Below are 144,179 nucleotides of genomic sequence, written 5' to 3'. Positions count from 1 at the left end.
GTGCTCCTTCCCTTCCGAGCTCTCCCGTGTGCCCAAACAGGAGTTTACCCTAACATATGGGGTATCAGCGTACTCAGGACAAATTGGACAACAACTTTTGGGGTCCAATTTCTCCTGTTACCCTTGGGAAAATACAAAACTGGGGGCTAAAAAATAAGTTTTGTGGGAAAAAAAGATTTTTTAATTTTCACGGCTCTGCGTTATAAACTGTAGTGAAACACTTGGGGGCTCAAAGTTGTCACAACACATCTAGATAAGTTCGTGGGGGGGTCTAGTTTCCAATATTGGGTCACTTGTGGGGGGTTTCTACTGTTTAGGTACATTAGGGGCTCTGCAAACGCAATGTGACGCCTGCAGACCATTCCATCTAAGTCTGCATTCCAAATGGCGCTCCTTCCCTTCCGAGCCCTCCCATGCGCCCAAACGGTGGTTCCCCCCCACATATGGGGCATCAGCGCACTCAGGACAAATTGGACAACAAATTTTGGGGTCCAATTTCTCCTGTTACCCTTGGGAAAATACAAAACTGGGGGCTAAAAAATAAGTTTTGTGGGAAAAAAAGGATTTTTTAATTTTCACGGCTCTGCGTTATAAACTGTAGTGAAACACTTGGGGGCTCAAAGTTCTCACAACACATCTAGATAAGTTCGTGGGGGGGTCTAGTTTCCAATATGGGGTCACTTGTGGGGGGTTTCTACTGTTTAGGTACATTAGGGGCTCTGCAAACGCAATGTGACGCCTGCAGACCATTCCATCTAAGTCTGTATTTCAAATGGCGCTCCTTCCCTTCCGAGCCTTCCCATGCGCCCAAACGGTGGTTCCCCCCACATATGGGGTATCAGCGCACTCAGGACAAATTGCACAACAAATTTTGGGGTCCAATTTCTCCTGTTACCCTCGGGAAAATACAAAACTTGGGGCTAAAAAATAATATTTGTGGGAAAAAATTTTTGTTTTATTTTTATGGCTCTGCATTATAAACTTCTGTGAAGCTCTTGGTGGGTCAAAGTGCTCACCACACATCTAAAGTTCCTTAGGGGGTCTACTTTCCAAAATGGTGTCACTTGTGTGGGGTTTCAATATTTAGGCACATCAGTGGCTCTCCAAACGCAACATGGCGTCTCATCTCAATTCCTGTGAATTTTGCATTGAAAAGTCAAACGGCGCTCCTTCCCTTCCGAGCTCTCCCATGCGCCCAAACAGTGGTTTACCCCCACATATGGGGTATCAGCGTACTCAGGACAAATTGTACAACAACTTTTTGGTTCCAATTTCTTCTCTTACCTGTCATGATCTGGTAATTCAGTACCACAATGGACATAGGAGTCAGAGCACATACAGTGACCTGACAATAACCCAAAAACATAGAACGAGCTCTGAGACGTGGAAACTCTGCTGACCGCAATCCCTAATCCTCTCCAACCACACTAGAGGCAGCCGTGGATTGCGCCTAACGCTCCCTATGCAACTCGGCACAGCCTGAGAAACTAGCTAGCCTGAAGATAGAAAATAAGCCTACCTTGCCTCAGAGAAATACCCCAAAGGAAAAGGCAGCCCCCACATATAATGACTGTGAGTTAAGATGAAAAGACAAACGTAGAGATGAAATAGATTTAGCAAAGTGAGGCCCGACTTTCTGAACAGAGCGAGGATAGGAAAGGTAACTTTGCGGTCAACACAAAACCCTACAAACAACCACGCAAAGGGGGCAAAAAGACCCTCCGTACCGAACTAACGGCACGGAGGTACACCCTCTGCGTCCCAGAGCTTCCAGCAAGCACAAGAAAACAAATAAGCAAGCTGGACAGAAAAAAACAGCAAACAAAAAGCAAAAGCGGAACTTAGCTATGCAGAGCAGCAGGCCACAGGAACGATCCAGGAGGAAACAGGTCCAATACTAGAACATTGACTAGAGGCCAGGATCAAAGCACTAGGTGGAGTTAAATAGAGCAGCACCTAACGATTTCACCACATCACCTGAGGAAGGAAACTCAGAAGCCGCAGTACCACTTTCCTCCACCAACGGAAGCTCACAGAGAGAATCAGCCGAAGTACCACTTGTGACCACAGGAGGGAGCTCTGCCACAGAATTCACAACAGTACCCCCCCTTGAGGAGGGGTCACCGAACTCTCACCAGAGCCCCCAGGACGACCAGGATGAGCCATATGAAAGGCACGAACAAGATCGGGAGCATGGACATCAGAGGCAAAGACCCAGGAATTATCTTCCTGAGCATAACCCTTCCACTTAACCAGATACTGGAGTTTCCGTCTTGAAACACGAGAATCCAAAATCTTCTCCACAATATACTCCAACTCCCCCTCCACCAAAACCGGGGCAGGAGGATCAACAGATGGAACCATAGGTGCCACGTATCTCCGCAACAATGACCTATGGAATACGTTATGTATGGAAAAAGAATCTGGAAGGGTCAGACGAAAAGACACAGGATTAAGAACCTCAGAAATCCTATACGGACCAATGAAACGAGGTTTAAACTTAGGAGAGGAAACCTTCATAGGAATATGACGAGAAGATAACCAAACCAAATCCCCAACACGAAGTCGGGGACCCACACAGCGTCTGCGATTAGCAAAACGTTGAGCCTTCTCCTGGGACAAGGTCAAATTGTCCACTACATGAGTCCAAATCTGCTGCAACCTGTCCACCACAGTATCCACACCAGGACAGTCCGAAGACTCAACCTGCCCTGAAGAGAAACGAGGATGGAACCCAGAGTTGCAGAAAAACGGCGAAACCAAGGTAGCTGAGCTGGCCCGATTATTAAGGGCGAACTCAGCCAAAGGCAAAAAGGACACCCAGTCATCCTGATCAGCAGAAACAAAGCATCTCAGATATGTTTCCAAGGTCTGATTGGTTCGTTCGGTCTGGCCATTAGTCTGAGGATGGAAAGCCGAGGAAAAAGACAAGTCAATGCCCATCCTACCACAAAAGGCTCGCCAAAACCTCGAAACAAACTGGGAACCTCTGTCAGAAACGATATTCTCTGGAATGCCATGTAAACGAACCACATGCTGGAAGAACAATGGCACCAAATCAGAGGAGGAAGGTAATTTAGACAAGGGTACCAAATGGACCATCTTAGAGAAGCGATCACAGACCACCCAAATGACTGACATCTTTTGAGAGACGGGAAGATCTGAAATAAAATCCATAGAGATATGTGTCCAAGGCCTCTTCGGGACCGGCAAGGGCAAAAGCAACCCACTGGCACGAGAACAGCAGGGCTTAGCCCGAGCACAAATCCCACAGGACTGCACAAAAGTACGCACATCCCGCGACAGAGATGGCCACCAAAAGGATCTAGCCACCTAACTCTCTGGTACCAAAGATTCCAGGATGACCAGCCAACACCGAACAATGAACCTCAGAGATAACTTTATTCGTCCACCTATCAGGGACAAACAGTTTCTCCGCTGGGCAACGATCAGGTTTATTAGCCTGAAATTTTTGCAGCACCTGCCGCAAATCAGGGGAGATGGCAGACACAATTACTCCCTCTTTGAGGATACGCGCCGGCTCAGATAAACCCGGAGAGTCGGGCATAAAACTCCTAGACAAAGCATCCGCCTTCACATTTTTAGAGCCCGGAAGGTACGAAATCACAAAGTCAAAACGGGCAAAAAACAGCGACCAACGAGCCTGTCTAGGATTCAACCGCTTGGCAGACTCAAGATAAGTCAAGTTCTTATGATCAGTCAAGACCACCACACGATGCTTAGCTCCTTCAAGCCAATGACGCCACTCCTCGAATGCCCACTTCATGGCCAGCAACTCTCGATTACCCACATCATAATTTCGCTCAGCAGGCGAAAACTTCCTGGAAAAGAAGGCGCATGGTTTCATCACCGAGCAATCAGAACTTCTCTGCGACAAAACAACCCCTGCTCCAATCTCAGAAGCATCAACCTCGACCTGGAACGGAAGCGAAACATCTGGTTGACACAACACAGGGGCAGAAGAAAAACGACGCTTCAACTCTTGAAAAGCTTCCACAGCAGCAGAAGACCAATTGACCACATCAGCACCCTTCTTGGTTAAATCGGTCAATGGTTTAGCAATACTAGAAAAATTGCAGATGAAGTGACGATAAAAATTAGCAAAGCCCAGAAACTTTTGCAGACTTTTCAGAGATGTCGGCTGAGTCCAATCATGGATGGCTTGGACCTTAACAGGGTCCATCTCGATAGTAGAAGGGGAAAAGATGAACCCCAAAAATGAAACCTTCTGAACACCAAAGAGACACTTTGATCCCTTCACAAACAAAGAATTAGCACGCAGGACCTGGAACACTGTTCTGACCTGCTTCACATGAGACTCCCAATCATCCGAAAAGATCAAAATGTCATCCAAGTACACAATCAGGAATTTATCCAGGTACTCTCGGAAGATGTCATGCATAAAGGACTGAAACACTGATGGAGTATTGGCAAGTCCGAATGGCATTACTAGATACTCAAAATGGCCCTCGGGCGTATTAAATGCAGTTTTCCATTCATCGCCTCGCTTAATACGCACAAGATTATACGCACCACGAAGATCTATCTTGGTGAACCAACTAGCCCCCTTAATCCGAGCAAACAAATCAGATAACAACGGCAAGGGGTACTGAAATTTAACAGTGATCTTATTTAGAAGGCGGTAATCTATACAAGGTCTCAGTGAACCATCCTTCTTGGCTACAAAAAAAGAACCATGCTCCTAATGGCGACGATGACGGGCGAATATGCCCCTTCTCCAAGGACTCCTTCACATAACTCCGCATAGCGGCGTGCTCAGGCACAGATAAATTAAACAGTCGACCTTTTGGGAATTTACTACCAGGAATCAAATCGATAGCACAATCACAATCCCTATGCGGAGGTAGGGTATCGGACTTGGGCTCATCAAATACATCCCGGTAATCAGACAAGAACTCTGGAACCTCAGAAGGGGTGGATGACGAAATAGTCAGAAATGGGACATCACCATGTACCCCTGACAACCCCAGCTGGACACAGACATGGATTTCCAATCTAATACTGGATTATGGACTTGTAGCCATGGCAACCCCAACACGACCACATCATGCAGATTATGCAACACCAGAAAGCGAATAACCTCCTGATGTGCAGGAGCCATGCACATGGTCAGCTGGGTCCAGTACTGAGGCTTATTCTTGGCCAAAGGCGTAGCATCAATTCCTCTCAATGGAATAGGACACTGCAAGGGCTCCAAGAAAAACCCACAACGCCTAGCATACTCCAAGTCCATCAAATTCAGGGCAGCACCTGAATCCACAAATGCCATGACAGAATACGATGACAAGGAGCAGATCAAGGTAACGGACAGAAGAAATTTTGACTGTACCGTACCAATGGTGGCAGACCTAGCGAACCGCTTAGTGCGCTTAGGACAATCAGAGATAGCATGAGTGGAATCACCACAGTAGAAACACAGCCCATTCAGACGTCTGTGTTCTTGCCGTTCAACTCTGGTCAAAGTCCTATCGCACTGCATAGGCTCAGGTTTAAGCTCAGGTAATACCGCCAAATGGTGCACAGATTTACGCTCACGCAAGCGTCGACCGATCTGAATGGCCAAAGACATAGACTCATTGAGACCAGCAGGCATAGGAAATCCCACCATGACATCCTTAAGGGCTTCAGAGAGACCTTTTCTGAAAATAGCTGCGAGCGCACCTTCATTCCATTGAGTGAGTACGGACCACTTTCTAAATTTCTGACAATATACCTCTATCTCATCCTGACCCTGACACAGAGCCAGCAAATTTTTCTCTGCCTGATCCACTGAATTAGGCTCATCGCACAGCAATCCGAGCGCCAGGAAAAATGCATCAACATTACTCAATGCAGGATCTCCTGGCGCAAGGGAAAATGCCCAGTCTTGAGGGTCGCCACGCAAAAAAGAAATAATAATTCTCACTTGTTGAACTGGGTCGCCAGAGGAGTGAGGTTTCAAGGCCAGAAACAGTTTGCAATTATTTTTGAAATTCACAAACTTGGCTCTATCACCATAAAACAAATCAGGAATAGGAATTCTTGGGTCTAACATAAGCTTCTGAACCACCAAATCTTGAATCTTTTGTACATTTATAATGAGATTATCCATTGAAGAGCACAGACCCTGAATGTCCATGTCCACACCTGTGTCCTGAACCACCCAAATGTCTAGGGGGAAAAAAAGGCAAAACACAGTGCAGAGAAAAAAAATGGTCTCAGAACTTCTTTTTTCCCTCTATTGAGAATCATTAGTACTTTTGGCCTCCAGTACTGTCATGATCTGGTAATTCAGTACCACAATGGACATAGGAGTCAGAGCACATACAGTGACCTGACAATAACCCAAAAACATAGAACGAGCTCTGAGACGTGGAAACTCTGCTGACCGCAATCCCTAATCCTCTCCAACCACACTAGAGGCAGCCGTGGATTGCGCCTAACGCTCCCTATGCAACTCGGCACAGCCTGAGAAACTAGCTAGCCTGAAGATAGAAAATAAGCCTACCTTGCCTCAGAGAAATACCCCAAAGGAAAAGGCAGCCCCCACATATAATGACTGTGAGTTAAGATGAAAAGACAAACGTAGAGATGAAATAGATTTAGCAAAGTGAGGCCCGACTTTCTGAACAGAGCGAGGATAGGAAAGGTAACTTTGCGGTCAACACAAAACCCTACAAACAACCACGCAAAGGGGGCAAAAAGACCCTCCGTACCGAACTAACGGCACGGAGGTACACCCTCTGCGTCCCAGAGCTTCCAGCAAGCACGAGAAAACAAATAAGCAAGCTGGACAGAAAAAAACAGCAAACAAAAAGCAAAAGCGGAACTTAGCTATGCAGAGCAGCAGGCCACAGGAACGATCCAGGAGGAAACAGGTCCAATACTAGAACATTGACTGGAGGCCAGGATCAAAGCACTAGGTGGAGTTAAATAGAGCAGCACCTAACGACTTCACCACATCACCTGAGGAAGGAAACTCAGAAGCCGCAGTACCACTTTCCTCCACCAACGGAAGCTCACAGAGAGAATCAGCCGAAGTACCACTTGTGACCACAGGAGGGAGCTCTGCCACAGAATTCACAACACTTACCATTGGGAAAATAAAAAATTGGGGGCGAAAAGATCATTTTTTTTCACAAAAATTATTTTTTATTTTTACGGTTCTGCATTATAAACTTCTGTGAAGCACTTGGTGGGTCAAAGTGCTCACCACACCTCTAGATAAGTTCCTTAGGGGGTCTACTTTCCAAAATGGTGTCACTTGTGGGGGGTTTCAATGTTTAGGCACATCAGTGGCTCTTCAAACGCAACATGGCGTCCCATCTCAATTCCTATCAATTTTGCATTGAAAGGTCAAACGGCGCTCCTTCCCTTCCGAGGTCTCCCATGCACCCAAACAGTGGTTTACCCCCACATATGGGGTATCAGAGTACTCAGGACAAATTGTGCAACAACTTTTTGGTTCCAATTTCTTTTCTTACCATTGGGAAAATAAAAAATTGGGGGCGAAAAGATAATTTTTGTGAAAAAAATTTATTTTTTTATTTTTACGGTTCTGCATTATAAACTTCTGTGAAGCACTTGGTGGGTCAAAGTGCTCACCACACTTCTAGATAAGTTCCTTAGGGGGTCTACTTTCCAAAATGGTGTCACTTGTGGGGGGTTTCAATGTTTAGGCACATCAGTGGCTCTCCAAACGCAACATGGCGTCCCATCTCAATTCCAGTCAATTTTGCATTAAAAAGTCAAATGGCGCTCCTTCGCTTCCAAGCTCTGTCATGCGCCCAAACAGTGGTTTACCTCCACTTATGGGGTATGGGGTCCATTTTCTCCTGTAACTCTTGGCAAAATAAAACAAATTGGAGCTGAAGTAAATTTTTTGTGAAAAAAAGTTAAATGTTAATTTTTATTTAAACATTCCAAAAATTCCTGTAAAACACCTGAAGGGTTAATAAACTTCTTGAATGTGGTTTTCAGAACCTTGAGGGGTGCAGCTTTTAGAATGGTCTCACACTTGGGTATTTTCTATCATATAGACCCCTCAAAATGAGTTCAAATGAGATGTGGTCCCTAAAATAAAATGGTGTTGTAAAAATGAGAAATTGCTGGTCAACTTTTAACCCTTATAACTCCCTAACAAAAAAAAATTTTGGTTCCAAAATTGTGCTGATGTAAAGTAGACATGTGGGAAATGTTACTTATTAAGTATTTTGTGTGACATCTCTGTGATTTAATTGCATAAAAATTCAAAGTTGGAAAATTGCGAAATTTTCAAAATTTTCGCCATGTTTCCGGTTTTTTCACAAATAAACGCAGGTAATATCAAAGAAATTTTACCACTATCATGAAGTACAATATGTCACGAGAAAACAGTGTCAGAATCACCGGGATCCGTTGAAGCGTTCCGGAGTTATAACCTCATAAAGGGACAGTGGTCAGAATTGTAAAAATTGGCCCGGTCATTAACGTGCAAACCACCCTTGGGGGTAAAGGGGTTAAAGAGTAATAACATTTAGATGGCTTTTCATTTTACACAAGTATCTTGGAAAGTGACAGATGTTTTATAATTTTGACAGCACAATAGTACAATGGATGTGAAACAAAGCCAAAATTATGTGATGTGCTTCTAGTGTAGACTATCAGCTTTAATGATTTTAATTTAACCCTCCGTCAGGGGCAACTGATCTGACAGGCGCAGCTCACTTAGTTTCATTTCTCTATTTTCAGTGGTTTGTCTGGGAAACACCATACTTTTCTGGTTATTAAACTTTTTTTTTACACCTGATTATGTGTATTCTCATTTATTACATTCCTATTAAGGTAACTGATCACTTTTAGAGCATTGAAATTTTAAAAAAAGGAAAATATAGCCAATTTTCTAGCCTGTGCCGGACAGGCGCAATGCCCCTAAACTCGTTATGAAACATATTGCCCCTGACGGAGCGTTAAAGGGACACTGTCACCTGAATTTGGAGGGAACAATCTTCAGCCATGGAGGCGGGGTTTTTGATTCACCCTTTCCTTACCCGCTGGCTGCATGCTGGCTGCAATATTGGATTGAAGTTCATTCTCGGTCCTCCATAGTACACGCCTGCGCAAGGCAAGATTGCCTTGTGCAGGCATGTACTACGGAGGACAGAGAATGAACTTCAATCCAATATTGCAGCCAGCATGCAGCCAGCGGTTAAGGAAAGGGTGAATCAAACACCCGAAAACCCCGCCCCTATGGCTGAAAATTGTTCCCTCCAAATTCAGGTGACAGAGTCCCTTTAAGTACCACTCTGAAGTCCGCAGCTTGTGCAGGAACTGCTCAGTAGTTAATCTGGGAGTCCGTACTTTTACTCTCACAGAGCGGTCTGCGGACCCATATACTTAATATTGATCCTGTAGAAAGCTCTGTGCACGCAGGACGTGCGGGAGTTGTATTTCGACTAATCGATGGTGGTCATAGGCCCTGTACCCCCCACCGATCAGCAGCACAGCGCTGCACTTGTTATTTTGCTTGAAGTCTAGAACACATGGACACCACCAAATACAGGGGTTTTGCCCTTCAGATACTTTACCAGGTTTTTACTGCAGACTAGGAGCGGACATATCATTGGTACAAGCTGTGTGGATGCACAAGGTGTAGATGTAAGATGTAAGGGGTTCCCTTTCCACCTCCAAACCATGTAGAATTGTTTATTATGATGCACTATTCGGCTGTGAAGGGCCCATATTTAGTTCTTGCACAGGGGCCCTCTTCCGTCGGTGTTTGCTGCTGTTGCAGAGGTCTCCAGTTGCTGCTTGTTTGTCTTTCTGCCTTTAGTTTCAGTTCGTACAAACCATGAACAATTAGATGGCTGATTCAGACATTGAAGATTATTCCATTACTTTACCATAAAGAGGTATCCATCATAGGGCAACCCCTCTGCTTAATCACTTATGGGCCACATTAAATAAAACCCAATGGGTACTCATCTTCCGTAACAGAACTGTTCTGGTGATTTCAGCACTGCAGGCCATGGGACTGCTGCTGCCAATCGGTGGCCACTGGTTGGTTACACCCTTTTGCCATTATATCAGAGCATACATCTGCTACAACAGAATATCGATGAACTACAGGCAATCAGCAGCCACAAGCCCATGAAACAACAATCATATGACCTGATGGAAATGACAATGATGACATCACTGGAGTGGCACCACTGCAGGAGATGAGCATCCATTTTTTATTATTTTAAAAAGGACCTTGAAGTATTTAAGCATTGGTTGTCTTGCAGTAGATAATCCCTTTAAGAGGGTATCGTGTTCCTTTTGTAGAAATTTACCCTTATAATCTGTGATGCTATTAACGTCTGTGTTTTTTCACGTAGCCTGTGTCCGTGCAAAATGCAAGGAGACATGTTCGTTTTTTTCTGGCATCAGTCCGTGAAAACACATTCAGCACACAGCTATCTTTTTCAATGGAATCCTTGTAATTTATCTATGATACACACTGATGGTGAAACCGGATACATGGAATATACACTGATCCAATAATACCAGTAACATTTTTTCATGTAAGTGTGTAAACACGGATGTGTCAATGAGGTATGTTATTTGGATTTTTTTTGACACAAACACAAAGTAGGAAGCAATTGTGAAGTGTAAAGAAAATTATACATAGTTTTCTAAATATTTTAAAAATATATATCTGAAAATTGTGTCATGCATGTGTATTCAGCCCCCGAGTCAATACTTTGTAGGACCACCTTTCTCTGCAATTACTGCTGCAAGTCTTTACTGATCTGTCTCCACCAGATTTGCACATCTAGAGGGAACATTTTTGACCCTTCTTTGCACACACAACTTTATCCCTGACCTGTCTGATGTGTTCCTTGGTTTTCATGATGCCATTTCATCACTGGCGACAAAAACGGACGAGTGCAATGCGATAAAAAAAAAAAAAAAATCGCATTGCACTCGGACCAATATTAAGCTATGGGGCAGCTCCCAGCATCCGATTTTTTGACGGCCATTTTCCTCGGTCCGAGACAATCGCAGCATGCTGCGATTGTCACGGACACTCGGCCGACTGTCGGCTCACTCGCACCTATATAGGCCTATGGGTGCGAGTGAGACAGCACACACTACTCGGATATCATCCAAGTGATATGCGTTAAACGCTGACCACGGCAATGGGGGAGATGGAGAAATTAGTTTCTCCGCCTCCTCCGCAGCTGTGCTCCAATCCTTCCTGTGCGAGAGGCTCAAAGCACAGACGCATGACACTCGGCTCCCAGTCCCAGCAGAGCAGGAGCAGAGGGTCATTAGCATATCACATCCGATGCAATACGCTAGTGTGACCTAATGGTCTCAAACCTCTGAGGCGTTCACAGAACAGCTGTAGTTATACAGAGAATAAATTACACCCAGTCGGACTCAACTTACCGTACTAATTATGTGACTTCTGAAGGCAATTGGACACTCCAAGATTTAATTTAGGGGTTTCAGATTACAGGGGTCTGAATACAAATGCATGTCACAATTTTCAGATTTATATATTTTTTTCTTTTTTTAAACTCTTTCTATTGAACTCTCATCTCAAAAGTAAACAACAAATCAAAGACAGAAAGGTACATTATGGATTCATGGTGTACATTCTTGTAAAGTAAACATTTACAGGACACCAGTGGAAATACATAAACAAGCATAAATAACAGATATAATAAAAAAATATATATACTGTAAAATTCATTTATCCCCAGCTCTGAACCAAACTTCTCTCCAGCATCAGGGATCAGAACTTTGGAACCATATGGGCTCAGATCACTATCAAGGTCAGAAGGCAGGTGGGACCCAAAGGTGTTAGAAGAATAGTGGCTATATGATTAATTTCTTCATGTTTTATTTCCTTTACAAAAAAAAAACCCTTGAAAAAGGCCATAAAGGCCAAACCCATGGGAATATAATTTGTTTATTCATTGTTTCGGCTGTGAACCATAATAAACTACAAAAGATTTTATTTTTCATTACATGGATTGAGTAATTTTTATTTTTTTTGAGTGCTTAACTACTTCAAGACGCAGCCCTTTTTCGTTTTTGCATTTTCGTTTTTCGCTCCCCTCCTTCCAGAGCCATAACTTTTTTTTTCATTTTTCTGTCATATGGCCATGTGAGGGCTTGTTTTTTGCAGGACGAGTTGTACTTTTTAACATCAGCATTGGTTTTACCATGTCTTGTACTAGAAAATGGGGAAAAAAGTCCAAGTGTGGTGAAATTGAAAAAAAAAGTGCAGTCCCACACTAGTTTTTTGATCGGCTTTTTTGCTTGGTTCACTAAATGCTAAAACTGACCTGCCATTATGATTCTCCAGGTCATTACGAGTTCATAGGCACCAAACATGTCTAGGATATTTTTTATCTAAGTGGTGAAAAAAAATTCCAAACTTTGCTAAAAAAAAAAGAAAAAAAAAGAAAACCAATTGTGCAATTTTCTGATACCCGTAGCGTCTCCATTTTTCGTGATCTGGGGTTGGGTGAGGGCGTATTTTTTGCGTGCCGAGCTAATGTTTTTAATGATACCACTTTTGTGCAGATACGTTCCTTTGATCGCTGTTATTGCATTTTAATGCAATGTTGAGGCGACCCCAAAAAATGTAATTCTGGCGTTTTGAATTTTTTTTCTCTCTACGCCGTTTGGCGATCAGGTTAATCCTTTTTTTATTGATCGATCGGGCGATTCTGAACTCTGCGATACCAAATATGTGTAGGTTTGATTTTTTATTGTTTTATTTTGAATGGGGAAAAAGGGGGGTGATTTAAACTTTTATATATTTTTTTTCATATTTTGTAAAACATGTTTTTTTTAACTTTTTGCCATGCTTCAATAGCCTCCATGGGAGGCTAGAAGCTGGCATAGCCTGATCGGCTTTGCTACATAGAAGCGATCCTCAGATCGCTCCTATGTAGCTGAATTCCTGCATTGCTATGAGCGCCGACCACAGAGTGGCGCTCATAGCAATCCAGCATCAACAACCATAGAGGTCTCAAGGAGACCTATGGTTGTTATGCCGACGCATCGCTGACCCCTGATTATGCGACAGGGTAAGCGATGCGCACGTTTCCGGCCTGATGGCCAGAAGCGCTAATTAAATGCTGCTGTCAGAGTTTGACAGCGGCATTTAACTTGTTAATAGTGGCGGGTGGATCACGATTCCACCTGCCACTATTGCGCGCACATGTCAGCTGTTCAAAACTGGTACGGCGCGTGTCGTGAAGGGGTTAGGGTAGTCTTGATTATAGTGACTATTTTTTTCCTTAAGAGCACCAATCTGGTTAATTTTTGAGTGCATTTGAGCTCTGATCTTTACAGAAGAATAGTGGGTCCGAGGACAATGTTCACCAACTCCGGCCTTCTGGTCATTCCAACACCGCTCTCCAGGGCAAAGATGCGAGGGCACAGATTCATATTTTTAAAGTAATTGGAAAACTATGTATCATTTCCTTTACACTTCACAAATACTTGCTACTTTGTGTTTATATGACATAAAATACCAATAAAATATAATTATATAAAGCTCTGTGAAAATTATAAACACACTTATAGCAAAATGGCTTTAAAATGTATATGTACTGCCCAAAAGTTAAGGAAAAAATACCCCAGAGGTACAAAGTAATCTAGAGATGTTTAGGTATTTAAGACACAGGGTGTTATGATGTGGTGGCCTAGGAGCAGCATGAGACGTACTCTGGAGAAGGTGGTACCTGTACTGACCGCAAACCCTGAACTTAGCAGCGCAACTAGAAGTAGCCGTGGGGGGAACCTAACACTCCCTAGACGCCTCGACACAGCCTAAGAACTAACTTCCCCTAAAGACAGAAATGGGAAAACTATCTTGCCTCAGAGAAAATCCCCAAAGGATAGACAGCCCCCCACAAATATTGACTGTGAGAGGAGAGAGAAATAACATACGCAGACATGAAATCAGGATTTAGCATAGGAGGCCATACTAGCTAAAAAGAAAGAATAGGACAGAGTACTATGCGGTCAGTATTAAAACACTAGAAAATATCCACCAAAATACAAATCTCCACATCTGACTAAAGACATGGAGGGTATATCTGCATCTCCAGAGACACAGCTTGGCTGCAAAAAATCCTTCACAGACAAAGCTGGACAAGACAAAACATGAAAATGCACAGAACTATAAGGTCCACAGGAGGTGGACAGCAAAAACAAAGCCAGAACTTATCTTTGTAGAAAGGAACAGCAGAACAGGAGAGACCAGGTATGGATGTGAAGCCTCCAAAAACAATGGACAACTGGCACTGACTAAAGGATCAAGCAGGACTAAATAGCTGAGCCCAAATTGCAAAAAATAGATACACCTGATAAATGCTGCCATCCAACTATCGCAGCACTACCACTCAACCACCGGAGGGAGCCCAAGAGCAGAATTCACAACAACAGGGCTACTGACCTCACCCTTTGGGGGTAACACTCACCAATTTTTCTATCAGGGAAGATGATGCATTGTATATTCTTGACAATTTCCTGACCATATTGTATGCTAGCTGCGCCATAAGAGACACAGGTCATATTGGTACGGTCTTTCAGAAGAAGCATGAATCAGGATGCCACAAACCACAGTTGGAAAGAAAAATTACTGCACAGAACAATAGGAAATTCTAAGAGTGAGGCAATTCTAATACTCTGACACAGGCTGGACTATCCAAAAGCCAAGTAATTAGACGATTAGTGTATTTACAGTCACAGAAAGGGGTTATTAACAAATTGATTGAGAGTCCCTGCAACAGAGAAAAATTAATGGGAAAAAATTAGAAGAATCGGGAAATATATTTTATTTAGTAAATATTGCAGATCACAACGAGAAGGTTACAGATAAAAATACAACATGATATCAGTGTGTGAAACTTAAGCAACAATGTGTACAAAGCAAATATAGTTTTCCTGATCTTCATTAATATCTAATATTTTAATATTACACGGCTTGTTCTAAAATGTCACATCATAAGAAGCACTTGATTTCTAGTTTGGCTTTAGGAATATGTTATTTTCATCATGTGTTAGAGCACAGATCGTAGATAAGAATTACTGACTTCGGCAGAGATAACTTTTTTGTAGAAATGGGCGGACATGACACCTAACTTATTTTAAATCATAGAATGTTAGAGTTGGAAGGAACCTCCAGGGTCATCTGGTCCATCCCCCTGCTCTATGCAAGAGTCACTAAATCATCCCAGACAGATGCCTGTCCAGCCTCTGTTTGAAGACTGTCCTCTGCATGTCTTTTGGTCTAAAATGAACTTTTGCAATTGGGTTTCATTAAAAACATTGCACCGTTTGCCTACTAAAGCCTCTGTTTCTACTATCTATTGCTGGCTGCAGAATGCCTTAAAGAGGAGTATTCCCATCTAGAAGATCCTTTCCCAAAATGTAGTAGGTGTAAAATTAGCAAATACCTCCAATTACAAATGTAGCATAGTTCTTCTGATTTGCTAGGTCGCTTACCCCATGTGAAAGGCAATTGCAGTAGCTTATGAATCCATGGTTATGATCACTAACAACTGTCACTATATGAGTGTTCGTAAGTATGCATACTTAAGATAATGCAATGCCTGCACATGGGGTAAGCGACATAGCGGATCAGAAGGACTATACAGTCATGGCCAAAATTTTTGAGAATGACACCAAAATTATATTTTCACATGATCTGCTGCCCTCTGGTTTTTATTAGTGTTTGTCTGATGTTTATATCACATACAGAAATATAATTGCAATCATATTATGAGTACCAATAGGTTATATTGACAGTTAGAATGAGTTAATGCCGCAAGTCAATATTTGCAGTGTTGACCCTTCTTCTTCAAGACCTCTGCAATTCTCCCTGGCATGCTCTCAATCAACTTCTGGACCAAATCCTGACTGATAGCAGTCCATTCTTGCATAATCAATGCTTGCATTTTGCCAGAATTTGTTGGTTTTTGTTTGTCCACCCGTCTCTTGATGATTGACCACAAGTCCTCAATGAGATTAAGATCTGGGGAGTTTCCAGACCATGGACCCAAAATCTCTGTTTTGTTCCATGAGCCATTTAGTTATCACCTTTGCTGTATGGCAAGGTGCTCCATCATGCTGGAAAAGGCATTGTTGGGCGCCAAACTGCTCTTGGACGGTTGGGAGAAGTTGCTCTTGGAGGACATTCTGGTACCATTCTTTATTCATGGGTGTGTTTTTAGGCAAGACTGTGAGTGAGCCGATTCCCTTGGCTGAGAAGCAACCCCACACATGAATGGTTTCAGGATGCTTTACAGTTGGCATGAGACAAGACTGGTGGTATCGCTCACCTCTTCTTCTCCGAATAAGCTGTTTTCCAGATGTCCCAAACAATCGAAAAGGGGATTCATCAGAGAAAATGACTTTGCCCCAGTCCTCAGCAGTCCACTCCCTGTACCTTTTGCAGAATATCAGTCGGTCCCTGATGTTTTTTCTGGAGAGAAGTGGCTTCTTTGCTGCCCTCCTTGAAACCAGGCCTTGCTCAAAGAGTCTCCGCCTCACAGTGCGTGCAGAAGCACTCACACCAGCCTGCTGCCATTCCTGAGCAAGCTCGGCACTGCTGGTAGTCCGATCCCGCAGCTGAAACAGTTTTAAGATACGGTCCTGGCGCTTGCTGGTCTTTCTTGGGCGCCCTGGAGCCATTTTCACAACAATGGAAGCTCTCTCCTTGAAGTTCTTGATGATGCGATAGATTGTTGACTGAGGTGCAATCTTTGTAGCTGCGATACTCTTCCCTGTTAGGCCATTTTTGTGCAGTGCAATGATGGCTGCACATGTTTCTTTAGAGATAACCATGGTTAACTGAAGAGAAACAATGATACCAAGCACCAGCCTCCTTTTAAAGTGTCCAGTGATGTCATTCTTAATCATGACTGATTGATCGCCAGCCCTGTCCTCATCAACACCCACACCTGTGTTAATGGATCAATCACTAAAACGTTAGCTGCTCCTTTTAAGGCAGGACTGCAATGATGTTGAAATGTGTTTTGGGGGTTAAAGTTCATTTTCTGGGCAAATATTGACTTTGCAAGTACAGTAATTGCTGTTAAGCTGATCACTCTGACATTCAGGAGTATATGCAAATTGCCATTAGAAAAAATGAAGTAGTAGACTTTGGAAAAATTAATATTTGTCTTATTCTCAAAATTTTTGTCCATGACTGTACAACATTTCTAATTGGAGGTATTTGCAAATATTATTAGAATTACACCTACTACATATTGGAATAGGATCTTGGAGATGGGAATACTCCTTTAAGAGGGTTAGGCCGGGATCACACATGCGAGAAATACGTCCGTGTCTCGCATGTGAAATTCAAGCTCTGGCGCCGGCACTTCAGAGCGGAACGTGCGGCTCCATGTGTTCCTATGCGGCCGCACGCTCCGCTCCACAGTGCCGGCGCCAGAGCTTGGATTTCACATGCGAGACACGGACGTGTTTCTCGCATGTGTGATCCCAGCCTTATCCTGGACTTTTTCTTTTTGGGCCAAGCACTTAGCAGTAAGTTGTTAACTAACTGCCTGTTCTGATGTGTGCCGATCTCTCCCTGCTCAGAGCAATCATGACCGCTCCTGGCAGCGATTCTCCTACTTCCTGTGACATCACATTGATTGACGGGCGGCTCCGCGCTGTCACATAGGCAAAAAAAAGTCCCAGAAAACCCCTTTAACTGAAAATCTCTGCCAGTTTCATGGAGAGTTTGTAACTCTTATCTGAGCTCTTCTTCACCTTTTAGAAGATTTATGATTGCAGACCGCAACAAAATTGTAGTGGAACAAAAGCCTATAAAAGCCCAACAGTGCAAATTTTTTTTAATGAAACCCAATTGCAAAAATTATTTTTAGCCCTGAATAAAAGCATTTAATTAAAAAGTAATAATATGTTCCCCCCAAAAAGGGGAGCAACCCCACTTAAGGGTACTTTCCAATGCATGCAGTACAAATTCCCATGCGGGAAAACTATAAATCTGCATGAGAACATACGCCAGTGGCGAACAAGCCCCTTTTATTGAATAGATTACAATATTTCACCCTATGCAAATAATAATAATCTTTATTTTTATATAGCGCTAACATATTCCACAGCGCTTTACAGTTTGCACACATTATCATCGCTGGCGCCGTTGGGGCTCACAATCTACATTCCCTATCAGTATGTCTTTGGAATGTGGGAGGAAACCCACGCAAACACGGGGAGAACATACAAACTCCCCTCCTTAGTAGGGCTTGAACCCAGGACTCCAGCGCTGCAAGGCTGCTGTGCTAACCACTGAGCCACCGTGCTGCCCTATGCAAAGACTGACATGCTACAGATCTCACATCCACTTTGTTGGTTCCCTGCAGTTTATGTATGTAATTTAGAGAAACCCTTATTCAATGCAGCTACTATAAAACTCAAGAGTATTTTGTGACAGAGTGTATGCTGCATGCTCGCTCCATGGGAACGTATTCTTTATTTCCTAGGGTGGACATGTACAGACACTAATGGAAGTCCTCTTCCATTAGCAAGGGTGCTAGGACAATATAGAAACCATTACATAAAATGATGGGACACAACCATTAAGGGCTCATTCAGATGTCTATGCCAATCGGTCTGTGCATCGACTGCTAAAGAACGGACTGGCTGCAGTTCTGCCGCTTGGGTCGGGAGAGCCAAGGTGAGTCTGTGCATTGCGGTCCAAGAATGAACTGAAATACACAGACGTTTTAATGAGCCTTTATAACTCATTTAGGGTATGTGCACACGATGCGGATTTTGCTGCGGATCCGCAGCAGTTTCCCATGCGTTTACAGTTCAATGTAAACCTATGGGAAACAAAAACGCAGTGCACATGCTGCGGAAAAAAACGTGCGGAAACGCAGCGGTTTACATTTGCTTGTAATGGCGGCGTTAACAGACTACGTTACACCGCGTTATGCCGCGGTGTAACGTAGTCTGTTAAACGGGTTCACACAACGCAGTGTGAACCCAGCCTTAGACATCCGTGGCAATCAGTTCGAGCATGGACTGCAATGCAAGGACTGGCCGCAGCTCTCCGACCTAGTGCGATGGCTTCATAGATTTCTGAGGCTGTCATACTCACAGCCAATTAGTGCTTTAGCAGTACGTGCTCGGACCGATTGGTTCGGAGGTCTGAATAAGGCCATGTTCACACAGTGCGTTTTTTACTGCGGAACCGCAGCGGTTTTGCCGCTGCGGTTCCGCAGCTGTTTTCCATGCAGGGTACATAACAATGTAACCCTATGGAAAACAGTCACTGCTGTGCACATGATCCGTAATTTCGTTTAAAAAGCCGCGCAGAATAGCTGCGGCAAAAAAGAAGGAGCATGTCACTTCTTTTTCCTGAACCGCAGCGGTTCTGCACCCATAGACCTCCATTGTGAGGTCAAAATCGCAGTAAAACCCGCAGATCAAAAATATATCTGCGGGTTTTACTGCGATTTGATGTGCAGAACCGCTGCAGCAGGAAGTGCGGGGGAGCGGGCGGAAGTGCGTGGGCGGAGTGTGGCTGCCCCCCCGTGCTCCGATCCCGCCCCCCCGTGCTCCGATGCCCCCCCGTGCTCCGATGCCCCCCCCCCCCAGTGCTCCGATGCCCCCCCCCCCGTGCCCTAATCTCCCCCCCTTATACTTACCCGGCGTCCCGGTGTCCGTCCGGCCGTCTTCTCCCTGGGCGCCGCCATCTTGCAAAATGGCGGGCGCATGCGCAGTGCGCCCGCCGAATCTGCCGGCCGGCAGATTCGCTCCAAAGTGCATTTTGATCACTGAGAATATAACCTATCTCAGTGATCAAAATAAAAAAATAGTAAATGACACCCCCCCCACTTTGTCACCCCCATTGGTAGGGACAATAAAAAAATTAAGAATTTTTTTTTTTTTTTTTTTGTTCACTAAGGTTAGAATAGGGGTAGGGGTAGGGTTAGGGGTAGGGTTAGGGGTAGGGTTAGGGTATTTTCAGCCATTTTAGCCCTAAAAAGCTTCCTAGGAAACACACAGTCTCTGCATAGAAAACTGCATAAAAAAAGGATAAAAAAACGCATCAAAAAACGCATCAAAAAACGACAAAAAAAGGACCAAAAAAAGGACCTGCGTTTTCTGCCAAGAGCTGCAGTTTTTTAAAAAAACTGTCTTTAAAAAAAAAAGGATGGAAATCCTGAACGTGTGAACATACCCTAAGGGAGACTTTCCACTAACTTTTTTTTTTTGCAATCAAACGCTTTACTTCTGCTCCATTTTTATGGTTTTATTTTTGTGGTCCTAAATTAGTGTGCAAATAATAGTTTGACCTTGAAGTATTTAACAAAGCACAAAACAAACATTTAGATATGTAGTTATTCTAGTATTAATAGCACTTAAAAGGTTTTTAACCTTGCTACAAAGTGAGGATTTGACCAGAGTCTCTCTCCGATTTCTAGAACTTTCAACAGCCAGTCCAAATATTGCTGCTTCTGTCCATTTATTTTGCAGAGAACTGCTCGTCCGCTATGGGTCCGCTTTTGCGGTAGCCTTATGTTACTGCAAAAGTGAACCCTTAACACTATGCCCACCGTACATTCATTACTACAGTCTCGACACAACCTGTGGAACTGCCTCCACTAAATTACCATTGATCGAACCCATGTGTGACTCCACTGGGAACAGGAGAAGCAGAATCTGAATTTCAGCCTCAGATTTCTACCATGGATTCATTATCAAGTCAAATTTTACCATAGGCAAATTCAACACCGATTTGTCAAAAGTGTGAAAAATATAGTCAAATGTTGCTCATAAAGATGACCTTAACATGCTGGAATAAAATAGGGCTAGGTTCGCACTGGCATCATGGCTTTAGTTTTTAATGGATCTACACTGATTTGGCTGTGGTGTGGATTTTCTCAAGTCTTAAGGTACCTTCACACTCAGTGATGCTGCAGCGATACCGACAACGATGTCGATCGCTGCAGCGTCGCTGTTTGGTCGCTGGAGAGCTGTCACACAGACAGCTCTCCAGCGACCAACGATCCCAAAGTCCCCGGGTAACTAGGGTAAACATCGGGTTACTAAGCGCAGGGCCGCGCTTAGTAACCCGATGTTTACCCTGGTTACCAGCGTAAAAGTAAAAAAACAAACACTACAAACTTACCTACCGCTGTCTGTCCCCGGCGCTGTGCTTCTCTGCACTCCTCTGCACTGACTGTGAGCACAGCGGCCGGAAAGCAGAGCGGTGACGTCTTCCCGCTGACCGACGCTCACAGCCAGTGCAGGAGGAGTGCAGAGAAGCAGAGCGCCGGGGACAGACAGCGGTAGGTAAGTATGTAGTGTTTGTTTTTTTACTTTTACGCTGGTAACCAGCGTAAACATCGGGTTACTAAGCGCGGCCCTGCGCTTAGTAACCCGATGTTTACCCTGGTTACCAGGGAAGACATCGCTGGATCGGTGTCACACACACCGATCCAGCGATGTCAGCGGGAAGTCCAGCGACGAAATAAAGTTCTGGACTTTCCTCAGCGACCAACGATCTCCCAGCAGGGGCCTGATCGTTGGTCGCTGTCACACATAATGATTTCCTTAACGATATCGTTGCTACGTCACAAAAAGCAACGATATCGTTAACAATATCGTTATGTGTGACGGTACCTTTACTGCATGAGAAAAGAAAGCAACAAACCTAATTACGGCTAGTGTGAACAGGGCTTTACAAAGGGGCCAGTCAAATATCCTGATTACAGAAAACGCCACTGCATGCTACATGATACTGTCTGAAAGGGAACAAAAAATATATTAAAAAAAAAAAAAGTGAACAGCTCAATTTAGAAAAAAGGCACTAAGAAAAGCCACTTTTCATGAAGCATGAATGCCAGTTATAAGGGGCTCTCCGGCGGAAACAACATGTGTGATAACGTATTTATTGGTGGTAGATCTGCACCAAATGGGCGAACCATTTATCCCTGATAGAATGGAGCAGAAGTAGACATGCTTGACCTCTGCTCCATCCATACCTTATGGGGCTGCCGAGCGCTGGATTTAGCTTTTTTTCCCCCATAAACAATGACTGGGGCCGCAGTCAAGCGTGCACACTAGAGCTCCATCCATAGGGTAAGGTGACGAGACGAGACCATTTCCTCCACATCTGCGAAAAGCGGGCAGATTACTTGCATCAGTTTTTCTCAGACGTGAATAGAAAGAAGACAGAAGAGAAAAAAAAAAAAAAAACAGTTTCTCCACTCATCTCATGGAAATTAGACGACTTGGATCGAAATTGGAAAAAAAAAAAAAAAAAAAAGACGTGAATAGCCCCATAGAATATAGGTACGAGCGGGCACTAGTGTTGAATGAACGTGCTGGGATAAGGAGTTATCTGAGCATGCTCACGTGCCAACAGTGTCTTCGGTGTGCTCGAATAATATGTACGAGTCCCTGCGGCTGCATGTCTCACGGCTGTTAGGCAATCCTAGCATTGGTTGTGGCTGTCTAACAACGGTAGGGACTCGAACATATTAGTCGAGCACGCCTGAAGACACTCTTATCACATGAGCATGCGCAGATAACACCTTATCCCAGCACAGTTCGCTCCTCACTAGTGAGCACTCATCCAAGAAAATTGGTCTTGTGCATGAGCCCTAACAGGGATAAACAGATCAATAGCGTCATGACTTGTTAACCTGTGTTCACTGGACAGCCCCTTTTAAAAGGAAAGAAAGGTGTTTTTTTTATATTATATATATTTATTATAAAGAAAAATACTAGTGTCCATCAATTCTAAAAGCAACAATGTATTAGAATTTATTATTCACCAATGGTCACTTTAGCCATACACAAAGTTACAGGGTCATACACTTTACTAACATTTATATGTAATTTAATCTCCTTTATGCTAAAAAAAACAAAACAAGAAAGCTACATTTATAACCTATCAGAGAAGTATTAGAGCTAACTGCCAAGTCCAAAGTGTAAGAAGCACCAGTCATATATACTTGGGATCCAGGATAAGTAATATACACGAGCCTGTCGGTTGCATCTATGGAGTGTTTTCCGGAAGTGCATGGAATATTTCCAAAGTGAAAAATATTCTCTAAGTAAAAAAATAAAAAGTTATTTCATATAATATAGATTACAGTTCTACGATGTTGCATTCTCTTATTCTGCAAATAAACATCTCCAAACTGCTCACCCCTCCATGTTTAGCCCAGTGCAAGGCTACAATGCCATTTTATAAGAACAGTGTAAAAGGCGAGCGTTGTGAGGAGTCTTGGCATTTACGGATCAGTCACAGTAAATCAGTGATACAAAGTATATAAAAAAAAAACCTAAGGCATTTCAGGTATGGAAATGGCAGAAACATATATACAGATTTAGCAGAAGTAAAATATCGCATTTGTTATATATGCCGTGTCTACTGTGCGAGTGCACAAACTTTATTAACATAAAATACACAAAGCCAATTCCAGTTCAAGTCAGGAAATTCCAGTTAAATGCTAGTTTCTGAAACAGCCGTCATCCCTACAAAAAACATTACCCTTTAAAATCTAGTCTCAATATTTAAAAAAATAAAATACAAATAAAATCAGTTTTATACAATAATCTCATTTTTTGGAGAAATCATTCTACTGTATAAGGCAGAAAGAACAAAACAAAAAAGATAAGCCCTTCTATAAATCTACAATCATTTATAGAGAACATATATAAACCCTACACAAACAGAACAGACTGTAATCATTAGGTTTAAGGTTCTGTTCACATCTGCATTTGAGACTGCGTTTTAAGCCTCGGTCTAAAATAAAAAAAATAATAAAAAATCTAATTGTAGCACTATCTGTTTCACAAAAATGCCGGTCCCCATTACGGGAACCTGACAGACACATTGAGGTACATTGAGAACAGCTGGGTTGTAAGGGCCCGGCACAGTAGTCGTTCATTTTTGTTTTTATGCCCCTAGATATGAAAATACTAGGGCTGATGTGAACAGAGCCAGCAAATAATGAAGTGTAACATAGCCCAAGTAAACGACAAGCAGGATATACCTGGAGTTTTCCATTATGTGTAGGTGGTCGCACTAAAATTGACATCAGTGGCCTGCAAACCGTGATACTATGCAGACCTACAACTCACATTGTGGTGTTCCGAGCATGCTGTACTTTGCACATCAGTGGGGTGAATCTTTGTAAGGACTCATCACTGTGGACATGGAAAATAAGAGGAAAGAGATGAGGATTTAAACATTAGGATAAGGTGTTATCTGAGCATGCTCATGTGCTAACAGTGACTTCAGTGTGCTTAAAAAATGAGCTCCCATGGCTGCATGTCTCGCAGCTGTCCAACAGAAGCAACACATGCATAGATTACCTGTTTGGTAGACAATCCCTGTATGTGTTGAGGCTGTTGAGCAGCCGTGGGACATGCAGACTGGGCGAACTGAACATAGTATTCGAGCATGACGAAGTCACTCTGTTAGCACACGAGCATGCTCAGATAACACCTTATCCGAGCACGTTCGCTCATCCCTAATAGACATGCCTACACTGTATTTCTAGGTGTTAAAATGCATTGCAGTTAGATGTGGGAGTCAGCGTTCTGAGACCCCCCACTGATCGCTCAGAACACTTATCTGATATGTGCTGCTCCTGCCTGAGCGTGCATACAGAGAAGCGCATGGGCTCAACAGAAAATGCCCCACACTGCGAGCACGCTCAGGTAGGAGCAACACACATCGGACAAGTGGGTTAATCACCCTTGCGTGCAGGGAGTGGGCTCTTTTATCAATAGCTCGGAACCAAATTACATGTCCTGCATATTTTTCACAGTTCCTTGCAGCCAAATAGTACAACTTTTGTTTTCCCTCTTCTGCTGCTTTGGCCACTAGGTCTACTGACACGTCGGTGTTGCATGTGGACCTTACTGAGGCCACCATATGTAAAGCCCATCTGTCTGGTCTCCAATACTACCCCGACTAGCCTTCGATGTGGGAGTGATTGTTATAGGCCATTTATATTTGGCTCCTCATTTCTATCTAAAAAGCAGTCTATTTCTTCATGTCCTGCTAACATGGAGTGATAGGAAGCTTCTCATGTAGGAGCTTTCATACCAGGAGAACCATCATTCGGTATGGGCTCTGTGGGATAGGTAGGAGACCTGACAGATACACGTTGACTTCATCAGCCAAAATTCATTCCCTCTAGGTTGGACACTTACCATTAAGTTTAATAAAGACACATATAAACTGCAAGGCAATACCAAAGATGACGCAAATTACGTCAGAGGATTCCTGTACAAACTTGGTAATCGTAGAAGATTCACAACACAAATCAGGATCTTGTAAAGCATGTATGTAAACTTGAAGTATTAATACAGCACACCTATGGAATATTTACTTCTCTGGGCATAGATTTAGAAGTAAAAAAAAATAAAAAAATACACAATCTGTACATTTAAAAACGTTGAGACTATGTTTTAAAAGTATGTTAACCACAATCCCCTGAGTCTTTGTATGCACGGGCCTTCTGACCGTCTCAGTGGACGTCCTATCCATAGGGTGAGGCTCATTACTCGGAGTCCTGGATTGGCTTCCTCTGAGAAGGGGGCACAAGATGGGGAGGTAGATCATTGGGCAACTCATAGCCTTCAAGCTTAATCTTGATGAGATGCTTTGCCAAAGCAAATTCTTCCTCGTCCAACATGCCATCCTTATCGTTATCTGCCAGTTTCCAGATTTTCCCTAAAACACTATTTGGCAGCTTGGAGTTCACCATCTCTTTCTTAGCGTTGACTCCAGAAATCTTGCCATTGATTGGAGACAATGTATAAAACAGCTCATCGTAAAGCGGTTTATCCTTCGCTACCACCCACTCGTCTTCACCAGCGCCTTCGCCAGCTCCTTCTCCATAACCTTGGCCAAAGGGGCCTTCCATGGTGCCTTCAAATGCTCCACCGAGGACCATCTGTGGTGGCATGCTGCTCTCTTCCTCCCGAATCATACTCATAAGAGGGGCGATTTTATTGGCCAGCATGTTGTCTACACCCTCAATTAGCTTAGGCTTCAGAGCGTGGAATTTCGAGAAGTCGTACATTTCCAGTTGTTGCTGAGAATACATAGAAATTTAACATTGAATATTTCTGAATTTTTAATACATTAATTATATGTAGCTGCGTAAGTACGGATTGCAATTATTTTATTCTTGGATGCTTCCAGTACAAGCCAAGTTCACAAATTTCTTAACATTCATCAAATCTCACTGCACAATGCTAGCAGATTTTTCCAAATAAATTAACACTGCAGCTTGACCTATGGTCTCATTTTCTTTTGTGGTGCGGAGGTCCCCACTTTAATGAATCTGGACCATAAGTCACTTCCTCGAGCACACGTCCCCTTCATCTAGGTGTGTATAAGACGCCACATGGACATATCCTTAAGGTTAGGGTCACACAGCTATTTTGGCCAGGAAAGCCGCGGTGAGGCCAAAATTCACTCACTGCCAATGCTACATTGCAAGTAAATGGGGTCGCATTATAACCTGGATGGTAATGCAACTGCAAAAAGCAAGTTGTAATAAGTCCAACCTTGTCAGATTATTTTTGTGTCTTACGTGTCTCGCAGTGCAACTCCATTCACTTGTACTGAAGCATCGAATGAATCTTGGTTTGTAGCACCCAAAGTCGCCCCAGCCTTCTAGAGCTATCAGTACCTGCATTTTCTTGACCTCAGGAAAGTCCCCAGGTGAAATCTGATGTTCTCTCTGGATCTGCAAGAAGATTTCTGGCAACTTGCTTATTAACTCCTTCTTCTTGGTATCTTTCCCAAACATTGCAGGCATCTCTTTCTTCAGGTGGCTGATGATGTAGGCATGTACCTGCGAGAAAAAGAATAAAAAAAATGAGTCATGCATTACATTCTTTTATTAAACAGGCATCCACAACCTACAGTCCGGGGCACATGTGGTGCACGATGCTGTTCTGTGTGACCTCCAAGTCATTTGGTCACAGGAGTGCTTGTCTGTGCCTGATGGCTGCTTACAGCTTCCATGTCAAAAACAGGAGTAATGCAGGGAAGCAGGGACAGAAGTGCCAATGGTGCACTGTGTGGCAAAAACAGGGACCCCATAATTGTCAGAATGGTGGTCTCCTAGCCTGTTTCCAATAAGGAAACTTTGATGTGTGTAGCTACCAGAATCATAGTTTTATAGGACTGGCTCGCTTTTTGCAGATTATTTCAATTACATTGATGGAATCGCCACCTTAAACAAGTTTCTTTACATCATGCAGTGCGCACTGAAACGCGTTCATGTTCCTGCTGTTGGATAACACACTGACGTAATGAGGTTTTAATACTACAACAATAAAGCTGAATACTTGATCAGCAAAGCGGGATCTACTTTCCTAGTATTACTAATTCCACCATTGGCAGCAACGCTGTTCTGTGCGCTGGATGAAAACTGGCAGCATTGGTGAGCTGGCTTCCTTCCTTTTTCAGATGGTAAGGCCCTTATCAATATTAGTACAACCCTTCGGACTGCGTGAGACTGACAATGTGGCCGCCAGGCCAGAAAAGCTTGTGCATTCCTCATGTAAAAGTTACCATTTGAACTTTCTGCTGGCAGCCACTAGATGGCAGACTGTCACAAAGAAACTAACACTATCAGGGAGATCACCCACATAGCAAATTTCTCCATACCAGGGAGAACACCCATGTGGCAGTTCTAACGGAAAAAAAAAACCCACCAATATGCAAATGTGTGCCATTTTTCAAAGTATTGATGGTTTTGCAGATAAATAGCGAACTTACATGCAAAACCATCCAGCAAATAATTTGAAAATATCTAACCATGCCATGCACAATACATCTAACCACAAAAAATAAATAACAAATAATAATTATAATTCATATTTTTTTCATTCAATTAAGTGAGATAGGAAAAGAAGTAGAGGCACGGGCTAGGCGACTAGAGCTGATAGATAGCAGAGGACACTTTAAGGGGCTATCTTCAAAACAGCATGTGAGAGAGCACCCTGAACAAGGTCAATGTTTTTTCAGGTAACAAGCTGCAGACTGAGGATGATGACAGGTCTGTACAGGACGTCTTCATTTACAAGCATGATAAATTGCAGGAATACATAGCAGGAGTATAGGACAGCCAGTAGTACAAAAACAAGTCTACAAAAGTTGCTGTGTCACGTGTACACTATTTACATGCCCAGTAATCAGATAAAACAGGTCCAGCAGCAATCTGTTAGCAAACACTGTGCAGACAACTTTTTAGTCCTTTTTTTTTTTTTTTTTTAACTGCTCTGCAGAATCTTTTTTTTTTTTTTCTTTTACATTGAATCCTAAGGAAAACAGACCTGTTAGTTAGCAATCTGTTCTTCTTTCATTTGTAAATCCTTTGATCCTTATTTTGCTTACTGGATCCGTTACAAATAGAAGAAAACGGATGGTTATTTAATAAATGAGTTTTGTACAGCTTTCAATGAAAAAAAAAAAAAAAAAACGGATCCAGCCGAGATAAGTTTAAAAAAAAATAAAATAATAAATAAAAAAAAAAGACTAAAAAGTTGTGTCTGCACAACTGATTGCTGCTGGATCCGTTCTAACGGATGATTACTGGACATATGAACGTAGCCTAAAAAGATCTGTTTAATTATATCCATTTGTCAAAATGCTGTTCACATTTATCATTACCAAAATGTAAAGGGTTATCTCCATCTCAGAAGGGAATAAGTCCATCCATCTCTGAACACTGGAGGTGGAAGAACAGAATCAGCTGAGAGATCATTAATTTCTATGGCAGTTACAGCAACAGCGCAGATCAGCAACTCTTGGCTGATACCGCAGCTTCACCCCTAGTTGTCAGAGATGAAGTAGCTTACGTATCCATGGTTACGACCACTCATATACTAGTAGTTAGACAGCTCTTAGTGGTCGTAACCATGGATATTTAAGCTTCTGCAATGCCTGCACATAGCGAATCGGAAGAACTACACTACATTTGTAATTGGAGGCATTTGCTATTATTATTACTACACCTACTACTTGAGATAGGATCTTGGCGATGGGAAACCCTCTTTAAGACTTGTTCACATACGCATATTTTCAGCAGAAAGAAAAAGCATTTTACAGAGCCAGTGAAGTAGATTTCTGAAGTCTCAAGCACATGCTGATTTTTTTAAAGATTTTTCCTTGCAGATTTGGCCTAACAAAACTGTTTTTCCCCTCCCCCCAAGAAAGCATGTCAATTCTTTTAGCGTTTTTCACACAAATGGGGGAAGTAAAAAAAGGGGGGGGGGGCGAGGGGGGAGTAAAAATGCTTAAAGGGACTCTGTCACCTGAATTTGGAGGGAACAATCTTCAGCCATAGGGGCGGGGTTTTCGGGTGTTTGATTCACCCTTTCCTTACCCGCTGGCTGCAATATTGGATTGAAGTTCATTCTCTGTCCTCCAAGATTGCCTTGTGCAGGCATGTACTACAGAGGACAGAGAATGAACTTCAATCTAATATTACAGCCAGCATGCAGCCAGCGGGTAAGGAAAGGGTGAATCAAACACCCAAAAACCCCGCCTCTATGGCTGAAGATTGTTCCCTCCAAATTCAGGTGACAGAGTCCCTTTAAAAACACACTTATTTTAAGCAGTTTTATCCTGCCAACTCTGGTTGTTGCTGCAGAAAAATCTGCTGCAAATACGTGTGCACATACCCTTACTGAGATTCACTGGACCAAAGCATTAGAGCTACCACGTCCCTGTATTTTTTATGAAAATTCATGCATGGCGCTGTGTATCAGATTTACCATATTGTAACCTGCTTTGCTTGTGACATAGGGACTCTCACTGGTAATGGAAGTAGAAACTAAAATTTAAATTTTTGGCACTTGGAAAAAACAAAAAAACACAACAACATTAAAGCCCATGTATTCTATATATATACACATGGGTGTGACACGTGCGTCATTCTTGCACTGCTCCGGTCATTTTGGTTGTGCTTTAAAATGTGGCTGCAAAAGCAATTATGCAACTATGGAAAACTTTACCAACTAGCATGAGTAACTCATTTAATGAAAGCCTCAATGGACAAATAACTGGGTAAGTGAAATTAAACACCATTGTGCCATGCACAGAGCTATTTTTATTTGTACTTCCTTCTATCTCATTCCAACCAACTATGAACAATGGGTATCACATAGGAACTTTCCCTTTTCAGATCTCATCAGCACATGATGTCCTGATGAAGGTGAATGTCAAAACTATCCAATAATTACGTAGGTATAAATTAACAACTTGCAAGTAAATCGGCACATCCATGCAACCATCATGGGGGAATTAGGACTTACAAAAAGAAGAAGCAACTATCAAAACCATCTTTCAAAATTGCATTGATCAAGACCAAGGGAAAAGAAGAGGCAGCTAAATCTCATGTATGGGACGACTACTTTGTAAAGATCTCACAGAAGAGAGGAGTTCGTTCAAAAGGTACACTACATTACTAAACTAAGAGCAAAAAGAGCCTGGCGTCAGCTAAAGTACCAGAGCCTGGCAAAGCCAAAACACTAAGCTGCCAAAATGTATGAAGCCTAGAAGGAGCCCATCAATCGAGGTGCTAGACCATTATATTGTTGGTTTGTAAGAAGCAAGTAAAAGCAACTTGTGCTTCTCAGTTTATCCAGAAAATGACTGAAAACAGGTCTAACCCTGCAATGGAAGACAAGTCATGCCAAATGAGGACCTGCAGGTGAGTCTTCACACGTGACTGGAGTCTACTGGGGAAACGATCTGCCCGTGAGGAGCCAGCGTGGGGAATGGAAAAAATTTTGAACCCAGAGAAGGTTGTCGTCATTTCCAGTAGCTGGGCAGACAGAATCCAATTGGGCCACTAAAGACTTTAGGAGAAGTCAGGATATCCTTTAAGAGGTGTTTCGTGCACAATTGGGGTGGCCAAACAGTTCCGTGCACCTTTATAGGTATGTGTTGACACTTAAAAGGGGATTATGTCAGCACAGAATGACTTAGAACCAAGTACCGATGCTTGGTGCACCATGGCGTGGCACAGAAAGACTGTTCAAACTAAATCATGCCCTGGAGGAACAGCCTGGAAATAGATTTGGACTTCTAGACAATGTCCATGCAGTCAAATGAAAAATGTGTAGAAATTGCCCATTTATATTGTCATTGCAATGGTAAGAATGCCAGCAAAATAAAGCTAGCATAGGCCTCCATTGTCAAAGGAGGCTCCACACTCATAACATGTCAAACAAATGCCAAAACGATAAAAACATATAACTGTGCAAAGATAGCCTAAAAGTAGATTGACATTGAATTAAGAAGGTGCAAATAGATTTCCCTTTCATAACTCATTTTTCCAGATCAACATAAAAGTTACATTATAGTATCAAGAACCAAGTAAACCTACAGCTACAAGTGCAAGAATAAGAGGATAAAAAAAACGTAAAAAGGCAACGTAAACCCCAGAAAAAATTTTAAATACCAACGAGTCCTTATCGGGCTACGGATAGTTTAAACTTTTTTTACAAATGTACTTGTTTCATGTATGTTCCTATAGGATAACAAGACCATGTGAAAGGCGTCCTTGATAGGGACACATATTTCACTGCGTTCTTGACAGTGTTTCTCCAGAACCATGGATACATGGACACAACTGCAGCCATAATCAGCAGGACTTCGCTTATCTGCCATTCAGGAGACACCTCAATGTCAGTGATTTTAGGAATCCTATCGTAGTTCTATGAAGTTATGTGGTGGTAGTCACAAGAAGACATTTAGCTGACCCCTTGTTCTGCAGAAACTTGTTATATGTATCCATGCAACCAGTCATGGAAAATCAGGTTCTTGTAAAATGAATGAATGCAGATTACAAGAGCTGAATACTTTTAGCATCTTCTACCTACAATTATTGATCACTAATGCGTTATCATGGGGGTCCTAACTCCAAGAGAAATAGCTTGCACACCAGCTAAATCACACACACATATGTGGCAATACTAGACACAGACTATTTTTAGTATTTTATTTTGCAAATTGATGTGGACCCAAAAAATCCTGCATTCCTATTCTATCCTCCATTTTCCAAACCTTACACTCCTGTTTTCAAGACATCTCTCGTGCTGCACTAGATTTCTAGAATGTACTACCCCAGACAATCTGGTTAATTCCCAGAATTTACTGTTTTAGGAATGCTTTAAATACACATTACCTCACTAATCTAACTGTTCTATGTTTTCTCTTCCTTAGTTTTCCCCCAATCTGGCCTTTTCGATCTGCTCCCACTTCCTCCATGCACTCAGCAGCACTTTGTATTTGCGCATACACACATTCTGGCTAGTGACCAATTCATGCAGTTTTACTTGAATACTCTTATTATAATGTTGTCTGGAGCACAAATGACATGCACTTTTTACTTGTTACACATTTCCTTATGGATTATAAGTTTCCAAGCAGGACTCTACTCTTATTTTAAGGAAAACTGCCAGCAGGATTTCACCTCCAAACTATATATCTGTGCATGCAGCACTTTCAAAGACAAGTTCAACAATACCTTTACATGGCCAGTCCATTCCTGAGAAACCCGCATTTGAATTGATATGCCAATAGCTATGGTATCTCTGAAGACTTCGTCACTCCAGCTCTAATCCCCGCCCAGCGGTGCCTCCCAATTGATCGACAGCCTCTTTGCTGTGTGAGTTCAGGCAAAGGAGCAGTCAGTCAAGCAGGAGGAGGAAGAGAGTAGAGCTTGAGTGACAGAGGCTTCAGATCTACCATAGCTGCCGGGTCACCAATGTGTTGACTGGGCATGACAACCAGAGGTCTCCTGGAGACCTCTATGGTTGTCAGTGCCGGATTGCTAGTGGTCGGCACTCATAGCAACTCAGCAATTCTACTATATAGAGGCGATCTGACCATCTCCTCTATGTAGCAGAGCTGATTGAGTTGTGCCAGCTTCTAGTCTCCAAAGGAGACTATAGAAGCATGGCAAAAGTTAAAAAAAAGAAAAATTAAATATTAGAAACAAATTAAAAAAAAAATATATATATATATATAAAAGTTCAAATCACCCCCTTTTGCCCCACTTAAAACAATAACAATAAAATCAAACATACACATATTTGGTATCGCAGCGTTCAGAATCACCTGATCAATAAAAAAAGGATCACTAAACGGCGTGGTGAAAAGAAAAAAAAAAAAAGTCAAAACGGCAAAATTACGTTTTTTTTGTTGCCACGACATTGCATTAAAATGCAATAGCAGGCGATCAAAAGATCGTATCTTCACCAAAATGGTATCATTAAAAACATCAGCTCACTCTCAGAGTCTGACAGCGGCATTTAACTTGTTAATAGCCGCGGGTGGATCGCAATTCCACCCGAGGCTATTGCGGGCACATGTCAGATGTTCAATTTAAATTGTCAGGGTATACTGTGTGACAAAGTATCAAATATCAAGTATCAACGGTATTATACCTAAAGTGCTGGTGCAGAGAAATATATAAATATATATGTATATAAAGGCCATAAATAGTGATCCATATAAGAAACTCTCACAGCATATCCCTTTAAATAGTAGAAGCCCACATAAAGTGCAATGTCACAAAGTCCAGAAAAAATTCCTATAGTTGTTGTCAAATCATAAGTAATGCAAAAAAGGGACCCTTGGACGAAGCTCCCAGAGCGAAACGTGCGTCGGGTGTGGTGGGCACCTGGACACCTACACTCTTTAGGTAAATATGCAGTACCATATTTGACTTGTTGTTTTGTATTACTTATGATTTGACAACACCTATAGGAATTCTTTTCTGGACAGACATCTGTGCTAATGATCAGGCCTCCCACTTTAAAGGGAAAATAGAGAATATCCAACAGAAAATCAGCTCCCAGTCACCAAGTACCAGGATTCACATCCCTCCACATATCTCCTCTGGCTCACTCTCCACATTTGACCCAGTCACAGAAGACTTTTACAGGCTCCTCTCTTCTTCTAGTCCTACTACATGCACTACTGACCCGATTCCCTAACACCTAGTCCAGGTGTCACTAATCACCTAACTAAAATCTTCAATATCTCCCTCTCCTCCAGTATCTTCCACTTCTTAAAAAAAAACAAAAAAACCCTCTCTTTGACCCATCCTGCACAAATAACTACAGACCAGTCTCCAATCTCCCCTTCATCTCTAAACTCTTGGAGCGCCTGGTCTACTCCCACTTTACCATTTACTTCTCCACTAACTCTCTCCTGGATCCATCACAGTCTGGCTTCTGTCCCTATATTCTACAGAAAATGCACTCAAAGTGACCAACGATTTTTTTACAACAAAATGTAACAATGACTATACTCTGCTCATTCTTCTTGACCTCATCCTCCTATCCTCTATGCTCCACTCAATCGGCATAAAGGACACTGCTTTCTCCTGGTTCTCTTCCTATCTTTCTGACGGCTCCTTCAGTGTATGATTCTCTGGCTCCATTATGTTTCCTCTTCCTCTCACTATTTGGGTCCCTCAGGGTTCAGTCTTTGGCACTTTTCACTTCTCTCTCTACACAACCCAATTGGACAGATCATCAACAAATTGGGCTGTCAGTACCAGCTTTATGTTGATGATACACAACTATAATCATCAACTCCTGACCTTACCCCCGCTGTACTACAGAACACCAATGACTGTCTGTAGTTTCCAACAGCATGTCCACTATTTATCTGAAATTCAACCTTTCAAAGACTGAACTTCTTTTGCTCCGGCAGTCTACTTACCTCCCTAAATTTGACATCTCCCTCTCAGAGTGTAGTACCACAATAATGCCTTGGCAGCAGGCTTGCTGTCTAGGTGTTATGTTTGACAGCAATCTTTCCTTCACCTCCCACATACAATCTATTACCCGCTCTAGTAGCCTGCACCTGAAGAACATCTCAGAAGAATCCTCCCCTTTCTCACCATAGAAATAACAAAAAACCTCACGGTTGCCCTTATCCACTCCCACCTAGACTACTGCAATTCTCTATTGGTTGGCCTCCCCCTCACCAGTTCATCATTAATGCAGTAGCTAGGGTCATATATCTGGCTAATTCGTTATTCGGACTCCTCCGTTCTGTGTAAACCATTGCACTGGCCACCCATACATTATAGGATCCAATTTAAATTGCTCGTTCTCACGCGCAAAGCTCTCCATGGAGCAGGCCCCACCCTCATTTCTTTTTATCAGCCTACCTGTTATCTATGCTCCGCAAGCGACCTTCGACTAACACCTGCACTATTCTGTACCTCCCACTCCTGGCTACAAGACTTCTCCCTAGCTGCACCAATTCTCTGGAATACTCTACCCCAAGAAATTAGGACTAACCACAATTTACACTGTTTTAAGCAATCCCCAAAAACACATCTGTTTAGGGTGGCCAATCAAGTTCCCTAATCAAAGTCCTTTCATATACAATTACCTCAATAAATGTGCAAAGCTTTTCCAACCAACAGTCAAATGGTTTCTTTCAATAGAATAAAAAAAGAAAATAAACAGCACAAAAAAAAAAAAAACCTCTTTTTTCCTATATTTTGTGTGTGTGTGTATATATATATATATAAATATATATATATATATATATACATATACATATACACATATACACACACACACACATATATATATATATATATATATATATATATATATATATATATATATATATATATATATATATATATATTAGCTATTGAACCCGTTCTACGCCCGGGTGGCGAGCATTTATATTGGTATATTGTCTCCATCATGGTATGTGCTGCTCCATCCTGCGTCCCCATCCTGTCATGCGCTGCTCCCATCCTGCGTCCCCATCCTGTGATGCGCTGCTCCCATTATGTGATGCGCTGCTCCCATCCTGCGTCCCCATCCTGTCATGTGCTGCTTCATCCTGCGTCCCCATCCTGTCATGCGCTGCTCCATCATGCGTCCCCATCCTGTCATGCGCTGCTGCATCCTGCGTCCCTATCCTTATGTGCTGCTGCATCCTGCGTCCCCATCCTTATGTGCTGCTCCATCCTGCGTCCCCATCCTTATGTGCTGCTCCATCCTGCGTCCCCATCCTTATGTGCTGCTCCATCCTGCGTCCCCATCCTTATGTGCTGCTGCATCCTGCGTCCCCATCCTTATGTGCTGCTCCCATCCTGCGTCCCCATCCTTATGTGCTGCTCCATCCTGCGTCCCCATCCTTATGTGCTGCTCCATCCTGCGTCCCCATCCTTATGTGCTGCTCCATCCTGCGTCCCATACTGCCTCTGACCCGCTCGGCGCCAAGTGCTGGGGGGCCTGAGCAGGCGGGGACACCGGCGCGCTGTGGGGGTCAGGTGCCGGTATCGCCGCCAGCTCAGGCCCCCCCAGCACTTACTATACTCACCTGTCTGGCGTTCCAGCGCTGGGCGCCGCCATCTTCCCGGTCTCCTGGCTGTGACTGTTCAGTCAGAGGGCGGCGCCGGCGCGCATTAAGCGCGTCATCGCGCCCTCTGAACTGAAGGCCACAGACCGAAGACCGGGAAGATAGCGCCGCTCAGCGATGGAACGGGGACAGGTGAATATAGGCGATACTCACCCTCCTGGCGGTCCCTGCTTCTGCGGTGGAGATCGCGGTGTGTGTTCAGTGTGAACGCACACCGCGATCTCCCGGGAGCGTCGCTCTGTGAGGCCCAGACTGCGCCGGCGCTTGCGCAGTCTATAGAGGCTTCGGACAGAGTGGATATATATATATATATATATATATATATATATATATATATATATATATATATATATATATATATATATATATATATATATATATATATATATAGAAAAAAAATGGAACAGCACAATGCTCACCAATAGCGGGTGCCTAGCCCCCTGGATAGAATGGTCCAAACATTTATCCAACATAGGCTCCCTGTTGTACTTTGCAGAGTGCACTGATTTTAATGTTCTTTTTGTTGTTTCATAGATATCCGTATGACCGGAGGGTCTTGTGTATTAACCCTCTAGCCGCCTGATGGAGTACCCATATGGAGGAATAAAAAATTTTATTGTTTCTTTTTTTTTTTTTTCTTTTTGAAAAAGATTTGTAAAAATTTTCTTTCTTTACCAAATCAGCTGTCACAAATGTCGACCAAGGGTTATGGTTCTTTATAATAAAAGTCACTGCAAATAAAACTGCTAACAGCTGTCTGTCTGTCAGATATTGAGATACATGGTGTTTACATATGCTCACTTTTTTGCCTCTTCTAAAGGGCGATGTTATGGCCTGGAAAGGCTGTATGTCGACTTGGAAGGGCATAGACAAATGGAGATAGCCTGAGCAAGGCTTTCATCCGTTGTGTCAGAGTGATATTTATATCCTTTTAGCCATACAGTATCTAATTAAGGAATATATATATTCCGTATTCTAGACAACCAGCCTAATTATATAGGAATATTCTTTAAGTGTAAAGTAATAAGATGTCCCTATGAGCGCTGTTACAGGATTGGAACAGCAGTGCATATAGCGGTCTATTATAATGCTTTTTTCCACACCAAAGATGGCGCTGCGGCACTGACATGATGATAGTGCGCATGCGCTAGTAAAATGACAGCGTTCTGGACCTCCCATTGGCCGACACTATGTGACACGGTAACTAGATTGTCAGACATGCGCAATAGATCTAGATGAACGCCGATAACGGCTAAAATAGAGTCCTCCATGTGGAGTCACCAGATTGTGGCAAGGTGAGGATATAAGATATGTATCATAAATACAATATACAGTGGGGCAAAAAAGTATTTAGTCAGTCAGCAATAGTGCAAGTTCCACCACTTAAAAAGATGAGAGGCGTCTGTAATTTACATCATAGGTAGACCTCAACTATGGGAGACAAACTGAGAAAAAAAAATCCAGAAAATCACATTGTCTGTTTTTTTTAACAATTTATTTGCATATTATGGTGGAAAATAAGTATTTGGTCAGAAACAAACAATCAAGATTTCTGGCTCTCACAGACCTGTAACTTCTTCTTTAAGAGTCTCCTCTTTCCTCCACTCATTACCTGTAGTAATGGCACCTGTTTAAACTTGTTATCAGTATAAAAAGACACCTGTGCACACCCTCAAACAGTCTGACTCCAAACTCCACTATGGTGAAGACCAAAGAGCTGCCAAAGGACACCAGAAACAAAATTGTAGCCCTGCACCAGGCTGGGAAGACTGAATCTGCAATAGCCAACCAGCTTGGAGTGAAGAAATCAACAGTGGGAGCAATAATTAGAAAATGGAAGACATACAAGACCACTGATAATCTCCCTCGATCTGGGGCTCCACGCAAAATCCCACCCCGTGGGGTCAGAATGATCACAAGAACGGTGAGCAAAAATCCCAGAACCACGCGGGGGGACCTAGTGAATGAACTGCAGAGAGCTGGGACCAATGTAACAAGGCTTACCATAAGTAACACACTACGCCACCATGGATTCAGATCCTGCAGTGCCAGACGTGTCCCACTGCTTAAGCCAGTACATGTCCGGGCCCGTCTGAAGTCTGCTAGTGAGCATTTGGATGATCCAGAGGAGTTTTGTGAGAATGTCCTATGGTCTGATGAAACCAAACTGGAACTGTTTGGTAGAAACACAACTTGTCGTGTTTGGAGGAAAAAGAATACTGAGTTGCATCCATCAAACACCATACCTACCGTAAAGCATGGTGGTGGAAACATCATGCTTTAGGGCTGTTTCTCTGCAAAGGGGCCAGGACGACTGATCCGGGTACATGAAAGAATGAATGGGGCCATGTATCGTGAGATTTTGAGTGCAAACCTCCTTCCATCAGCAAGGGCATTGAAGATGAAACGTGGCTGGGTCTTTCAACATGACAATGATCCAAAGCACACCGCTAGGGCAACGAAGGAGTGGCTTCGTAAGAAGCATTTCAAGGTCCTGGAGTGGCCTAGCCAGTCTCCAGATCTCAACCCTATAGAAAACCTTTGGAGGGAGTTGAAAGTCCGTGTTGCCAAGCGAAAAGCCAAAAACATCACTGCTCTAGAGGAGATCTGCATGGAGGAATGGGCCAACATACCAACAACAGTGTGTGGCAACCTTGTGAAGACTTACAGAAAACGTTTGATCTCTGTCATTGCCAACAAAGGATATATTACAAAGTATTGAGATGAAATTTTGTTTCTGACCAAATACTTATTTTCCACCATAATATGCAAATAAAATGTTAAAAAACAGACAATGTGATTTTCTGGATTTTTTTTTTCTCAGTTTGTCTCCCATAGTTGATGTCTACCTATGATGTAAATTACAGACGCCTCTCATCTTTTTAAGTGGTGGAACTTGCACTATTGCTGACTGACTAAATACTTTTTTGCCCCACTGTATGTTAATAAGATAGTCTATGGAACGAAGGAGAAAGTGATATAAGTAAGAGTTTTTATAAGTAATACAGCACATCGCACTTTAATGAGCACAGATATTGCACTTAAGATACACAATCGGTATGTTATATAATTGTACAACTGTATATTTATTTATTCACTAATGGCTATTGTAATATGCAAATCAATTTAAATTGTTTCTATAAAAGCACAATTGTTGTTAACACCCACTGCTTGAAAAAGGCTCAGTGAGCCGAAACGTCGCGCAGTGATGTGGGTCGATTAAATCTCCATCTTTTTTTCACCTGAAACTTTGGGAGTGCTGCCTTCTTTTTGCTATTTGGTGTATATATATATATATATATATATATATATATATATATATATATATATATATATATATATATATATATATATATATATATATATATATATCTCCATTTATACATATATATATACATACATACATACACACACACACACACACGCATCGGGCATTCTAGAATATGCATGTCCACGTAGTATATTGCCCAGCCACGTAGTATATTGCCCAGCCACGTAGTATATTGCCCAGCCACGTAGTATATTGCCCAGCCACGTAGTATACAGCAGTGCCACGCAGTATATTGCACAGCGACGTAGTATACTGCCCAGTCACGTAGTATACAGCACAGTGCCACGTAGTATACAGCACAGTGCCCTGTAGTATACTGCCCAGCGACGTAGTATATTGCCCAGTGACGTAGTATACAGCACAGAGCCACGTAGTATATTGCCCAGCTATGTAGTAGATTGCCCATCCACGTATGTCACAGGTAAGAAAAAAAAACATATACTCACCTTCCGAGGGCCACTTGTAGTTCGATCACATGACGGTGACGTCATGGAAGGTCCTTCTCACGCAGGCGCGCAGGACCTGTGATGACGTCGCAGTCACATGACAGTGACGTCATGGCAGGATCTTCTCGCGCAGGGCCTGTGATGACGTCGCGGTCACATGACCGTGGCGTCATGGCAGGTCCTTCTCCCATACCACCGGAACCTGCTGCTTGCATGTAGCGGTCACCGCAGCGTAGCCAGGAGCGGGAAAGGCGGCGGAAGGTGAGTATATAATGATTTTTTATTTTTTTTTTATTATTTTTAACATTAGATGTTTTTACTATTGACGCTACATAGGCAGCATCAATAATAAAAACTTGGTCACACAGGGTTAATAGCGGCGGTAATTGAGTGAGTTACCCGCGGCATAACGCGGTCCGTTACCGCTGGCATTAACCCTGTGTGAGCGGTGACTGCGGGGAGTATGGCGCGGGTGCCGACTGCAGGGGAGTAGGGAGGGACTAATCGGACTTGTGGCCGTTGCTGATTGGTCACGGCAGCCATGACAGGCAGCTGGCGAGACCAATCAGCGACTTGGATTCCATGACAGACAGAGGCCGCAACAATCAGCGACTTGGATTCCATGACAGACAGAGGCCGCAACTATATATATATATATATATATATATATATATATATATATATATATATATATATATATATATATATATATATATATATATATATATATATATATATACACACACACACACACATATACACACACGCACACACACACACATATATACTCTGCATCAGAATCCACTACAAATATTGGGTGGCAACTAGCTCATGCAGCCTTTATCTATACACGTTCCCCCAAGATGGCTGGACCATCATTGGAAATAAGCTCCTGTCTTTTGTGTCACCGCAACTTCATTATAGATTGTAATCTCTGACGAGCAGGGTTGTCATTACTTTCGCTTTAATTATTGCATTATCTTTAACTTTATTACTTATAACTGTTGTATATGAGCCTCTGAATTGTAAAGCACTGAGGAATATGTTGGTGCTATATAAAGATTCTTATTGCATTTCAGCCTCATTTGCACACCAATTCAAAGGCTGATTTGTCAGTAACAGAGTAATGAAGTGGCCACGTAAAGGTATTGCTGGATTTATCTTTGAAATAGTTTAGGGGTGAAATCCTGCTGACAGACTCCCATTAAATTGTTGAATCACGTGTTACTTTATTATGTCTGGTATGGTTTGACTATGTATTTTTTTGATTTGTTAAGTGCTGCCGAATATAGTGGCGCTGTATAAAATTATTCTCCTAAGTGAACCCTTATTACAAGTCTGTTTAGTCACAAATTCACATGTCATTGTTTCTCTATCGCCTCTCATTGGGGGACACAGGAACCATGGGTGTATGCTGCTGCCACTAGGAGGCTGACACTATGCAAATAAAAAAGTTAGCTCCTCCTCTGCAGTATACACCCTACCGACTGGCATTAAACTCTTCAGTTTAGCTTAGTGTCAGTAGGAGGTGGACACGGGTCTTTCATTAGACCCTTATCTACCTCAATGTGCGTCGTTTCTTTTCAGGTACCACGGAGGGATACAGGGTGGTCAGTCACACCTGTAGTCCCACAAAGAGACTATGAGTACGGCGTGTACTGCCACCCCGTATCCTCATATGTCTGGTCGGCAGGACCCCAGCCCCTAACACTGAAGCGTGTTGAGGTGATTCAGATCCGGGCCTGCCTCTGTCTCCCACCCACCAGAGCCTGTCGGTTCGAGGAGACACGGACGTCCCACTATGCTGGATTATCGGACGTCCGATCTTGGATGGGGAGGTACTCTCTCTCTCTCCCCCCAGGTACAGAGATAAGAAGATCACAGAAGAAAGAAGATCGGGAAAGAAGAAAAAAAAAAAAAAAAAAATTCCTTTATTTTAATAGTGGGCCCCTTAATTCAGGTTACCTTTGCAGCAGTTTTAGGGCTTTCCTCAACACTTCCCCCGTGCTCCGGTGGTCATGGGATGTAATCTAGGTCCCGGCCTCTTCCAGGCCTAGCTGCAGAGTGGGGCATCGGGGGTCTTTTCCCCTTTAATTTTGCGGGTATTTGGGGCTGCAGGCATTGTTTTGCAGCGTTTTTCAATCCTCTGCACCGCTCCCCCATCCTCCGGCGGTCACCAGCTCTAATTTAGGTCCCGGCTTCACTCGGGCCTAGCTGCAGGGCTGGCTCCGCCCCTCTTCTTCCTGCTTTTCGGGCGGGCTTTTTTCCCACCTAGCTCTTAGTCAGCTCCTTCCTACCGGGACTTAGCTCCGCCCCCGGCACTTGGCTCCGCCCCCTGGTCCCGCGATTTAGCTCCGCCCCTTTTTCCTGTCTCAGAGCAGGCTTTTCAGCATGTGTCCCTGCAGTGTGCGCTTTTTCACTCCTGGACCTGGACACCCTCTTGTGACTGCCATTTTCCTATTGATCCAGATTGTACTTGTTTCCTGTGGAGCCATCTCTTCCTGGCACAGCAGCCCTACAGTCTGGAGCTGAATACAGGATGACTGCACCTACTGTGAGTAGCTGCTCTGCAGCCCGACACGCTCCTCGGCTCTCCTATTCCCTAATGTTCTGGCATCAGTTAATGGGTCTGCTCATCATGAACCCACCGGCCAGGAGTTCCTACCCCGGGTGAGACAGAGGCCCCTATCCCTGGGTGGGCTTTCCTTCTGTCTCGGTCTGTGGCGGACCTCACCAGGATGTCACGTCCCTGGTGTCCGTGCTTGACAGATTGTCCCTCCCAGCCCCCCGCAGTTGCCAGTGGGTCACAGGATTCTCCATCCGGCCTTTTCAACACAGGTCACAAGAGATCCAGACAGGAGCGAAATTCTGTCCTTTTCCCGATCCATCTCGCCCTCCGGTCTGGCACGGTGAGATCCCTCTTCCAGATCCTCCTCTCCCGAGTCAGACGGGCGTCCTCGGTCATGTTTTCAGAGGAAGATTCAGACTTTGTTTCACTACAGGCCTCTAGCATGAGTGATAGGGTGCAAAGCCTTATTATTGCAGTCAACCAGACCTTAGGCATCATGGATACATCTACGGAACCCGCAGAAAAGGCGGTTTCGTTTAGACGGTCAAAACCAACTTCCAAGGTCTTTGCTCTACACACTGAATTTGTTGTGGTACTTGCCAGGGGAAAGGTGAACCATACCAGATGCTTTCAGACAGGGAAGCGTCTCGGCATCCTATATCCCTTCTCCCCTGAGCTCATCGCTAACTGGACTGATTTCTCGGCAGCGGACTCGTCGGTCCCCAGACTGTCCGCCAACATGGTCCTTCGACTTTTCTAATGCAGCATCCCTCATGGATTCCAAGGATACAAGTATAGAATCGCTGGAAAAATCAGCCTTTTGAAGTGGCTGCTTCTGCTTTGTGCCTCGGCCATTGCCTCTACCTGGGTCTCAAGGACCACAGCTAGATGGACCAAACAGCCTTGTAAGGGTACCACGGCTGGACCTCTTCCGGGGGAGCTGGCCGACCTGACGTACCAGATTTCCTATGCAGGGAAATATTTGGTAGCTGTCTCCCTAGATGCGTGTCTTGTGCAGCTCAGGTATCCAGCAATATGGTGACCATCTGGCGGAATATTTGGCTCAAGACATGGCAGGTGGACTTGTTTTCAAAGAAGTCCCTTACCAGCCTCCCTTTCCAGGGGGCCCGTCTTTGACTACATGCTGGAACAAATTATTAAGGACGCAACGGGAGGCACGAGCGTCGCTGGCCTCCCCTGATATGGCAGTTCAGCTCCCTTTTTGTCTTTTCGCTGGTTCGTGGCGTCAGAATATTCCTCTGGCTAGCACAGACCGCGGTCTCGCCTGGCTAGAGAAAAGGCTTCCTTCAAGCCTACCCCTTCCTGGCGTTCCCTCAATTCCCATGGTAGGTCCACCAGGCCCAGACCTGGCAGATCTTCCTTGGCATAACTCGTGCTAAGGGCCCAGTGTTCCTCCCAGTTTGGGCGGGCGTCTGTTTTGTTTTTTTCTTTTTTGCAGGGATGTTTGGCTTGCCTCAGTCGAGGTCAGGGAGGTGGTATCCTCTGGATACAAGATGGGGTTCGCTTCGCGGCCCCGGAATCGCTTCTTCAAATCCCACCCTCTACAAGATCCTAATCTGATCCCAGGTTTCTTTGTGTCCATTGCCTTTCTTCTTTGTTCGGAGGTTATCGTTTCCATCTCAGTAGGAACGCTTCACAGGTTTCTATTCAAACCTGCTTGTAGTGCCGAAGAACAACGGCGCAGTTCGACCCATCTGGTTCCTAAGTTAGTGAACAAAAGGTTCTGCCTGCGGCATTTCAGGATGGAGTCCCTCTGTTCAGTATTGGCTTGCATGGAACCACAGGAATTCCTGTTCTCCATAGATATCCAAGAAGCCTATCTCGATGTTCTGATTTTCCCAGCACACCTGTGTCTCCTGCGTTTCGTGGTGCAGAAGAGTCATTTCTAGTTCATCGCCCTGCCACTCGGTCTTGCGACCGCACCCAGTGTCTTCATAAAGATCATGGCTACATTTATGGCCATTTTGAGGATCACGGGCCTAGTGCTCATTCCGTACCTCGAAGACATCAAGGCTCCGCCCCCCTCTCAGGCCCAGGAGAGTGACAATCATCCGACTCCCTGTCCCGTTTCTGGTGGCTGGTCAGCAGAACAAAGTCTTGTCTTGTTCCGAGTCAGTGCCTCGTCTTCTAAGGCATGCTGTTCGACACCTGTCAGTTGAGGGTTTTTTGTTATTTTTTTCTTCTCAAGGAAAAACGGGCAATTCTCCAGGACGGAGTTTTCTGCAAGGCCCTCGGCTGCCTTCCTTCCGTTCAGCAATGAAGGTCCTGGGACGAATGGTGGCAGCATCGGAAGCGTTCCCTTTTGCGCTGTTCCACTTCAGTAGGCCATCCTTTCTCAGTGGTACAGGTTGGTGCTGTCTCTGGATCGTCCGATTCGGCCTTCCGTCCGATTCTAATGGTCTCTCAGCTGGTGGCTGTCATCCCCTCTCATTCCCCAGGTCCGGTCCTTCCTTCTCGCCCATGGCAGGTGGTGACGACGGTCGCCAGCCTTCCCGGCTGGGGCACGGTTTCCCACAATCCGTCAGTTAAAGGGGCGTTGGTCGGAGCAAGATTCCCCTCTGCCGATCGACATCCTTGAGATAGCGGCCATTCTTCTGTCCCTGAGTCACTGGGAAAAGGTTCTCAGAGGTCTGCCAGTCAGAATCCAGACGTCCAATGCCACGGCTGTGGCATATGTCAAACACCATGGAGGGAATCAGTCTCTTGGAAATGGCGGAGGTATCCAAGATCCTCTTCTGGGCAGAGGCGACGGTTCCGGCACTATCCGCAGTGCATATTCCCGGTGTTGGCAACTAGGCCGCGGTGTTTTTCTCTGCCACGAGGGCCTTTCGGCAGGAGAGTGGTCCCTGCATCGGGAGGTCTTCCTTCAAATTTGCCTTTGATGGGGATCTCCGGACGCGGATCTCTTGGTGTCGCGACTGCTTAGGAAGGTTCCACCGTTTATTTCCAGGTCCGCGACCCTCTTGTAGTGGAGACCGATGCTTTGGCCATTCCTGGGTCGCATTTTGTATTTCCCTATCTGTTTCCTCCCCTTCCCTTCTTCCCAGGCTGTTGAAGATCATTGCGGAGGGGGTGCCGGTCTTTCTGATCGCACCAGATTGGCCCAGAAGGTTCTGGTTCGCTGAGATCGCCAATCTCCTCGCGGACTTCCTCTGGAGGCCCCAGACAGGCCAGATCTTCTGTCCCAAGGACCGATCTGCCACCAGAGTTCTTGGTTGCTCAATTTAACATCTTGGCTGTTGAATCCTTCCATTTGGCCTTTTCTCAAGGCGGGACTTGATGCTGGCCTTGACCTTAGTCCTCTAAAGGGTCAGGTAGCAACGCTTTCCATTCTCTTTCTGAAGTCCCATTTCAGAAGTCCTTGACTTCCCGTTCTCAGGTCAGATATTTAGATCTGAGAGACCTCGGTGGTTGATACCTCTTAATGGCTAACTGAAAAGATGGTAGCAAATTGCAAACCTTCGAGACTTCTCAGGCCTCTTCATCAGGCATAGACTAATTCAATTCCAAATATTCTATCTACTGGCTATCACGGTACAAGGATATATATCCGTCCCGTTCTCAGGTCAGAACTTTTCTTCAAGGAGTGGTGCATGCAGCTCTCTTGTACCGGACTCTCGTGGATCCCAAGGAGCTTAATCTTGTTCTGGAGGCTGTGGGGTTCCCCCCCTTGAACCTCCCCATGAGGCCTCACTGTCTGTTCTGTCCTGCAAGGTGTCGTTTCTGGTGGCCATCACCTCCATTAGGCGCGTCTCGGAGTTGGTGGCTCTCTCCTGTCGCCCCATTTCTTGGTTCTTCACCAAGATAAGGTAGTTTACGACCATCGTCGCCTTTTCTTCCCAGGGTGGTGTCCTCCTTGTTACTTCAATAAGATCGTCCTTCCCACCTTTTTGTTCTGCTCCGACCTATTCTCTGGAGCGTTCGCTGAACAGGCCAGACCTGGTCAGGGCGGTGAGGATCTATTTGTCTAGGACCACCTTCTTTAGGAAGACGGACCGTCTATTTGTCATTCCAGACGGTGCGCCAAGAGGCCTGCCAGCCTCCAAGGTTATGATTGTTCTCTGGATCAGACCTGCTATTCTGGAGGCTTACCAGGTCAGGAACAGAGTGACTCCTCCTGGGATTAAGACTCACTCTGCCCCGGGCAGTGGGCGCCTCCTGGGCGGTACACCATGGGGCATCTGCCCTACAACTTTGCAAGGCAACCTGGTGTTCCATTCACTCATTTGCCAAATGTTATAAGCTCCATACCTACGCTTTGGCAGTTGCCAGCCTAGGCGGAATGATCTTGCAGGCGGCAGTGGTAAGTTCTCCGACCTGAATGGCGTTTTTTTTCTGCTGTTCCCACCCCAGGGACTGCTTTGGGACATCCCATGGTTCCTGTGTCCCCCAATGAGGCGATAGAGAAAACAGGATTTTTGGTTGCTTACCGTAAAATCTGTTTCTCGGAGCCTTCATTGGGGGACACAGCACCCTCCCAAGTTGAACAGCTCTGTTTTATTGTGTTATATTGTCACAGTTTAACTTTCTATCTTTAACATGTTACTTCTCCTACTGCTTTTTTCACTAACTGAATATCCTACTTCCAGTCGGTGGGGTGTACACTGCAGAGGAGGAGCTAACTTTTTTATTTGCATAGTGTCAGCCTCCTAGTGGCAGCAGCATACACCCATGGTTCCTGTGTTCCCCAATGAAGGCTCCGAGAAACAGATTTTACGGTAAGCAACCAAAAATCCTGTTTTTCATTCATGATCTGTCAGCGTTTTCACAGACAGCAAACAGATACATTATATTCTATTGGGCTTTTTTTTTTTGCAGAAACTCTGCATAAAAGAATGGAGACAAGTCCAACTTCGGTCCAGTTTGTGAACCAAAATCTTCCAATCTAATGAACGCTGTCAGTTTTTCAAGAAAAGTTTCTGGGAGACCTTCTCTTGGGCTTCTTTCAACAAACGTGAAAAACAAACATATGGAAATAGAGTCTGGCCATAACTTAGCAAAAAATGTTTGTACATACCAATAAAAAGGCATCTGCAGAGTACCAGCATAACACTTTAGATCTACACCCGAGAGGTTCGGGTCAGTAGGTAACAATAAGTATCAGTGTTGTACATCATACCCGGAAAAGACACCTTTGCACTTCCCGTGTGCCTTATTGCAACTCCATCACATTCCAGAGTATTTCTAGCTCTAGAGGTTGTGGAAGTTAAAGGGCGTTTTTAATTTTTTTTCCTTCTGGAAAGATTTATGAAGTACAAAAGCCAGACAGGTTATCCAGGATTTCAAGACCAGTCAGGACAGGCTTTACAACAGGAAAAGGATTGCCTTCCTTACTTAGAAATCCAAGACACACAATGGTGACCAGCCAAAAGGATTAATAATAGGATAAGAAGACATGGCTATATCACCACTGCCCCGGGCCGGCGTTACAGGCCCGGGAACTGATCTCTATCATACATCCTGGTCCTATAGCAATAATGTCAAATACTGTCGTCACCAAGTTTTTTTTAAAGTAACAGTTTCCTTAATTTATTGAAAGAGTAATTACTGCTACACAAATACAATTAAAGGGTTTATCCAGCCTTTTAAAATTCAGGCCCTATAAGTAAGTTACATCTGTTGAAGTCTGAACCCCAGCACCAATCAACTGTTTTAAAGGGTCCACGGCTCGTACACCGGCTTCCAGTATGGCTTCGTACTTGCCCATACCATACTTTTCACATAGAAAAGATTTATGGGACAATGCCGCAATACCTCTGTCTGATCACTGCGGTTTAACAGTTTACATGCCGCTGTCGATCTCAGACAGCAGCATTCAAATGGGTTGCTTGCTGTGTGATGATCACCAGCTCTCATCACAACCAAGCCTGTCCTGTAGGATCACTTTATTGCACTTTGAATTTTGTTTTATTTTTTTTTTCCTCCAAACATTTTCCAGCATATGTTATGAAAAAAAAGAATGGGGATGGAATGTCATTCAAAACTCCACTTGACCTGCAAAAAACAAAAACAAAAAAAAACAAAAAAAAACAAAACACAAGCCCTCACGTGACTGAATATTAATATAAAAAAATATAACTGAGAAAATGGATGAAAAAAAAAAAAAAGCAAAAATTAAAATTAGCCATAGTGGGAACGTATTAAAGCACAAATTCTATACAGAATAATGACAACTACTGTACTGGAGAACGGCTTGCACTGAAACTCTGCACAAATTCATATGTAATAAAAACAATGTCCGGTCACGGAAAAGTTTCATTTTGCAGAAGGTCATTTTTACAGAATTGCTGGAAATTATAATATTCATAAAAAAGTCTCCATCTAGGAGAGCAACGTCTATTACTCACTAGTAGTGATGAGCGAACGTGCTGGGATAAGGTGTTATCTGAGCATGCTTGGGTGCTAACAGAGTTTCTTCGGCGTGTTCGAATAATATGTTCGAGTCCCCGTGCCTGCATGTCTCACGGTTGTTCGACAAACGCAACACATGCAAAGATCGACTAACAGACGCGGGGACGCTAACATATATAATATCATATTAGTCAAGCACGCCGAAGAGACACGGTTAGCACCCGAGCATGCTTGGATAACATCTTATCAGAACACGTTCATTCATCACTACTCACTGGTATTTGTGCACAGTCCTGGATAGCGTTCTGCTGCAAAGATATATAGGATTTAATAAAAAAATGGCATGATCCATAAGTGCATATACATACACATGTACATACACACACACACACACACGTTTATCTTACCTTTGCCAGGCGAGCTCTTTTTATGAGATCATTCAGTTTGCGTAGTGCAGCATTTCTTGGAAGGCTTTGAATGTCTCGGAATAGATCTTGAGCTTCCATTTCAAACAGTTTACGATTCTCAGTGTTTTGCAAAGGCTTGGCCCAAAAAGAGCCTATGTAGACTCGCACCACCTCGGGGGTGTTAATCACCTTTCCTAGGGACCACATGAGAGCACCATAGACTCTCATCAGCTGCTGAGTATCCACCTGATCAGCTTTATTAAGCACCACTCGGATTTTATCATCCTGACCTCGAAAAGCTTTGATGGCTTCTGAGAACTCATCGGAGATGTCAAGTTTGTGAGCATCAAAAAGGAGAATAATCCGGTCAACACGTTCAGCAAACCACTGCAGGACCTGGCAGAAATCATAGCCTGGAAAAATGGAACAAAGTAAAATTTAAACAACCAATTAGATTCAAATTAGAATTTACTGTAGTAACACAGTTTAGGAAGAATTTCAACCTAAAATCCTACCCAAACCACCAGCAAAAAAAAGTGAAAGTTTTGACATGCAACATAAAAATGGAGGTTTTCCCAAAAAAGGAAGATATAAAAGTTGCCCTTCTTAAAAAACAACAAAAAGCTAAGACACATGCACTATAATTGTTGACTTCTAGGAAGCAGCTAACAAATACCATGTCATTTCTTACGTGGAAGTGAAAGGCGATAGTCAAAGGGAATCAGTCAGCAGGATTTCACTCCTCAAACTATCTCTTTCAAAGATAAATCCAGCAATATCTTTACATGGCCAGTCCGTTAATGAGAAATCAGAGGTTTAATTGATGTGAAAACAAGGCTCAAGGACTATGGTAGATCTGAAGCCTCTGTCACTCCAGCTCTAATCCAAACCCAGCTCCACCTCCTCCTGCTTGACTGATGACTCCTTTGCCTGAAATCACACAGCACAGAGGCTGCCAGTCAAGCAGAAGGTGGTGGCATTGGGCGGGGAATAGAGCTGGAGTGACGGAGGCTTCGGATCTAGACTATTTTGCATATAAATTCAAACACTGATTTCTCAGTAACTGAGGAACGGACTGGCCATGTAAAGGTATTGCTGGACTTGTCTTTGAACGAGCTACCTGTGCATATAAAGGTGTTTGGGGGGTGAAATCATGCGGATTCTTTTTACCCTTATAGCAACCTCACACCGCCAAAAAATGATACATGAATGTGGCCCGATAGCAATTAACTGCCCTGTATTGGTGATGTACATTAATATTTAGACAGAGAAAACAGACTAGAGGGTCTAAAAATGCACTAAATGGGCCAAATTTATCACGCTAACTCACGACAGCTGAGAAATCTTTTGTCTTCATTCCCCCCAACTATTGTTTGACTTAAGTTATTGACATTATGTGTCTATATTTCGGCATCTTTAGCCATTTCCTCTTTCCTCTGCCAAGTTACAAAATATGTCTAATTGAATAATAAGTGTTGTGCACGGTACACCAATCACATGAGCGTCAGATTTCTGGTGTCTGCTCCTTAGTAAATCATTCCCACTGTGTATAATTCAGGAGTGGAAGCACAATTATAAAACAAAAACTATTCGCAGCTCTTAAATTTGTTGATAACAGGATATTCTTTGGGAAAAAAAATATTTACAGGGCGCTTTTTATAACGACAGTTAAAATAAGAACGTGAATAGAAGTGGATGGAGGATTTCTTTCTAAATAAATGTTGCTGTGCTTTACGTAAACTTCCTTTTTCCTTACAGAAAGTATAAACTCCCTTATCTTGGCAGAACATGCTTGTCAGGGAAAACCAGTACTTTACTTTCCTCTAGCACGCCTCAATATCACCCCCTCTACCCACCTAAAAAAGGCACTTACTGGTCTATGGAGTAATTTCTACAGGTTACGGCTTCAGGACAGTCTCTCAAATCTAACCAGGTGTATTAAATACCAAGGGAGGAGTAAGGGGAAGTGGTTAGGCTTTAGGCACTAAATCCAATCACTGTCTATTAGAGAGCTTAAGAGGATATCCTGGAAACAAATGGGTTAAACCTGCGGATGCTGTCGAAAGATGATGAGAAGGCAAGTATCCAAACGTATGTGGTTCATTAGTCAACGTGTTTCGAAGTTTTCAACTTCTTCATCAAGACAAACCATGGTGACCCTATTGCGCTCGTTTTTTTCTAGTTTTTATACTGTGAAGCTATCCTAGCATCTGTGTAGGGAGAAATAGGTATGGATAACCACTCCGGAAGCCACAAAATATGGTCCAGTGCTGATATCGCCGATTAAGGTATGTGCACACAATGGCTTTTTCAGGCGGGTCTGCTCAGGAACCCACCTGAAAAAGCGCTTAAAATATGCTAAAGTGTATATGTATGTGTTATACCCATGTTCTGTTAGTGTCCTAGGTGCAGGTGCATACTGTACAGGGTAGCTAAATATCAGTTATACGCACAGATTTTTGTGGGACCATCTAATGTGTATGGGGAGTACCAACTCTTCACAGACACCGAATGACGGGAAAACAGATTCGGCATGTTGAATTTAATTTGTTCTCACAGGAGATAAACTGCTTCCAAAGGAATCGGGTAATAGTTTCTTTTCATCTGTTTAATGAGAATATATTGTTGTGTATGGATGGATCTGGAAGAAGAGCTGACAGTTGTACTCGCTATTAAAGATGTATGATCACCTCAAGCCTAAGTGACCAGTAGGCCTCAAGCAGATGGCAGTCCTTGTACTTCTGCACATGTAGATTCCAAGTGCAAAATAGTGAGCCTTTCATGTATTGCTACCATATGTTACACGGTGGTGCAAATACAGAGTTACTTTACGCCATCTTTTATGGGGAGAATACCTAGACACAAATTGCAACTGATTGAGCAAGACACATTTTTTTCGGTTGTATTTGTCAGGAATTAGACAAAAACAACAACAACAAAAAAAACAAATACGCACCCTCTGTGTGCCTACTATTGTATGGAGACGTAATAATGCACCCACTCAAGGCCTAATAAAAGGAGGCACCAATAGAATAGCCATGAGTGTGGATAAGAACAAAAGTAGAAAACCCTAAAGTTATGTGTGGAAAAATAAGAAAAAAGGGAGGAAAAAAAAAAAACAAAAACACTCAAATTCTAGTTTTTCTCCTACCGCTAAAGATTATACAGAAGTTCATCCATAGCTCTCGTAAAGGAAAAAAACAGCATTCCGTGCCAACAAACTTTCTTTGAGCCAGTAACTTAAAAATAAAATTAAAACGCAGCTGCATTAAACTATTTCCTGAAAACAAAGTCTCAAAATTATTTTCCACCAATCTAATTCATAAGCAGGAAATCAAACACTAAATAGGGAAATGTTGAATAGTGGATAACACGGGTCCCTAGAGACCGGCATCAAAAGGCCGTTTGACAGCTGCACCTAAACCAGGGGTGGGGAACCTCAGGCTCATCGGCTGCTTACAGCCCATGATGACCTTTTCTCCTGCCCACGGGCATATTCCTGGGGACTACTGCACCTAAACTATCAGAAGAAAATAAGTGATACAGAGCTATGCAGGGTCCAATACAGGAAAAATAAAACTGATCTACATGTTATACACACACAAACAAACACTATGGGCCTGATTCATTAAGACTAGTGTTGCGCATGCCGGTCTTCATGAACAGGCTCGCTGGAGTGCAATGCGCCAATCTTCAAGATGCTCAGACCATTTTGGCAAAACTGGTTGGGACTGGCTTGAAAACACCAAATGTCTCAACATTTTTGCAAAAACTTCTGACAAATTATGGTGTTTTATGCCAGAAAACTTCATGAATCAGGCTCATAAAATTCTGGCAAAAGAAACATTCTTAAAACTCATTTATAACAGAAAAAAAAAAGATTGCAGCAGGAATATCAAGTGTGAACATCACCTTACAAAAAATTATTCTGCTATGTAGGTCTTGGACCAAACCTGTCCGTTATTCGTCTCCAATGAATAACATTGCGCAAGCACTAGTTTCTCAATGGAGACCACTAGTAGGACTAGTCACGTTCCTCCATTAGCTGCCATGGGAGACATGCCGCAGATGGGAGGAGGCTCACAGTGCTATGGCCCAGCGGCCACTCTCTTTGCTCGAGTCTAATCTGTCTCACCCTCTGTAAAATCCCCACACATTTCCAAGCAGTTTCGCCATATTCAGGGGGTTTCCCGTCGCTTCATATAAATACATTGTACAGAGTTTCCAGAATAGGAAGAATGTAATGTAGTATCTCACTTCCTCTACAGAGCATCGCTGCATCACAAACACAGAATCATTACATTATATTGTGAGGCCACGGTAAATGTGAAACCCATGTTTTTACCCGAGCAACAATGCTTTGTGCAGAGTTTTGGGTTGGAAGCAATTGCACAGAAAAATTCACATACAGTACAGACCAAAAGTTTGGACACACCACCTAATTTAAAGATTTTTCATGACTATGAAAATTGTGAATTCACACTGAAGGCATCAAAACTATGATCTAACACATGTGGAATTATATACTTAACAAAAAAATGTGAAACAACTGAAATTATGTCATATTCTGGGTTCTTCAAAGTAGCCACCTTTTGCTTTGATGACTGCTTTGCACACTCTTGGCATTCTCTTGATGAGCTTCAAGAGGTAGTCACCGGGAATGGTTTTCATTTCACAGGTGTGCCTGGATACTAGCATGTATAATTACCACGAAAAATGCAGGAATCATCCAATAAGAAAACATATTAGATAGAGAGGGAAATTAGTGCTGTCATGGAAGGATCCTAGAAACCGAATTACCGGTAAGTCTAATTCTATTTTCTCTAGTCACCTTCCACGACAGCCACTTCGGAGTAATACCAACAGCTAATTTCTCTACGGAGGGACCAAGCCTGCAGAACTCGTCTACCAAATGTTAGATCCCTATTGAAATTTAGCCGGTAATGTCTGGTTAATGTGTGGATGGATGACCAGGTGGCGGCTCTGCAGATATGCTCTGATGAAGCATTCCCCCTTTCTGCCCATGATGTTGACATCGCCCGGGTACAATGTGCCTTCAGAGAAGCTGGTGGATGAAGTTTCTGTGATGAATAAGCCAGGCAAATAGACTGCTTGATCCAATTTGCGATCGTGTTTTTTGCCGCTTTCTTGCCGTTGTTTCGGCCTGAAAACTGTATGAATAAGTTTTGATCGATTCGCCAGGTTTCAGTCTGTTGTAAGTAATGTAGGACAATCCTGCGGACATCAAGGGTGTGAAAGGTCTCTTCCTTAGGGTTGGAGGGGTTTGGACAGAATGAGGGTAGTACAATATCCTGGTCCCTGTGGAAATTTGAGACCACCTTAGGAAGAAAAGAGTGATCTAGTTTCAGTATAACGCTGTCCGCAGTGAGTGTTAGATAAGGTTCCTGTATCGACAGAGCCTGCAATTCCCCTATACGTCTAGCCGTAGTTATTGCGACTAAGAAGACTGTCTTGAGGGTTAAGTTTTTTTATAGTCAATGAATCCAGGGGTTCAAATGGATTTTGAGTTAGACCCCTGAGGACAATGTTGAGATCCCAGGGTGGGACTTTGGTACGGACTCTGGGACGTATTCTGGATGCTGAAATCATAAAACATTTAATCCAGCGGTGACCGGCTTAGTCCCTATCAAAAAAGCTACTAAGGGCTGATACCTGCACCTTGAGCGTGCTAGGAGTAAGGCCCATCTCTAATCCCTTCTGTAAGAAATCTAAGACCCGTGCAATATTAGGATGGAAAGGGTCTGGGGATTCTTGGAGGTACCAGGTTGTAAACCTGTTCCAGACTTTGGCATAGATGGCATTGGTTACTGGCTTTCTGCTCTTTTGAAGGGTCTGGATTACTTTATCTGAGAGACCTCTGGCTTTTAGGATCCTGGCCTCAGTAACCATGCCGCCAGGCTCAGTTTGTGTAGATCCGGATGTAGTAGGGGACCCTGGTGAAGGAGGTCGACTTTCTGATGTAGAAGTCAGGGACCTTCTAGGGCCATATCCAGTAGGGCACCGTACCAGCTCCTGCTTGGCCATAATGGTGCGATTAGGATTGTGGTAACTTGGTCCGTCCTGATCTTCTGAAGTGTCTTCGCCAGCATGGGAATAGGTGGCAAGGCATATGCGAGGTTGAACCTCCACTGCTGTGAAAATGCATATATCTCTTGTGCTCCATCCGTGAAATAAAGGGAGAAGAACGTCTTCGTCTTAGCATTTTGTCCATTGGCAAATAGGTCCACTTCTGGGTTCCCCACCTCGAGGTTAGGGATAGGAACACGGTTTGGTCCAGGCACCACTCCCCTGGATGTATGTTTTTCCAGCTGAGATAGTCCACTTGAGTATTACCTACTCCTCTGAGATGTACTGCCGTGACTGGCAGAAGGTTCTTCTCTGCCCAGGAAAAGATTCCTGCGGCTATCTCTTTTAGACCGGCGTACCTTGTTCCTCCTTGGTGTCGTAGGTAGGCCACTGTGGTCATGTTGTCCGAATAATTTCGAACGTGGTGATTTTTGATCAATGCCAATGACGCTTTTAAAGCTTGTTCCACGACTTTCAGTTCCCGTAGGTTCGAGGAACTGCCGCTGATGTTTGACGGCCATCGCCCCTGGAAGTGGTAACTGTCCACTACTGCGCCCTAGCCTCGTTTGCTGGCATGTGAGCGGAGTGTCTTCAGGGGAAACTGGTCCTAGCTCACCCCCTTTTGAAGATTTTTTGTAATCCAACCACCAGTTTAGAGACGATTTTACGTGGCCGGGGAGAAAGATCTTTTTAGTCAAGGGGACGTGACGCTTCCTGGAATGTAGGAGCACATAGGTCTGTAGAATTTGTGTGTGAGCTTGGGTCCAGGAAACCGCTTGGATGCATGCGGTCGGAGAACCTAGAGCAGACATCGACTCCCTGAGGGTTGGTGCTCGTTGGTTTCTGAATTTGGTTATTTTCTGGACCAGTTGGGTCTCACGATCTCTGGGTAGAAACGATGTTCTTTCTTTTGAGTCCAGAATAACCCCAAGAAATTTTCTCCTCGTGGAGTGACATTTCTGATTACTCCAGATTTGGGATCCAGCCCAGGGATTTTAGTATCTCCAGGGTCTTTGTCACATCCGCTTCCAGACGGGGGAGTATATGGTGCCATGATGAGGAAGTCGTCTAAGTATGGGACTATACATATTCCCTGACGACGTATGAAGACCATGGCTTATGCCTTAATTTTTGTAAAAACCCGCGGAGCTGAAGAGATGCCGAAGGGTAGGACATTGAACTGGAAGTGCTTGATTTGCTGCCCCTGTTAGACTAGGAATTTGAGGAATTTCCTGTGTTCTGGGTGTAATGGTACATCGTAGTACACATCCCTCAGTTCTATCGTCATCATCACCTAATTCTGTCCGATGAGGGGAATCAATGATTTGATTGACTCCATCTTGAATCTTCTGCAGCGGAGAGATTCGTTCAACGGTTTCAGGTTTATAGTAATCCTGTTTTTCCCCGAAGGTTTTGTTATCAGAAAAAGACGTGAATAGTGGCCACGTCCCTCCTCCACCTTTGGTACCTGAGAGATCACATTTGACTGAAGCAGGTTTTGCAGATCTCTTAATAGGGAGTTTTGAAGGTGTGGGGTTTGTAGGGAGGTTATTTTTAAGTATTGTGGGGGAGGTCTCGAATTCTATTTTTAGTCCCTCTCGTATGGTACGAAGGACCCATTGATTTGGGGAGATGAACTGCCACTGGGTGAAAAAGTGAGAGATGACCCCCGACCAGAGCAGTGTCATTGCTTATCTGGGGTCTGTTGAGTCTTTGGAACAAGGATGTTCCTGCGCTTGCCTCCCTTGGGGTAACTCCATTTCCTTGTTTTGCCCTTTCCCCTATAATCCTTTTGAAAGGATGTGTCACGGGGGGGGATGGGCGAAAAAAGCATTTCCTGGGATTTCTCTCTGTTCAGGGAGCGATTTCTTTTTATCTGCTGCCTTATCCAGGATATCATCCAGGATAGGACCAAAAACATGATGGCCCTGGAAGGGAATGCTGCATAATATGGACTTAGATATGAAGTCGCCACCCCAGGATTTTAACCAAAGAGCTCTCCTGGATTAGTTGGAGAGGACGGCCCCTTTTGCGGCTACGCGGACAGACTCAGCTGAAGCATCAGCTTGAAATCCTGTTGCTTTTTGCAGCAGGGGAAGGGAGTCTAGGATCTCCTCCCTTGGGGTGCACTGTACCAAATGATCCTCAAGCTTGCACAACCAAACAAACAAAGATCTAGCTACGCACGTGAAGGCTATGTTGGTTTTTAACAGATTTGTGGAGGTGTCCCAGGACTTTCTTAGCAGGCTCTCTATCTTCCAAACCATTGGATCTTTGAGCTGCGAAGAGTCCTCAAAAGGAAGGGCTGTTTTCTTAAGGTACCTTCACACATAACGATATTGTTAACGATATCGTTGCTATTTGTGACGTAGCAACGATATCGTTAATGAAATCGTTATGTGTGACAGCGACCAACGATCAGGCCCCTGCTGGGAGATCGTTGGTCGCTGAATAAAGTCCAGAACTTTATTTCGTCGCTGGACTCCCTGGAGACATCGCTGGATCGGCGTGTGTGACACCGATCCAGCGATGTCTTCACTGGTAACCAGGGTAAACATCGGGTAACTAAGCGCAGGGCCGCGCTTAGTAACCCGATGTTTACCCTGGTTACCATCCTAAAAGTAAAAAAAAAAAAAACACTAGATACTTACCTACCACTGTCTGTCCTCCAGCGCTGCGCTCTGCACTCCTCCTGTACTGTCTGTGAGCCGGAAAGCAGAGCGGTGACGTCACCGCTCTGCTTTCCGGCTCACAGACAGTACAGGAGGAGAGCAGAGAAGCAGAGCGCAGCGCTGGAGGACAGACGGCTGTAGGTAAGTATCTAGTGTTTGTTTTTTTACTTTTAGGATGGTAACCAGGGTAAACATCGGGTTACTAAGCGCGGCCCTGCGCTTAGTTACCCGATGTTTACCCTGGTTACCGGCATCGTTGGTCGCTGGAAAGCGGTCTGTGTGACAGCTCTCCAGCGACCAAACAGCGACGCTGCAGCGATCCGGATCGTTGTCGGTATCGCTGCAGCGTCGCTCAGTGTGAAGGGGCCTTTAGTCACTCTAGACACCTGCACATCAACTTTTGGGGTTTCCCATAAAGAGTTATCTCCGTCTAAGAAGAAACTTTTTTTTTTTTTTTTAGCTCTGAGGGGATATTAAGACCTTTTTCATGGAGACCCCATTCATGAAGGATTAAATCCTGAATATTCTTATGTACAGGGAACCCCTTTTGATCCTTGGGTTTTAACCCTTCAAACATTTTGTCCTGTACAGTTAGCTTTATTTTTCACCCTCCACTCCCATAGTGCCTCTGACTATGCTAATCAGATCAACCATATCCTCAGAGTTGAAGTAATACTTTTTATTATCTGATTTAGCGGTGGGGGTGGACGTGGAACCCTCATTCTCCCAAACGTCCTCCGAACCAGAGGATTGAACCTCTCCTGAGTTGAAGTCAGACTCTACTGGGGCCTTTTTCCTCTTTTTGGTAGGAGGTGGAAGAGAAACCGGAGTCTGGGAGAGGCTGGCCATGGAAGATTGGACCTCCTGCTTGATGAGGGTTTTAATGCTATCCAAGAGAGGGCTACTCAGCGCATAGAACCTCATCTGTACAGGACTGGCAGAGTTTTTTCCCATAAGTAGATGGGAGTCTGGTTGCACAAACTTTGCATTTGCGGCTGGCCTTTCTAGGATCAGAGCCTATTTTGTCCCTAAAAGAGAGAAAAAGGTCTTTAAGCCGCTAGAAAATCTATATGTATCATGGATAGCTAGGGCTACCCTGCTACTTACAGTAGGAGTGGGTACGCTGGGTTCTGCAGATGCAGAGCAAGGGAGTTTGTCACCGTCCATGTCCGTCCACAGTCAGCGTCAGACAGGCCTTAGCTGGTGGTCCCCCGCCCAGATCTTTTAAAGAGGATCGTGGGTCAGCATGTTCTGTGCTCCTCCTCCTCATAGATCTAGCAAAAATGCCCCGAAAATGCTGCCCCGGGCGTCTAGGGGAAAAAAAAGCCAGGCGCGTGCGTGCGCTCCAACGTGGAACGCACAGGGATCACCGGAAATGACACATGTCCCACCGGAAGTGACACGCGTGAGGAGCGACGCGCCATGCTGAGACGCGCGCTCTACCCAGAGAGCCTCAACACGGACCGCCCGGTACGCAGGAGGAGGAGGAAGCCGGGGGGCTACAGGAGGCCCCCGGCATGCACATCACCGCGCCGCTTTACCCCCAAAGGAGGCGCAGGAGAGGCAAGAAGGTCCCGAGTCCTGAAGTCAGGAGACGGGAGCAGCACAAGAGGAGAGGCAGGCCCCGACCTCAGCTGCTCGGCTGGAAAAGGTAATTTGCAGAGCTCTGGTTGCTGGCCACAGCAGCCCCTTCAGATTCTCTTCATGCCCCATAGGGGACAGGAAAACACTGGTGGTTGCAGGAAGGGTAGGGGTATTTAACCTCTTTGCGTTCCTGTCCCCTATTAGGGCGGGGAAGACAGCCTCTGAAGTGGCTGTCGTGGAAGGTGACTAGAGAAAAAGCAGCTAAGTAAAGAAAAACGAGTGGCCATCATTACTTTAAGAAATGACGGTCAGTCAGTCCGAAAAATTGGGAAAACTTTGAAAGTGTCCCCAAGTGTAGTTGCAAAAACCATCAAGTGCTACAAAGAAACTGGCTCACATGAGGACTGCCCCAGGAAAGGAAGACCAAGAGTCACCTCTGCTTCTGAGAATAAGTTTATCCGAGTCACCAGCCTCAGAAATCGCAGGTTAACAGCAGCTGTGATTAGAGACCAGGTCAATGCCACACAGAGTTCTAGCAGCAGACACAGCTCTACAACAACTGTTAAGAGGAGACTTTGTCCAGCAGGCCTTCATGGTAAAATAGCGGCTAGGAAACCACTGATAAGGACAGGCAACAAGCAGAAGAGACTTGTTTGGCCTAAAGAAAACAAGGAATGGACATTACACCAGTGGAAATCTGTGCTTTGATCTGATGAGTCCAAATTTGAGATCTTTGGTTCCAACCACCGTGTCTTTGTGCAACGCAGAAAAGGTGAATGGATGGACTCTACATGCCTGGTTCCCACCGTGAAGCATGGAGGAGGAGGAGGTGTAATGGTGTGGGGGTGCTTTCCTGGTGACACTGTTGGGGATTTATTCAAAATTGAAGGCATACTGAACCAGCATGGCTACCACAGCATCTTGCAGCGGCATACTATTCCATCCGGTTTGCGTTTAGTTGGACCATCATTTATTTTTCAACAGGACAATGACCCCAAATACGCCTCCAGGCTGTGTAAGGGCTATTTGACCAAGAAGGAGAGTGATTAGGTGCTACACCAGATGACCTGGCCTCCATAGTCACCAGACCTGAACCCAATCGAGATGGTTTGGGGTGAGCTGAACCGCAGAGTGAAGGCAAAAGGGCCAACAAGTGCTAAGCATCTCTGGGAACGCCTTCAAGATTGTTGGAAGACCATTTCCGGTGATTACCTCTTGAAGCTCATCAAGAGAATGCCAAGAGTGTGCAAAGCAGTCATCAAAGCAAAAGGTGGCTAGTCTGAAGAACCTAGAATATAAGATATATTTTCAGTTGTTTTACACTGTTGTTTTAAGTATATAATTCCACATGTGTTAATTCATAGTTTTGATGCCTTCAGTGTAAATTTACAATTTTCAAAGTCATTAAAATACAGAAAAATCTTTAAATGAGAAGGTGTGTCCAAACTTTTGCTCTGTACTGTATGTACATGAAGCTGGGAGTTACAACATATGTCATAGACTGCCCTCTACTAGTTGTAACATCAATTTATACTATAGTGCTGCCCTCAAATAAAAAATCCCAAATATCACCTGACTTGCTGCCTGCCTCTGTCTTTTCTGCTGCAGTGATGACATGTCAGGTGAGAATTGCTTTACTCAACTCTAGCAAGGTATTTAAAAGGTGAATGTACCATTTTAACGCACATACAGAACATTTTTACAAGCCTGGAAAATTCCTTTAACCAAAGACAACTAGAGAATTTCAAATACAGAAACTACAGTGTTTATCTTAGAGGAGGAACCAACCCCAAAGCTGGGGAGACGCAGTAGTCACCAGGGCTGTGGAGTCGGAGTCGTGGAGTCGGAGTTAGTTTTGGTTGGAGTCGGAGTCGGTAGAAATCTACCGACTCCAGCTTTAAAAAAATGTATTAATATTTGTTGTGGCTGTTTTGCCGCAACCAATCAGCGACTTGGATTTCCATGACAGACAGAGGCCACGACCAATGAATATCTGTGACAGACAGACAGACGGAAGTGACCCTTAGACAATTATATAGTAGATCATTGGGAGGTTTCTTCAATAAAATTCAATGTATACTCTAACGGGTGATTACTTTTTTTAGACTGACTGTCATTTGCACCGACCATTTAGGAAAATCCAAGAAAAATATAATTTGCATAATAATTTGGAACATGGTGTATATGACCGCTCCTCTGAGGGAGAGGGGATGGAATAGCCTGATGGTGTCGGCCTGAAAAGAAGGGAATAAGAGTGATGGAACTGGGGGATGACCTGGAATGTGCATTGTGGCGACAGGAGTATGCTATCTCAACCCCGAAGTCTGTTCGTGGATCTTTGGGAAAGGGAAAAATATACGTTGCCATGAGAAATAACCAGGGCTGTGGAGTCGGAGTTAGTTTTGGTTGGAGTCGGAGTCGGTAGAAATGTACCGACTCCAGCTTTAAAAAAAATGTATTAATATTTCATAATTGAACTTTAACATTTATAAAATTCATATGAATCAAATATATATGTTCTATCAAACTATGAACAACAGTGACAAGAAGTTCTGCTGGAGATAGAGACATTTCTAAAGGTACCGTTACACTAAACGATTTACCAACGATGACGACCAGCGATACGACCTGGCCGTGATCGTTGGTAAGTCGTTGTGTGGTCGCTGGAGAGCTGTCACATAGACAGCTCTCCAGCGACCAACGACGCCGAAGTCCCCGGGTAACCAGGGTAAACATCGGGTTACTAAGCGCAGGGCCGCTCTTAGTAACCCGATGTTTACCCTGGTTACCATTGTAAATGCAAAAAAAAAAAAAAAAAAAAAAAAACAACCAGTACATACTTACATTCCGGTGTCTGTCACGTCCCCCGCCGTCAGCTTCCCTTACTGACTGTGTCAGCGCCGGCCGGCCATAAAGCAGAGCACAGCGGTGACGTCATGACGTCACCGCTGTGCTCTGCTTTACGGCCGGTGCTGACACAATCAGTACGGGAAGCTGACGGCGGGGGACGTGACAGACACCAGAATGTGAGTATGTAGTGTTTTTTTTTTTTACATTTACAATGGTAACCAGGGTAAACATCGGGTTACTAAGCGCGGCCCTGCGCTTAGTAACCCGATGTTTACCCTAGTTACAAGTGAACACATCGCTGGATCGGCGTCACACACGCCGATCCAGCGATGACAGCGGGTGATCCAGCGACGAAATAAAGTTCTAGCCTTCTAGCTCCGACCAGCGATGTCACAGCAGGATCCTGATCGATAATGCTTGCGTGTCAAACACATTGTTTTTAGGAAAAACAATTGTCATTTGGATTGTGAATGCAGAATTAAAAACCTGAGAATGTCAAAGAAGCGTCACATTAAATCAGCTGTATTTGAACATTTCACCATCACTCAAGATAGAAAACATTATGTCTGTCAGTGTATGACAAATGATCCAGACGAAAACAAATGTTGTGAAGCCAAGATCAGTGCATATTCAGGCAAAGATAAAAATGCTCCTACCAGAGCTTCTAATCTAAAGAGACATTTACAGCGCTTTCATCCAGAAGTACTGAAAGCAGTGGATGAGAAACACTGCATCCAAACCAATGAACCGGTGCCCAGCTCTTCAAGCCAAACAAAGGAGCAGAGAACTTTGCAGCCATCAGTTGCAAGATATTTGGTCAGTGACAAAGTTTTCTGTGACAATGACAGTAGATACATTTAAAAAACAGATCATAGAGCTTGTTGTAAAGGATAGTGTGCCTATTTCATTATTTTCACGACCAGCTTTTATGTGTCTGAATGGGGAAATGGGCCGCAAGCTTGGTTTTCCTCTGGAGAGAGAGAGAGTATTAGAAAATTAGTAATCGAAGAAGCTTTTAAACAAAAGGAAGAACTTAAACTCTCAAGGGACGCTTTCTTTTCTTAAAATGGATGCCTGCACACGTCACAGAGTGAACTATTTTGCCATCAATGTCCGATTTGTTTGTGACAAAAATGAAATAGTTACCAAGACATTGGCAGTAAAAGACACCAAAGCTCATCACACCAGTGAGTTTCTCCAGGTCTTGGTGGAAAAAGTTCTGCAAGACTATGAACTTAAAAAAGAGCAAGTTCTTTCTGTCGTAACTGACAATGCTTCAAATATGATAAGTACTATTAAGCTAATGAATGAGCGTAATGATGGTGACCAGCAGCTAGAAGAACATTCTGGGTCCACAGACACAGAAATGTTTGAAATAGAGGAACACAGTATTGTAACTGAGGAGCAAACTGAAGTTGCTTCAGATGAACAGCAACATGATAGTTTAGATCAGGGCTCCCCAACCTGTAGCTCGGGAGCCACATGTGGCTCGCAGCCCCATGAATTGTGGCTCGCAGCCCCATGAATTGTGGCTCACGACTGTCTGCCAGCTTGATGCATTAGGTCCAGGTCTAGCAAACGGGTATAAAGAGAACATCTCAAAATGGTGAATTTTGTGAGTAGCCCTGCACAGAATTGCAGATCTGGATGCACATTTACTGGTCTTAGGGGTTTAGAGATGTTTTAGGTATGGTACGCTGGAGGTTTGTACTACCTGTTAGAAGAGGTGCTCAAAGCTGGATGTGACAGTGTGTTGGGAGAATACCCCTGGATCTCAGTGTACTGCTCTGGAGTGGTTTCTGTGGAAAAGCTTTGGTTATCATTATACCTGTAATGGGGGCTTTAGTTGACACTACTTTGGAGGTGGGAGCGGGATGTGGCTCGCGACCCTCTCTCAGTGCTGAATGTGGCTCGTGACCCTCTCTCTAAGCTAAATATGGCTCTCAAGGTGAGAAAGGTTGGGGACCACTGGTTTAGATGATCTTGTTGAAACTGTGTCAATACGTTCTTTCATTCATCACATGCGCTGTGTTGTGCATACACTACAGCTGGCTATAAGAGACAGTCTGCAAGAAGGACATGCTGCTGCACTGATTGGCAAGGTGAGAAAATTGGCTACTTTTGCCAGAACCCCTAAAGTTGACTCAATTTTGAAGAGACGTGCTGGAAAAGGGGCAATTATTGATCAAGCCACACCCACACTATGGGGCAATACTTGATGATTCAGTGCTTGGTTGAACTGAAAACCTTTCTTGTAGACATGGCTAACCCTCAACTCACGCTAAATGAAAGTCAGTGGAATCAGGTGACTGAGCTGGAAAAATTGCTAGAGCACCCATTTACAGTGACTAAAAAATTACAAGCAGAGGACTTAACTCCAGGTATTTTCTTAAAGGAGTGGAAGAACCTGATGTTTCGCGTGTCCCAAAGAGGAGGGTTAATTGCAAGTGGCATTGCTACATCAATGAAACAGAGAGAGGAGCCACTATTACAAAATAACATTCTTTTGGCAGCTGTTTATGTAGACCCAATGCATCGGATTCTTCTCGATGATCAACAGCTAACTAAAGGAAAAGAAGCTCTGTTTGAAATAGCAGAAAGGATGAAAGGGTTGCAGAACAGTCAGGAGGAACAAGAAGAATTTGGTCGTCCTGCCACATCTTCACCCTCATCAACTGATGAAGAATTTAATTTTGAAAAATATTTGGATCACAAGGACCGTGCAAAGCATTCCCGCATAGAAGAGTCATCCCAATCAAAGAACACAGCCAGTACATTTCAGCAGAATTTTTCATGTGCACTAAAAGAAATTGAGAAATTTGACCGTTCATCAAAAATAACAGTGCAACAAGCGATTCCTCTGTATCCTATACATATATGCTAGCCACCTTAGGGAGAGACCCAAGTTGGGCTAAATGTAGCGGGACGAAAGAGACCGAAAAGCCCTCTACTTAACGGAAATACATAGTGGATGCTTTCCTGAAACGGAAAGTACTTGCAAGCAGCATAATACAAAGAATAGCAGGTTAACCCAGAATCCTTTGCAGTAGGCGGAGCTATGCAAATTATCTCTTTCCACCCCAGTCTAATCCACAGCGCTTGGAACCGCCAAGCGTGCAATGCTGCGGATTAGTTTATAAATTTACACAGCCAACCAATTCCTACCTGTGGACACGTGTTTCGGGCTTTAGGCCCTCATCAGACTGGGGTGGAAAGAGATAATTTGCATAGCTCCGCCTACTGCAAAGGATTCTGTGTTAACCTGCTATTCTTTGTATTATGCTGCTTGCAAGTACTTTCCGTTTCAGGAAAGCATCCACTATGTATTTCCTCTGTATCCTGACATTGTCAGAGATGTTGCCCGAGTGGTTACTGCTTTGCCACCAACCCAAGTTAGTATAGAGAGGTTGTTCTCTGCTCTCAAAATAATTAGATCAGATTTGAGGGCATCCATGAAGGAGGATCTGACAGAGGCAATACTTTTTCTGAGGACAAATTTATAGATTTCTTCTTATTAACGGCATAACAGTGTTTATTGCATATTTACTTACAAGAGTTTAGAAAAGTTTATAAAAGTTATTTGCTATATTCTAATTGCATTCTAATATATATAGTTTTTGCTCTGAGTGGTCTGATTACTTATATGATGGTGAGAAACTGAATAAGCACGATGTTAATATTTTACAACAGTAAATTTATTGTTACGAATTGGACATTTATGGAGTCTGAGTCGGAACCTGATAAAATCCAGGAGTCACAAGTGTGGCTTACCGACTCCACAGCCCTGGTAGTCACGACATATCATTCCCCATACCAATCTGCAGTAATACTCATACCTTTTAACCCCTTCCCGACCTTTGACGCCACGTAGGCGTCATGAAAGTCGGTGTCAATCTGACCCATGACGCCTATGTGGTGTCATGGAAAGATCGCGTCCCTGCAGATCGGGTGAAAGAGTTAACTCCAATGTCATCCGATCTGCAGGGACATGGGGAGTGGTGGTACAGCCCAGGGGGGGTGAAGCCCCCCCCCCCTCCCCGTGGCTACAATCGCTCTGATTGGCTGTTGAAAGTGAAACTGCCAATCAGAGAGATTTGTAATATTTCACCTATGAAAACTGGTGAAATATTACATTCCAGCCATGGCCGATGCTGCAATATCATCGGCTATGGCTGGAGACACTGGTCTGCCCCCTCCCCCCCACCCCATCGATCGCCCCCCCCCCCAGTCCTCCGATCAGTCCCGTAGACTGCTCCGCTCAGCTCCCCTCTGTCCTCCTGTCCGCTCCCCCCGTGCTCCAATCCAACCCCCCGTGCTCCAATCCAACCCCCCGTGCTCCAATCCACCTCCCCGCGCTCCAATCCACCTCCCCCCCATGCTCCGATCCACCCCCCCTTGCTCCTCCCCACCCCATCATAGTTACCGAGCCTCCCGGGGTCCGTCCGTCTTCTCCATAGGCGCCGCCATCTTCCAAAATGGCGGGCGCATGCGCAGTGCGCCCGCCGAATCTGCCGGCAGGCAGATTCGTTCCAGTGTGCATTTTGATCACTGTGATAAAACCTATCACAGTGATCAAAATAAAAAAAAAAAAATAGTAAATGAGCCCCCCGCTTTGTCACCCCCATAGGTAGGGACATTCATAAAATAAAGAAATTTTTTTTCCCACTAAGGTTGGGGTTAGGGTTAGGGTTTCGGTATGTGCACACGTATTCTGGTCCTCTGCGGATTTTTCCGCTGCGGATTTCATAAATCCGCAGTGCTAAACCGCTGCGGATTTATGGCGGATTTACCGCGTTTTTTCTGCGCATTTCACTGCGGTTTTACAACTGCGATTTTCTATTGGAGCAGTTGTAAAACCGCTGCGGAATCCGCAGAAAGAAGTGACGTGCTGCGGAAAGTAAACCGCTGCGTTTCCGTGCAGTTTTTCTGCAGCATGTGTACAGCGATTTTTGTTTCCCATAGGTTTACGTTGAACTGTAAACTCATGGGAAACTGCTGCGGATCCGCAGCGTGTGCACATACCTTTAGAATTAGGCTATGTGCACACGGTGCGGATTTGGCTGCGGATCCGCAGTGGATTCGCCGCTGCGGATTCGCGGCAGTGTTCCATCAGGTTTACAAACCTATGGAAAACCAAATCCGCTGTGCCCATGGTGCGGAAAATACTGTGCGGAAACGCTGCGTTGTATTTTCCGCAGCATGTCAATTCTTTGTGCGGATTCCGCAGCGTTTTACACCTGTTCCTCAATAGGAATCCGCATGTGAAATCAGCACAAAAAACACTAGAAATCCGCGGTAAATCCGCAGGTAAAATGCAGTGCCCTTTACCCACGGATTTTTCAAAAATGGTGCTGAAAAATCTCACACGAATCCGCAACGTGGGCACATAGCCTCAAGGTACCTTCACACATAACGATATTGTTAACGATATCGTTGCATTTTGTGACGTAGCAACGATATCGTTAATTAAATCGTTATGTGTGACAGCGACCAACGATCAGGCCCCTGCTGGGAGATCGTTGGTCGCTGAACAAAGTCCAGAACTTTATTTCGTCGCTGGATCTCCCGCGGACATCGCTGGATCGGCGTGTGTGACACCGATCCAGCGATGTCTTCACTGGTAACCAGGGTAAACATCGGGTAACTAAGCGCAGGGCCGCGCTTAGTAACCCGATGTTTACCCTGGTTACCATCCTAAAAGTAAAAAAACAAACAGTACATACTTACCTACCGCTGTCTGCCCCCGGCGCTGTGCTCTGCTCTCCTCCTGCACTGGCTGTGAGCTTCGGTCAGCCGGAAAGCAGAGCGGTGACGTCACCGCTCTGCTTTCCGGCCGCTGTGCTCACACAGACAGTACAGGAGGAGTGCAGAGCAGAGCGCCGGGGACAGACAGCGGTAGGTAAGTATGTACTGTTTGTTTTTTTTACTTTTAGGATGGTAACCAGGGTAAACATCGGGTTACTAAGCGCGGCCCTGCACTTAGTTACCCGATGTTTACCCTGGTTACCGGCATCGTTGGTCGCTGGAGAGCGGTCTGTGTGACAGCTCTCCAGCGACGCTGCAGCGATCCGGATCGTTGTCGGTATCGCTGCAGCGTCGCTTAATGTGAAGGGGCCTTTAGGGTTAGGGTTGGAATTAGGGTTGTGATTAGGGTTATGGCTACACTTGGGATAAGGGTTAGGGGTGTGTTGGGGTTAGTGTTGGAGTTAGAATTGAGTGGTTTCCACTGTTTAGGCACATCAGGGGTCTCCAAACGCAACATGGCGCCACCATTGATTCCAGCCAGTCTTGTATTCAAAAAGTCAAATGGTGCTCCCTCACTTCCGAGCCCCAACGTGTGCCCAGTGTGCCCCAACAGTGGTTTACCCCCACATACGGGGTACCAGCATACTCAGGACAAACTACGCAACAATTACTGGGGTCCAATTTCTCCTGTTACCCTTGTGAAAATAAAAAATTGCTTGCTAAAACATAATTTTTGAGGAAAGAAAACGTATTTATTATTTTCACGGCTCTGCGTTATAAACTTCTGTGAAGCACTTGGGGGTTCAAAGTGCTCACCACATAACTAGATAAGTTCCTTTCGGGGTCTAGTTTCCAAAATGGGGTCACTTGTGGGGGGTTTCTACTGTTTAGTTACATCAGGGGCTCTGCAAACGCAACGTGACGCCCGCAGAGCATTCCATTAAAGTCTGCATTTCAAAACGTCACTACTTCACTTCCGAGCCCCGGCATGTGCCCAAACAGTGGTTTACCCCCACATATGGGGTATCAGCGTACTCAGGAGAAACTGGACAACAACTTCTGGGGCCAAATTTCTCCTGTTACCCTTGGGAAAATAAAAAATTGCGGGCTAAAAAATCATTTTTGAGAAAAGAAATGTTGTTTTTTTTTTCATGGCTCTGCGTTATAAACTTCTGTGAAGCACTTGGGGGTTCAAAGTGCTCACCACATGATTGGAGCCAATTTTCCATTTAAAAAGCCAAATGGTGTGCCTTCCCTTCCGAGCCCTGCCGTGCGCCCAAACAGTGGTTTACCCACACATATGGGGTATCAGCGTACTCAGGACAAACTGGACAACAATATTTGGGGTCCAATTTCTCCTATTACCCTTGGCAAAATAGGAAATTCCAGGCTAAAAAATCATTTTTGAGGAAAGAAAAATTATTTTTTATTTTCATGGCTCTGCGTTATAAACTTCTGTGAAGCACCTGGGGGTTTAAAGTGCCTACTATGCATCTAGATAAGTTTCTTGGGGCGTCTAGTTTCCAAAATGGGGTCACTTGTGGGGGAGCTCCAATTTTTAGGCACAAGGGGGCTCTCCAAACGTGACATGGTGTCCGCTAAAGAGTGGAGCCAATTTTTCATTCAAAAAGTCAAATGGCGCTCCTTCCCTTCCAAGCATTGCCGTGCGCCCAAACAGTGGTTTACCCGCACATATGAGGTATCAGCTCACTCAGGACAAATTGGACAACAACTTTCGTGGTTCAGTTTCTCCTTTTACCATTGGGAAAATAAAAAAATTGTTGCTAAAAGATCATTTTTGTGACAAAAAAGTTAAATGTTCATTTTTTCCTTCCATGTTGCTTCTGCTGCGGAGAAGCACCTGAAGGGTTAATAAACTTCTGGAATGTGGTTTTGTGCACCTTGAGGGGTGCAGTTTTTAGAATGGTGTCACTTTTGGGTATTTTCAGCCATATAGACCCCTCAAACTGACTTCAAATGTGAAGTGGTCCCTAAAAAAAAATGGTTTTGTAAATTTCGTTGTAAAAATGAGAAATCGCTGGTCAAATTTTAACCCTTATAACTTCCTAACAAAAAAAATTTTTGTTTCCAAAATTGTGCTGATGTAAAGTACATATGTGGGAAATGTTATTTATAAACTATTTTGTGTCACATAACTCTCTGGTTTAACAGAATAAAAATTCAAAATGTGAAAATTGCGAAATTTTCAAAATTTTCGCCAAATTTCCGTTTTTATCACAAATAAACGCAGAATTTATTGACCTAAATTTACCACTAACATGAAGCCCAATATGTCACGAAAAAACAATCTCAGAACCGCTAGGATCCGTTGAAGCGTTCCTGAGTTATTACCTCATAAAGGGACACTGGTCAGAATTGCAAAAAACGGCCAGGTCATTAAGGTCAAAATAGGCTGGGTCATGAAGGGGTTAAAAAATTAGGTCAGGATCATGATAAATGTATGGACTAAAACCCCAAGCATCTAATTTCTGTGTAGGGGAACGTGTAGCTTTGGAAGAACATTTAGGCTATGTGCACACGTTGCAGATTATTTGCGGTTTTCTAGAGTTTTTGCGCTATAAAAACGCTATAAAACCGCAAATAATCTGCATACATTAAGCATTCTATCATTTTTAATGAAATCCGCAATTTCTGTGCACATGATGTGCGTTTTTCCGCATGAAAAACGCATTGCTGAAAAATAATGAACCTGCTCATTAATTTTGCGTTTTTTTCGCGGTTTTCCCACTGTCTAATGAATTGGGAAATGTCCGGAAAAAACCGCGCAAAAAACGCGTCAAAACCGCGCAAAAAACCGCATGCGGATTTCATGCGGAAATCTGCCAGAAATGTCCGGATTTTCACAGGAATTTTCTGCATGAATTCCTGAACGTGTGCACATAGCCTTAGTCTATTCCTGTCATCAAAATGCCAGACCCCACATCACAACCGAGATGGGACCTAGTTTGGTCACGTTAATTAACGTTTGTTTAATGACTTATCCAGCAACATTTTGCAGTTTCCATTACAAATGTAAATCAAGACACATATGAACAAAGTTTTCATGTAAAAATTAAGTACCGTATATAATAAAATAAAGTAAATACCGGTAATAAAAAAAAAAAAGTACATTCAATAAAAAAGTTAGATAATAAAAAAAGCTATATCTACTATATATTTGTCTAAGGGTCACTTCCGTCTGTCCTTCTGTCTGTCTTTCTGTCATGGTTATTCATTCGCTGATTGGTCTCGGCAGCTGCCTGTCATGGCTGCCGCGACGGCCACAGTCTGAAAGAAAATGGCCGCTCCTTCCTCCCCACAGTCAGTGCCCGGCGTCCGCATACTCCCCTCCGGTCAGTGCTCACACAGGGTTAATGGCAGCGTTGACCGCGGTGTAACGCACTCGGTTAACGCTGCTATTAACCCTGTGTGACCAACTTTTTACTATTCATACTGCCTATGCAGCATGAATAGTAAAAATATCTAATGTTAAAAATAATAAAAAAAATAAAAAATAGTTACATACTCACCCTCCGGTGGCCCCCCGGGATCAGAAACCGGCCTTTCCCGCTCCGCGCGACGCCCCGGTGACCGCTGCATGCATTGCGGTCTCGCGAGATGACTTACAGTCTCGCGAGACCGCTACGTCATCATCTCGTGAGACCGCAATGCAATCTTCAGACCGGAGCGCGCGACAAGCATCGGGAACCGGACGCTTCGATCCGGAGGCTCCAGGAGGTATGTAACTATTTTTTATTTTAACCCCTTCATGACCTTGGGATTTTTCGTTTTTCCGTGTTCGTTTTTCACTCCCCTCCTTCCCAGAGCCATAACTTTTTTATTTTTCCGTCAATTTGGCCATGTGAGGGCTTATTTTTTTGCAGGACGAGTTGTACTTTTGAACGACATCATTGGTTTTAGCATGTCGTGTACTAGAAAACGGGAAAAAAAATTCCAAATGCGGTGAAATTGCAAAAAAAGTGCAATCCCACACTTGTTTTTTGTTTGGCTTTTTTGCTAGGTTCACTAAATGCTAAAACTGACCTGCCATTATGATTCTCCAGGTCAGTATGAGTTCATAGACACCTAACATGACTAGGTTATTTTTTACCTAAGTGGTGAAAAAAAAATCCAAACTTTGCTAAAAAAAAAAAAAAAAAAAAAAAAAAATTGCGCCATTTTCCGATACTCGTAGCGTCTCCATTTTTCGTGATCTGGTGTCGGTTGAGGGCTTATTTTTTGCGTGCCGAGCTGGCGTTTTTAATGATAGCATTTTGGTGCAGATACGTTCTTTTGATCGCCCGTTATTGCATTTTAATGCAATGTCGCGGCGACCTAAAAAACGTAATTCTGGCGTTTCGAATTTTTTTTCTCGCTACGCCGTTTAGCGATCAGGTTAATGCTTTTTTTTAATTGATAGATCGGGCGATTCTGAGCGCGGCGATACCAAATATGTGTAGATTTGATTTTTTTTATTGATTTATTTTGATTGGGGCGAAAGGGGGGTGATTTAAACTGTTATATTTTTTTTATTTTTTTCACATTTTTTTAAACTTTTTTTTTTTTTTACTTTTGCCATGCTTCAATAGCCTCCATGGGAGGCTAGAAGCAGGCACAGCACGATCGGCTCTGCTACATAGCAGCGATCTGCTGATCGCTGCTATGTAGCAGAAATGGAGGTGTGCTGTGAGCGCCGACCACAGGGTGGCGCTCACAGCCACCGGTCGTCAGTAACCATAGAGGTCTCTAGGACCTCTATGGTTACAATTCTGAAGCATCGCCGACCCCCGATCATGTGACGGGGGTCGGCGATGACGTCATTTCCGGCCGCCCGGCCGGAAGCGGTAGTTAAATGCCGCTGTCTGCGTTTGACAGTGGCATTTAACTAGTTAATAGGTGCGGGCAGATCGCGATTCTGCCCACGCCTATTACGGGCACATGTCAGCTGTTCAAAACAGCTGACATGTCCCGGCTTTGATGCGGGCTCACCGCGGAGCCCTGCATCAAAGCAGGGGATCTGACCTCGGACGTACTATCCCGTCCGAGGTCAGATAGGGGTTAATTCTTTTTTTTTCTTTTTTTTTTTTTACAGGGATATGGTGCATACTACGTGGCTCTGTGCTGTATACTACGTGGCTGGGCAATATACTACGTGGCTGGGCAATATACTACGTGGCTGGGCAATATACTACGTGGCTGGGCAATATACTACGTGGCTGGGCAATATACTACGTGGCTGGGCAATATACTACGTGGCTGGGCAATATACTACGTGGCTGGGCAATATACTACGTGGCTGGGCAATATACTACGTGGCTGGGCAATATACTACGTGGCTGGGCAATATACTACGTGGCTGGGCAATATACTACGTGGCTGGGCAATATACTACGTGGCTGGGCAATATACTACGTGGCCATACATATTCTAGAATACCCAATGCGTTAGAATCGGGCCACCATCTAGTCTACTATATAATTGTCTAAGGGACACTTCCATTTGTCCCGGATATTCATTGGTCGCGGCCTCTGTCTGTCATGGAAATCCAAATCGCTGATTGGTCGTGGGCGTTTTGCCACGACCAATCAGCGACTGGCGCAGTCCGATGGCAAAATGGCAGCTCCTTCCTCCCCGTAGTCAGTGCCCGCTCCATACTCCCCTCCAGTCAGCCCTCACACAGGGTTAATGGCAGCGTTAATGAACTGTGTTATGCCGCGGTGTAACGCACTCCATTAACGCAGCTATTAACCCTGTGTGACCAACTTTTTACTATTGATGGTGCGTATGCAGCATCAATAGTAAAAAGATCTAATGTTACAAATAATAATTTAAAATAAAAAACGTTACTCTCACCCTCCGACGTGCGCGATGTCCTCAGCAGTGCAAGCGGCAGGCTCCGGTGCCAAGGATGCTATGCGAGAAGGACCTTCCATGACGTCACGGTCATGTGACTGCGACATCATCACAGGTCTTGCGCTCATACCAACCCTGGGACCGGAAGCTGCCGCGTGCACACAGCCGCCAGGACTACAATGGGCCCTCGGAAGGTGAGTATATGTTTATTTTTTATTTTAAGTCTTTTTTTAACCTGTTACATACGTGGCTGGGCAGGCTACTACGTGACTGGGCAGGCTACTACGTTGACTGGGCAGGCTACTACGTTGACTGGGCAGGCTACTACGTTGACTGGGCAGGCTACTACGTTGACTGGGCAGGCTACTACGTTGACTGGGCAGGCTACTACGTTGACTGGGCAGGCTACTACGTTGACTGGGCAGGCTACTACGTGACTGGGCAGGCTACTACGTGACTGGGCAGGCTACTACGTGACTGGGCAGGCTACTACGTGACTGGGCAGGCTACTACGTGACTGGGCAGGCTACTACGTGACTGGGCAGGCTACTACGTGACTGGGCAGGCTACTACGTGACTGGGCAGGCTACTACGTGACTGGGCAGGCTACTACGTGACTGGGCAGGCTACTACGTGACTGGGCAGGCTACTACGTGACTGGGCAGGCTACTACGTGACTGGGCAGGCTACTACGTGACTGGGCAGGCTACTACGTGACTGGGCAGGCTACTACGTGACTGGGCAGGCTACTACGTGACTGGGCAGGCTACTACGTGACTGGGCAGGCTACTACGTGACTGGGCAGGCTACTACGTGACTGGGCAGGCTACTACGTGACTGGGCAGGCTACTACGTGACTGGGCAGGCTACTACGTGACTGGGCAGGCTACTACGTGACTGGGCAGGCTACTACGTGACTGGGCAGGCTACTACGTGACTGGGCAGGCTACTACGTGACTGGGCAGGCTACTACGTGACTGGGCAGGCTACTACGTGACTGGGCAGGCTACTACGTGACTGGGCAGGCTACTACGTGACTGGGCAGGCTACTACGTGACTGGGCAGGCTACTACGTGACTGGGCAGGCTACTACGTGACTGGGCAGGCTACTACGTGACTGGGCAGGCTACTACGTGACTGGGCAGGCTACTACGTGACTGGGCAGGCTACTACGTGACTGGGCAGGCTACTACGTGACTGGGCAGGCTACTACGTGACTGGGCAGGCTACTACGTGACTGGGCAGGCTACTACGTGACTGGGCAGGCTACTACGTGACTGGGCAGGCTACTACGTGACTGGGCAGGCTACTACGTGACTGGGCAGGCTACTACGTGACTGGGCAGGCTACTACGTGACTGGGCAGGCTACTACGTGACTGGGCAGGCTACTACGTGACTGGGCAGGCTACTACGTGACTGGGCAGGCTACTACGTGACTGGGCAGGCTACTACGTGACTGGGCAGGCTACTACGTGACTGGGCAGGCTACTACGTGACTGGGCAGGCTACTACGTGACTGGGCAGGCTACTACGTGACTGGGCAGGCTACTACGTGACTGGGCAGGCTACTACGTGACTGGGCAGGCTACTACGTGACTGGGCAGGCTACTACGTGACTGGGCAGGCTACTACGTGACTGGGCAGGCTACTACGTGACTGGGCAGGCTACTACGTGACTGGGCAGGCTACTACGTGACTGGGCAGGCTACTACGTGACTGGGCAGGCTACTACGTGACTGGGCAGGCTACTACGTGACTGGGCAGGCTACTACGTGACTGGGCAATCAAATCAGAAGAAATGAGGGCAGGTATGGACCGGGGCTTGAGAACCCGCTTCTTTCAATGACGTAGCAGAAAAGAAAGCCCACGACCAGACAGGCCGTTCTGGCATTTGCCATTGAATTGCCGGATGACTATTCCGGCCCGGAATGAGGGGATGAATGACCAAGTGCGGGGGGCTCCCTGTTGGAGGACCACGGCCTTGTCTCAAGGGAGGATTCCAACCCTCTGGAGGTGTCCAGGATCATCCTTAACCCCTTAGTGACAGAGCCAATTTGGTACTTAATGACCAGGCCAATTTTTGCAATTCTGACCACTGTCACTTTATGAGGTTATAACTCTGGAACGCTTCAACGGATCCCGCTGATTCTGAGATTGTTTTTTCGTGACATATTGTACTTCATGTTAGTGGTAACATTTCTTCGATATTACTTGCAATTATTTATGAAAAAAACGGAAATATGGCGAAAATTTTTTAAATTTTGCAGTTTTCAAACTTTGTATTTTTATGCCCTTAAATCAGAGAGATATGTCATAAAAAATAGTTAATAAATAACATTTCCCACATGTCTACTTTACATCAGCACAATTTTGGAAACAAAATTTTTTTTTGTTAGGGAGTTATAAGGGTTAAAAGTTGACCAGCAATTTCTCATTTTTACAACACCATTTTTTTTTAGGGACCACATCACATTTGAAGTCATTTTGAGGGGTCTATATGATAGAAAATAATGAAGTGTGACACCATTCTAAAAACTACACTCCTCAAGGTTCTCAAAACCACATTCAAGAAGTTTATTAACCCTTTACGTGCTTCACAGGAACTGAAACAATGTGGAAGGAAAAAATGAACATTTAACTTTTTTTTGCAAACATCTTAATTCAGAACCATTTTTTTTATTTTCACAAGTGTAAAAACAGAAATGTAACCATAAATTTTGTTATGCAATTTCTCCTGAATACGCCAATACCCCATATGTGGGGGTAAACCACTGTTAGGGCGCACCGCAGAACTTAGAAGAGAAGGAGTGCGTTTTACTTTTTCAATGTAGAATTGGCTGGAATTGAGATTGGACGCCATGTCGCGTTTGGAGAGCCCCTGATGTGCCTAAACAGTGGAAATCCCCCACAAGTGACACCATTTTGGAAACTAGACCCCTTAAGGAACTTATCTAGATGTGTGGCGAGCACTTTGAACCCCCATGTGCTTCACAGAAGTTTATAACGTAGAGCCGTGAAAAAAAAAATTTGCATTTTTTCTACAAAAATGATCTTTTTGCCCACAAATTTTTATTTTCACAAGGGTAACAGGAGAAATTAAACCACAAAAGTTGTTGTGCAATTTCTCCTGAGTACGTCGATACCCAATATGTGGGGGTAAACCACTGTTTGGGCGCACCGCAGAGCTTGGAAGAGAAAGAGTGCCGTTTTACTTTTTCAATGTAGAATTGGCTGGAATTGAGATCGGACGCCATGTCGCGTTTGGAGAGCCCCTGATGTGCCTAAACAGTAGAAATCCCCCACAAGTGACCCCATTTTGGAAACTAGACCCCCCATGGAACTTATCTAGATGTGTGGTGAGAACCTTGAATGCCCAAGTGCTTCACAGAAGTTTATAATGCAGAGCCGTGAAAATAAAAAAAAAATTTTTTTTCCACAAAAAAGATTTTTTAGCCACCAAATTTTTATTTTCACAAGGGTAACAAGAGAAACTGGACCCCAAAAGTTGTTGTCCAATTTGTCCTGAGTATGCTGGTACCCCATATGTGGGGGTAACCCACTGTTTGGGCGCACGGCAGAGCTCAGAAGGGAGGGAGCACCATTTGACTTTTTGAGCGCAAAATTGGCTGTCGTGTTTGGAGACCCCCTGATGTACCTAAACAGTGGAAACCCCCCAATTCTAGCTCCAACCCCAACCCCAACCCACCCCTAACCCTAATCCCAACCTCATCCATAATCCTAATCACTAACCCTAACCATAATCACAACCCTTACCCCAAAACAACCCTAATGTCAACCCTAACCATAACCCTAATCAAAACCCTAAATCCAACACACCCCTAATCCTAATCTCAACCCTAACCTCAAACCTAACCCTAACCCCAATACACCCCTAATCACAACCCTAACCTTAACCCTAATCCAAAACCTAACCCTAATCCCAAGCGTAACCCTAATGCCAACCCTAACCCTAATACGAACCCTAATCCAAACCCTAACCCTAATCCCAGCTCTAACCCTAACTTTAGCCCCAACCCTAGCCCTAACTTTAGCCCCAACCCTAACCCTAGCCCTAGGGCTACTTTCACACTTGCGTCGTTTGGCATTCCGTCGCAATCCGTCGTTTTGGACAAGAAACGGATCCTGCAAATGTGCCCGCAGGATGCGTTTTTTGCCCATAGACTTGTATTGCCGACGGATCGTGACGGATGGCCACACGTCGCGTCCGTCGTGCACTGGATCAGTTGTGTTTTGGCAGAGCGTCGGCACAAAAAAACGTTCAATGAAACGTTTTTTTGTACGTCGCATCCGCCACTTCTGACCGCGCATGCGTGGCCGTAACTCCGCCCCCTCCTCCCCAGGACATAGATTGGGCAGCGGATGTGTTGAAAAACTACAGCTGCTGCCCACGTTGTGCACAATTTTCACAACGTGCGTCGGTATGTCGGGCCGACGCATTGCGACGGCCCCGTACCGACGTAAGTGTGAAAGAAGCCTAACCCTAAGTTTAGCCCCAACCCTAACCCTAAATTTAGCCCCAACCCTAACCCTAAATTTAGCCCCAACCCTAGCCCTACCCCTAACCTAACCCTACCCCTAACCTAACCCTACCCCTAACCCTAACCTAACCCTACCCCTAACCCTACCCCTAACCTAACCCTAACCCTACCCCTACCCCTAACCTAACCCTAACCCTACCCCTAACCCTAACCTAACCCTAACCCTACCCCTAACCTAACCCTAACCTAACCCTACCCCTAATTTTAGCCCCAACTGCTGTTCTCCTGCCGGCCGGCAGATGGAGACAGATGGCGGGCGCACTGGGCATGCGTCCACCATGTTCTGCTGCCGGCGGCCAGGAGGAGCAGCAAGAGGATCCAGGGACCTAGGTGAGTATGCTAGGGTCCCCGAATCCCCCTATTTCTCTGTCCTCTGATGTGCGATCACATCAGAGGACAGAGAATTACACTTTACTTTTTTTTTTTTTTTTTTGCGGTCGCCGGTAAACAGTTAATTACCGGCGATCGCAAAACAGGGGTCGGTAATACCGACCCCGATTGTGCTCTTTGGGGTCTCGGCTACCCCCGGCAGCCGAGACCCCAAAGATTCTCCCGGTGCCGGCCGGCGGGCGCACTGCGCATGCGCCCGCCATTTTGAAGATGGCGGCGCCCACCGGGAGACACGAGGAGCATCGGGGGAGCTAGGTGAGTATTGGGGGGCCACCTGGGACCCCTTTTCTCTGTCCTCCGATGTGCGATCACATCGGAGGACAGAGAAATTAAAAAGAGATCGCTTTTTTTTTTTTTGCGATCGCCGGTAAACGGTTGATTACTGGCGATCGCAAATGCGGGGTGGGTTAAAAACCCCCCGAATCATGTTCTCTGGGGTCTCGGCTACCCTCGGCAGCCGAGACCCCGGAGAAAATCGGCCTCTGGGGGGCGCTATGGACTTTTTCCACAGCGCCGTTAGTTAACGGCGCTGTGGTTTAAGTACCCTTAGCGGCCGCCGTTAAAAGGCGTATCGGCGGTCGCTAAGGGGTTAATAAGGATAGGTGCCGGGCTGGGAATGAGGAAGACCTGTCTAAGTCTATCCGCCAGCCCAGGTGAGGAAGGGTATCGTAAGTTATATATAGACGGGTTCAGCGTAATCCTGGAAGAACGGCTGGAGGACGACCAGATTGGGTGCGTGACCGTCCTCCCCTGAGTGCCAGAGGGACATGACCGCCACCATGATAATGGTGAACACTTTGGGAGCGGTAGCACAGCCGAAAGGCAAGGACGTGACTTGTGAAGGTACGCATCCCCAATGTCGATGGATGCCAGAAAACTCCACCTTTTTCCATTGAAGTGATGGAAGAGTGGAGGAACTCCATCTAAAGAAGGAGGAACTTTTTGAAGCTTGTTAGAAGTTAGAGGTCCAGGATCGGTCTTACTTTTCGGTCCTCTTTGTTGGAACCAAGATCCCTTAGATCTAGACTGTCCTGGACAATCCTTCCGCTGTTGGTTGGATCTATAGGACACTTGTGATCCTTCGTTCCTAGGTAGGGAACACCCCCAACTATTCACACCGAATAAGCGACCACTCTGTAAGGGTGTGATGTCAGAGGATTTTTTTTTTTGGGAGCGCAGAGTATGCCTCCGTTCTCAGATCCATAAAGCCCTTCCGAATTAAATGGCATTCGCTGCGGACAGCGCCGTGCAACTAGCCGCATTGAAAGAGCCTCCTGCTCACGAGATTTGATTGGTCAGCTGTACTGTCTCCGGAAAGAGAGAGAACTAATCTGAATCAAATAAATATAGACCAACACTGGAACCATTAGTAACAAGAGCAACACAGACTAAACACCCTGTGGTGGGGTGTATAGCACATTTACTCCTACGTGTTGCCGACACTGCCCCAAATCTTTTCTGTTACGGTGAAGCAAGGTAGCTAAGGTCTCCGGCCAGTAGACCATTGGTCTGGCAACCCGTGCGGGCTAAGGAAAGGTAAAAAACGCTGAACTTGATGCCGCAAAACAGAGCAAGTCATTGTCTGACAGTCCATGGTATTTTTAAAAAGATGATCTATCGGGCAGGGATACTGGTAGATATACCATAGAAGTTAAACTGCCAGGTAGCAAAGTGCGTGGCTGCATCCGCCAGGTGAGGAAAACAAGCCATCTCCTGAGTAGCTGCCGTCATTGAATGTGCAGAGATAAAAGGATGAACTCTCAATCCACCAACCCTTAACAGGGAGGTGGAGAGGAATCGTCTGCCACCACGCATCGTCCGTTAAATAGTGGCGATGCAGAGGGGAGCTGCTCGGACGTCAAATGGAGGGCATCTGTACATCCACCGAGTTCAAGTCCCAGGGAGGACCGGGTTGGCATTAGGCCCAGCTGTAGAAGAATATACGTGGAGGTGACACTCCATGTGCTCATTTGATGATGGTGTGAGGACATCAGTGTCCTTTGAAGGACCCGTCGCCTAGAGTACGCGTGGAAGCAACACTGCATGTGCTCATTTAATGATGTGAGGAGATCGGTGTCCTTTGAAGGACCCGTCGCCCAGAGTATACGAGGAGGCGACGCTCCATGTGCTCGTTCGCTCCATGTACTCATTTGATGATGGTGTGAGGAGATCGGTGTCCTTTGAAGGACCAGTCGCCCTTAAAAAACAATTAAGGCATGGCATCTGGTGTCGCTTGAAGAGGCTTCTGTTCCTAGAGCAAGACCATTTGCGATTGCTCATGGCAAGCCCGGAATCCTGGACTCCCATGCTGTATAAACACCAGTGTTTTCCACTGCGTTACTATGGTGCTCGCCAGTCAATCTCTTATCCAGACGCTCTGTCCCGGGAAAAGAAAAAAAAAAAAAAAGGGCAAATGCACTACTAGGGAGTTTATCTCCGTTTGGACAAAAACCTGCCTGATCTAGGGCAGAACCATAGTCCTTGTGAATCGACAGATTAGTTGATGGCCAAAATAGGCGTGAGGGAAAACAAGAAGCGAAGCTCCCAATTTCAAGACGCCTTTACGTTTAGAATACTTGTGGCCTTTGCTAACCGACGGCCCCCGTGTAGGAGAGGATCCATCTGTATTGGGCCTGCGAGCACTCCGAACCACAGCGGGTTCAAATAGGGGTACAATCTATTGGTCAGAGAAACCATGGATTGCGGCAGTGATGAACTCAGATGGAACTAGGTATTCTGGGGAAAAAATACCAGACCATGCTGGGGATGTGCATTTAAGACCAGGGAATGCTAGTCCTGTGCCTTTAAGACCAGTGAATGCTGGTCATGTACCCTTAAGACCAGGGGATGCTGGTCGTGTAACTTTAAGACCAGGGAATGCTGGTCATGAACGTATAAGACATGGGGTTGCTGGTCGGGAGCCTTTAATAGCTGTAGGACCAGGGAATACGGGGCATAGCGCTCATGCTGGTTGTGCGTTTATGCCGGTCGTGTGCCTTTAAGACTAGGTTTTGGGGGCCAGGGAATACTGCACGTATTGCGTACCTTTAAAACCAGCTTTATGGACATGGAGCGGCGTCTCCCTACCCGGGTCCTGAAACTCCGGCCAGCGTTGGATAAGATTCTCCAGCGCTGAACACCGCCGGGACCGATGCAGCAGCCGCTTCCGGGTGTACACAGCTCGTGTCCGGAAGCAGCAGGGGGATGGACATGGGCGCAGAGAATATGGTGTGCTCTCGTCCTGAGCGAGAAGCGCCAGAATAGGGGGGGCGGAGCCTTAACGCGTGGCCTAGCATGGGCGGAGACTCCGGATTGCGGCCTACACGAAGGCAAAGCCGGGGGATAAATATTTGGTGCAGGCTGGCGCCGAGCGAGAAAGAAGGGGAAAAGGAAAAAAGGGGGAAAACCGCCGCTTGCGCTGAGCCCTCCAGCCGCTCAAAACCCAGCAGTTACCTAGGAATCTGCCGCAAGGCAGAGTATGCAACTCTGTTCAGCAGGTCATTAAGAAGGGAATCTCTGCTGTCGCTGCGGTTTGAACGGTGCAGTGATAGAGAAAAAACCTCAATCCATGGTCCCTTTTGCACGGAGGAGGACAGGAACCGTCCGCCTCCTTGTACCATCCGCTTTTAATAGTGGTGGTGCAGTGGGGGCTGCTCGGACACCACGCTGGAAGGTGCCTCTGTACAGCCGAGGGTAAAACCTGGTGGGCAGGGCTGAATGTCCGGCAATAGGCCTGGCTGCAGAAGAGGATACTGGAGGTGACACTTCAGTGCTCGTCTGAAAAGGGAGAGGGGAGATCGGTGCCCTTGAAGGGGCCCGTCGCCCCTAGAATCAGCTCAGGCAGTGGCTTCCCACGTCGCAGGAGAGGATACGGAGAGGTAATACTCCCGTGCTCGCCTGTTGTTGGTTCGGGGAGATCGGAACATGAAAGAATCCGTCTCCCCATTCATCCGTTGTATAAGGTAAAAAGATAAAGGAGTTCTGGGTCTGAATAGCAGACCCGTCCGTGTGCCTCCTACGGACACCAAGCAAGAACTGGTTAGCTGAGAGCCAGCAGGAGGGTGTATACTGCAGGGGAGGAGCCAACTTTTCTTGTATCACTTAGTGTCAGCCTCCTAGTGGCAGCAGCATACACCCCACGGTCTGTGTCCCCCAATGAGGCGAAGGAGACAAGCTATATAATAAAAAGGTAAAATAATAATTTGGATAGTTTCAATCACATAGATCGCACCCCACCTCCCATAAAAAAAAAAATCATGTAAAACTGTACTTCTATCAAGAAAAAACAAAAACACAACACTACCAGACAGTAGGGTTGTCACGTGAAGTTACTGAAAAGAGAGTTAAATGCAAATATCAATGTGTTCATTCATTCAGGACAGCGACTTCCCACAGCTGTGCCATTCTCCACATGCAGTACATGAATATAACCAACCTCTACTGATACGCTGCTTCTCTCCAGACAGGATACCGGGGGAGTCTATTATACTGATGCTCTTGAGAACTTGATTGGGCAGTTGTGAGCACATGAACCTGAAACATAGCCAAAAAATATATATATATAGTTTTAGGCCAGCCATAGAGATTTTCTAAAGACATACACAAACATACAGAACTGTGCAAAAGTAGAAATAAAAATGTTGTAAAGTAGGAATGTCTTCAAAAAGAAAAAGTCTTTAGAAATACCCTGGTTTAGGGAAAGCGGGGAAAAAAAAGAGAAGTGCGGCGCTTCCTCTGAGCGCAATACGTTTTTACCAACAAGTTAAAAACATTTCTTTTATTTGTAGTTATGCTCACCTTCTATCGGTAAGAAACGCACGTTGAGATTCTCAAGGAATCAATTCTTTAGGCAACTCTTCTCCGTATGTTGTATAATCCAATAAGGTGTGCAGCACACACATTATATATATATATATATATATATATATATATATATATATATATATATATATATATATATATATATATATATATATATATATATATATATATATATATATATATATATATATTTTTTTTTTTTTTTTTTTTGTTTGTTTCGTTTTTTTTAATGTATTTTATGGGATGAATTGATAGTAGTGGAATTGATGAGGTATTGGAGTGAATCAAATTTATGATTGTGTATATACCTATATTTTTAATGTTGTGTTTGTACGTAACAGTGTAATACCATGTATTTAAAAGCTCATTTTGGATAGAATAGAAGTACTAAACTGCTCTTTTATATATAGAAGAAAAATGAGTCTCTTTAGAGGCTACCATGTAGCTAGTTATCAGGAAAGGAGAACCTGATCCCTGGTCCCGCCCTGCTAATCCCTTCTAGGAACCCTCATAAATAAGAGAACTTGGAGGTTGTAACATCATTTTATAGTGCTTATTGTATTGTTTGTTCTTTTTGTTTTTTTGCTACCTGATGAAGGCTGCACTGTAAAAATAGCAGCCGAAACGCGTTGTACTGTTTTTTAAAAATATTTTACAAATATATTTTATTTTTTTATTTTGAGAAAATAAATGAATTTTTATTAACATTTTTCACTTGAAGTGGATGCATTCAAAAAATCCGTAGGTGCTTAGCGCCACATTTACTTGGAGTTTTTTTCCCTTCAAAAAGAAAAAAAGTTTGGTTTGTGTTAATTGATAAAAATAAATGAAGAGAACAAACAAGAGAGAAATCTTAGACGTAAAGAATTACAAGGAGACCTTGAATGGCAGCAGAGAGGTTGGATCATCCATCATTATCCCCCTCATTTATTGTGCTTGGCGTACATAGTGCTATTATATTCGGCAGTGCTTTACAGACATTATAATTGCTGTCCCCATAGGGAATTTAGACTGTGAGCCCCAATCAAAATGTGTTTGGAATGTGGGAGGAAACCCACGCAAACACGGGGAGAACATACAAACTCCTTGCAGATGTTGTCCTTGGTGGTTGTCCTTTGTCCAGTGCATAAAAACAGTGCTAACCACTGAGCCACTGTGCTGCCCATTGCGCTTCACCAGGTCTGTCTGTGGTTTCATGAAGAGACAGAAGGATTTGCACAAGCAACATCCTGAAAAGAACTGTGATTGGTTCTCGAAGATGTTTGGAACAACCTCCTTGTCAAGTTCCTCCAAAAGCTGCATGCAGTGCACCTAGATAAAATGATGCTGTCCTAAAGCAAAGTTTAGACGAAGAACTTGGCTCTCCAAGGTAGATGCAAGAATTAGGAACATTTATTTCACAAAAGCAATCCACCGTGTACACAGGTTAACATTTCAAGCTGTTGTCAGGACTTCATCAGAAAAGATTGCAGATATATAGAACTTGATATATAGAACTTGATATCTAAAAATAAGAGCTACTCTCTCAGCACAAACCGGCATATTTTACATAGGATGAAATAAAGACCTAGGTCCATCACGTTCAACCATTCTCCACAAATCGTTTTTTTGTCACTAAATTAACCATAACCCACAATGTTATATGTACTGAGGAAATCATCCAGCCCTTGTATAAAAGCCATTATAGTGTCTGCCATTACTACCTCTTGTGGTCGGCATTCCACAGTTTGTCTGCTCTAACTGTAAAGAACTTTTTCCTATTTAGCTGCCGGAATTGCCTTTCCATAATGCCTGCCCCCTGGTCCCTCAGTACGGTCCTTGGAAGGAACAAGTCGTCATGAGCCAGTCATTTGTACTGACCACACATATATCTATACATATAAATGAGATCTCCTCTGAGGCGTCTTTTTACTAAGCTAAACAAGCCCAACTTTTCCAACCTCTCATCATATGAGAGGTCTTCCATCCCTTGTCATAATCTAGTTGCCACCTTTGGACTGACTAATTTCTGAATATCATTTTTTAAATGCAGGACTCAAAATTGGATCCCATATTCTAGATGTGGTTTCACAAGCAATTTATAAAGGGGTAACAATACGTTGTAATCGCGGGATTTTCGCTCTTTTTATACATCCTAACATCTTCTTTGCTTTTACGGCTGCTGCTTGACATGGAGTGCTGCTGCTCAGCTTACTTGTAACCAAATTACCTAAGTCCTTCTCCTGTTCTGTAGCCCTGCGTACTTTCCCATTTAATGTATATGTAGCAATAGGATTACTCCGTCCTAGGTGCATTACCTTACATTTATCTACATTAAACCTCATTTGCCAAGTGCTTGCCCATTTAGACACCTTATTCAGATCGTTTTGCAAAATTGGAATATGGCTTGAGCACACTTACCACATTCATTTTTATATAACAAATTCTTCATTTAAAGCTGCAGTCTGTTCTGAAGAAGACCCAATTACAGGCCGAAACGTTAATCTGTACATACAGTGAATTGCTTTTGTGAAATGTTACTAGTCCTTGCATCTATTTTGGAGTGCCAAGTTCTTCATCTATACTATATTTGGGGTGGAGTCCTAGAGAAGTCCTGCGCAGCGCTATGTTTTACGGCAAAGTGCGGTCACACTAAAAGTTGATTTGATTTAATTTCTCTTTTGATCATTCATTTTGCATTTTGTTAACGGATAAAACACTTTTTTTTTTACAACAATCTTACTTTGCAGTAATTTTTCTACAACTTTTGCACAGTACTGGATTTTACAACATTTTTAAAAAGTTCTGTATGGAAAATATTACGGTTATGTCCGTTTTCATCGATCCCATCAATACAATTAGTATATTTACGATTAGTCTTAAAGTCCTTGAGAAAAATTGCTTATCGGTTTAGTATATGCCACAAATTGAGCACCCATAAATAATCTGATTGATTATAGGGTGTCCTGCCCTTTAGATCCCCAGTGACAAGCTACAACCTGTTTTGGAGCACCAACATGTAGTAAGGTTTATGCCGTCAGGCACAATCCGGCAAAAAAAAAACAAAAAAACAACAACCCAGCAAAACTTGCCGCTGTATCTGTTTTTTTCGCATTGACTTGTATTAGCGCCGGATAGCCTCACGTTTCATCCTTCTTTTGCCGGATCCGTCAAAAACGTGTTTTCCGGTGGCTGGAGAAAACGTACAGAGGAACGTATTTTCTGTCTGGCTAAAAACGGATGAAACATGATGTGAAATGAGTGAATCCGGCTACCAATTTGTTTTTTTTTTTACATTGCGCATGCCCCGTAGCTGCATTTTCCGTTCTGGAGATATAGTGTCTCTCTCATCAGGTTTTCACAATTTGCAAAGGATCCGTTTTTTCACATTTAGCCGGATTGTGCCTGACGGCTAAAAACTGATGTGTGAAACAGGCCTAAATGTTCAATTCCACTGCAGCGCCTCCACAGGAGAAATGAAGAATTTCACAGTTCACAATAAGATCAATTTACTGTAATGCAAGAACAGCAAAAGAAAAGACAAGCAGCTTTGTAGATGGTGTGACCCTTATCTATTATTCTGGTCTGAATCAGACAATGCGCTAAAAGATAGAAAACCCAAGGTTCACAGATAACGCATTCCCAGATTCTTTTTTCAGAGGCCATTTAGAAAATGAAAGCAGCAATCTAAGGCTACTTTCACACTAGCGTTTTTTGACGTACGTCGCAATGCGTCGTTTTGGAGTAAAAACGCATCCTGCAAAGTTGCCCGCAGGATACGTTTTTTCTCCATAGACTTGCATTAGCGACGCATTGCGACGTATCGCCACACGTCGCATCCGTCATGTGACGGATGCATCGTGTTTTGGTGGACCGTCGGCACAAAAAAGTTCCATGTAACGTTTTTTGGTGCGTCGAGTCTGCCATTTCTGACCGCACATGCGTGGCCGGAACTCCGCCCCCTCCTCCCCAGATCTTACAATGGGGCAGCGAATGCGTTGTAAAACTGCATCCGCTGCCCACGTTGTTCTTTTTTTTCGAAGTTTGCGTTGGTACGTCGGGCCGATGCATGGCAACGGCCCCGTACCGACGCTAGTGTGAAAGTAGCCTTAATCGGTTGCTATTGCAAATCGCACAGTCAGTTAGAACCTGGCACTAATTTTGATAGGATGTTCACAATGGGAGCAAATTAACACAAACGCCAGCTCCTTCTTACGTTGAAAAAGGGAAAGAAGAAGGTTGTGGAGTGGAATGCAGGTTTCCAGATATCTCAGAGGATGGCTGTAATGCTTTGCCAGTAGAACTGCTGACAGCTAGTGATGAGTGCAAGGGCTTGTTATTAGAGTTTGCCGAGGGTGCTCGCGTATGCATCAAGTATCGCGGGTGCTCGAGTGCCATGTTCGAGCCCCCGCAGCCGTATGTTTCGTGGCTGTTAGACAGCCACAAAACATTCGGGGATTGCCAGTGTTTCTCCTCAATCCCTGCATGTTTTCAGTTTGTCTAACAGGTGCGAAACATGTGGCCATGGGAACTCGAACATGTTACTTGAGCACCCACGAGCACCCTAGGCAAATGAGTGATGAGATCTTGCGCTCATGACTACTGACAGCAAGTCCATACCAGGAAAAAGGGTCTGTCCCGTAATTACCATTTATCTCATATACTGTATCTCTAAAGATTCTCCTGAAACGTTTAAAACTTAACGCTTTATAAGCTCTAGACTATAGGTGAGCAAGGACAAACAATATTAGGCTATGGTCACACAATGCTTATTTAATACGTGAATGCCTACGTGCATTTTTTATGGCATTTTTTTCCTCTGACAAAAACACTGAACAAATAGACATGCCGCTGTTTTAAAAAAAAAAAAGTGACACCGCTCAGAAAAGGCACTCCGAGAACAACATTTTAGAAATCTCATTTAATTTTGCTGCACTACTAAAATTATCTTTTTTCCATATTAGACACACACCATGTGAACATGCCCTTACTATTGAATTAAAGCCTAGCAGGGTATGATTAACAGCACATGGTCTGTATTATGAACAATGCATAATTGAGTCATTGTAATAACAGGAGGACAGTAAGCTTGTAAAGACTTTAAGGGCCACCAGCCACTTTTATATTACAGGTCTGGATTCTGTATATTTTGATGACTGGTCACTAATTCAACATTAATTATGGCATTGCCTCATAAAGGATCATTTTCTGAGAGATCTTTTGGCAGACAGTTTTGTCGTGGACTCCTGAACCGTTTCTATTTTCAGACTTTAATGACCGTATCTTGTAACAGTATCATTGTGCAATATAGATTCATTCTTCCCCGACATTGTGCTACCGTTATTGGTGGATGCAGTGTAAAGACGTAACCAAGACTAGAAAGATAGATCTATCTACAGTTCTCAGTTCACCCACCTAAATTAATAGCTGTAGCCATCACATTGCAAACGGTGCATGGAAAAAAATAAAATATTTTCACTTAATATCACGGTATCTGGGCTGTGCTTGTAGAAATGAAGAAGCCTCAGTGGTATAAAATGAAGGTTTTATTACACCAACACATTTCCATACCGCACTGGTCCCGTTTTTAAGGTTAAAAAATCTTTTTTTTTTTACCTTGAAAAAAGTGCAAGTCATGGCCGAAACGCGTTGGCGTAATCTTAATTTTAGACCATTGAGGACTCTTCTTTTCCACAAGTGCAGCCCAAATACCGTGATCTCTCCATTAAAGTGTATTGCTATCTGAAATAATTTTTCCTCAGCAGCGGATTCTGAGGTTCTTATAGACGTTGTGACCAATACACAACTACTATCACTCTCACCGTCTCATTTCTCTTGCGGTACTTCCCTATTGTGCACTTCTGTACAAACCAGAGCTCAGCAAAAAGTCTTTTCGATATCCAGAAACAGATCAAATAGAAAAAAAATTATATTCATTTCACACTGAAAAAAAAAAAAAACACGACATGATAAAAAAGGCAAAGAATACAAGGAGACTTTCCTATGCATTTTGATCTATAAATTTTAATAGCAAAGAATAGAAATTGCAACAAAAAAAATTAATGTGTATTACTGTCACCACAATTAATTATCGTTATTTTGATATAAAAATGATAAAAGTGCATTTTGTTTTACTGTAATTTCCCTTCATTGCATCATTTAGATTTTTTGATGCTCATTTGTTGTATCTTGGGGAATGGTCCGCTGTCATTTACATCACTTCCTTTCAAACCTATAAGACGGAATTTCTCATTTTGAAAAATTGCTATACCTAAGAACCTGAGAGCCCAAAACGCGTAGGTTAGTCTCCTAAGATTCCATGCCTTGCATCATGTTTTTTTAAGAATGCGACATAAAAGTAATTGTTATTAATTTTTTTACATGTTTTGCGAAATACTGAAAAGACTTTAAAAAAAAAAATAACAAAGTATAACATGGTACTGATTTGAAAGGAAAAATCAAAGTCTGCACACATACTTAGGCTTTGCTCACACACAGCGTTTTTCACAGATTTTTTTTTTGTTCTACAACCAAACCTGCTCTCTTGGCATTAAATATGTTACATTCAAATTGCCCTTTTTGTGGCGCATTTAACTATAATTTTTTGGGTGCGGATTAATAGTAGACAAAGCACACATATGTATATGTTTAAAAAGGGTTACGGTAGTTTAATTCACAAAAAAATGCCATGAAAACTTGTGGCTTACTTGCAGTGTTTTTTCACTTTCTCATTACTTTCTAAGGGTGAAAAAAAAAAATACTGCGCAAACACTGAAAGAATGGACAAGCTGCAGATTTATCACTGCCGTTCTCAAATTCAGTTCAGAAAAAAAAAAAAAAACAAGCGTGTGCATATGATTTCTAAAATCTGATCGCTTTTAATTTACATTTAAAAAAAAAAAAATCAGCATGTGAACAGAGAATTAGGGAGGCTTTGTTGTATTGTTTTACCAGTGAGCTGCATTTGCTAGTACAGTAGTAGATGGTTGCCCTTCAAGAAACTGATAAGTGAGTACCGTACTTTTCTGCTAAATACATACACTCATTGACCATATCCATGGATTCCTGGCGAAACCTCATTTAAGAAATGGCTTTCTTTGAATATAAGGAAGTTCCACCCAACAAATGACAGACCAAGCAGAGTTAGCCCCAGCAGGGTGTTTTTTTTAAATAAAGTATTTCCTAGACTGCATCACTGCACAAAAATGAAGGACAAGAGCCACTAAAGACTCTTCCTTATCAAGGTCAGCAGAAAGTCAATCCATTTACAAGCATGGGCCAAAGAATGTGCAAATACTGGTTTTCCATCTGATAGACATCTGCAAGGTGCTACATTCTTATCTTCTACATTCTGAAACTCATACCCCACTATGTTCCCACAGAGCCACCAGTGGATGGTTAACAGAAGTAAAGGTACCTTCACATTAAGCGACGCTGCAGCGATACCGACAACGATCCGGATCGCTGCAGCGTCGCTGTTTGGTCGCTGGAGAGCTGTCACACAGACCGCTCTCCAGCGACCAACGATGCCGGTAACCAGGGTAAACATCGGGTAACTAAGCGCAGGGCCGCGCTTAGTAACCCGATGTTTACCCTGGTTACCATCCTAAAAGTAAAAAAAAAACAAACGCTACATACTTACCTACAGCCGTCTGTCCTCCAGCGCTGTGCTCTGCACTCCTCCTGTACTGTCTGTGTGAGCACAGCGGCCGGAAAGCAGAGCGGTGACGTCACCGCTCTGCTTTCCGGCTGACCGACGCTCACAGCCAGTACAGGAGGAGTGCAGAGCACAGCGCTGGAGGACAGACGGCTGTAGGCAAGTATGTACTGTTTGTTTTTTTTTACTTTTAGGATGGTAACCAGGGTAAACATCGGGTTACTAAGCGCGGCCCTGCGCTTAGTTACCCGATGTTTACCCTGGTTACCAGTGAAGACATCGCTGGATCGGTGTCACACACGCCGATCCAGCGACAAAATAAAGTTCTGGACTTTATTCAGCGACCAACGATCGTTGGTCGCTGTCACACAACGATTTCATTAACGATATCGTTGCTACGTCACAAAAAGCAACGATATCGTTAACAATATCGTTATGTGTGAAGGTACCTTTAGTTTTGCTAAGGAACCATAGGATTTCTAAGAATTTTGCAACTACCTCCACATGTAACATCAAGACAATTACTTAAAAATGAATATCCACTTATCCAAAAATTGCAGCTCTTGGAATCTGTTTACATGTTATATACTCAATGGCTCTGCATGAATCCCATTTATTTGGGCTTTAGACAGAATATGCTCTGCACCCTGGCGAGAGCAAAAAAAGGCCAAAATGTAGTGTGAAATTAGTCTTAAGCTGGGTTCACATTACGTTACAGGCATCCGTTAGACGGACTACGTTACACCGTGGCATAACGCGGTGTAACGCAGTCCGTTAATGTAGCCATTGAGTTCAATGTTGAGGGACGCGAGCTGCAGCGTTTCCGGGTCCGTCACTGCTAGAGCAGATAGAGCATCTGCTAGCTCTATCTGCGCTAGCGATGTGACACATCGGCACTTGCGTTAACAGCAGCCCATTAACGCATGTGTTGAACGGGCTGCTGCTAACGCAATGTGAACCTTTGGGTAAGCAAAACCTGATCTCTTGGCAAGAAAGAAGCTACAGAAAAAAAGCATGTTTTGTAGGTTTTTCTCGCATTTTTTCCTGCAGTTTTGGCATGCTAGATTGGTCTCTTGTGCATCCTGATAAAGTTTAGCGTTGGAAAAAAGAAAAAAAAAACTCCTATTCCACAGAATCAGGTTTTGGCACACAAAAAAAAATGCAGCAAAATCCTGATGACAAAAAAACAAACAAACAAACAAACAACAAAATATGTGTGCATGAGATTTCTGAACTCAGACTTTTCGGATGGTGTAAAACGCAACTGACAATTTGCATAAAAAAACCCTAGTGTGAACTTAGTCTAACACAGAAAGTGGAAACAAGTTGACGATTACCAACCAACGACAATTTCTCCTAACAAAAGAGCATTTGTCTTTTGATTTGCTTTAGGCTATGTGCACACGTTGCAGATTTGGGTGCAGAATTTTCTGCACAAAATCTGCAGCTCCTGGCAGAAAAAGCAGGTGCAGATTTCATGCATTTTTATGGGGATTTTGTGCGTTTTTGTTGCAGATTTTATGCGTTTTTTACCCATGCGGATTTCTATAATGGAAGGGTGCAGAAACACTGCAGATCCACACAAAAGTAGTGACATGCTCCTTCTTTCAATCCGCTGCGTTTTCCATGCGGAATTTTCCGCACCAATAGCACAACATTTTTTTCTTATTGATTTACATTGCACTGTAAATCACTTTGCGGATCTGCAGCGTTTCTGCGCAGAAAAAAAACGCAGTAAATCCGCACCGTGTGCACATAGCCTAAAAGTTCGCCATTATCGGCACAATCTTTTTTTTCACAATCAAAGCACCCATACAATGACAATTGGTGGGAGGAAGGCCAATAAATCATTTTCCACATTATGACATGGCTGACAAAGAAAAAGACAAAAAACACACAGTTTCTCAAGTTGTATGATCAGGAGCGCGCCGCTGCTCCTCCTCCAGGGTTCCTGGGGACAACATGCTCAATGGTTGCTAGCTTGGACCAGCTGCTCGATTGTGACGCTAGTCTCAACGGAGCGCTCTTCCATGCTGCTGGCAGAGGCTACTTTCTCTCCAAGTAACATGGTAGAGATGTAGGAGACTGAAGTTGGCTGGATTGTTGGATCTGGCCACCTTCAGAGTGCAACGAGCAAGACCTAAAACAGAGTCTGCTAGGAGAATGCACTGGAATTCTCCCTATTCCTCCAATATTTCCATGACTCTACACAAGACCTTCTTCAAAACCACAGCTAGATGGTTTTTCTCCCCAGTTAGGATTGCTCACCTTAACAATGATAGTTCTCCTATGTGCTGGAGGAGCTGTGGTCAACCGGGCACCCTACTTAATATTCTTTTGAATCGGTCCCAAAGTTATTACCCTATGGAATTGGGTTTCCTCTCTGGACAACCGAAATATCACGATCAGCCCACAAATAGCCCTCTTATCAATAGAGTTGGAAAACATCTACTCTACCTTCAGACAACTCCTAATGCACATATTCCTGGTAGTAAAAAAAGGTTATCTCTTTCCTTTGGAACGAAACATTACCAACTAGATTCTGCAATATTATTGATAAAATCTCTCCACAGATCCCTAGAACTTAGAGACGTCATTAGAAACAATTTCTACCAGAAATACTTTTTTTTTTAAAATGGGACAGCTAGATCTCAAATTTTCCCTAAACATACATTTAAACTTGGAGGTGTCCATACTGCCCTTTCATCTCCTTTCTGTGAATTTGGTACTCTTACGTAAATTAACCCTATTACACCCTTTGCTCTGCTGTATGGATATAAAAAGTTGTTTAGATGTTGAATATATTGTTATTGTTTATAACACACCATGATAAACTACCGTAAGTCCTCCTTATGCTTCCCTTCCTTTCCTACCCGTTATTGAACAACTTACAGCTCCACCCATTTTCCCCTTTCTAGTCTTCCCCTTATTTATATTTTAAAAATTCAATAAACATTTTTGGACAACAAAAACGGACATCAAATACTGACTAAATAAACGCTGAATGTGTCAACGTGGCCATGGGCCTTAACGCGATGTTCAACCTACAATGCAATAACAAGTTAATGGGATTTTGCGAAACCCCGTTTACATAAGACTAAATCGGAGCAGATTTTTGGGCATGCAGATTAATTTTAAAATCCACAGCATGCCCTAAACAGCACAGAGTTCATCCTTGCTCCACACGGCCTTACAACACTTGGCTGCTATAATGGAGCTGAATCTGCCTCTATTTAAAATCCTATCATCTGAAGCCCTAACCCATATTCCAATGCCAGCATTGCTATTGTTTTCGGTTCACAGCCTTTTCTATGGGGAAAACCTGCTGACAAACAAGTCCCTTGTATAGATAACCAAAATTTGATAGTGTAATCTGTGGGCGGCTGCAAACCATATACTCAGCTGAATGAAAAGGAACTTCCATTTATTACATGTTGCATCAGCAGATCTACATTACGTTCTTCAGATGCTCATGTGATTTCCTAAATGTCACTTTTTCACCCAACGGTCTCTGACAAAACACATTTGCTAAATCTTATCATATTATGCATATTTTACACACACAAAAACATAAAACAAAGTTTATTTGTTTAAATAGTTAGCAATTATTTTTTTTTATTATTATTATTACTGGTAGAGGCGAGTGTTTGATGTGGAAGATTTTCTGCACCAATTAGATAAATGTATTTTTTTCATTATGTTTAGTGCAGTTATTATTATTATTTTTTTTTTTACATACGAGTGTATATATCGCATTTTTTTCCCGTTGAGGTTTCTTTTTGGCATGTCAAGTTTTAAAGAAAACTACGTTGTTTTGGAAACTTCCTGTTTTTTGGAGTTGATAAAGCATGTACAGGTTACATTCATTATTACAGCGATTCCGCTGCAGAATCGCAATACTAACGCCTGTGCAAAATCTGCAGATAAAAACCGCACATCTCATTCAAGTCAAAAATTTGCAAATAAAAAAATGAATTTGCTGCAAGAGACTTTGACATGATGGCGACTTCAAAATAGCACCGTAGGTCAATTTCCAAAGCGTTCACACCTTTAGCACCTGTATGGAATGGAAGTGAGACGTGCATGCAAATGGTAGACACATGACGGAGTTTCAGATATCAGTACAAATTTTATTTCAAAGGAAAAAAAGGATATGAACGTTTTTTGGTTTTTTTTATTGCCTATTCAAGGTTTTTTTCTGATTTTAGAAAACCCCTTTAAGGGTATGTTCAGATGGGTCGAATATGCGGCAGATTCTCTATCAGAAAAAGCTCTGCATAGTCCAATACCAAAAGCACTGACGGTATTTCACAAAGTCTCGTCCTGAAAGTCTGGAGAGAGTCTGAAGATGCGGATGTCAGATCTATGAATCTATGATACATCAATATATGCTGTGAATTTTTAACTGCAGAATTCACAGTTTGCAATGCAAAGCTTTCAGAAGCAGGCCTGTCCTGCGCTGACATCCCCTCAGCCTTAATCCTGTACATTTTATGTTACGGTATTTGGATTAGTTTGTGTCTATTTTGTTAACATTTATTAGGAAGTTTTGTTTATAGACTGTACCTGTTCAAGAAGGCATTTCCAAAGCTGTTCAATTTTCGGAATGGCTTTTTAGGGTCAACAACCAATGCATTTCCAGGTATACTCCCTTCTTTCTCACCATGCATTACGGCAATGAATGAGTCAGTGGTGGGCTCTGGTCCTATTCGCATTCCTGGAAAATCTTGTTCTAGCAGGTATCTGGTAAACAAGGAGAGAACAATAAACTTTTATTATTCAATGATAACAATTCAAGTGCTCCGATAACAGAACTACTGATACATAGTATTACACAGAGGTCAGGGTGGGAAGGAGAATGATCAAATAGCAGGTTACAAAGTAGCGGGAAACCATGTTTGTTCTAGTGTATAGAAAAAAAACTACAATTGTTTTAAATGCTGTAATCCTCCCAATTGAGGTCAATAGTGGAAAAATGCAACAGATAAAGCAAGAATAAACATGGGCCCGATTCATCAAGATCGGTGATTTCCTTACAAGTCATGATGAGGAGGCATGTAGGAGTCAGAAGCATTTGACAAGTAACGTGTGGCTACGTGCGCAGTCTTTGGAGTAAGATTTTTCGAATTAGATGAGTTGTAGTGTGTCATTCTTGTCCATTTTGTTGGAGCTGGGAGAAACTAACATGAAATTGCTAAAAGTCACAACATTTTTGTGCAACTCCCGAGTCGCGCATAAACTTTACGATTTTTCTAAGATAATTTCCCCATATGCTGGTCAAACGACTTTGGTGAATAACGGCCACTGAGCACTCTGTCTGCGAAGACCCCTATACACATCGAGTGAGAACAACCTACCACACGGATTGAACGACAGTCTAATGTGTGTGGGGGGTCTCCCAACTTTCACCCCGACAGATGATGTAGGGGGGAGAGAAGAATTCATCTTGTTATATTTGCAGTGATTGATAGTTTTCTTCTCCCTGGAGAAAAGTCAGTGCCAGAAGAGTATGGCAGTGACTGTCACAAATTACACAGGAATGCTAAGATAAGCTAAGCTTTCCAGTTTGTGGGGGAAGTCGGGGAGAGTCGAGAGAGATAGCTGTCAGATGGTTTGGCATATAACCCATTGTTTATGGGAGCCCTTACACATGCAAAATTTATTCCAGATTTGCAGTGTATTGGATAAGGGGAGCAGAACTAAAATGTAATTCAAATATGTTGCCATTTTAGATTACATGAAAATGCAGCTTAATATGGATTTATTTTAGGGTAGGTGCACTACCCTCTCCCCCCCCGAGCACTAGAGGTTACTGTCGAAATCTATGGTAAAGCAGTATTCCAAAAGATTCCCGACAGAGCCCACACTTTTTTGTGCTTGTCTGAAGAAAACAAAACAAACCAACAAAAATAAACCACACAAGTACTGTCAGGACAGAGCCCAGATAGAGAGCTCAGTGAGTGAACGGCTCCAATGTTGTCCTGTCGGAATAGTGCTTATCGGGGCTCACAACAGAAACTTCCATGTAGTCCTCGGAGGAGAGTACTGTGTGTGAACTTAACCTTATTTTTTGGTGGGTAGGAGGCAACACCATGACGTCTTAAACTCCAAAATGCTCCATTCCTCTTTCCTTAAGCATCTTCCATGGGAGAAGAGTTCAGAAGTTACCGTAAATCTTTGCCCAATTCTGCCAAAATTTCAGACTTTAGCAAATTTATCTCATTTCGTTTTTGCCTTTTATGGTTTTCAATCAGGACAAGTAATGGCAGTTATTAAAACTGTTATACAAGTTAGCATTTAGGAAACGGGGGGGGGGGGGGGGGGCTTGGAAGACAAATTAATTCCCCTCTCTCAATTTTGTTTATACACATATGCAATTCTACAAAATTGGATGAAAACAAATGAAAGAGCAGTGATGATATCCACCCACAAACAGACAAATGAGACAGATGTGAATAAAGAATGAAACTAAAGCTCTACACCAAGTCACATAATGGTAACCTTTGACCATCAAAACGATAAGGAGGGCAGCATCTGATAACTGCTTATATTTGCAGTTCCCCTTCCGCCAAAAAGTTTAGACTCCTCAGGACTAGCATGTCCTGAGCCTGAACTTCGTCATACAAGATTACTCTTCTGCAGCTTGATAAATACTATGGTAATTCAATTTATCTGTCACACGCTAACAATGTTTATTCCTATTCAGAGGAACATGGAATTTCAGAAGCGGAAAATAATTATACAAAACTCACAATTACCTGGTTTGAAGGACATGGTTAATAATAGTGCTGAGAACACAGGCATGGTCATCAGCACAGAGTTAGGATCAAAGGATAGGGAGACCTTGGATTAATAAGACTAAGGAAGGACAATACCAGTTTAATTACGGTACTTGGAAGGAAAAGAAAATGAAAAAAAAAAAAAAGGAGAGCAGCCGAAGTATTTTTTTCCACCCCGTTACAGTAGTTTAATGTCAGCCAGTTCATCAACTAGCAGAAAAGACATCAGAAAGTGAACAAATTACCAAACAACATAAGGTCAAAAAATAAAAATAATAAAAAAAACAAATTATGTAGATCAGGAATTGATATACTGTAACCCATTTTTAACGCCAAGTATATCAGTGATGGTTTGGACCCAGAGACCCCGACTGATAGCACATCTCATGATTGAGACCTCACAGAGGACTAGGGGGTGTAACACTGTAACCAGAGTAAGACATGGGTTGGGGGGGGGGGTACTTTGAAGAATCTAATACATATTCTGGGTTTTGTTTATTTTCATTTGTTTCTTTTCTCCTTGTGTTTGGTCTATCCTAATCACAAAGGATGATAAGTCCCTTATCTCTCATAGTAAAGTAGACAAACCAGTCCTGCCCAGTCCTTGCAGCTCTCTATAGGAGCATTACCTATATAAATACCCCCTTTTAAGACTTTAACTGGTTAACTCCTTCTAGACAGCCACAGTACATGGAAGTTGCACATCAGCTGTGGGAGAATGAAGCAGGCTCAGGCGTCAGGAGTCCACATTATATCTGGCAGATAATTGCTGTATTAAACAGTTGGCATCTGCCATAGCAGAGACCAGACCTAAGCTGTGAGCCCCTTAAATGCTGCTGGCAATCTGACAGTGGCTTTTATAAAGCACTAGATGGTGGCCCGATTCTAACGCATCGGGTATTCTAGAAGATGTATGTAGTTTATTTATGAAGATTTCAGAATAATGCAATGAATACACAGGATTCGGCCAGCCGGGCGCGACCAATTAGCGAAGCGTGGTTCAAATCCTGTGCCAATTCGCGGCCGGACTGCGCCTGTTGCTGACTGTACGCGGCCGTCCGGCTGCGACCAATAAGGCTACTTTCACACTAGCGTTTTTTGTAATACGTCGCAATGCGTCGTTCATGGGAAAAAGCACATCCTGCAAAGTTGTTTGCAGGATGCGTTTTTGCCCCATAGATTAACATTAGCGACGCATTGCCACACGTCGCAACCGTCGTGCGATGGTTGCGCCGTGTTGTGGCGGACCGCCGGGAGCAAAAAACGCTACATGTAACGTTTTTTGCTGCCGACGGACCGCTTTTTCCGACCGCGTATGCGCGGCCGGAACTCCGCCCCCAACTCCCCGCACCTCACGATGGGGCAGCGGATGCGATGAAAATCTGCATTAGCTGCACCCGTTGTGCGGCGCAAACAACGCTTGCGTCGGTAACCTCGGCCCGACGCACTGCGACGGGCCGAGCCCGACGCTAGTGTGAAAGTAGCCTAAGTGAAGCCAGGGCCAGATGCAGGTTTTTCAGGGCCCCCGGGCAAAAGAGTCTCACAGCCCACGTAGCATATAACACAGCCCACGCAGTATATAACACAGCCCACGCAGTATATTGCAATGTGGGTACTATATCGTTGTTAAAAAAAAAGAAATAAAATAAAAAATAGTTACCGTATATACTCACCTTCCGGCGGCCCCCGGATCCAGCCCAGGCCTTTAGCGATGCTCCTCGCAACACTCCGTTCCCAGTAATGCCTTGCGGCAACAACCCGTGATGTAGCTGTCTCGCGAGACCGCTACCTCATAATCTCGCGAGGCCGCACGTCATCACGGGTCGTTGCCACAATCTATTCTTGGGACCTGAGCGTTGCGAGGAGCGGGAAAGGCTGCCGTGGACACCGAAAGGTGAGAATATAATGATTTCTTTTTTAATTATTATTTTTAACATGCATAGGCAGCATCAATAGTAAAAAGTTGGTCACACAGGGTTAATGGCAGCGTTAACGGACTGCGTTACACCGCGTTATGCCGTAGTGTAACACAGTCCGTTTAACAGACTGCTAAAACGCTATGTGGGCGTTGACTCTAGAATATGTATGTAGTTTATTTATGAAGTTTTCAGAATAATGCAATTTATGCACAGGATTCGTCCGGCCGGGTGCGACCAATTAGCGAAGCGTGGTTCAAATTCTGCGCCAAGTCGCGGCCAGACTGCGCCAGTCGCTGATTGTTCGTGGCTGGGCATGACCAATCAGTAAAGCCAGGGCCTGCTCCAGGTTTTTGAGGGCCCCGGGCGAAAGAGTCTCAGTGGGCCCCCCTCTTTAACACATACCACGATTCATGATGCACAGATACAGCAGAGAAATATAGCACAGCCAAGTAGCATACAGCCCACGTAGTATATAACACAGCCCACATAGTAAATAGCCCAGCCACGTACTATATTGCCCAGCCACGTACTATATTGCACAACGACGTACTATATTGCACAACGACGTACTATATTGCATTAGAAGCTCATTAAACGCCTCCGTCCCGAGCAGTCATGTACAGTATGGGGGGATCCTGCAGCCCACCCCCTGACTGCTCCATACCATACACTGCCCTCTGTCGCGCTCACTATTATCCTGTGCATTTCTCCATCATCGTTACCCCATGTTACACTTGTCACCCCCCACTACAGAGTAGCAGGGCAGCCAATGTCACCCCCTCCCGGACCCTAATGGCAGCAGGAAATGTCTGCTCCTCTATTGGGTTGGAACCTGATTTAATCGAGGAATAATGTGGATTTGTTGCCGGTGGCTGCAGGGGAAGGGTTAAGTGATGCCATGTCCTTGGTGGGAGCAGTGGCAGCTGCTGGGACCTGGACAGACACAACCAATGTTGCTGTGACTGCACAGTGTGACCTGGAGGAGAGAAGCGGAGACTCCGGAGCAGAAATCACCCACATGCCAGCACTGGGCAGAGTCCCTCCAGTCACCAGCCTGGGGCCACGGGGCCCCAACGTACAGCCCACAGCTCAGATTTATCCATGGCAGCAGCTCCCCTTCCTCCTGGCATCTGGTTAACCCCATTTATGCGGGTCGGATTGTTATCTTTAAGGTTCAGCAATAACCTTCATACAGATGGGAAGGGGTTAAGCTTCTTCCTACCCCACTGGTGCAGGTTTGGTGCAGCATACATGTATTCTGGGTGAGCTGGGCGGCTACAGGCTGCACCCCACCAGCTGCTCCTCCAGACATCACCCACATTTTTAGGCAGCGGAGACAGACAGCAGCAGACTGAGCCACAACTGCAACCACTGCTGGATACCATAACACTCACTCAGTCACTGGTAGGACTGAGCTCCGGAATCTGCCTGATAAACTTCAGCACTGTCTGCAGCCACCCAGGGGGGAGAGCAGAGAAGTGCTCTCTCCACCACAATGTCACACTGGCTGCCTTCTGTTAACCCCTATGTGTGCCTGCCTGGCTGCACTGACTGAGTGAGAAGATGCTTGTGTCAGAGCTGGCACAAAGGGGTTAAGAGAACGCAGCCAGCAGTGACTTTGTGGGGGGAGAGAGCATGTTATCTCCTGCTCTGCTCTCCCAGCTTTATCTATGACAGCGTGAGTGGGCCCCCCCCTCTCCCCAGGGCCCCGGCATTTGCCCGCTGTGCCAGGTGCTGACGCCGGCCCTGTGACTCCCCTTCCCCCCCCCCCGATCGAGATGGATCACTATAACATATGTCCTCTCTGCCCTGCCTGATTGAGATGTCACCATGACAAGTGTTCCCTCACCCCGATGGAGATGTCACCATAGCACAGGTGTCCCCCACCACATGATGGATATATCACCATAACATAAGTGTACCCCCCGCCTGATGGAGATGTCATCATGACACAGGTGTCCCCCCCGCCTGATGGAGATGCCACCATAACACAGGTGTCCCCCCCCCGCCTGATGGAGATGTCACCATAACACAGGTGTCCCCCCCGCCTGATGGAGATGTCACCATAGCACAGGTGTCCCCCACCACATGATGTATATATCACCATAACACAAGTGTACCCCCCGCCTGATGGAGATGTCATCATGACACAGGTGTCCCCCCGCCTGATGGAGATGTCACCATAACACAGGTGTCCCCCCCCGCCTGATGGAGATGTCACCATAACACAGGTGTCCCCCCCCCCCCCGCCTGATGGAGATGTCACCATAACACAGGTGTCCCCCCCGCCTGATGGAGATGTCACCATAACAGGTGTCCCCCCCGCCTGATGGAGATGTCCCCATAACACAGGTGTCCCCCACCACATGATGGAGATATCACCATAACAAAGGTGTACCCCCCGCCTGATGGAGATATCACCATGACAAGTGTTCCCCCACCCCGATGGAGATGTCACCATAGCACAGGTGTCCCCCACCACATGATGGAGATATCACCATAACACAGGTGTCCCACCCGCCTGATGGAGATGTCACCATAGCACAAGTGTCCCCAGCCTGATGGAGATGTCACCATAACACAGGTGTCCCCCCGCCCGATGGAGATGTCACCATAACACAGGTGTCCCCCCCCCCGCCTGATGAAGATGTCACAAGTGTCCCCCGCCTGATGGAGATGTCACCATAACACAGGTGTCCCCCCCCGCCTGATGGAGATGTCACCATAACACAGGTGTGTCCCCCCCCCCACTTGATGGAGATGTCACCATGACACAGGTGTCCCCCCAGTCTGATGGAGATGTCACCATAACACAGGTGTCCCCCCCCCGCCTGATGGAGATGTCACCATAGCACAAGTGTCCCCCGCCTGATGGAGATGTCACCATAACACGTGTCCCCCCCGCCTGATGGAGATGTCACCATAACACAGGTGTCCCCCCCCCCGCCTGATGGAGATGTCACCATAACACAGGTGTCCCCCCCGCCCGATGGAGATGTCACCATGACACAGGTGTCCCCCCGCCCGATGGAGATGTCACCATAGCACAAGTGTCCCCCCGCCCGATGGAGATGTCACCATAACACAGGTGTCCCCCCGATCTGATGGATTTGTCACAGGTGTCCCCCCGGTCTGATGGAGATGTCACCATAACACAGGTGTCCCCCCGATCTGATGGAGATGTCACCATAACACAGGTGTCCCCCGCCTGATGGAGATGTCACCATAACACAGGTGTCCCCCGCCTGATGGAGATGTCACCATAACACAGGTGTCCCCCGCCTGATGGAGATGTCACCATAACAGGTGTCCCCCGCCTGATGGAGATGTCACCATAACACAGGTGTCCCCCGCCTGATGGAGATGTCACCATAACACAGGTGTCCCCCGCCTGATGGAGATGTCACCATAACAGGTGTCCCCCGCCTGATGGAGATGTCACCATAACACGTGTCCCCCGCCTGATGGAGATGTCACCATAACACAGGTGTCCCCCGCCTGATGGAGATGTCACCATAACACAGGTGTCCCCCGCCTGATGGAGATGTCACCATAACACAGGTGTCCCCCGCCTGATGGAGATGTCACCATAACACAGGTGTCCCCCGCCTGATGGAGATGTCACCATAACACAGGTGTCCCCCGCCTGATGGAGATGTCACCATAACACAGGTGTCCCCCGCCTGATGGAGATGTCACCATAACACAGGTGTCCCCCGCCTGATGGAGATGTCACCATAACACAGGTGTCCCCCGCCTGATGGAGATGTCACCATAACACAGGTGTCCCCCGCCTGATGGAGATGTCACCATAACACAGGTGTCCCCCGCCTGATGGAGATGTCACCATAACACAGGTGTCCCCCGCCTGATGGAGATGTCACCATAACACAGGTGTCCCCCGCCTGATGGAGATGTCACCATAACACAGGTGTCCCCCGCCTGATGGAGATGTCACCATAACACAGGTGTCCCCCGCCTGATGGAGATGTCACCATAACACAGGTGTCCCCCGCCTGATGGAGATGTCACCATAACACAGGTGTCCCCCGCCTGATGGAGATGTCACCATAACACAGGTGTCCCCCGCCTGATGGAGATGTCACCATAACACAGGTGTCCCCCGCCTGATGGAGATGTCACCATAACACAGGTGTCCCCCGCCTGATGGAGATGTCACCATAACACAGGTGTCCCCCGCCTGATGGAGATGTCACCATAACACAGGTGTCCCCCGCCTGATGGAGATGTCACCATAACACAGGTGTCCCCCCGGTCTGATGGAGATGTCACCATAACACAGGTGTCCCCCCGCCTGATGGAGGAGATGTCACCATAACACAGGTGTCCCCCCGATCTGATGGATTTGTCACAGGTGTCCCCCCGATCTGATGGATTTGTCACAGGTGTCCCCCCGGTCTGATGGAGATGTCACCATAACACAGGTGTCCCACCGCTTGATGGAGATGTCACCATAACACAGGTGTCCCCCGCCTGATGGAGATGTCACCATAACACAGGTGTCCCCCGCCTGATGGAGATGTCACCATAACACAGGTGTCCCCCGCCTGATGGAGATGTCACCATAACACAGGTGTCCCCCGCCTGATGGAGATGTCACCATAACAGGTGTCCCCCGCCTGATGGAGATGTCACCATAACACAGGTGTCCCCCGCCTGATGGAGATGTCACCATAACACAGGTGTCCCCCGCCTGATGGAGATGTCACCATAACACAGGTGTCCCCCCGCCCGATGGAGATGTCACCATAGCACAAGTGTCCCCCCGCCTGATGGAGATGTCACCATAACACAGGTGTCCCCCGCCTGATGGAGGAGATGTCACCATAACACAGGTGTCCCCCCGATCTGATGGATTTGTCACAGGTGTCCCCCCGGTCTGATGGAGATGTCACCATAACACAGGTGTCCCCCCGCCTGATGGAGATGTCACCATAACACAGGTGTCCCCCGCCTGATGGAGATGTCACCATAACACAGGTGTCCCCCGCCTGATGGAGGAGATGTCACCATAACACAGGTGTCCCCCCGATCTGATGGATTTGTCACAGGTGTCCCCCCGGTCTGATGGAGATGTCACCATAACACAGGTGTCCCACCGCCTGATGGAGATGTCACCATAACACAGGTGTCCCCCGCCTGATGGAGATGTCACCATAACACAGGTGTCCCCCGCCTGATGGAGATGTCACCATAACACAGGTGTCCCCCGCCTGATGGAGATGTCACCATAACACAGGTGTCCCCCGCCTGATGGAGATGTCACCATAACACAGGTGTCCCCCGCCTGATGGAGATGTCACCATAACACAGGTGTCCCCCGCCTGATGGAGATGTCACCATAACACAGGTGTCCCCCGCCTGATGGAGATGTCACCATAACACAGGTGTCCCCCCGCCTGATGGAGATGTCACCATAACACAGGTGTCCCCCGCCTGATGGAGATGTCACCATAACACAGGTGTCCCCCGCCTGATGGAGATGTCACCATAACACAGGTGTCCCCCACCTGATGGAGATGTCACCATAACACAGGTGTCCCCCGCCTGATGGAGATGTCACCATAAAACGGGTGTCCCCCGTCTGATGGAGATGTCACCATAACACAGGTGTCCCCCGTCTGATGGAGATGTCACCATAACACAGGTGTCCCCCCGCCCAATGGAGATGTCACCATAGCACAAGTGTCCCCCGCCTGATGGAGGAGATGTCACCATAACACAGGTGTCCCCCCGATCTGATGGATTTGTCACAGGTGTCCCCCCGGTCTGATGGAGATGTCACCATAACACAGGTGTCCCACCGCTTGATGGAGATGTCACCATAACACAGGTGTCCCCCGCCTGATGGAGATGTCACCATAACACAGGTGTCCCCCGCCTGATGGAGATGTCACCATAACACAGGTGTCCCCCGCCTGATGGAGATGTCACCATAACACGAGTGTCCCCCCCGCCTGATGGAGATGTCACCATAACACAGGTGTCCCCCGCCTGATGGAGATGTCACCATAACACGAGTGTCCCCCCGCCTGACGGAGATGTCACCATAACACAGGTGTCCCCCGCCTGATGGAGATGTCACCATAACACAGGTGTCCCCCGCCTGATGGAGATGTCACCATAACACAGGTGTCCCCCGCCTGATGGAGATGTCACCATAACACAGGTGTCCCCCCGGTCTGATGGAGATGTCACCATAACACAGGTGTCCCCCCGCCTGATGGAGGAGATGTCACCATAACACAGGTGTCCCCCCGATCTGATGGATTTGTCACAGGTGTCCCCCCGATCTGATGGATTTGTCACAGGTGTCCCCCCGGTCTGATGGAGATGTCACCATAACACAGGTGTCCCACCGCTTGATGGAGATGTCACCATAACACAGGTGTCCCCCGCCTGATGGAGATGTCACCATAACACAGGTGTCCCCCGCCTGATGGAGATGTCACCATAACACAGGTGTCCCCCGCCTGATGGAGATGTCACCATAACACAGGTGTCCCCCGCCTGATGGAGATGTCACCATAACAGGTGTCCCCCGCCTGATGGAGATGTCACCATAACACAGGTGTCCCCCGCCTGATGGAGATGTCACCATAACACAGGTGTCCCCCGCCTGATGGAGATGTCACCATAACACAGGTGTCCCCCCGCCCGATGGAGATGTCACCATAGCACAAGTGTCCCCCCGCCTGATGGAGATGTCACCATAACACAGGTGTCCCCCGCCTGATGGAGGAGATGTCACCATAACACAGGTGTCCCCCCGATCTGATGGATTTGTCACAGGTGTCCCCCCGGTCTGATGGAGATGTCACCATAACACAGGTGTCCCCCCGCCTGATGGAGATGTCACCATAACACAGGTGTCCCCCGCCTGATGGAGATGTCACCATAACACAGGTGTCCCCCGCCTGATGGAGGAGATGTCACCATAACACAGGTGTCCCCCCGATCTGATGGATTTGTCACAGGTGTCCCCCCGGTCTGATGGAGATGTCACCATAACACAGGTGTCCCACCGCCTGATGGAGATGTCACCATAACACAGGTGTCCCCCGCCTGATGGAGATGTCACCATAACACAGGTGTCCCCCGCCTGATGGAGATGTCACCATAACACAGGTGTCCCCCGCCTGATGGAGATGTCACCATAACACAGGTGTCCCCCGCCTGATGGAGATGTCACCATAACACAGGTGTCCCCCGCCTGATGGAGATGTCACCATAACACAGGTGTCCCCCGCCTGATGGAGATGTCACCATAACACAGGTGTCCCCCGCCTGATGGAGATGTCACCATAACACAGGTGTCCCCCCGCCTGATGGAGATGTCACCATAACACAGGTGTCCCCCGCCTGATGGAGATGTCACCATAACACAGGTGTCCCCCGCCTGATGGAGATGTCACCATAACACAGGTGTCCCCCACCTGATGGAGATGTCACCATAACACAGGTGTCCCCCGCCTGATGGAGATGTCACCATAAAACGGGTGTCCCCCGTCTGATGGAGATGTCACCATAACACAGGTGTCCCCCGTCTGATGGAGATGTCACCATAACACAGGTGTCCCCCCGCCCAATGGAGATGTCACCATAGCACAAGTGTCCCCCGCCTGATGGAGGAGATGTCACCATAACACAGGTGTCCCCCCGATCTGATGGATTTGTCACAGGTGTCCCCCCGGTCTGATGGAGATGTCACCATAACACAGGTGTCCCACCGCTTGATGGAGATGTCACCATAACACAGGTGTCCCCCGCCTGATGGAGATGTCACCATAACACAGGTGTCCCCCGCCTGATGGAGATGTCACCATAACACAGGTGTCCCCCGCCTGATGGAGATGTCACCATAACACGAGTGTCCCCCCCGCCTGATGGAGATGTCACCATAACACAGGTGTCCCCCGCCTGATGGAGATGTCACCATAACACGAGTGTCCCCCCGCCTGATGGAGATGTCACCATAACACAGGTGTCCCCCGCCTGATGGAGATGTCACCATAACACAGGTGTCCCCCGCCTGATGGAGATGTCACCATAACACAGGTGTCCCCCCGGTCTGATGGAGATGTCACCATAACACGAGTGTCCCTCCTAGCTGGTGGACCTGTGACATCACTCCTACCTGATGAAGGTGGTCTTGCCAGTGCTGTACTGGCCCACCAGCAGGACCATGGGCAGGTTCTTGAAGTCTGCCTCCTCCAGCGCCGGTGAGTGGAATTCATGGAAGCGATAATGCTCCTCTAGCGGCAGCAGCTTCCCGGTGTACAGGGACTGCAGGCCGCCGGTAACCGTCTGCAGGACATCCTGAGCGGCGCGGCCGGAGCCGCTCTCCTTCCCCAGCCAGCTGAACATGTCCGGGGCTTCTCCTCCTCACAGCGGGGACTGCGCAGGGGGCAGCGGGGACTGCGCAGGGGGCAGCGGAGCAGCAGGTGTCAGTCAGGCGGGGAGCGTTGGAATCACACGGGCTGGCGCTCTCTCACTTCCTCATTCACCGAGCAGTGAGGCGCCCGCCCTACAGCCGCGGACACGTCACCTGCGAGCTCCCCGACCCCGCCCCGGGAACTCCCAGCTGCAGCCACCTCCAGCTCCCGGCCATAACGTCATGCGCTGCTGTCATCTGCTGCACCACTGCGACTCTGCAGCGCCACCTGCCGCCACTGTGGATCGGTGCAACCAGATTGCAAAACTTCCAGTAGCTTTACAAATGTTTAAAGGGAATCTGTCACCCACTTTTTCTTATATAAGCTTCGGCCACCGCCATTTTTGAGAGAGAGAGAGAGACAGTATTTTCTCCCTGAATGGAAAAATGGGTTAAATTAAAGGAATTGAGATTCTTTCGGGCATACTCTAAAAAAACGGAATCCATCACTGGATTCCGTCTTCTGACGGACAGCGACGGTCGTTGGCCGATTTTTTGACGTGCCCAAAAAACGTTCCTAGGTCTGTTGTCTCCTGCCGATGGACAACGACTTAGGCTATTTTCACATTAGCGTCGGATTCGGCCCGTCGCAATGCGTCGGGCCGAGATTCCGACGCTAGCGTTTGATGCGCCGCACAATGGGTGCAGCGGATGCATTTCTCCGGTGCATCCGCTGCCCCATTGTGAGGTGCGGGGAGGTGGGGGAGAAGTTCCGGCTACGCATGCGCGGTCGGAAAAAGCGGTCCGTCTGCAGCAAAAAAAGTTACATGTAACGTTTTTTGCTCCCTGCGGTACGCCAAAACACGGCGCAACCGTTGCACGATGGTTGCGACGTGTGGCAATGCGTCGCTAATGTTAATCTATGGGGCAAAAACGCATCCTGCAAACAACTTTGCAGAATGCGTTTTTTGCCATAAACGACGCCTTGCGACGTATTGCAAACAACGCTAGTGTGAAAGTAGCCTTAACGACGGATCAGTCAAGGTCATCCGTCGCTAATATAAGACTATAGGAAAAAAACAGATCCAGCAGCAACATTTGCTGGATCTGTTTTTTTTCTAAAAACGATAGATTGTGACTGAGGGCTCATACTCACTTGCGCGAAACTTGGATGAGTCTCGCACGGCAATACCCCGGCACTGCACCTGGCACTCAGGAGCGGAGTGTGCGGCTGCATGTATTGCTCTGCGGCCGCACGCTCCGATCTGAGTGTTGGCAGCAGCGCCGGGCTTTAACATGAGCGACTCATCCGAGTTTCTCGCAGGTGAGTATGAGCCATGATTCTAAAAAACGGATGTGTGAAAGAGGCCTTATCTGCAGCTTTCTGTAATGCTGTAGATAAGCCCCGATGTAACCTGAAAGATAAAATAAACAAGTTAGATTATACTCACCTGGGAGGGTCCGATTGGCCTCGCGGTACAGTCCAGGGCCTCCCATCTTCTTACGATGACATCCTCTTCTTGTCTTCACGCTGCGGCTTCGGCGCATGCGTATACTGTCTGCCCTGTTGAGGGCAGAGCAAAGTACTGCAGTGCGCAGGATCTGGGAAAGGTCAGAGAGGCCCAGCGCCTGCGCACTGCAGTACTTTGCTCTGCTATCAACAGATGGGCCCAGTAGGGGGCCCACCCAGAGCTACGCTACCTCTAAGGCCGGTTTCACACGTTAGTGGCTCCGGTACGTGAGGTGACAGTTTCCTCACGTACCGGAGACACTGACTCACGGAGACACATTAAAATCAATGTGTCTCTGCACATGTCAGCGTGTTTTCACGGACCGTGTGTCCGTTTGCAAAACACGGAGACATGTCAGTGTTTGTGGGAGCGCACGGATCACACGGACCCATTAAAGTCAATGGGTCCGTGTAAAACACGTACCGCACACGGATGCTGTCCGTGTGCAGTCCATTTGCCGTGCAGGAGACAGCGCTACTGTAAGAGCTGTCCCCCCCGGTGTGGTGCTGAAACCGGAATTCATCCCTTCTTCCCAGCAGCGTTCGCTGGAGAGAAGGAATGAATAATCTATTTTTTTTCTTTTCAATTAAAAATAAGGTTTGTGCGTCCCCTCCCGCCTCCCATCCCCTGTGCGCCCCGCCAGCTTGCCAGGAAATACTCACCGACACCCAGCTCCAGCGATGTCTCCTCTCAGTGGCTGCAGCCTGTGCTGTGTGAGCGGTCACGTGGTCCCGCTCATTACAGTGAGGAATATGCGCGAAAAGTGAAAACGGAAAAATGAAAAAGAGCTGCGTCTTGAAGGGGTTAAACATCCCAAGGAGCACTGTGGAAGTGATCATATTGAAATGGAAAGAGTATCATACCACTGCAAATCTACCAAGACCCGGCCTTCCCTCTAAACTTTCATCTCTGTTATGATCTGGTGGTTTAGGAACAAAATGAGACAAGCTCTGAAGGAGGTGGTATCTGTACTGACCGCAAACCCTGAACCTAGCAGCGCAACTAAAAATAGCCGTGGGGGGTACCTGACGCTCCCTAGACCCCTCGGCACAGCCTAAGATCTAACTTCCCCTAAAGATGGAAACAGGAAACCATTCTTGCCTCAGAGAAAATCCCCAAAGGAAAGATAGCCCCCCACAAATATTGATGGTGAGAGGAGGGGAAAATAACATACGCAGAAATGAAATCAGATTTTAGCATAGGAGACCAGTCTAGCTTGATAGATAGGACAGGAAAGGATACTGTGCGGTCAGTATAAAAACTACAAAACAATCCACACAGAGTTTACAAAATCTCCACACCTGACTAAAGGTGTGGAGGGTAAATCTGCTTCCCAGAGCTTCCACCTAACAGAAAAAATCCATACTGACAAGCTGGACAAATCTAGAATGCACAGAACAATAAGTCCACAACATGTGGACTGAAATGAGCAAAGCCAGAACTTATCTTTGCAGAACTGGTCAGGAAACCAGGAGAATCCAAGCAGAGATGTGAATCCAGCCAGGAAACATTGACAAGTGGCACAGGCTGAAGATAGAGCCAGACTTAAATAGCGGACGATAAGTGGAGGCAGCTGATGACAGCTAACTCCAAGGAGCAGCCATACCACTAGAAACCACAAGAGGGAGCCCAAGAGCAGAACTCACAAAAATGCCACTTACAACTACCGGAGGGAGCCCAAGAGCGGAATTCACAACAGTACCCCCCCCCCCCCCCTTGAGGAGGGGTCACCGAACCCTCACCAGAGCCCCCAGGCCGATCAGGACGAGCCAAGTGAAAAGCACGAACCAAATCGGTAGCATGGACATCGGAGGCAACAACAAAAGAATTATCCTCCTGGCCATAACCCTTCCACTTGACAAGATACTGAAGCCTCCGCCTTGAAAAACGAGAATCCAAAATCTTCTCAACCTCATATTCCAACTCTCCCTCAACCAACACCGGGGCAGGAGGGTCAACCGAGGGAACAACGGGCACCACATATCTCCGCAACAAAGATCTATGGAAAACATCATGAATGGCAAAAGAGGCAGGAAGAGCCAAACGAAAAGACACCGGATTAATAATTTCAGAAATTTTATAAGGACCAATAAACCGAGGCTTAGACTTAGGAGAAGAAACCTTCATAGGAACATGACGAGAAGACAACCAAACCAAATCCCCCACAAGAAGCCGTGGACCAACACGCCGACGGCGGTTAGCAAAACGTTGAGCCCTTTCCTGAGACAACGTCAAATTGTCCACCACATGAGTCCAAATCTGCTGCAGCCTGTCCACCACAGAATTAACACCAGGACAATCAGAAGGCTCAACCTGCCCAGAAGAAAAACGAGGATGAAAACCAAAATTACAAAAGAAAGGTGAAACCAAAGTAGCCGAACTAGCCCGATTATTAAGGGCAAACTCGGCCAACGGCAAGAAAGACACCCAATCATCCTGATCAGCAGACACAAAGCATCTCAAATAGGTCTCCAAGGTCTGATTAGTTCGCTCAGTTTGGCCATTAGTCTGAGGATGAAATGCCGAAGAAAAAGATAAATCAATGCCCATCCTAGCACAAAAGGCCCGCCAAAATCTAGAGACAAACTGAGAACCTCTGTCAGACACAATATTCTCCGGAATGCCATGCAAACGAACCACATGCTGAAAAAAACAATGGAACCAGATCTGAGGAGGAAGGCAACTTAGGCAAAGGTACCAGATGGACCATTTTAGAGAACCGGTCACAAACAACCCAGATAACAGACATCTTCTGGGAAACAGGAAGATCCGAAATAAAATCCATGGAAATATGCGTCCAGGGCCTCTCAGGGACTGGCAAAGGCAAAAGCAACCCACTAGCGCGGGAACAGCAAGGCTTGGCCCAGGCGCAAGTCCCACAGGACTGCACAAAAGCACGCACATCGCGAGACAAGGAAGGCCACCAAAAGGACCTAGCAACCAAATCTCTGGTACCAAAAATCCCAGGATGACCAGCCAACACTGAACAATGAACCTCAGAAATTACCTTACTTGTCCATCTATCAGGAACAAACAGCTTCCCCACTGGACAGAGGTCAGGCCTATCAGCCTGAAATTCCTGAAGCACCCGCCGCAAATCAGGGGAGATAGCAGAAAGAATCACCCCCTCCTTAAGAATGCCAACCGGCTCCAGGACTCCAGGAGAATCAGGCGAAAAACTCCTAGAGAGGGCATCAGCCTTAACATTCTTAGATCCCGGAAGATACGAGACCACAAAATCAAAACGGGAGAAAAACAGGGACCATCGAGCCTGTCTAGGATTCAGCCGCTTGGCCGACTCGAGGTAAATCAGATTCTTATGATCGGTCAGGACCACAACACGGTGTTTAGCTCCCTCAAGCCAATGTCGTCACTCCTCAAACGCCCACTTCATAGCCAACAACTCCCGATTGCCGACATCATAATTGCGTTCCGCAGGCGAAAACTTTCTGGAAAAAAAAGCATACGGTTTCATCAAAGAACCATCAGACTCCCTCTGAGACAAAACGGCCCCTGCCCCAATCTCAGAAGCGTCGACCTCAACCTGAAAAGGAAGAGAAACATCCGGTTGACGCAACACAGGGGCAGAAGTAAATCGGCGTTTAAGCTCCTGAAAGGCCTCAACAGCCTCAGAGGACCAATTCGTCACATCAGCGCCTTTCTTCGTCAAATCAGTAAGGGGCTTAACCACACTGGAAAAGTTGGCAATGAAACGGCGATAGAAATTAGCAAAGCCCAAAAATTTTTGAAGGCCCTTCACAGATGTGGGTTGGATCCAGTCATGAATAGCTTGGACCTTAACAGGATCCATTTCTATAGACGAGGGAGAAAAAATAAAACCCAAAAAAGAGACCTTCTGAACTCCGAATAGGCACTTAGACCCCTTCACAAATAAAGCATTATCACGAAGGATCTGGAACACCATCCTGACCTGCTTCACATGAGACTCCCAATCATTGGAAAAAATCAAAATATGATCCAAATATACAACCATGAATTTATCAAGATAATTGCGGAAAATATCATGCATGAAAGACTGGAACACAGATGGAGCATTAGAGAGCCCAAATGGCATCACAAGGTATTCAAAATGGCCTTCGGGCGTATTAAATGCAGTTTTCCATTCTTCCCCCTGTTTAATACGAACAAGATTATATGCCCCTCGGAGGTCAATCTTAGTAAACCAACTAGCCCCCTTAATCTGAGCAAACAAATCAGTAAGCAGAGGCTTAAGAAGACGATAATCAATACAGGGTCTCAAGGAGCCATCCTTCTTAGCAACAAAAAAGAAACCCGCTCCCAATGGTGACGAAGAGGGCCGAATATGCCCTTTCCCCAAAGATTCCTTAACATAGCTCCGCATGGCGGCATGCTCTGGCACAGACAAATTGAAAAGTCGGCCCTTAGGGAACTTACAACCAGGAATCAAGTTAATAGCACAATCACAGTCCCTATGTGGAGGAAGGGAACTGGACTTGGGCTCATCACATACATCCTGGAAATCCGACAAAAACTCAGGGACCTCAGAAGAGGGGGAAGAGGAAATTGACATCAAAGGAACGTCACTATGTACTCCTCGACAACCCCAACTAGTCACCGACATAGTTTTCCAATCCAGCACCGGATTATGTTCCTGTAACCATGGAAATCCCAGCACAACAACATCATGCAGGTTATGCAACACCAGAAAACGGCAATCTTCCTGATGTGCAGGAGCCATGTACATAGTCATCTGTGTCCAGTACTGAGGTTTATCCTTGGCCAAGGGTGTAGCATCAATACCCCTCAAAGGATTAGGGCTCTGCAAAGGCTGCAAGGAAAAACCACAGCGTCTGGCGAATTCTAAGTCCATTAAGTTCAGGGCAGCACCTGAATCCACAAACGCCATGACAGAAAAGGACAACAATGAGCAAATCAGGGTCACAGATAAGAGAAATTTAGGCTGTATAGTACTAATGGTAACAGACCTAGCGACTGTCTTACTACGCTTAGGGCAATCAGAGATAGCATGAGCCGAATCACCACAGTAAAAACACAGCCTATTCTGACGTCTGAATTCCTGCCGTTCTATTCTAGTCAAAATCCTATCACATTGCATAGGTTCAGGACTATCTTTTCCTTCTTTTGAGATACATTTAATTCATTTTTGGCCACTTGTACTGTTATGATCTGGTGGTTTAGGAACAACATGAAGGAGGTGGTATCTGTACTGACCGCAAACCCTGAACCTATCAGCGCAACTAAAAATAGCCGTGGGGGGTACCTGACGCTCCCTAGACCCCTCGGCACAGCCTAAGATCTAACTTTCCCTAAAGATGGAAACAGGAAACCTATCTTGCCTCAGAGAAAATCCCCAAAGGAAAGATAGCCCCCCACAAATATTGACGGTGAGAGGAGGGGAAAATAACATACTGTAAGACTCATGCTGGTGTGGTAGTTGGAGGCAGGTATATCTCGCCCAGGTGTTTGTCCTATGTGAATTAGGCCACTCAGTATCTTCAGGGTGCTAATGGGTTAATGATTGCAGGAATAAAAGATGACCAGCTGGGTGTTTCCAGCGTCTGCCTGGGGCACACAGATTGCCTGCCTGTGTGAGACAAACGTGAGTGAAGAGCTCTGCTCAAGATCTGTGTGATGTTAGCTGGGTGGGAGAAGCCCCCCCAGTTGTTGAGATAGCAACGTATTTGTTTAGTTTGTGCCGGACAGGCTAGGATTTATTTTTATGTTTTGTTTTTTGTGTTGCTTTCACGTTAATAAATCTGACCTGAGGTCAGCCTGCTCAGAAACCTGCTGTACGCCTCAGATTCAATGCACAAACCACGTTACCTTTGACCCCAGCAAAGGCGATCCCAGAGTGTTTTGTCACATTGTGGTGGAGAACGCGGGCATACCGTGGCACAGGCGACAGCATGGAAGACGTGGTGAAAGCCTTAGTACAGTCCACTGCCGTACAGCAGCAGGCCACTGCCGCACAGCACGAAGCTAATCGCTTGATGGCCGCACAGCTGAAGGAGTTACTGGACATGACGGTTGCAGACCGCCAACTTCTCCAACAGGTGGCGCAGCGCCTGGTGAGCATGCCTGACGCTGACCCGGAAGCAGAGTCCAGAAGGATCCATGTGAGTCGATACTGGCAAAAGCTGACTGCAGAAGATGATGTCGAGGCATACCTGACAACGTTTGAGCGGACGGCATTGAGAGAGAAGTGGCCGAAGGCACGATGGGCCGATTTGATTGCCCCGTTTCTCTCCGGCCCAAAAAGCTTATCATGATTTGGACCCGGAGGTCGCTCAGGACTTTGAGAAGCTGAAAGCTGAGATCCTGGCCTGGCTGGGTGTGACGACGGCTGTCCGTGCACAGAGGGTACGTCAGTGGACATACCAGCAAGATAAACCGGCGCGGTCTCAGATGTTCGACCTGATCTACTTGACAAATAAATGGCTGCAACCCGAGGTACTGACAATACCCGAAATAATCCAGCGGGTTGTCCTGGACAAGTACCTGAGAGTACTACCCCCAGCGCTGAAAAGGTGGGTAAGCCAAGGAAATCCCACGACAGCGGATCAACTTGTGGAGTTGGTCGAGCGTTATTCCGTGGCAGAAGGACTTCCCGACGACACCGCCAACCCCCGGTCTGTGCCTCCTCCTCGTGGAACCGGTAAGACTGTTCCAGGGACCACGGGTGAAGGAAAATCGCTTAAAACTGTGGGGGAGGAGTCCGGGACTGTTCGCACTCCGAGGCCAAGAGTATTGGACGGTGGTCTCAGTAGGGGACCTGTTAGGTGTTTCCGCTGCCATGAGAAGGGTCATGTTTCTGCGAACTGTCCTGTTACCGCTGAACCCATGCAGTGCGACGTTATAGACTCTAGAAAACGCATGTCTTTGGTTACACAGCTAGTGAATGTGAATGCGGGTCAAAATGATACAGTGAAACACCTGTGTGAATTATCTGTTGATGGGAAAAATGTTGTGGCATTACTAGACTCCGGAAGTGTGGTGACTCTGGTGAAAGCTAGTCTGGTGGCACTTCCGTCTGGTCCGTCTGACAAGTTTTCTGTGACGTGTGTGCATGGTGACACCCGCTCGTACTTAACAGCGGTCATATGGATTTCTACTCCCTATGGGTCAGTGCAGCACAAAGTGGGACTCGTTCCCGCATTGTTACAGGATGTAATCCTGGGCAGGGATTTTCCCTATTTCTGGCAGTTGTGGGAGAATCAGTTGCTCCTTCACGGTAGCTGTACCCGTGAATCTTCTCCCATGCCATCTGGAGGTCCCGAGTCCCTAGAGGAGACCCCACAGGAAGATGTTGCTGGGGAGGTTAGTGAATCTAACCTTCAGTACAGAGGAAAACAGAGGAAACTGAGGAACCTCAGCGAGAGGCGGAGGCAGACAGCCATCCGGCACCCTGCCTGCCAGATTTGGTAGTCCAGGTGGATGACTTCCACAGCGAGCAAATGAAAGATCCTACCCTGACTCCGGCTAGGAAAAATGTAAAAATGATAGATGGGGTACCCGTAGAACCTGACACTAGGCTAGCGTACCCGTATATGGTTCTTGAAAATGATTTGCTCTACCAGGTAGAAAAAAAGGGGAAGACACAGTGCAACGGTTAGTGGTACCCAAACCTTATCGGCGGAAGGTACTGGATTTGGCCCACAGATATATAATGGGGGGACATCTGGGGGTACAGAAAACCACAGAAAGGATATTGCATTGTTTTGTGTGGCCTGGAATACATTGTGATGTGCGTAACTATTGTGAGTCCTGTCCAGAGTGCCAAATCGCGGCCCCTAAATCTCAGTTCCGTAGCCCTTTGGTACCCCTTCCTATCATTGGGGTCCCTTTTGAGAGAATTGGAATGGATTTGGTTGGGCCCCTTCCCCGATCCGCACGTGGGCACCAACATATCCTCGTCATCGTGGACTATGCCACTCGTTACCCGGAAGCCGTCCCTTTGCGTAACACAGCTACCAAGACGATCGCCAAGGAATTGGTACAAGTGTTTAGTCGGGTGGGAATTCCAAAACAGATACTCACCGACCAGGGGACTCCCTTTATGTCGAGGGTAATGAAGGAGCTCTGCAGGCTCTTACAAATAGACCCGTTGCGTACGTCTGTCTATCACCCTCAAACAGATGGCCTGGTTGAGCGCTTCAACAAAACCTTAAAACATGCTCCGGAAGGCGATAGACAAAGATGGGAAGAACTGGGATTACTTGTTACCCTATTTGCTGTTTGCCATTAGGGAAGTTCCCCAGTCTTCCACAGGGTTTTCGCCTTTCGAACTGTTGTACGCCCGTCGTCCCCGGGGACTGCTGGACGTCGCAAAAGAAACCTGGGAAGGTCAAGTCACTCCCTTTAAAACGGTGATCGACCATGTAACACAAATGCAGGATCGTATTGCCGCTGTCATGCCCATTGTTAGGGACCATATGTTACAGGCCCAGGGAGCACAGAGGCAAAGTTATGATAGAGGCGCTAAGGTCCGTACATTTGCACCCGGCGATAGGGTGTTGGTCCTAATCCCTACGGTGGATAGTAAATTCCTGGCGAAATGGCAGGGCCCATTTGAGGTCCGAGAAAGAGTTGGTGAAGTGAACTATAAAGTGTGCCAGCCGGGTAAGAGAAAACCGGAACAGATTTATCATGTGAATCTGATAAAATCCTGGAAAGACCGCTCTGCCCTAACGGCGGATCTGCCCCGTCCGGTTTGTTCACCTACTGTACCAGAGGTGCAGGTTGCTGAGACTCTCTCAGAACGACAAAAATCTGAGGTTAAGCAATTTTTGTTACAGAACCGACAGTTTTTCTCCGAAAAACCTGGCCAGACTAAGTTGGTGAAACATGAGATTGTCACAGAGCCTGGCGTCACTGTTCATGTGAAGCCCTACCGGATTCCGGAAGCCCGCCGTGAAGCCGTCTCCCGGGAAGTGATGGCAATGTTGGACTTAGGAGTCATTGAGGAGTCACACAGCGCCTGGTCCAGTCCAATTGTGTTGATACCTAAACCGGATGGCTCCATCCGGTTTTGTAATGACTTTAGGAAACTGAATGCAGTTTCTAAATTTGATGCGTACCCTATGCCCCGGGTCGATGAGTTGATCGACCGGCTTGGTAAAGCCCGATACATTACGACCCTGGATTTAACAAAGGGGTACTGGCAGATTCCTCTGGCCGAGGCGGTCAGAGAGAAGACGGCATTTGCTACACCGGAAGGTCTGTTCCAGTATGTCTATATGCCGTTTGGACTTCACGGAGCTCCCGCAACGTTCCAGAGATTGATGGATCGAGTCTTGGGGCCTCACAGACAGTACGCTTCTGCCTACCTGGATGACATCGTAATTTACAGCATGGACTGGGAAACTCATCTCCAGAAGGTACAAGCGGTGATTGATGACCTGCGAGATGCAGGTTTAACGGCAAACCCCAAGAAATGCCACATCGGGCTTGAAGAAGCCCGATACTTGGGCTACGTGATTGGCCGAGGAGTGGTTAAACCCCAGGTCGACAAAATACAGGCAATTCAGGGCTGGCCACAACCAGTGAACAAGAAACAAGTGCAGGCTTTCCTGGGGATTGCTGGCTATTATCGCCGGTTCATACCCAATTTTGCAGCCATGGCTACTCCCTTGACGGATCTTACCAAGGGGAAGGGTTCCGTCATGGTAAAATGGACCTCAGCTGCTGAAGAGGCCTTCCACAGCCTGAAACGGGCTTTGTGCTCTCAGCCCGTACTAGTGACTCCTGATTTCAGCAGCGAGTTTGTGGTACAAACTGATGCCTCTGATACTGGTGTCGGAGCTGTACTTTCCCAGGTGAGGGACGGAGTCGAACACCCGGTCCTCTATCTCAGTCGGAAACTGAATGTACATGAGCAGAGGTATGCGGTGGTTGAAAAAGAGTGCCTAGCCATTATATGGGCTCTCGACTCCCTCAAGTACTACCTGGCTGGTAGGAAGTTTAGGCTGGTCACAGACCGTGCCCCTCTCAAGTGGATGCACCTCCACAAGGACCGTAATAGTCGGGTAACCCGGTGGTTCCTTGCCCTGCAGGCTTACTCTTTTACGGTGGAGCACCGACCTGGGGTGCAGATGGGGAACGCCGATGCCCTATCCCGAGTGCACTGTTTCAAAAGTGTTCTTGCTCGACCGGAGTGGTCTGAGCAAGGGGGGGGGGATATGTAAGACTCATGCTGGTGTGGTAGTTGGAGGCAGGTATATCTCGCCCAGGTGTTTGTCCTATGTGAATTAGGCCACTCAGTATCTTCAGGGTGCTAATGGGTTAATGGTTGCAGGAATAAAAGATGACCAGCTGGGTGTTTCCAGCGTCTGCCTGGGGCACACAGATTGCCTGCCTGTGTGAGACAAACGTGAGTGAAGAGCTCTGCTCAAGATCTGTGTGATGTTAGCTGGGTGGGAGAAGCCCCCCCAGTTGTTGAGATAGCAACGTATTTGTTTAGTTAGTGCCGGACAGGCTAGGATTTATTTTTATGTTTTGTTTTTTGTGTTGCTTTCACGTTAATAAATCTGACCTGAGGTCAGCCTGCTCAGAAACCTGCTGTACGCCTCAGATTCAATGCACAAACCACGTTACCTTTGACCCCAGCAAAGGCGATCCCAGAGTGTTTTGTCACAATACGCAGAAATGAAATCAGATTTTAGCATAGGAGGCCAGTCTAGCTTGATAGATAGGACAGGAAAGGATACTGTGCGGTCAGTATAAAAACTACAAAACAATCCACACAGAGTTTACAAAATCTCCACACCTGACTAAATGTGTGGAGGGTAAATCTGCTTCCCAGAGCTTCCACCTAACAGAAAAAATCCATACTGACAAGCTGGACAAATCTAGAATGCACAGAACAATAAGTCCACAACATGTGGACTGAAATGAGCAAAGCCAGAACTTATCTTTGCAGAACTGGTCAGGAAACCAGGAGAATCCAAGCAGAGATGTGAATCCAGCCAGGAAACATTATTGACAAGTGGCACAGGCTGAAGATAGAGCCAGACTTAAATAGCGGACGATAAGTGGAGGCAGCTGATGACAGCTAACTCCAAGGAGCAGCCATACCACTAGAAACCACAAGAGGGAGCCCAAGAGCACAACTCACAAAAGTGCCACTTACAACCACCGGAGGGAGCCCAAGAGCGGAATTCACAACACATCTCAAACAAGGAGAAGACTGATCAGAGATGCAGCCAAGAGGCCCATGATCACTCTGGATGAACTGCAGAGATCTACAGCGGAGGTGGGACAGTCTGTCCATAGGACAAAAATCAGTCGTACACTGCACAAATCTGGCCTTTCTGGAAAGAAGAAAGCCATTTCTCAAATATATCCATAAAAAGTGTTGTTTAAAGTTTGCAACAAGCCACCTGGGAGACACACCAAACATGTGGAAGAAGGTGATCTGGTCAGATGAAACCAAAATCAAACTTTTTGGCAACAATGCCAAACGATATGTTTGGCGCAAAGGCAACACAGCTCTTCACCCTGAACACACCATCCCCACTGTCAAACATGGTGGTGGCAGCATCATGGTTTGGGCCTGCTTTTCTTCAGCAGGGACATGGAAGATGGTTAAAATTGATGAGAAGATGGATGGAGCCAAATACAGGACCATTCTTGAAGAAAACCTGTTGGAGTCTGCAAAAGACCTGAGACTGGGACTGAGATTTGTCTTCCAACAAGACAATGATTCCAATTATAAAGCAAAGTCTACAATGGAATGGTTAACAAATAAACATATTAGAATGGCCAAGTCAAAGTCCAGACCTCAATCCAATCGAGAATCTGTGAGAAGAGATGAAAACTGCTGTTCACAAACAATCTCCATCAAACCTAACTGAGCTTGAGCTGTTTGCCAAGGAAGAATGGGCAAGAATTTCAGTCTCTCGAAGTACAAAACTGATAGAGACATACCCCAAGCGACTTGCAGCTGTAATTGCAGTAAAAAGGTGGCGCAACAAAGTATTAAGTTAAAGGGGCCGAATAATACTGCACGCCCCACTTTTCAGTTTTTAAATTTCCACAAAAATTTAAAATAACCAATAAATTTCTTTCAACTTCACAATTGTGTTCCACTTCTTGATTCTTCACCAAAAATTTACATTTGGTATCTTTATGTTTGAAGCATAATATGTGGGAAAAGGTTGAAAAGTTACAGGGAGACGAACACTTTTGCAAGGCACTGTACATGAGGGGAGATGCTTTATAATGCTTTATACTCTATGGACCATGGAGGGATGCATTATACTGTATAGACAATAGGGGGGATGCTTTATACATGAGGGAGGATGCTTTACACTGGACCATGGAGGGGTGATGTGTGACACCCCGGAAGTCCGGTTGTCACAGTGGTATTGCCTTCCTCTCTGGGAGGGTGATGCCATGCTTGGAAGCGACGAGGATTCCCTACATATTCTGGCTGGAGGAGGAGTTAGTCAGTCTGTCAGAGGGACAGGGACAGAGTAGTCTGACAGAGAGAGTCTGAGAGTGAGAGAGGAAATCTGGGGCCATGCAGACAAGTGGTTTTGCAGCTCCTGGGAAGGAAAAAGAGAGACAGAGCAGTCTGTAGAAAACTGATAGGGGAGAAGAAGCACAGAACAAGTAAAGAGCTGGAGGGGAGCTGCGACTGAGCTCCCTCCACACTGAGGCGCAGAAACCGGAGGCCGGAATTCAGAGGTGGGGGTAACTGTATGCCCCACAGCAGAGACCGGCGGGCATGAGATTTCAAGTCGCCTGTCCACTATTAACACCCGAAGGCACAGCAGCACATAGAGCCCGGAGTCATAACTAGAGACATCTGTAAAAAGGCTCGAGTTGCCTGCCATGCGGGTAGTATCTTACTTAAAGGGATAGAGAGAAAGTGAGGACTTTGTGTGAAGCCTTAAGGCAGCAAGGGACTACAACACAGTACAGTGAGCAAGGCTTCCAACCCCACCTGGCTAGGGGAATTTCTCAATCGCTTCCAAGCTGGCCGGACCTCACCATCACCTGTGGTCCGTACCCTGGACTCTGGCTGCCTTATACCAGTAAAAGGTAAAGAGACTGCAACCTTGTGTCCTCTAATTCTTTCCGGTACTACACCGTCTGTCATCTTTGCCTACTACACCGGGAGCCCTGGGGAATAGGCTTCACCTGTGGGAAGCCATACCATCCCTCCTGCCATAATATCACCACAGTGGACCCCTTTTAAGCAGCATCGGTCATCCCTGACCAAATATCACAGGTGGCGTCATGAACAAACTTTATTCTTTATTCACAACAACCCCTTTAAAGTCCTTTCCTTTAACTTGGACGCCCAGGGCCATGGACTGGGTCGCTGCCACCGTGACCACCCCTTTAACGACCACCAGACCCGGCCCGAGTACCCCAGGGTCCTAGCGGACGCTCCAGATGCTTTATACTGTATGGGCCATGGGAGGATGTATTATACTGTATGGACCAAGGGGGGATGCATTTTACTGTACAGACAATGCGGGATGTTTTTATACTGTATGGACCAAGGGGGGGCTGTATTGCACTGTATGGACCATGGGGGGATATATTATACTGTCTGGTCCATTGGGGGATGAATTATACTGTATAGACCATGGGCAGATGCTTTATACAGTATGGACCATGGGGGGTGTATTATACTGTATGGACCATGGGGGGATGCTTTATACTGTATGTACCATGGGTGGGATATATTATGCTGTATGGACCATGGGGGGATGCATTATGCTGTGAGGGCCAGGGAAGGGGACTCATTATACGGTATGGACCATGGGTGGATGCATTATGCTGTATGGACCATGGGGGATGCATTATACTGTATGAACCATGGGGGATGCATTGTACTGTATGGGACATGGGGTGCATTAAACTATAAGGGATATGGAATGCATTAAGCTGTATGGAGGACTATGTAGGACTATTAAAATATTTGGAGGCTTACGTGTGAGTCTTTAAACTGTATGCAAACTATTATACAGTGTGAAAGTTTGTGAATGGTCCATCATACTGTGTGGGGGCAATATACAGTTTGCATAGGTGTGGGTCCATTATACTACATGGAGGGCTGTGTGGGGGATCATACTGTGTTGGGGACACCATACTTTTCCTGGACAGTTGCGTAGTGGGGTACAGTAGCATCATCATACTGTGTGCGTGCAGTGTACTATGGTGGAATTCACTATGGGGGTAGCTTATTGTTTGTGGGGCACTTTTATTGACATCATACTTTACAAGTGCACTGAAAGGGAAATCTAGGGCTTCAGTAGGAGGAAAATTAGAGGGCACACAGTAGGTGCAGTAATAGGGACACATATGGCAGCAGTGGCTCAGCATTGGGGTATCAGCAGGATGAGGAGGTTGTGGATAACTGGAGACGGTGCAGGAAATGTGAGAAGTCAGATGTGTCTTTGTTGTAATCTCTGCAGACGAGTCCTGGCTGGAGAATTCATCATGTCGGTCTGGGACAGATGGAAAAGATGGGAAAAGTGAACGACTCCACCAGAAAGATCATCAGCTGTAAGTCACCATCTATATTTGTTCTGCAGGGCTGGTATCTACCACTGTCACCATATGGCGGTAATATCAATGTTTGTCTTTGTATAGAGATTATATTCATTAACAGCACAGTGATTTGCTGAGGTTCTCTTACATCTACTATTAGGGTGCGCCACCATAGTTGTAATCAGGGATACCTGGTTAGAGGCCCACTCAGAAGTTTCGCCCCTCTGAACCAAACCTCTAGCTACTCCTCTGTATAGCGCCAACACATTCCACAGCACTTTACAATTGAGCTGGGACAGACAATTACCGTATATACTCGAGTATAAGCCGAGATTTTCAGCCCACTTTTATGGGCTGAAAGTCCCCCTCTCGGGTTATACTCGAGTCATACCCAGGGGTCAGCAGGGGAGGGGGAGCGGGAGCTGTCTAGTTATACTCACCTACTCCTGGCACGGTCCCTGCACGTCCCTGCTTCTTCCAGCGCTGCAGCTTCTTCCTGTAGTGAGCGTGGTCACATGGTACCGCTCATTACAGTAATGAATATGCGGCTCCACCTCCCATAGAGGTGGAGCCGTATATTCATTACTGTAATTAGCGGTAACGGTGACCGCTCACTACAGGAATAAAATGCGACGCCGGGGAATAGACGTGCAGCGACGGCGCCAGGAGCAGGTAAGTATGACGGGGGCAGTGCGCGATACTCACCTGCTTCTCGTTCCACCGTCGGCACGCTGTGTCTTCCGCAGTGACGCTCAGGTCAGAGGGCGTGGTGACGTGATTATTGCGCGTCATCTTCTTCCTGAACGTCGGCGCAGAGAATGGGAAGACACAGCGGCGGTCAGCGGTGGAACGGGAAAGGTGAGTATAGCAAGTGCCGGGGGCCTGAGAGGTGAGTATGTAATTTTTTTACTTTTTTAATCGTATCTTATGTGGCCATGTGCAGCATGATATGGGGGCAAATATCTGTATGGGGCATCTTATGTGGCCATGTGCAGCATAATATGGGGGCAAATATCTGTATGGGGCATCTGTATGGGGCCATGTGCAGCATTATATGGGGGCAAATATCTGTATGGGGCATCTGTATGGGGCCATGTGCAGTTTGATATGGGGGCAAGTATCTGTATGGGCCTCTTATGTGGCCATGTGCAGCATGATATGGGGGCAAATATCTGTATGGGGCATCTTATGTGGCCATGTGCAGCATGATATGGGGGCAAATATCTGTATGGGGCATCTTATGGGGTCATAATCAACATTTGTGGAGCATTATACGGGGCAAATATCTGTATGGAGCATCTTATGTGGCCATGTGCAGCATTATATGGGGGCAAATGTCTGTATGGGGCATCTTATGTGGCCATGTGCAGCATGATATGGGGGCAAATATCTGTATGGGGCATCTGTATGGGGCCATGTTCAGCATTATATGGGGGCAAATATCTGTATGGAGCATCTTATGGGGTCATGACAAGCAGAGAAAAGGTATGCAAAAAAATGGGATCACAAACACAATAAGATACCAAGTAACAATTTATTTATTGAAAACACACAAAGCACATTAAAAACATTTAAAAGGCCTCCACCACATGAGTAGAGGTGGCGGGTCCACACTACAATTTAGCATAAATAATATATTGCACAGAAAATACACTGATGGGCCATATATACTAACAATAGTCCATGACCACAATTATGACTCTTGTTAGGTCAAATAACCGTACATGGTAATGCAGGTGGATACAAATATAGTAAATGCCACGTAATATACAAGCACAGAAAAAGTAGTAAGAGATCTAGTTAAACAGCCCCATGAGCCTCACAGGCTGCAGCATACAGAAATTGTCTGAAGGAGGTGCTAGAAAATATATCTATGGTAGGCCTAAAAGATTTTTTGCTGCCCACTGTCTGCTGTACCATTTAGTCTCATCACCTATAGTCAAATGTAAACCAGTGATACACTGAGCGTTACTGTAGCAACCTAAAGCCGTATACATCAGCCTATCTCCACCTTGCAGAGCAAGCTCTGGCTATAAACAACGCAAAGTATCTCACCAAATAAATGACCTGCTAGATCTCTAGTGTGCTGGGCATAATGTATCCCATTGGCCACATCAGTGTCCTGGACCAACGCGTGTCGACGCACTCAGCGTCTTCCTCAGGGTCAGAGCATGCCCTCTTTGTGTGTCCCCCACATTTTATACAATAAACATTAATTGAAACTCCTACCAGGTGTAGGCACAGGTGGCGATCATCAGGCCGCATGTCAGCGTTCACGGAGATTGCCGGCACTAAGACAGGAAGTCCCGGACCGGAAGTGAGATATCATGACGGCGTCTGCCTGTTGGCCTAGTTGCCGTAGCAACTGTAGAACTAGCAACCGTAGAACTATTGCGCAATAGCAGAGACGCTTGCATCTGCGCGTGCGCAGAACAAGCGGGGGGCTTGCTCTGCGCATGCGCAGATGCAAGCGTCTCTGCTATTGCGCAATAGTTCTCCCCATATGGACAGGCATTAATAACCCAGTCTGCCAGCGCAGAGGATGAGGCTGCACAGATGTTTTATATGGCAGTTTGCCACAGGTAAACACGGGCACTAGCCCAGGATTCTTATGCGCATGCACAGACAGCACAGGAGTCTGAAATCCACAAACGGCGCCTGCCTAGTACTTGCGTTGCCATGGCAACTCTAAATCTACTGATATTAGGCTACAATTAGGGAAGTGCCCCTATTCACACATGAAAATATCCACTGCGCAGTCATTAGAGATAAATGGTGGTCAGATGTCATGCATAAAGCTTACAGCGTCTCTACTATTGCGCAATAGTTCTCCATAGTTCTCCCCATATAGACAGGCGTTAATAACCCAGCAACTCTAAATCTACTTATATTAAGCTACAATTAAGGAAATGCCCCTATTCACACATGAAAATATCCGCTGCGCAGTCATTAGAGATAAATGGTAATCAGATGTAATGCATAAAGCTTGCAGCGCATGCCCAGTCAGAAGGAAATGCCCCTATTCGCACATGAGAATCTACCCTATCCCTGTACAGCGGTCGTGTTTGGATGATTTGGGGCCCAAGAACCAAAATGAATACACAAGAATACAAATGCTCTGATGTTTACAAATGATTAGATCTGTTTATAGTACATATTCAACAATATTTTTGTAGATAATATTTTATTTTTTTTTGTTTAGGTAGGGCGCCTGTATTACCTGGGGGGGTTCAAATATTGTGGAGGACCTGGTTTCATTTTGAGTACTGTGAATAAATCTTGTAAACTAGGAGAATGCGTTTATCGACTATTCTGGATAATTTTGAATCATGTTGGGACACCTGTCTGTGTGAACACCTTCTACACACAACGGTGTAGATATGTCCGCTTTTTATGCTGGGTTGATGCGATTCTGGGGCATATCATGATCATAAATGTGGGTGCTTCTCCCGTGGCACCAAGGGAGCGCACCCACTCTTATAGTTTGTGATTTTGGTTAGTTCAAGTATGCCCTTTGTCATGTATGGGCTGAGTGGCTATTCCGCTCACTGACTCCACGAGGGCCATTCAAATCGGGTCCTTTTTGGCTAGGTGTATGCGAGGTTTTTTAACACTCAATGTTGCTCCAACTTACCGTACATGGTCTTATGAATTTAATGGTTGTCTAACTTATCGTTTGTTACCTTTACGTTGTGCAGTATTGATGTGGTGTCCTCTATGAACGTTATGAGTAGGGTCGCACCGATCGGGCGGGCACTGTAAGCTCTTTGTATGTCATCTGACTAACAGTCATCTCCAATGACTGCGTAGGGTAGATTCTCATGTGCGAATAGGGGCATTTCCTTCTGACTGGGCATGCGCTGCAAGCTTTATGCATTACATCTGATTACCATTTATCTCTAATGACTGCGCAGCGAATATTTTCATGTGTGAATAGGGGCACATCCTTAATTGTAGCTTAATATAAGTAGATTTAGAGTTGCCATGGCAACGCAAGTAATAGGCAGGCGCCGTTTGAGGATTTCAGACTCCTGTGCTGTCTGCGCATGCGCATAAGAATCCTGGGGTAGTGCCCATGTTTACCTGTGGCAAACTGCCATTTAAAACATTTGTGCAGCCTCACCCTCTGCGCTGGCGGACTGGGTTATTAACGCCTGTCTATATTGTGGAGAACTATTGCGCAATAGTAGAGACGCTGTAAGCTTTATGCATGACATCTGACCACCATTTATCTCTAATGACTGCGCAGTGGATATTTTCATGTGTGAATAGGGGCACTTCCCTAATTGTAGCCTAATATCAGTAGATTTAGAGTTGCCATGGCAACGCAAGTACTAGGCAGGCGCCGTTTGTGGATTTCAGACTCCTGTGCTGTCTGCGCATGCGCATAAGAATCCTGGGCTAGTGCCCGTGTTTACCTGTGGCAAACTGCCATATAAAACATCTGTGCAGCCTCACCCTCTGCGCTGGCAGACTGGGTTATTAATGCCTGTCCATATGGGGAGAACTATTGCGCAATAGTAGAGGCGCTTGCATCTGCGCATGCGCAGAGCAAGCAGGGGGACAGTTGCTACGGCAACTAGGCCAACAGGCAGACACCGTCATGATATCTCACTTCCGGTCCGGGACTTCCTGTGTTAGTGTTAGCAATACGGTAGCGAGGAGAGAAGTGGATTAGCCGGGCAGCAGAGTTGAGGACAGACTGGAGTGGTGCAAGAGAGTTAGTGGGGAGGTCACAGAGGAGGGTGTTGCAGTTTTACTACATTGTGGGCTGAGGAAGGGACAGATTTTTGCATTATTTTTCAGTTGGAGGCATGTATGTTACCTTTATATATTGCATATGCAGTCTGTTACCATCCTAGATGGTTATTGTGATATTTAATATTTGCTTGATATATATGATGTTTTGTTGTAGTTTTCTCCTTCAATAAATCAAGTTTTAAAAAAATATATGCATATTTATTTAAAAGGAATTCAAAATGAATTTGTTATGAAGAAACCTGTGCAGCCAGCTTTTGCACTCGGCATTTGATAATATAATCCACATTCACAGCCATATAGATGACTTAGCACCATCTATAAAGCATGTTGATGTTGCTCTGTGCAGGGGTATTATGGCATCAAGGCCATTTTTATTCTCCTTGTAGGACAGCTCCAGATATTCTAAATTTTCTTCAGTACAACAGCAATCACAATGACTGATGCATTCTGCTGCTCTGTGTCCAGGAATATTGTTGTTATGATGTCCATCTCTTCCATGATTGACCATTCATTACATTACTGTTCGGTACCCGCTGTTCTCCTAACTTATCATTGGAAGTCATTTCTGGTTCTGTTCATGGAGCGCCCGCTAGGGCCTAGGAGTACTCGGTACTGGGTCCGGAGGTCATTAAAGGGGAAATCACGCTGTTAGCGACCCGGTCGGTGGCCCTGGGCATCCAAGTTAAGGGAAGGTCTTTAAAGGGGTTATTTGAAAAAAGAGTGTTCATGACGCCACCTGCTGAAAGGGGTCCACTAGGGATGATGGTACTGCAGCAGGGATGGTATAGTTTCCCACAGGTGAAGCTGAATCCCCAGGGCTCCAGGTGAAGTAGGGAAAGATGGTGAGGTGCCAGAAAGAATCAGAGAACACAAGGTTGCAGTCTCTTTACCTTTACTGGTGATGAAAAGCCACAGTCCAGGGTACCGGTAACAGGTGATGCTGAGGTCCAGGCAGCCTGGAAATGATTAGGAATCCCCTTAGCCAGGTGGGATTGGGAGCCTTCCACACTGCGCTGTAAGATGCGCCCCTTGCTGCCTATGGCTTCTCACAAGGTCCTCTCGCTTTCTCTGTCTGTGTCCAAGGATAGTACCCAGCATGACAGTCAGCTCAAGCCTTTTTACAGGTGTCTCTATGTACTGTGACTCCCGACTCTGGATGCTGCTGTGCTTTCGGGTGTAGGTGTGAGCAAGTAACTTTCTATCTCCTGCCCTCCGATTTCTGCTGTGGGGCATACAGTCCCACACAGCCTCCGATTCCCGGTGTCTGGTTCCTGCGCTTCAGCGTGGAGGGAGCCCAGTTGCAGCTCCCCTCCAGCTCCTCATTTCTCCTGTGCTCCTTCTTCCTTCACACTCTCTACAGACTGAACTCACTCCTTTGTTATGATCTGGTGGCCTAGGAGCAGCATGAGACGGACTCTGGAGAAGGTGGTCCCTGTACTGACCGCAGACCCTGAACCTAGCAGCGCAACTAGAAGTAGCCGTGGGGGGTACCTAACACTCCCTAGACCCCTCGGCACAGCCTAAGATCTAACTACCCCTAAAGACAGAAACAGGAAACCTACAGTCATGGCCAAAAGTATTCACACCCCTGCAATTCTGTCAGATAATACTCAGTTTCTTCCTGAAAATGATTGCAAACACAAATTATTTGGTATTATTATCTTCATTTAATTTGTCTTAAATGAAAAAAACACAAAAAGAATTGTCCTAAAGCCAAATTGGATATAATTTCACACCAAACATAAAAAAGGGGGTGGACAAAGGTATTGGCACCCTTTGAAAAATCATGTGATGCTTCTCTAATTTGTGTAATTAACAGCACCTGTAACTTACCTGTGGTACCTAACAGGTGTTGGCAATAACTAAATCACACTTGCAGCCAGTTGACATGGATTAAAGTTGACTCAACCTCTGTCCTGTGTCCTTGTGTGCACCACATTGAGCATGGAGAAAAGAAAGAAGACCAAAGAACTGTCTGAGGACTTGAGAAACCAAATTGTGAGGAAGCATGAGCAATCTCAAGGCTACAAGTCCATCTCCAAAGACCTGAATGTTCCTGTGTCTACCGTGCGCAGTGTCATCAAGAAGTTTAAAGCCCATGGCACTGTGGCTAACCTCCCTAGATGTGGTCGGAAAAGAAAAATTGACAAGAGATTTCAACGCAAGATTGTGCGGATGTTGGATAAAGAACCTCGACTAACATCCAAACACGTTCAAGCTGCCGTGCAGTCCGAGGGTACAACAGTGTCAACCCGTACTATCCTTCGGCGTCTGAATGAAAAGGGACTGTATGATAGGAGACCCAGGAAGACCCCACTTCTTACCCCAAGACATAAAAAAGCCAGTCTGGAGTTTGCCAAAACTTACCTGAAAAAGCCTAAAACGTTTTGGAAGAATGTTCTCTGGTCAGATGAGACAAAAGTAGAGCTTTTTGGGCAAAGGCATCAACATAGAGTTTACAGGAGAAAAAAAGAGGCATTCAAAGAAAAGAACACGGTCCCTACAGTCAAACATGGCAGAGGTTCCCTGATGTTTTGGGGTTTCTTTGCTGCCGCTGGCACTGGACTGCTTAACCGTGTGCATGGCATTATGAAGTCTGAAGACTACCAACAAATGTTTCAGCATAATGCAGGGCCCAGTGTGAGAAAGTTTGGTCTCCCTCAGAGGTCATGGGTCTTCCAGCAGGACAATGACCCAAAACACACTTCAAAAAGCACTAGAAAATTGTTTGAGAGAAAGCACTGGAGACTTCTAAGGTGGCCAGCAATGAGCCCAGACCTGAATCCCATAGAACACCAGTGGAGAGATCTAATAATGGCAGTTTGGAGAAGGCACCCTTCAAATATCAGAGACCTGGAGCAATTTGCCAAAGAAGAATGGTCTAAAATTCCAGCAGAGCATTGTAAGAAACTCATTGATGGTTACCGGAAGCGCTTGGTCGCAGTTATTTTGGCTAAAGGTTGTGCAACCAAGTATTAGGCTGAGGGTGCCAATACTTTTGTCTGGCCCATTTTTGGAGTTTTGTGTGAAATGATCAATGTTTTGCTTTTTGCTTCATTCTCTTTTGTGCTTTTTCATTTAAGACAAATTAAATGAAGATAATAATACCAAAGAATTTGTGATTGCAATCATTTTCTGGAAGAAACTGAGTATTATCTGACAGAATTGCAGGGGTGTGAATACTTTTGGCCATAACTGTATCTTGCCTCAGGAAAAATCCCCAAAGGATAGATAGCCCCCCACAAATATGGACTGTGAGAGGAGAGGGAAATAACATACGCAGATATGAAATCAGATTTTAGCATAGGAGGCCACACTAGCTAAAAAGAAAGAACAGAACAGAGCACTATGCGGTCAGTATAAAAACACTAGAAAATATTCACCACAGAAGATACGAATCACCACATCTGACTAAAGACATGGGGGGTATATCTGCATCTCCAGAGAAATAGCTAGGCTGCAAAAATCCTTCACAGACAAAACTGGACAAGACAAAAACATGAATATGCACAGAACTATAAGGTCCACAGCAGGTGGACAGCAAAAACAAAGCCAGGACTTATCTTTGTAGAAAAGCACAGCAAACTGGAGAGACCAGCAGGGAAGTGAATCCTGCAAAAACAATGAACAACTGGCACTGACTAAAGAGTCCTGCAAAGCTATATACCCCAGTCAGTTTTGCAATTAGTAGATACACATGTCCACTCCTGCAGTCCAGGCACAACTGCATTACCCTCTACAACCACCGGAGGGAGCCCAAAAGCTGAATTCACAACAGTACCCCCCCTTGAGGAGGGGTCACCGAACCCTCACCAGAGTCCCCAGGCCGATCAGGATGAGCCTGATGAAAGGCACAAACCAAATCAACGGCATGGACATCAGAGGCAGAAACCCAAGAATTATCCTCCTGGCCATAACCCTTCCACTTGACAAGGTACTGAAGCCTCCGCCTCGAAAAACGAGAATCCAAAATCTTCTCAACAACATATTCCAACTCCCCATCGACCAATACAGGGGCCGGAGGATCAACAGAGGGAACAATGGGCTCCACATATTTCCGCAACAAAGATTTATGGAAGAGATTATGAATAGCAAACGAGGCCGGAAGCGCCAGACGAAAGGACACCGGATTAATAATCTCAGAAATCCTATAAGGACCAATAAATCGAGGCTTAAACTTAGGGGAATAAGCCTTCATAGGAACATGACGGGAAGATAACCAAACCTGATCCCCAATCCGAAGCCGGGAACCAACACACCGATGACGATTAGCAAAACGTTGTGCCTCCTCCTGAGACAGCACCAAATTGTCCACCACATAAGCCCAAATCTGCTGCAACCTGTCGACCACAGAATCCACACCAGGAAGGTGAGAAGGCTCAACCTGCCCAGAAGAAAAACGAGGATGAAAACCAAAATTACAAAAAAAAGGCGAAACCAAAGTAGCCGAACTAGCCCGATTATTAAGGGCAAACTCGGCCAATGGCAAAAAAGCCACCCAATCATCCTGATCAGCAGACACAAAGCATCTCAAATAGGTCTCCAAGGTCTGATTAGTTCGCTCAGTCTGGCCATTTGTCTGAGGATGAAATGTAGAAGAAAAAGACAAATCAATGCCCAGCTTGGCACAAAAGGCCCGCCAAAACCTAGAAACAAACTGGGAACCTCTGTCGGACACAATATTCTCCGGAATACCATGCAAACGTACCACATACTGAAAAAACAATGCAACCAAATCAGAAGAAGAAGGCAATTTAGGCAAAGGCACCAAATGAACCATCTTAGAAAATCGGTCACAGACAACCCAGATAACCGACATTCTTTGGGAAACAGGAAGATCGGAAATAAAATCCATAGAAATATGTGTCCAGGGCCTCTCGGGGACCTGTAATGGCAAAAGCAACCCACTAGCGCGGGAACAGCAAGGCTTAGCCCGCGCACAAATCCCACAGGACTGCACAAAAGAACGCACATCCCGCGACAAAGAAGGCCACCAAAAGGACCTACTAACCAAATCTCTGGTACCAAAAATCCCAGGATGGCCAGCCAACACAGAACAATGAACCTCAGAAATCACTTTACTAGTCCATCTATCAGGAACAAACAGTTTCCCCACAGGACAGCGGTCAGGCTTATAGAGCCTGAAATTCCTGAAGAACCCGTCGCAAATCAGGGGAGTTGGCAGAAAGAATCACCCCTTCCTTCAAAATGCCGACTGGCTCAAGAACCCCAGGGGAATCAGGAAAAAAACTCCTAGAGAGGGCATCCGCCTTAACATTCTTAGTACCAGGAATGTACGAGACCACAAAATCAAAACGGGAGAAAAACAGGGACCATCGAGCCTGTCTAGGATTCAGCCGTTTGGCAGACTCGAGGTAAATCAGATTCTTATGATCGGTCAGGACCACGATACGGTGCTTGGCCCCCTCAAGCCAATGTCGCCACTCCTCAAATGCCCACTTCATAGCCAACAACTCCCGATTGCCGACATCATAATTGCGTTCCGCAGGCGAAAACTTCCGAGAAAAGAAGGCACACGGTTTCATCAAGGAACCATCAGAATTCCTCTGAGACAAAACGGCCCCTGCCCCAATTTCAGACGCGTCAACCTCAACCTGAAATGGAAGAGAAACATCTGGCTGACGCAACACAGGGGCAGAAGTAAATCGGCGTTTAAGCTCCTGAAAGGCAGAAACAGCCGCGGAGGACCAATTCGTCACATCAGTGCCTTTCTTGGTCAAATCGGCCAGAGGTTTAACCACACTGGAGAAGTTGGCAATGAAACGACGATAAAAATTAGCAAAGCCCAAGAATTTCTGAAGGCTCTTCACAGATGTGGGCTGAATCCAATCATGAATGGCCTGAACCTTAACCGGATCCATTTCTATAGATGAGGGAGAAAAAATGAAACCCAAAAAAGAAACCTTCTGCACTCCAAAGAGGCACTTTGACCCCTTCACAAATAAAGCATTATTACGGAGGATCAGAAATACCATCCTGACCTGTTTCACATGAGACTCCCAATCATTGGAAAAAAATCAAAATATCATCCAAATATACAACCATGAATTTATCAAGATAACTCCGAAAGATATCATGCATGAAGGATTGGAACACAGATGGGGCATTAGAGAGTCCGAATGGCATCACAAGGTATTCAAAATGGCCTTCGGGCGTATTAAATGCAGTTTTCCATTCGTCACCCTGCTTGATACGAATAACATTATATGCCCCTCGAAGGTCAATCTTAGTAAACCAGCTAGCCCCCTTAATCCTAGCAAACAAATCAGTAAGTAAAGGCAAGGGGTATTGAAATTTGACCGTGATCTTATTCAAGAGGCGACAAAAATAAAAAAGATATGAAATCAGATTTTAGCATAGGAGGCCACACTAGCTAAAAAGAAAGAACAGAACAGAGCACTATGCAGTCAGTATAAAAACACTAGAAAATATCCACCACAGAAGATACGAATCACCACATCTCACTAAAGACATGGGGGGTATATCTGCATCTCCAGAGAAATAGCTAGGCTGCAAAAATCCTTCACAGACAAAACTGGACAAGACAAAAACATGAATATGCACAGGACTATAAGGTCCACAGCAGGTGGACAGCAAAGACAAAGCCAGGACTTATCTTTGTAGAAAAGCACAGCAAACTGGAGAGACCAGCAGGGAAGTGAATCCTGCAAAAACAATAAACAACTGGCACTAACTAAAGAGTCCTGCAAAGCTATATACCCCAGTCAGTTTTGCAATTAGTAGATACACATGTCCACTCCTGCAGTCCAGGCACAACTGCATTACCCTCTACAACCACCGGAGGGAGCCCAAAAGCTGAATTCACAACACTCCTTCTCCAAGCCAGAACATATATAGGGAAGTTCCCCTGAAACCGGGTGTAGAGCTCCTCCTTCTGGCCCAGAGTCAGAACATGCTGCATGTATGTGCTACCTGTTAAAGGGACCCTCCTCGTTTGCAGGAATGGCGCCACTCTCCCCGAGAGGAAGGTAATATCACTATGTTACCTCCTGGGGTGCCACATTCATGTTCCAGAAGAAGTACATCTGCAGGGCCATTCTGGTACCATGAGTGGTGTTCAACAATTGAAATGACTGTCATTTCACATCACATTACAGAAAAATGTATGGCAATTTGGATCCCTGTAGATAACCACAGTGATCTACATGGAAATGTTTTCTGTGGGATCACCAGCTTCTTGTCCTGCTGTAGGTCTAGGAGTCAGGTTTTCATTTCCCTTCTTCCATCTTGCAGGAAGATAAGATGCAGCATAGATGGTTTTAGTTGTCTTTGTGTCACTCCAGCCCTAGTTCTTACCCTCTGGATTTTATACGGGCATTTTGAAGGCCTGGATCTTTTCCCTTAGACAAATGGTGACACCTTCTCGGAAGATCTTTAAAGACAAACTCTGAGGAAAAGGAGAAAATACATTTATCATTAGACATCATTGAACTGTGCCATCTCTGTTATCATCTATTTTATATAAGAAACGTGTTTGTTTTTTTCAATGTAACAAATTCTTAACTGAAACATTGTTGGCTCTTATAAGAACTTCACATGATTTACTCACCTGGAAATCAGTATAGTTAGTTAGTTGATGCATTATCAGGCTGACAAATCCTAGCTACTCGGCTATCAGGCCGGTCATAACCAAGATCTGCAAAAGATAGAAGATAGAGGATAGAGATTGCCAAGGCCAGGCAGAGATTGCCAGGACGGGAGAGGAATTGCCCAGCAAGGCAGAGATTGCCCGGAACAGGCAGATATTGTCATGAAGAGGCAGAGATTGCCAGGATAAGGCAGAGATTGCCAGGATGAGGCAGAGATTGCCGGGAGCGACAGATTGTCGGGACAGGTAGAGCTTGCCGGGAGCGACAGAGATTGTTGGGACAGGCAGAGATTGCCAGGAGAGATGGAAGTTGTCAGAGAAGGAAGGGAAAGCTCCATTAATGTCTTTTGCATGATAACTGTGCTGCATCTGTAATAAGAACCCTGTTGCTAAATAAAAGTTAAACTGTTAAGCATGGACAAACTGTAGATTCTGGAGTCATTTGTGAGAATCGGGAATCTGGAGCAGGGATGGCGGAGGCAGAATGAACCCCTGAATCTAAAGTGAGTGTTCTACATTATGTTTCCTTTGTGGGGTGCCAGGGTGTGGGATCACTACAGCTCGTTGCCACGTCTACCACCCTGGCCGCATTTACTGTTCCTTTGTGTATCTGCACACCCTTGCTATGTTTCTCCTATTGCTTCCTCTTTCACTTCTTTATGCAGTCCAGCACGCCACACTGTGCTGGCCGTGATTGATCCATGTGCCATCCATCAAGATCCACTCCGCTGCACTATTCCCTCTGTCCATGCTGCTCATCATAAAACACAACTCACCAGGTGAGCCCCTATCAACCATATAGAAATATTTTTCAAGATATCTTTCCTTTGTGTTGGTTTAGAGGTCCAAATCTTGAGCCCTTAGTCTTTACCCATAAGCTTCTGAAAGGAAGTTTAGTGTCCCGTCATAACTGATAAAATTTCACATCCTGAATTTAAATAGAAAACAATCCATTATGCAAGTTAAACGTAACCAAGGTTTCTCCTGGGAATTTATAGAAATCTCACCGTCTAAAAGTAGGAAAGAGTTAAATCTTGGCACAGAGTTTCATAAATTGAGCCAGCAAGAGAGAATTGTTAATGTGCTTGCTCCAGCTCTGGCTATCGGATGCTGAGTCAGAAAAATGACACACAGATGGCAGCAATGTGTCACAGAAAATTACATTGGCCTTTGATTGGCATCTATACTCACCACTTCAGCTCAAACCCAACATGCAGTTTTAACTGTGTAGTTTTATTAGACATCCTGGCCAACATAATGACTGTGTGAACTAAGGTTAATTCTGGTGTGTATAGGAGAATCTATAGCATCAGAAATGGTGAACATATCTCCCTGAAACATAAGCATCACAACTAATCAGTAAAGCAACTTAATTGAACCAATTTGTGAATTGACCCTCCAGGTTCCCCCCTCTTGGGATTAATTTCCCACAGTATTATCTCTTTTATAATTCTTCCCTTGATATAAAGGAAAATCAGTTTTACGTTCACTAATTCATAGTTGTTAGGCTCACTTTGTGAAGTGGACCCACTAAGCCCCACTTGTCACAGAGTTACCACGACAAAACAGTACCAGAAGACCACGGCGTCTGATGGCTCCTGCTTCGTCGCTGAGAAGAAGCACTTCTATGTATTAAAGGTGTTTTGTTTTCTTTCAGCAGGACAGGGGTTAATGGGCCATGTGGAAATCCCTGCTTTCAGCTGTGCTGGGTTAGCCACTCCTCTCTCTTATAAAAGCTAGGCCTTCTGGTCAGATCTTTGTCTGAAATAGCACTTGCTTGATAGACCTGGAGTAGTGAGGAGCTGGTGATTGGAGAGCTGGAGGAGCTGTTATTTGTGAGAGCATATTTTGTGTGAGTGGAGTTTTCTTTTACCCTTGTCTTTGTTCCCCTGTTTGTCGGGTTGGTGTACTGCGGTACACGATAGCGCCTCTCTTCCCCGAGTGGAGAGGGGAACAGACGCAGGGCTGCAGTTAGGAGACAGGGCAAGGGCGGAGGCCCCGGCATCCTCGCCATCTGAGGTATCCCGGGGAACAGGGCGAGTTAGGGCGCCCCCTAGAGCTAGGGCCAGGAAAGGTGCCCCTGGTCCCAGTTTACTCGCCAGTCCAATCGTGACATTATCTCAGACCGTAGAGGGCTTCTTCCAGGCTTTGGGCTTAGTGTATGATGACCCTGATCATGTCTCCTTGGCTGAGTCATCTCTGTGCCAGCTTCAGCAAGGAAACGGTCTGGCGGAGGAATATTGCTCCGAGTTCCGGCGGTGGGCCACTAACACTAGGTGGAATGACCCAGCCCTCCATAGTCAGTTCTTCGAGGGTCTCTCTGTAAGCGTAAGGGATGCATTAGCTCTCCATGAGACTCCAGATCACCTTGAGGCAGCTATGTCTCTGGCGATCCGGGTTAATCGCTGTCTTCACCAGAGGCATAGGGAGACACCTCTGGGGGCAGGAGGTCCAAGTGTGAGACCAGTACTGATTCTACTGTGGAACCCATGCAAGTGGGTGCGGCGTCCCAACCTAGCAAGCTTGCATTATTTTGGCGTAAGGGGAGTGTGTTTTTGTTGTGGCAAGAAAGGTCATTTTGTGAGCACATGTGCTACCCGTCACTTGTTTAAACAACCGCCAGAAAACTAGAGGGCCCGGGTTGCGGGGAGGTTGGCAACTTGGGTGTACTCATAACCTCTGTGGGAAAGACTAGTTTTTTCCTTCCAGCTATTTTATACGTGGGTGAAAATAAGGTTGACGGGTCCGCCTTCTTGGACAGTGGGGACATTTGGTCGATGCTGGGTTTGTCTGGGACCAAGGCCTTGTCTCACAAACCTTGTCCAGACCGATTCCCATAATAACTATCGATTCCGGTCCTCTAAAACAGGGGCACTTCACGCAGAAAGTCCATGACTTATGGCTACAGGTGGGGGCCTGTTATGATCTGGTGGTCTAGGAGCAACATGGAACGAGCTCTGAAGGAAGTGGTATCTGTACTGACCGCAGTCCCTAAGCTCAACACAACACTAGAAGTAGCCGTGGGATGCTCCTAACACTCCCTAGGCACCTCGTCACAGCCTGAGAACTAACTACCCCTAAAGATAGAAACAGGAAAACTATCTTGCCTCAGAGAAAATCCCCAAAGGATAGATAGCCCCCCACAAGTAATGACTGTGAGTGGAGAGGGAAAAGACATACACAGAATGAAACTAGGATGAGCATAGGAGGCCAGTCTAGCTAGATAGATAGGACAGGATGGAATACTGTGCGGTCAGTATAAAACACTACAAAAAACCCACACAGAGTTTACAAAAATCTCCACACCTGACTAATGGTGTGGAGGGTAAATCTGCTTCCCAGAGCTTCCAGCATCACATAATTAATTCATACTGACAAGCTGGACAAACATAGAAAGCACAGAACGGATAAGTCCACAACCTGTGGACAGAAAAGAGCAAGCAAGGACTTAGCTTTGCTGAACTGGTCAGGATAACAGAGAAATCCAAAGAGATGTGAATCCAACCAGGAACCATTGACAAGTGGCACAAGCTGAAGGAAAGAGCCAGGCTAAATAGCCGAGCAGAAAAGACAATCAGTGGAAGCAGCTGCAGACAGCTAAATCCAAGGAGCAGCCATTCCACTTAAAACCACCGGAGGGAGCCCAAGAGCAGAACTCACAAAAGTGCCACTTACAACCACCGGAGGGAGCCCAAGAGCGGAATTCACAACAGGGGCCATACACGCTGAGGTATTAAAATGTTATGTGCTTGAGGGCCTGCCCTCACCTGTGGTATGGGGACTTCCTTGGCTCGCTCTGCACAATCTGGTAATTGATTGGCAGACACAGGAAGTGGGAAAGTGGAGTAGATACTGTCAAGGACACTGTTTGGGTACCCGGTTGGCAAGGGTGGATACCCAGTCCGTGCCCCATTACCTGTCAGACTTCGTGGATGTGTTTTCTGAGCAGGGGAGCCAAGAGCTTCCCCCACATCGTCCTTATGATTGTGCCATCAATCTGGTGCCAAGCTGCCCAAGAGCAGACTCTATAACATCTCAGGTCCAGAAAGGCAGGCCATGAAGGACTATATTACAGAAAGTCTGGCTAAGGGCCAAATCCGACCTTCCTCTTCTCCCCTTGCTGCAGGGTTCTTTTTCGTAAAGAAGAAGGATGGCGGGCTACATCCTTGCCTGGATTTCCGTGAACTTAATGCGATCACGGTCTGTGATCCACATCCGCTACCTCTTATTCCTGACCTTTTTAATCAAATTGTTGGGGCAAAATGGTTCTCTAAAATGGACCTCAGGGGGGCGTACAATCTCATCCGCATTAAGGAGGGTGATGAGTGGAAGACTGCGTTCAATACGCCAGTGTAACGCATGCGCCGAGACTGGTTGGCGTGGGCGCCTGGGGGTGTGGCCCCACTGGACCACAGACCGAACTTCCCTGGAAGGGGCGTAACTAAATAGCTTCCTAGGTGTTCGCTGGAGCCTCTGATGGTGAGGTCAGACTTGTGCAATAGGAAGCTACCAGGTACCACTCCAGGGTAGAGTCGGACTGTGGATGCTGATCCCACCGGGGATAAGACACGGACAGGCAGGCACGGCTGTGACACTGGCTGACAGACGGGTATGGCAGAGGCCCTGACGGGCGGACTGGCTTGACGGAGATACAGGCAGGCAGATGGGCGCGGCTGGAACTCAGGCAGACAGGCGGGCATGGCTGGCACTGGCAGACAGGACTGATACTCTGGTAGGAACTGGTATTCAGATGGATGTATGGAAACACGTAAGAACCTGTTCAGACTGGAGAATATAAAGAAACAGGTAGAGACCAGTATGGCAGGTAGCAGAATAAAGATAGAGCAAGAGTGGAAGCAAAGCTGAATCACAGGAGGCGGAGTAAGAGTAGGAGGTGGAGCTAAAAGCTATGAGCAGAGATGGAGAAGGCAGAGTTATGAGCAGAGAAGGAGAAGGCAGAGCTATGAGCAGAGAAGGAGAAGGCAGAGCTATGAGCAGAGAAGGAGAAGGCAGAGCTATGAGCAGAGAAGGAGAAGGCGGAGCCAAGAGCGGATATACTGGAGGCGGAGCCAAGAGCGGAGACGCTGGAGGCGGTGCCAAGAGCGGAGACGCTTGAGGCAGAGCCAAGAGCGGAGACGCTGGAGGCGGAGCCAAGAGCGGAGTCGCAGGAAGTAACGCCAAGTGCAAAAGACATAGAACCGCAAGGAGCGGAGCCAGGTAGAACCGCAAAGAGCAAAGCCAGGTAGAACCGCAAGGAGCGGGGCCGCAGAGCGAGAGCTGAGCAGAGCAAAGCCCCAGAGTGCAGAGCAAGATCAGAGTGCAGAGCTGAGAGCAAAGCCACAGAGTGTAAAGCAAGGTCAGAGTGCAGAGTAAAGATACAGAGAGCAGAGCTGAGAGAAAAGCTGAGAGACACAGAACAACAGGTTGTGGTAGAACTGAGCAGAGAGAAGCAGAGCCACAGACAGTGGCGAACAGAGCAGAAAGATAAGGCGGAGTTACACTCAGCAGAGTGGGAAATGACTAATGACAAAAGAGGAGCAGGAACGGACATAGAACAGAGTTCAGACAGGAATGGACACAGATACACAAACAGAACACAGATGAAGGCCTGCAGTATTGCAGCCCTCTGAGACAGGAAACAGACACGACCTGGCAGCTCAGTAGCAAGTGCTAACTGAGGGGAATAGTTTGCTCAGGCATCCTCCAATGGGTGAGGATGCCTTAAGTATCAGAGGCCTTAAGGCTATTGGCCAGAAGCACCTTAGGGAGGTGCACACAGTCTCAATAAGAATCCGGAGTGGCTGGCGCCGACCCCCTATGCACACAGCCAGGAAGTGTACACAGAGCAGGCCGCCATGAAGCACATGGCATGGAACTGGCAGCAAACAGATCTCACAGCATGGCACTGGGTGAGTGAGTTGATGTAACAGGCAGATGGGGAATGGAAGGCCATGCAGTGATGCTGGCAGGGTTGTTACAGCCAGAAGGACACTACGAGAATCTAGTGATGCCTTTTGGGTTGACGAACGCACCCGCCATCTTCCAGCACTTTATTAATGACATCTTTAGTCACCTTGTAGGCAGGTTTGTTGTTATCAACCTGGATGACATTCTTGTGTACTCACCTGACCTTGAGTCACACCAGCAACATGTCAGACAAGTCCTACACATACTTCGTGACAATAAACTGTATGTCAAACCTGAAAAGTGCATGTTCTTGGTTGAAGAGATCCCTTTCCTTGGATAAGTATTATCTGCCACAGGTTTTCGCACGGATCCGGCGAAAGTCCGGGCGGTATTGGAATGGGTTCTTCCTGAGGATTTGAAGGCCTTACAAAGGTTTTTGAGTTTTCCCAATTACCGTAAATTCATAAAAAACTTTTCGCTAGTAGCCAAACCGCTCACTGATATGACTAAAAAGGGGATGCACTTCTCCAAGTGGTCCAGTCCTGCCAGTGAGGCATTTGACACGTTGACAAGGTGTTTTGCTTCTGTGCCGATTCTTATTCAGCCTGATGTCACTCAGCCTTTCATTGTGGAGGTGGATGCATCGGAGGTGGGAGTGGGGGCTGTATTATCCCAGGGTGCGTCTCCTGGTAAATGGCAACCATGTGCTTACTTTTCTAAAAAACTGTCACCAGCTGAGAGAAACTATGATATTGGTAATAGGGAACTCTTAGCTATCAAATGGGCATTTGAGGAGTGGCGTCATTTCTTGGAAGGAATGGTTCACCCTGTGATGGTGATCACTGACCATAAGAATCTGGTTAATTTGGAGTCGGCAAAACATCTTACACCTCGTCAGACAAGATGGGCTTTGTTCTTTACCAGATTTAACTTTTTTGTTACTTTTAGGCCGGGAAGCAAAAATATTAAGGCAGATGCTTTGTCCCATTGCT

At 45.6% G+C, this 144,179-nt stretch overlaps 1 protein-coding gene across 1 annotated transcript; it reads right to left on the bottom strand.

Annotated features, from left to right (window-relative positions):
• Nucleotides 1-22,798: 22,798 nt before the first annotated feature.
• On the bottom strand, nt 22,799-108,909 carry EHD4 (EH domain containing 4). Its single transcript, XM_069732519.1, has 6 exons — nt 108,634-108,909; nt 96,344-96,520; nt 83,756-83,853; nt 49,580-49,992; nt 26,721-26,885; nt 22,799-26,117 (listed from the first exon to the last, which is right to left on the bottom strand). Exons 1-6 carry the CDS (start codon nt 108,861-108,863, stop codon nt 25,581-25,583), a joined length of 1,620 nt encoding a protein of 539 aa, XP_069588620.1. The 5' UTR covers nt 108,864-108,909; the 3' UTR covers nt 22,799-25,580.
• Nucleotides 108,910-144,179: the final 35,270 nt, after the last annotated feature.

The sequence above is a fragment of the Ranitomeya imitator genome, chromosome 1 (genome assembly GCF_032444005.1).
Source record: "Ranitomeya imitator isolate aRanImi1 chromosome 1, aRanImi1.pri, whole genome shotgun sequence".
NCBI classification, from domain to species: domain Eukaryota; kingdom Metazoa; phylum Chordata; class Amphibia; order Anura; family Dendrobatidae; genus Ranitomeya; species Ranitomeya imitator.
This window is presented reverse-complemented; position numbering and strand designations above follow the sequence as displayed.

What these genes read in the sequence shown, in the direction of transcription:
- EHD4 (XM_069732519.1), bottom strand. Translation starts at nt 108,863, where the DNA reads ATGTTCAGCTGGCTGGGGAAGGAGAGCGGCTCCGGCCGCGCCGCTCAG. An exon ending in GGAAATGCCTTCTTGAACAG is followed by an intron (nt 83,854 to 96,343) that starts GTACAGTCTATA and finishes GCTATGTTTCAG; the next exon opens with GTTCATGTGCTCACAACTGC. An exon ending in GAAGCAGCGTATCAGTAGAG is followed by an intron (nt 49,993 to 83,755) that starts GTTGGTTATATT and finishes CCATTTTTCCAG; the next exon opens with GCTATGATTTCTGCCAGGTC.